The sequence below is a fragment of the Nesoenas mayeri genome (genome assembly GCF_963082525.1).
Source record: "Nesoenas mayeri genome assembly, chromosome: 4".
NCBI classification, from domain to species: Eukaryota; Metazoa; Chordata; class Aves; order Columbiformes; family Columbidae; genus Nesoenas; species Nesoenas mayeri.
In genome coordinates, this window is record NC_137540.1 from 44,104,708 (window position 1) to 44,248,886 (window position 144,179).

The 144,179-nt window shown below is 37.5% G+C and overlaps 2 protein-coding genes across 3 annotated transcripts in view; both read right to left on the reverse strand.

Annotated features, from left to right (window-relative positions):
• The window catches only part of PDLIM3 (PDZ and LIM domain 3), a gene marked incomplete at both ends in the record, with an annotated part of 20,050 nt that extends 15,425 nt beyond the window's left edge, over nt 1–4,625 (reverse strand). For both annotated transcript variants that reach the window (XM_080343750.1, XM_080343751.1), the window contains 2 exons: nt 555–706; nt 4,533–4,625. In XM_080343750.1, coding sequence (XP_080199876.1) covers nt 555–706; nt 4,533–4,625 — 245 coding nt within the window. The remainder of the gene's footprint in view (nt 1–554; nt 707–4,532) is intronic.
• Nucleotides 4,626–21,212: 16,587 nt separating this feature from the next.
• SORBS2 (sorbin and SH3 domain containing 2) lies at nt 21,213–91,191 on the reverse strand (the record flags this gene model as incomplete). Its single annotated transcript, XM_080343848.1, has 22 exons — nt 21,213–21,274; nt 22,064–22,170; nt 25,174–25,223; nt 35,757–35,960; nt 37,713–37,841; nt 37,936–38,050; nt 39,353–39,399; nt 41,685–41,773; nt 44,850–46,412; nt 48,648–48,835; nt 49,505–49,557; nt 53,416–53,472; nt 55,589–55,672; nt 61,668–61,782; nt 64,816–65,002; nt 66,207–66,251; nt 67,202–67,268; nt 72,470–72,645; nt 74,924–75,068; nt 88,883–89,007; nt 90,004–90,030; nt 91,131–91,191. The coding sequence occupies 22 exons, from the start codon at nt 91,189–91,191 to the stop codon at nt 21,213–21,215; spliced, it is 3,696 nt and encodes a 1,231-aa protein (XP_080199974.1).
• Nucleotides 91,192–144,179: the final 52,988 nt, after the last annotated feature.

Sequence of the window (144,179 nt, forward strand, 5' to 3'; positions counted from 1 at the left end):
CATTAATATTGCTTTGAGAATCCTGTATGTGGTTTAATACATTGTGACCAAAGCATTTGGCTTTAAACTGCCTCCTTTGTCACCCCTTATGAAAGTCTGATGTGATGTTGCTTTCCTTAACTGGGAGGATACACTGTCAGCTCTGTCTGTGACTGGGAGGACGTGGCAATGATTAGCACCTGTGGCTGAGGGCATAGGAGAGCAGAGAGGTAACTGAACTAGTGACATCTAGCTGAGGGTTTTATTATTTTCCCAAAATATGAAGAACTGTTTGATTACTGACAGTAAATATAGGACTTGTGGAGTCAGCAGGGGCAGTCAGAGGTATGGTTTGCAGCTCAGTAAATGTGGTGAGTAGCCCGAGGGAAACTAGTCGTCTTCTGCCCATGACATGTCTTGCGTGTTGGTGGGGTAGGTCTGGATGCTTGTAATTTTAAAGGGTTTGTGAAAATCTTAAAACTATTGAAAATAGTTATGACATATAATAGTTGTGCTCTAGAATTAGTTGGTTGGGTAGTATCTTCTTTCAGAAGTAAGCAGGCATGTACACATACCTCTCTATTCTCAAACAAAGCTGATGTACAGCTGCTTTAATTCTCTCCTGGGCATCGTTATGTGTCATGTTCTCTGTGCCTAGGCCATCAATAGCTACAATAACATCACCAGGGCACAGGTTGGCAGCTGAAGCCTTGCTTCCAGGTGTAATCTGAAAAAAACAAACAAACAAAATGTAACTGCTTAAGCACCATGCATACCTGAAAATTGATAGAGAAAATAAACTTCACTGTGCTTCCTTATTTCCTGTTGGGCTGGCAAGAGAGGGAGGGAGTGGGCCTGTAAACAACTATATGGTTACTTAGAAAAAAAAGAGAGTTTTTAATTCTGACATACCTTCTGTAGTTCAATTGTCAGATCACCATAGAAATGCTTTATTCACCATAACTTCAAATTAGATGGAAACTATCTTCACACTTCTGCATTAAAGAGTTTCCACTTTGATTTCTGTAGTTATTGCAACTTGTCTTTGTGTCTTCTGTCTCAAATGCCATTGTGTAATTTACTTGGAAAAAAAGCTAAGGTTTTCCCTTACAACTCCAAGCAACAGCAGAATAGAACTGTTAAGAAATTGTGCTACTTCATGATGTGCCATTGACTGGATAATATAGAAAGGCACTTGTGGTCTTACCACATTTGAGGACAAATACAGCAGTTAGTCTATTTTCTGCTACCTTGGTCTCTCAAGTTGTGTTGCTAATTAATCAGAACTATGCTCATAATGCCAAAATGACATTTTTCTCTTTATTCATGTCTAAGCCAGATGCTGAACTCCTTAAAGTGCTTAGCTTTAAGTTCCATCACATTTGAATAACAGTGACCCTGATCCTTCAAGTTGAGCTGTGTGGTGCAGTTCATGCCTCATGGAAATGTACCAGCATCAGTGACATCCACAGAAAGAGCCCTAAGCTTAACTTTTTATGCTTGCCTCTTTTTGGGCTCGTTGATAATCTTCTGCATCATGGTTAAAATAACTGAAATGCAACATAATTCTGTTTTAAAATAACTATTGTAGGGAGGCCATGACCTTAGATGTCACTAAAGCTTGTTCTACAATTGCAGGCCTTTATTTGCAAACAGGTAACTTCTCATAACACCACACCATGTAAAGAGGTCTTTGGTCACTGAGTAGTATTTAGGTGCCTTAGGTATGTATTGCCATTTTAGGTCACCTTTGATAAGCAAAACAGCAACATGAAATTGGTGAATGTAGCACATAAGCTCCTGGAATTTAGCTCTTCTGGAGCAGCAGAACAAAGGGGACAGGCTGATTCATCCAAAATAACACTAGCTGCTTATTTTGAAGTAAACAAATACCACCATGAAGGACAAAAAAGTCCATATAGTCTCACTTATAAGAGCAGTTCTCTAATTTGTGCCATGTATGAAGTGAAAAAAAGCTATTTGAGATAATTTTTCTCACCATGGGTTCTGTTTTACAGCCAAAGCAAGTGCTATGTTAATTATTAGAAGTAATTTAGTATTTGCATGTGATCTGTAAAGTTTTGTATTAAAACAGAATTTAAATCTGGAGTTGATAATATTTCCCCATTCCCTCTACAAGTTTTAGTTGTTTCTGTAGCACTTTATTCAATGTGACCTAAATTCTAGATTGCAAAAAGTTACCTTCTGGTCAGAATAAACTGAACTTATTCAGTTTCATTAAGACTAGGGTTTTGATCAGTTTCACTGATGTAATTTCTTTGCATTTGTATGAAGTTCCAAGGATTTCAGGAAGTGTTTTCATTATTTCCAGTTAATTCATTGTTTCTTACCCTAATAGAATCAGAATATGTCTATTTTTAGTCCCCTCTGTTCTTCCTACTCTCTCATTGATCATGATCTGTGGTTTTTGCATTTGTTTGGAACAGTCAAGAGAATTGCCTTGCTTGGGAATCCACAGATGGGTTTTAGAAATGACATCTGTTCTTTAGACAGGTGGATGATGATCTCTTATATTGTGTGTCTCTTGACAGTAAAACCTTTCTGCCATTGAACAAGGACTATAGCCAAGCAAACAACACCTGTCCAGTTATTTTATTTAAGTGTATATTAAAATAATTTTTATTTATTGTTTCTTTATTATTGTTTAAGCCAAATGTCAGCAGGCTGCTGGTGGTACCTTTTATGAAAGGAACACCTGGGCTCCAAAAACATGGCATGTGGAACTTGCAAAATATTCACTGCTTCTTAAGGGCTACTGCATGAATACTTATTTAGGGACTTTTCTAAATGTACGCTGCAACAACAAAAGTATTAATTTTAAACAAAGCTACAAATAATATTATTGAACTTAAGCTAACCAAACTTAAACATGTCATTTTTCCATATATATATATATATATTTTTTTTATTTCATAGTTCTACTTGAAATGTGATTTTGGGAATTGTTGTGTTGCTAGAAACTGATCTCTTATGTCTTGTGAGGCATTTAGTAGGTATGAGTCAATTGCAGAATCATTTATTCTTTAGAAAATTACATTTATAGTAACATCCTTTGTTATTGCCGTTTTAAACTTCATTGCACTTAATCTAAACACAAAGGAAATACAAACCAGACACTGCTAAAATATTTTTCATTAGAGATAATGGAAACTATTTTTCTTTTGGAGGCCCATAAAAGGCAGTGAAGGCCCCAAAACGTCCAGAGGTGTTTCTCTTTTATTTTCTTTTGTTATTGGGTGTTTTTTTGTCTCCTGTTTCTCCAAAGGCTTTCCTATGTCCTGACTATTTGTTATAAAGCTACATACAGTCAAATAATCCCATTCTGTCTTCTGTTTAAGTAAAATCTTTTATACTTATGTAAAAATGGAATATGTGATTAAATGAAACTAATTTTTACTAGTATAATATTTGAAAGGTTGATCCTTAAACTTTCTACAGACTCTTGTTTAGAACCATATTTACTGCAAGGCATCACCACTGGTATCCATCCTTCAAAGCTCTTGACATTTATTTAATACCAGGCATAGTGTATATATTGAGTCATAGTGCAGGGCTTTTTAAAAGGAAAAATAAAGCATTGGTGATTTTGAGGCTCATGGAACACGTGCTTGGTGTGTCTGAGGTTCTGAAAAGCAGCAAAAATATAAGAAGAACTAATTCTAGTCTGATGTGTATTGAACACAATTTCCAAAATATACAAATTATCAAAATGCATATCCTGTCTTTTGAGTAGTTCTGTGTCTCTAGATGCAGGGCAGCTGACAGTGTTTTATACACTCCATTCATTGAGTAGCTATTTCTTAAATAAATTGCAATTAATAGCTCAAAATGGATGAAAAAATGAAGGCTTGGAATGTTGCCCTTTAATAGGGGGGTAAAGTAAATTGTCTGTTTCCAAATATGGCAGAAAACACCAAAGAACTATCTCTTTCCTATTCAGAACTGGATAACTTTCTAATAATTCACTGATTTATCATTCATGAAAGTGAAAACCTTCACATGTGTAAAAACAAATGCCGTTGCCTTTCCTGGCAATAATCAGAACTTGATTTAATTAAATGAGAGTCAGATTAATCTTGTAAACTTGGCAGGGAGTTTGCAAAGCACAAACTTCCAGACGTGAGGAGCTGCTGCCAAGCAGTCTTCTCCCCCAGTGATCACAGAGGTTAGCCATGAAAATGATAAAAGCGGGGTCTGGCTTTTAGTAGGCTTAAAACTAATTTTCTCATCTGAATGCCTGGGGAAGTCATGCCAGAGTTTTTCTGCCTCCAAGGCACTTAAATTCAGTTTTTGAAGCATAAGTAGAAGTGCAGCTAAAGTCTCTTACACCAATAAAGCAATCTCAGAAATATATCACAGCACAGAACTTGTAAAAACCGTTAGCATTCAGCTGGCTCTCCTCAGAACTAGCAGCTACTTGCTAATCTACTCACAGTTTCGTCTGCATCTCTGAACTCTAGAGAAGTAAAAGGCAAAAATCTGCAATAACTAATATACATAATAAATAGAAAGGAAATGGAAAGAGTACATACCCTGGTTATGATTAAGGGTTGGTTAAAATCTATTCCTCCTGAGAGCCGGAATCCCCAGGGTGCTGGTCCTTGGAGAATAACGTTTTGTGGCATTGTGGACAGTTGTTTTTCTTGGTTCCTGTTGTTTCTCCCTGAGGTCTGTGTGAGGAGCCGAGCTGCAGGAGGAAGGGTGCTGTCAGTGGAGCACCTGCTGGACAGGGCAGCCCACCTCGGACACCTCTTGGGAAGTTTTACTCACCCCACAGCTGTGGGCACTGCACTTTATCCCTGCGCTTTGGGTGACGTCAGCCAGTCCCTCGGCTTCTCCACCCACAGAGGGGAGTATCAACCTCAGACAAATAAAGTCTGAATGCTGGAAAGTTTACAACGAATACATGGGCTTTATCTGCTGCTTCAGCGTCCCCCTCAGCGCGACAGTCAGCTTCAGGGTGCAGTGTCCTGGGTTTTTAAAGCAACCCCGTTGCTCACTTGATATCAGACTGATTACATTGCTGGTGCTTGTTCCAGCTATGCAATGCACTCCTCTGGCTTTGTACATGATCCTGTTTCATGTAAACAGAAATATTGATAAGGAGATTTCCCTCTCAAACTCTTGCTTTACGTCTTGTCTTATTTGTAATGTAGTAGTTCATTGCACTAAAAAGTCCTTCCAGCCCTTCAGCTGAGTTTTTTGGCTACAGTCACTTGAGACCATGGCATGCACCAGCTCTAATGGCTTGAAAAATCTGGACTGATGTCATGCATATTTCTCATACTGAGGAAGAGAAGTGCAGTATTAGCTGATGATACCTGTCCTATTCGTAGAAATCCTGGCTTTTTTTAAGTTGTAGATACCTTCTGTTCCTTGTTGGTGTTACTAAATAAATATTTTGCATTCCTTTTGTTTTTCTTGCATTGACTTGATCAGCTTTATTCTGACATTTGAATGCCTTACATTAAAAAAGAACTGGAGAATTTTGTAGTGATTGTGTACATGTTGACTCATTTTCTTATCATGGTGTTACAGATTTGTCTTTATATATGATATTAGCAAAGCTAATATGTGCATGGGTAATGTTCTTTAAGCATCTCTGCCCAACATTTGAGCTGCTCTAGGACAGTATCTACAGCTCTTACCAGGCACTGTGGTGGGTCTTTTTGTTATTGTTTTGTTTTTATCCCCTAAATGAGTCAACAATAAGTCAGTGAGAGCTTGGAAAGAACAGAAACTGATGAGGATATATATTTGGGTGAAATAAGAGTACACATAATTTTTCTGCCTTTGCGAAAAGTTTCTGGTTAGTGTGTTTGTTTCATGGTTTTACTGGTAGTGTTTTGTGTGTGCTTTTTTTTTGGTTGTTTTGGGTGCATTGCGTGGTCGTTTTTTTTGTTGTTGTTGTTCCTTATGACAGAGGATTTTGTTCACTCTCTGTGTTTTCCTTTCTTACTAGCTGTAGCCTGCTTAGAAGAATTTCTGATGGACAAGAAACAGCAATAAGTGAGATGGAAGAATAAAATGCAGGTTCATAACATTCATATAATTTTTGCTGTGTGTAATTTGTTTATCTGTAGATTTCAATTTAAAATTGGCTTCCACCTCTTACTCTCACTTATTAAATGTCCTTATCTGTGCCTGCTGCTAATGCCTATGTACATAAAGTCTTTCTCAGTGAGATATTTTGAGTTTTGGTGGTATTTGGCTGGGGATATTTGGTTGGTTTTGTTGCGGTTTTGTGTGTGGTGGTTTGGTGGTTTTTGTTTCTTTGGTTGGTTTGTGTGGGGTGTTTTTGTTGTCGTGTTTTTGTAATTTGAGACTGCTTAAGTGTCTGTAAAGTTTGTTCACGTCTCTTTACTGTACTGGTATCTGCACATATGTCCCTTCTAACCTTGTTAGATACATGCAGGGGGAGGGCAGTCTTAACCTTTTTCTAGACAGGTGATGGCTCTTAATTTCAGTGGAAGTCACATGCTTATGAGACTGAGCTCTGGACGAAGGATTTTTTTTTCTGCCTGTTTACTGGAAGGGTCACTTGCTCTCCAAGGTGCTATTGTTCTGGACAGCAATAACTAGATCCTGTTTTATTGATGTATCACGGGTTAAGTTTCAATTCTATTCACTGTTTCTCCCCCTCACCTCTATAATTCTAAAAACAAAAAAAAGTTTGAAAGGCAATACTGACGTAAGGCTGTTTCCTAGTTTCTTTTCAGTGACTTCTTTTAAGAAAATACTTCACCCATTTACAGAGTATGGGTACATATTTTCTTTTATCTCCCCAAAGCCCTTCTGTTTTTTCATACTAGATCAAAATTACCAGCTAAGCTGGATTAAAAGTAGAGCCTTTTATCCACTTAATAAAGGTATATTCCCGTCACTGAAGTCAAGGCTGTTTTATTTTCTTCTGTCTGGTTTTTAGCCATCTTATATGAAAGAATACTGTCCTGGGACAGGGTTTGCTAGACATACTGAGCAACTTTTAAATAAGCAGATCTCAAAATTAAAGATTTGTTCTAATGAAAAATACGAAACTAAGATGAGTCTTCTAAGGTAATGATAGTAGAGATTTCAAACTACATACCTAGCTATAGCTTCCTCTGCTCATCATTTTTGCTTTCATAATAGCTCAACTATGAAAATAGATTTTTGCAAATACATAGCAGTGTGACATTTAAAGTTTGTTGTTGTTCTTGTGCCATTTAAGAAAACAAATACTTTTAATAGATCTTCTTGTGTTGTTGTACTATAAGATCATTGGTATTATAACTTTTCTTACTCGCAAATATATATCCTCTGCATTTAATGGCTGTATAAAGTAGCCTCCTCAGAATCATAATACAGTCTTTTGGTTTGTAGTATGACCAACCATAATATTTGAAGGCCTTGCTCTCTAGATTGGTATTTCATTCGATTTTTGTGCCAAATGTTATTATCTACTCAGTGCAATATGAAAGAGTACAACTACTCTTAATGTGTTTAGTTTGTGGGTAGTGTTTTTTTTCCTCTTTTTTTTCATTTTTTACTGAACCAGGGGTGGGAAGGAAGCTGTGTCAGCTTCATGTCACTCAAGTTTTTGAGATTTTGGGGGTGGTGGCACAAATTAGACACCAGAGTAGTAGCATGATGCCAGCCTCATACAATCAAACTCCTCTGCCTGCATTACAGCAACATTTTCCCCTGACCTTACTGAAAGGCATGCTTCTTTCACATCAGAATATTTTTGGATGTCAGTTTCCTATTGTCTCTCCCAATATGTCCCTGCCTTGATGGAAGGAATTGTTTTCCTGACGATTTGGCAGACTGAGAGTTGAAAAGTATGTTATAAGTAGCAAATATTTAAAACCAATTCATCCTTCTGTAAACTCATGGAGTGCTCTGTTGCAGGCCGCAGAACTAGAATAAGCCCTGGTAGAGATGGAAACAAACTAAAAAGACCACTTCAGAGTGTAAGTTTTAAGCCATAAGCTTTCTGTCCTACTTTGGAGCTTACTCTCTATCATAATAAACTGTAGTGGACTAGGCCATGGTTTGTGAAGTTTAGACAGCAACAGCCTAGGATACTAAATGGAGTTTGACAATCACTTGCACGTGCGGAACAACGAGTACTTCAACTAGCTCTTCAGAGTTGAAAGGCCAGAGTACTCCCTACTGCGTAGCCTGTTTTCTATTTCAAAACACATGGGTATATGGGAAATGTTCTTGTAATAAATGCTACTTATTAAAAAAAAAAAATCCCCAAACAACAAGGTGTAACTGTTTATGTACAGTTTGAAGTCTTTCCTAATTGCACAGTCAAGAAGCCAGAACGTTGCTAAGTCGGACCCTGGTGAACTTTTCATATCAGCTTTTGGTTAGTGGATGACTGATAAATTAGCAGTACCCTTGGCTTTCCCTGGCAAAGGAGAAATCCTCTTTCCTTTTCCTAGCTTTTATGACCTGGCAAAGAGAGAGGAGGAGTGGGGCTCTGGTACTGCACCCCTTTCCCAGGCGTTAGAAATTTCCAGGCTGGAAATCCATGTGAGCTAGAGAAGGACATTCCTACAACTCCTCAGCTTTGAAACACTCATTTGGCTCAACTATCTTCTCTTTTTAAACTTTCATTTATAATTTTCACATAGCTCCGGTACTTTTCCCTGTTTTTTAGCTTCTGAATAGCAAACTGCAACTGATAAGCATAATCTTAAATTTTCTGTCTGCAGGCCAGGGATGTCCTCTCTTGGTGTGTGTTGTCTTGGAGTTTGTTTGTTTTCTTTTTTTTTCCTAATTAATCCTTCAAGAATGATAAATTTGTTCTGAGAATACTGCAGAAATTGAAGACTTCAACTGTCTTACCTTCTCCATGAAGCTTCCTACTTAGCAAGTAGAGATTAGGTGTCTTAGAGCCTTTTAAAGCCCACGTTAAGCATGTGATCTAAGTTAAAAAGCAAATAAGTGGAAAGTAAATTTTTTACTGAAATGATGTATTTCAGAAATGTTTCATAAATTTCTAAGCAAGTTGGAAGTAGAAATTGAAATCTATTTTAAAATACTTACTTAATTACAGATGTGCTTGTTTTAATTTGAGTTTTCATCATGTGAAATTTGTGGACTGATTTTCTTGTTTTCCTTAATTTACAAAAAATGTAAAGGAGCAGTTGGGGCAGACATAAAATAATGACTAGCGTTTCAAAAAACCCTAAAGATCATCTTGAATGGGATGAGATGCTTCTCACATTAAGACACTGAAGTACTGTTCACCTTCATTTTTGGAAACTCAAGTCTGTAACTTGTTTGCAGATTTACTTATGCATGTATTGACTTCCCATTTGTGCTACTTAAGATTCTGATGAGTGCACTGGTTACCAGAGGTGCTGCTTCTGTCACGGAATTTCTACTGTGCCATTGCCAGTTTTACAGGGGTTAAATATTGTTGTGACTAGGGAGGAAAGTTCTTATTCTTTATTGGTTTCTTTGTGAGCCTGAAGTAATGTCAGCTCATGTTTTATTTATGGTTCCTAGCCAAAAAGTAAGTTGCAAAGCACTTCTCAAATTTTGTGTTTAATTGCTGCACTTCTCAAATTTCACACTTAATTACTTTTATGAGACTTGAATGTTTTTTCTGGGAGGATGAGTTTTCCTGTTGTGTATGGAAGAGAGTTTGCCCTTTGGTTCTGACAGCCTGTAGAAGTTCTGATGCAGAATCTTAAAGCTGACTGTGAGTAAGGAGTTGTTTTTCTTTTCGCCTCATTCACTTATCAGTGGTTCTGCTCCTTTTAATAGCTACAGTCAAACGTCACCTCCAAATTTGGCAAGCTGATGCCTTGTTTGCTTTAAAGCTAAAACCCATTTTGGCACTGGAAACTGAATAAGCTCATTCCGAAAGAGCAAAGTTGGAATTAAGTTAACAAGGCTGTGTGCCCAGCAGATAAGCCCAGTATGCTTCATAAATTAACATGCTGGCGCTTACATAGTTTTTTAACAATGTAAGGTAGCTGTTAAACTCTTTGGTGTGCTTGCCATTCAACATTACCTGAACAAATAATGCATAGAAATTATCAGATTTATGAAATCTCTTTTATGATACATACTATGGAGCAGCATTCATTAAAGTTAAAATACTTCATTATGTGTGTAATGACATGTGTCTGCAAGAACCATAACTCTTCAGACACTCAGCATTGCCTCTAATAAAAAGGAAAGTTTCATTTTGTATTTCTACAACAATTAGTCCTATTTCTTGATTTCAGCTTGGATTGTATGCATTTAGCTATCATTGAATATGTTTTTGCTACATGGAAACTTTAACCTCCTTGTCTTTTCCAGAGAAAAGCTTATCATAGTTATTAAAGGGACGGTGAAGAGATCAAGTGGGATCAAGAGACATCTCCTGTTCTTTCCAAACCATAGTGGTAAAATGTGAACCTTACCACTAGATTATTGTCAGTGGCTCATGGTGATTCTTACAAATGAGCTTTTCACTGGTTGTGTCTATGAACAGGCGCAAATGTGTGTTCTGGCAGATTATTCCCCCATATACAACTAACAAGCAGATGTTTTTGCCTTGCCTGCAGGCCCTAGTAGAAGTGGATGGGAGTGTTTTTTGGTGGCTTTATTGTTGTTTGTCTGAGACACTTTGCAGAAGTTGGGGTAGTTTCTCTACCCTAGACATCTTGGGAGGGTAGAGACTGTAGAGTTACGGTTTTCCCAGCTGCATGGGCTGAAAATGGAAGGGGTGCCTGTGTCTGTGTAGGCCAAAATAAATGTACAAGTGCTTTTAGTATGCCAGTGGTAGCTAACCATACATGTTTTCTTGTGCTGGGTTACATGATACAAGTCAAGTATTTGCAATGAACAGAAAAAGCTCACTGACAGCCCTTCTGGAGGAAGTAAGGTGATGGGGATCAGGGAAAACAGGTAGTGGAAGTGATGGAGGTAACATCAGCTCTTCTGAGGGGGTATGTTAACTTATAATTAATAAAACAGTGGCAATTTTAGATCCTTGGAAGCTGTTCGCTGTTTCAGATGTGACCCAGTCAGCTTCTGCTGCGTACATCTTGCTTAGACATTGCATCCGTGCTTTTTGGATCTGCATTTTGTCACTGCTATCCAAGCCTCAGTCACGGGATGCGCATTACTGTATCCACACTATTCAGAGACTTAAACTGGCACAGTTGCTGTGCTATGACCTTGCTATATTAGTTTATAGAAATATATGATGTAATTGTGGAAGTGTGATCATTAATGTGGAGTGACTAGAAACCCTGCAGAATTACCCTTCTTCTACTCCTTAACTAATCAAGATAAAAGGCAAATTACAGGAAAAGGAATATTTGTGTGGGGATTACCTATGCTGCTGCTGGAGAAGGAATTGATTTCCTTCAGTAGCACTTGATGTGACAAAAACTTCAGTGAATTTTGCAAAGTTCAAGACTTTAAGAATGGATCTGTAATACAATTTCTGTGACTAGAGAAAACTCTCCGGCAGGAGGCAGTAGAAGTGCTACTTGAGGAAAAACTGGTTTTTGAAGAGATGACCATTTCTTCTAGTCATTACTGGATGATAAGAAAAAGCTTGTGCTTCTTGAAGAAGTAAAACTATCAGCTCAAGATCCTGTGTATAGTGTAAGTATCTCTGTCCCCATGGAAACACTTCTCTGTGTGTGTATGTTTTCTCCCTTCTAGTTTATTTTTGTCAGTGAAAGTTTATATCTGGAAAAATATCAGAATTGAAGTGTCAAGAAAAGAACAGCAATTTCTTGGTAAAGAAGAAAATCCTCATGCTTGTATGGTTGTGATTTGTACTTTATTCCTGGCCTAAGATTTAGCCTTCCTCCAGATGATCTTTAAAGCAGGTTGTTTTTTTTTTAAAATTTTTTCAGATTATAATTCTCAAATTATTATCGCAATTTTGACTTATTGAGAATGCTTTCCATTGTAAACAAAAGATAATAAATGTCTGGGGATGCTACAGCTATCTACAAAGTACCTTTATGGAAGACAGAAGTGAGGTAGGAGGCAAAGCCGCCCATCCTGTCTGGGGATTCTTCTGAAGTTTCTCTCAGTTTTCATTCTAAGCAGTTTTTTTTTTAGTCTATGTCTTTATCCTCAGCTGTAAAATAGTGCTGGTTGATAGGGCCATTCAGATTCAGCAGAGCAGAGAGAAGTGCTTACAGAGAGCTGTACTCCAACAGCATGAATGCCAGTGAGAGTGTCCCTCTGGTGTTTCCCTTGGGCTTGCTGCAGGTTTTTGGAGGCATGTAGGCAATAGGAGAGACCATAAGGGATTCGAGTATGGTCCATGGTGGCTTATTCTTTGTCACTGAAGTTGACAGGTTTTTCCATTGACTGCTCGCTATGTGCTTGTGTGCATTTGAATGTATGAGAGAAAGATACCTTTAGTAACAGGTATTTACAGATATACAGTTGTTTTGTATTAGTCTACTGACCAAAAATCACTATCTGGGAAGCTTAGAAGGAAGAAAATAAAAAGTTTTCTTGGCTTGGTTCTGAGTACAGAGCAGTCCAGGGTTTCTCCAGAGCATGTGTCAAACTTTCAGATCAATACCTTGATCTATTTTCTTGTTTCCCAAGAGATGAGATTTCATACACAAACAAATGATAAGATAATGTGTAAGGCTACAGACATTTGTAGTCCAAGTGCCAAACCTTCTGAGTAGTCTTCTCTAAAAAGCAGGCATCAGAATTTCTCTTAACATACAATCATTGTTTTAGGTTCCATAAAGTGCTGTATTTGATATCTGTTTTTCTTTCACCTTGTGGTTTGGGTTTAATATTTTAACAGCAGTTGCTATGGAAGAGTTAGCCATGTTTATTGGGTCATGACAGACAGCAACAGCTGAAAGACAAATATGGTGTTCTGGTTTAAGTGTAAGGTGGGCCCTGAGCCAAAGATCCGCAGCGTCGGAATGTAGCTAGCCACAGAGCTGGATCCTCGGGCCTGACACACACTGCACTTACGCAGGCATAATGCTTAAATTTAGCTTATACTTCAAGTATTTTCCTTGTTACAAATTTTTATTCTGATTGTTAGAACACAGTCAGCTTGTCTGTGCCTATGAACTAGTTTAACAGCAAAAGAAAATACTGAATGGAAGTAAATAATTATGCGTTTCATACCTTGCCATGATTGGACTTTTTGCTCGCTTTTGCTCAGTGAAAGTAGGAGTAAGTGAAAACAGGTTTGAGAAATATTTGCAAAAGCTGGCTCTATTGTGAGAAAACATACAACCACAGCAGTGACAAAACCAGCAGAAACTTAACTATGACAAACTTTTCAGCTTTATTGACGTGTAATTAGTGCACACAATTCATTTTTATCTAGTTATTTTTTCCCTATGTTAAAGCAATGGTTAAGACATTAAGGGACCAGAATCCTCTTAGGATGAGTGCTGTACAAATGAGCTGCAGGAGGCTGATTCCTGTCTTGAAGCCTGAACTGTTTATGACCACTGAAAGAAACAGATAAAGGAAGAACATGTTGCAAATAATGAAGAAGGTTTGGATAGTAAGCAGTAGTTTCAGGATGCTACCATTTGTCAGTGATGTGTGCTATTGAAAAATCACTTTTTCTCTAACAGCTTAAAACCCAGCAGTTTTGTAATGGAAACTGTGATGATCAGAAATTATTATCTAATGGTGGCATAGTTTTGGGCCAATTCCTTTCTCTGACCACTTTTCTTTAGAGCTACTTTTGACTTAAATGATAGGTACAACAATTTTGCACCCCTCTATAGCAGTCTGCTTTCTTCAGAACATACATGTGGATAGGTCGCTAGCAGAGGGTTTTTTAAATGTTTCCCTGTGGGTTTGATGACATACAGCTTTCATACTTTCTGCTTCAGGTTGTGCTTAGTGCTGCTTTGTGCCTTGTGCCTCAGAGCTGGCTGTAGAAGCAGATGGAGTGTATCTATAAATAGTTCCTAGAGCTCTTCCATGGCACATGAGTATTGCCCTCTGCTACCTCAGACATACTGGACTCATTTGTTTGTTCTCTTTTATGGTTTAAGGAGGAAGGGGCTGATTCTCACCTGTTCAAATATTTTCAGTTACACGTGAAAAAAAACCCCATCTATAACAGATGAATCAGTGGTAGCGTAAGAAAAGCCTTCTAGTGGTTTTTAAGGCAGCCAGTGTTTGTACATGTTTCACATTACAGTTTGGAATGTTAACCCAGGGAAGCACGAGTTGGGTCTTTGCATGCTCAGGGTTTATCTAGCAAATCACAGTGACAGAAGCAGCGCGATGACCCGCTTAGAACGACATGTTCCGTCTCTTTAGTGTTCCCCATCTGCAGTGCTGCTTGCAGTTATATGCTTAACCCTGTGTCGAGAAAAAAATCTTGATGCAAACAATTGAAGGTTCGATTATTAATTTAATATGACAGTTCATTTCCTTGATTCTTAACTGGCACTTGTAGAGAGTCTTGAAATAAAATGCTTCCTTTTATTTTAATGTAAGACAGCCAAAAAAGTCTTAAAGGACCAAATTATTTAAGATATTTAAATAGCAAACTACTGTTCAGATCAGTTGGAGCTAGAGCTAGGCACCCAAAGTGGACCCATGTGAATATAGGACCATCTCTTGCAAAGGGAAACAATTGCTTGTGACAGAGAAGTGTATCTATCTCCTCCCTTTTGTGGGTTGTATCAAGAGTCACTATGTGTAACTATCTGGGTTTTTTTCACTGGTGGAAATAAATAATTACATTATTCTTGCAGTATTTTTAAAAGCGATTTACTGATTTCTCTGATGAATGGAAAATGTAGGAGGACTACTTTGCTATGCATGTATGTGGGTCACGAACTAATGGCTTTCAAGTTTGTTATTTGTGTTGGCAGCAAGAAACGTAAATTGTTGAGATGTGAGTATCTGTACTGAGGGTAAACCTAGCAACGCATTTCTGGTTGCCAGTCAACACTCTCCCTGGTCCCTCCCCCCCGGTGTCACGGTGTCACTTGTGATGTAATGCCGTTCTGCTGAAGTGGAACCCTCTGTGCACCTGGTCTGTAAATAGATGTGACATCACTATACAAAGGCTGCTCAAAAAATTGCTATTGGACAGTTACTGGAGGCATTAGAGCTATTTTAGTAAGAATGCTTCTAATTTCTCGTAGTATTAAATAGTCTGGTAACATAGAACTTTGCTGCTTCTCTATGGCTCTTGAAGAAACAGAAGTTAAACACCAGAAGGCATAATTCTGTAATGCTTTATATATGGGATTCGCATTGATGGAAATGAAACAGGAGCTGGGAGTTCTGGGTGCAGAGCTGCTAAAGAACTACAGTGCACAGTGTAACCAGCCCACAGGATAACACTAAAAATTGTACCTGCAGGATTGTTCAGGCTCTTCCCTGGTTTCACCACGGCATCTTAACCTAGAAACTTCCATTATTCTTTTTGTGTTTAAGAGGTGAGAGAAGATGTGTGAATGAGAACCTATATGTCACCAGTGCAGGAATTAATTCATTCTTTTGTTTCCTTTTCAGTGGATTTCTGTCATATTCTGCATAGATATATATAAACATATTTTTAAGTTTTCAAGAGAATGTGACTTCGTTATATTGTTGAGAATAATAGATTCTATTGGACATTTTTTAGCTGGGATTTAGGAACTTAACTATCTGGCATTTTCTTGCATCCAGGTAAATAAATAGCATGATGTTGATTGATTGCCTGAGTTGCAGAAGAAAGCCTTATTAAATTAATCTTCCCTACTTATTGCATATGGATGAGGTACCAATTTCTACATGTTGATCTTGCAAGTTCCCTGCTCCATAAAATTGGCGGATTCAGGTCTCAGTCTGATACTTGCTGGATGTAACAAGGGGTTTGGGGCTTTAAACATGTTTAACAATTGAATTATTGGCCCTTTCAATGTGCTTTTGCAACTTTGAAGCCACATATGATTTTACTTTAAGTTAACTTGCCAGTTAGCTACTTGAGAAGGGAATTATCTGCTGCGCTGAGTGGTGGGAGCAGTTAAAGAAGCAGTTTCTGGTCTCTGCCTGCACTCAGACTTTCAATACAATAAAAGCAGCCCAAACTGGACATTCAGTTGCTTCAGTGCTTCTCTTGAGCAATTTTATTTTCAAGCAACTGTATTAGCAATACTGTGGGTTCTCTTGGCTTCAATGGAGTTAGCTGTTAACAGGAGCAAAGGCAGGATTTCACCATCTAACTATAAATGCTGTAAGGTAATATACTTAGCAATGACCTAAGGTCCTTCTAGAGCTACTGACTTCATGTTTCAAGTCTCCCATCAGCTCGTGTGCTGCTTTCCAAATTCACAGGAAGCACCTCGTGTTCCTGTCCGGGTTCCGTACATCAGCATTTAAAAGGCAACTAGTAAATACCAGGCATCGCAGAATGGCAACATGCTTTGCTTTGGCACGGGTGACAGAATGTTAAACCTGCTGGGGCGACCCTTCGCTTAGTTTGGGATATAGATCATTGCCCTGAACTGCTCACGCATCTGTCTCCCTGGCTTGTTGGTGTCTTGTGGGCTTTCCTGTTTAAAGAGGCCTTTGCCTCAACAGCAAACGCATGGCTGGCTGAAGGGTAAGGCAGTGGAATCTACTCTTTTTTTGGGGGCTGTTCTGGTTACTTTACCTATTTGTCTGTAATGTAGCACAACTCTGCAACAAACCTGATTTCATGTGGACTGACATAGACTTTCCTCAGTCTGCTAACACAGCTGCCAATCCTAATAGAAATCAAGATGTATGTGACATATCCTGACAAGATAAAGGAAAATTGGATCGATACATATTTTTTTTTTTTTAGAAAAATCCATATTTGAGGCTTTTAATTGATTTGTTCTGGTCTCTTCCTAGATATTAAACAGGCTGGCCTCTAATTCTCCAGGTCTCCTTTCTTCTGACCTTAAGGACAAAGCACCACTTAGTACTGGGGGGTCTCCTTCATCAATTTACATTGGCGTTTAAGAGAAAGCTCAGAAAAATCCTTCAGTCTGTTCCTTGAATAGTGTAGGTGGGATTTCAGTGGACTTAGCTGATTTGAATATATTTGGTTTATCTGGATATAACTTTAGTATTTCTGTGTTTTTTGACTAAAATATTAACACTGCAGTATTTCCTGAAGTGTCAATGACTTGCTATTCTTATTATAGTGATGTGTCTTTTCCCTTTCTTCATCTCCTTTGCAATTACCAAAGAGGGTGCTATTTCATCCCTTACCCACTCAGACCCTTAACCTTTCAGAATTTTCTTTATATTAGTGAGACTACATCAACCAGCTGATGTTGTTATGCTATTTTTTTAATAGAAAAAGACTATTAAAGCACAGTACTTCCTACATCTTACAGGTCCATGGCACAAAGCAGAGCTTTAGTGATGTCCCAGATCCCACTCTGGGTCACCAGCAAACAGAAAGGACAAACCACATGAAGTTTGAGTGTATATTCCAGTATTTGGTTATAGGCCTGTAAGAAGACATGCATGTGGAAAGGTACACTTACCTCAGTGATAATAGCACTGACTAAATTTGGTCTTGTCCAAATTGAAAGCACTCCCAGCACTGATGACGTTTACGCTGACAAAAGGAATGTATCTGCTTGAGTTTTAACAGCAGTCCCTGGTCTGAAAATGTCAACTTTGCTTACAGGAAGGTTAAGCTCTATACTTGTGTATTTATTTAGGGGTGTTAAGTGGTTTTGCATTTTCCAGCCCAACTATTGTAAGGACAAAGCTGAACATGAATCAGACTTGAAGTGTAAGTTGGAGAATGACCTATTAGAGAGCAGTGTAGGGGAAAGGGACCTGGGTGTCCTGGTGGACACCAGGATGACCATGAGCCAGCACTGTGCCCTTGTGGCCAAGAAGGCCAATGGCATCCTGGGGTGTATTAGAAGGGGGTGGTTAGTAGATTGAGACAGGTTCTCCTTCCTCTCTACTCTGCCATGGAATATTGTGTCCAGTTCTGGGCCCCTCAGTTCAAGAAGGACAGGGAACTGCTGGAGAGAGTCAAGCGCAGGGCAAAAAGGATGATTAAGGGAGTGTAACATCTCCCTTATGAGGAAAGACTGAGGGAGCTGGGTCTCTTTAGTTTGAAGGAGACTGAGGGGTGACCTTATTAATGTTTACAAATATATAAAGGGTGAGTGTCACAAGGATGGAGCCAGGCTCTTCTCAGTGACAACCAATAGTAAGACAAGGGGCAATGGATTCAAACTGGAACACAGAGGTTCACTTAAATTTGAGATGAAACTTCTTCATAGTGAGGGTGACAGAACACTGGAACAGGCTGCCCAGGGAGGTTGTGGAGTCTCCTTCTCTGGAGACATTCAAAACCTGTCTGGACACTTTCCTGTGTTACCTCATCTAGGTGTTCCTGCTCTGGTGGGGGGATTGGACTAGATCTTTTGAGGTCCCTTCCAATCCCAAACATACTGTAATATAAGTTATTCTTGTCCAAATGCAGGTTGCTGTTGTCCTGCATTCTTCAGTGCTTGGGAGGAGGCAGCCCAGCAAAGGTGGCCAGTGTGGCTTGAAGGAGCGGGACCAAAGAGCTACTCTGAGGCACTCACAGTGATGTGTTACCAGCTGGTGGGGATAAAAACCCAAACAAACAACAAAATAATCAAAATAACCAAACTAAACCAAACCAACTAAGGCAGCTGCTTGCTTCCTTTGCCTTTTGTTGCAGGTTTTGGTATTATTAAACAGTTGTTCCTTGCCAGGCAGAGACATAAGTGTGGAATAATGCAGTGTTGCAGACAGAGTCCCAAGTATAAGATGCTCCTCAAATATCTGTATTTTCCTTAAATCTTGCTTCTATGGTGTCACTTTGCACAGGAGGTCTTTTTTGTTTTTGTTAAAGGAGAAGATTATGGTGTGGGAACTTTTGCCAGCTACAAAGGGTTTACCATTGTGTATTTTACTTTTGTACTTCTGGAGTGAAGGGCGGCTCTGGCAAAACAAATACTATCTCAGATGAGGACAGCCAATGCAGAAAGTCCAGGAGGTGCTTTTGCACTGAAGTGTTTTAGGGGTGCACTGAAGTGGAGCAGCTGAGACCTGTGTAGGTAATGCTGGTAATCTATAGATAGAAGTAGTATATGTTTGGTGGTGGGGCAAAAAAAAAAATCTCTGTACAAGCCAAAACTATTTGCATATAAGCTTGAAGAGTTAATTGCTTTGCAACACTTAAGTAACACTTTACATGTATTTTGAGAAATGATGGGGGAAACAGTTGTGTACTCCAAGCAAAATTTATTAGAAGTCTATTCAAGAAAAAAAAACCACAGAGACCTTTTGCTTGTAGGAATTCAAAGTCAGTGACCTGAAAGCCAGGTATGAAAAACCTGTATTTTTCTAAAATCAGATACAGAGTAGAAACAGTACTTTTTAAATATCACAGGCAACAGATATTTAAGTCTTCAATCATAAATGGCATCAAAGATAGGTATTAATCTCACAGCAAAGCTGCATGCAGATCTAGTTTAAAATTGAAAGCCTTTGAGTATAAAGCTTTTGCCATGAAATCTGCAATAATAAAGGTATGCTGCACAAAGATGTTTCTTTACCTTTGTCTTAATGACATTTCTCAGTAATAAAGACATATGTACATTTAGATTTGGCTGGTAAACCATATTTTAATTAATAAAATCTTGCATAAAACGCTATCTTACAGAATTGCACTATCCAGATGTGCTTATGGTAAATAGAGCAAGAAAAGAAAAATGTGTTGAAATGTTCTGTATGTGAAGAGGGCAAAGATCAAATAAGGAACTTAAATTTTTTAAAATCAACAACCAAATGGCTCTGTACAAAAAAGCAAACATATGTACAAAATGCTACAGACACTACATACATTTTTGATAATTTCAATCCTTTACCCATGAGAAATGCACTAGAAGCTTTTGCCATCTATAAGGTGCTGAAGAAACCAAATCTGATTTTTTTTTTTTTCATTTTTATAAAGCCATAGTCAAGTCATTATTATCCTGTGCCTTAATTTCATTTGCTAATTACATTTACCTTTGCTTATGGAAAACACATGTTTTCAAATACTTGTTTCATTCAGGAAAAAAAACAACCCAAACAAACATCTAAAATGCATCAGTTTTAACACTTGTGATGTTTTTTTTCCCCGTACTAAATTCCTAAAAAGAATGTGTAACTCAGGTTTCATTACCATACATACATATATATATATATAGTGAAGAAAATCAGTACATGATACTTGTGAATATTTTCAGGTGGCTATGTTAGGAAAAATAAAAACCCAAACAAACCAAACAAATCAAACCCAACAACCCTTTGCACTAACACTGTTTACTTCCTGCTTCTTAAAACTCCCAATAAGTAAAAACACTAACCTCTCAAATTTCGTGTTGCTTACTATTACAACGTTTTGATTACAACCATTTAATATGAGACAGTGGTAGCAGGTTATTGTTGTCTACGCTTATATCATTGTCTGTCTCTTTATTAAATCCTCTCTCTTGAGGTTTTATGACTCTTGCACTTCTTACCTTTTCACAGAGGACACTACAGCTTTATTAGGGGAAAAAAGAAAAAAGGTTTAGCCAATACCATTGCACTCATTCAGAACACTTGCAGTTCTTCCATTTTTTTCACTACGCTTGCTTGAGATTTTACAATCACTGTGCATATGTTACAACATACAAGTGCAGGCAAAAAAATCTATATTATAATTTGTCATACATTGTAAACCAGTACAGTAGGCAAACCTGTGACACGGCAAAATGAAAGCAACAAATGCTGCTAAGCTAATAAGAATGTGGAAATTTAAACAATGTTGTTTTTTTAAGAGCAAACAGCAACTTTCCCCTGTATTACATGTATGTTGAAAAAATCCCATCAGACTCCACGACAGTACCACAAATGTCCAAGCCATGAACAGTTCTTCCCTCCTGCCCACCCCATGGCAATTCATCTGTGTACCTGTCATCAGGCTTTTCCTACTGTTTCAAATTAAAAGACTTCAAAGCAGGGAGTATTTAAATGTTGAAACGGTTCCTCTTGTTTCTGAAAAGCTTAGTTATTCACACTGTGGTCGTTGCTGTAATACTGCTGGAACGGTTTGGCGGGTGGGATGGGATGAGGATGAACTAGATGGCCTCTACTTGAGACTGCAAGCAAGAAAACAGAAGGCCAGCGTAGCATGTTTTCTAGCAGCTTTATGCAGATGTGTTGCAGCATAAATAAGTAGAAAAAAAAATTCACAGCCTCTTGACATAGTTTCCAGGGAAAGTACCAAAGAATTTGGTTCTTCTCGAGGTTCCTGAAATTAGAAGCAATAGATGAAAGATGGGAATAACAACAGGAAATCACTATGTAAGCATGGCCTTTAAATTTTTATGTTTAACATTGCACAAACAGAAATATCTACAATTCTTTATAACTTCAAAAAGTTACTCTAAATTTCATTTGTGAGTTGTGAGTTTTAACAAATTATAACTGCAGGAAGGAAAAAGCAAACAGAGGCTTATTTGATTAAATTGTTAGACCAGATTAAAAGCTGTGCTAAAATTTTGACTTTGTATATAGAAATTATTTATTTTCAACAATATCAAGTCTATTTAAATAATTTGAATTTTTGAAATGCTGAGGACTAGTTAGATGATTGTTAGCCACTGTGTGCATGAGTCTATGAAATGATTAAGCCACTTTATCTAGGCCTAGATATGAAATCTCTGTTTGTTCAGTAATACTTGGGCCTCGCAAGTAGTTAATTCTGCAGATGTACTCATGCAAGTAAGACTTATGTTACCTGGTCTTTATAAAGAGAGCAGTAATACATAGTCCATTTTATGTCACATCAGAATGACAACAGTGCTGTATGACAAACTGGAGGTGCACATGTCAATTTGTGTTCTTCAATCCCAAAAGAAACAAGTGAAAAAGTCACCTACAGATTTTAGTGGATTTTGGTTGGGGTTTCTCCTGATAAAGCCAGGTCCAGGTTTCTTATGCTGAATAGCAAAAATTAACTTATTTAAAAGACATCGAGCAAAGAGGGCAGCAAAGCTCAGGGAAAACAAAGAAAAGCAGCAACCAAATTAAAACATACCCACAAACCATCCATCATCACATTTTTCCATCACATCAATGACATCTCCCTCTCTCAGCTCCAATTCATCTTCATTCCTAGGAGTATAGTTATATAGAGCCTGAAACCTTGAATAGGACAAATGATGCATTTTAAAAAGAAGTAAGAGTTCTTCGCACCTTTGCTGACGTAAAGGTGCTGGTTTAAACATTAACTAATAAGTAAACTTGTAAATACATGGGGAAATGGTTTATTTTGCCTGGTAAGCTTCAGAGCTAGGTACTTATAGTAAATAAAACTTTATTGGAAAGGTAGCTCATCATTCACTAAAGACTGGGGACTCGGGGCAAACCTTATGGCTCCTCAACCAGTTGCTTTAAACACCGTAGGTTTTTTTTTAAGTATTATTTTGTAGTTGAGTTAAAAACCAGAGGACTTCTAGAGGGGAGTCTGTATATGCACAAGCCTTTTAATTCCCTGTGATCAGCACCTAAAACTTTGGCTCTGCCTTTAAGCGCCAGAAAGCTGAACCCAGGGTGCATGTTCTCTGCCCCAGCTGAGCAAAGTGCCACAGCAGAGGTCAGTGCCCGGTGTCCTTCTGCAGTGGGTGGAGGAGGGTGACCAGAAGCCCGGCTCCCACATGTGCCACTGTGACTGGGGGACTTGTCTGGATGCTGCAGTGGCAGCTGCTGGGGGAGACCTGGCACTACAGGGCTCTGCGTGCAAAAGAGGTGCCTGCCTCTGTGGGGAAGGTGGAGAGTAATTGCTACTTGGGAACATACTGCCGTAACCCCTTCCTGGTTAAAAACACCCCTCTATATACATACATACATACATATATGTATGTATGTAAAAAAAATCTCTGAGAGTGAGGGAGAGGCTTGAATCAGATCAGAGGATACAAGGATGGAAACTGAAATGGTATTCAGACACTGACTTGTACCTCCACCCTGGCTAGGGGCTGCAGATTGAAGGATCTGAGGTGGATAAATGAAAGACATGAGATTCCTAAATTTATCATCTTATACTCCTTGTCAGCTTTTAACTGAGTTTCCCGGAATTGAAAGAATGGCAATAAACTTGTAATAGGGGGAACTAAAGGTGCTTGGGCTGAGAGCCCAAGGGAATATTGCTGCAAAACCCCATGAGTCCTGCAGAGTCAGAATCTGCCTTTTTCTCACCATCTGTGCCCCAGCCTGTGACTGTGTAAAGGAGCAGGGTGCAACTGCAGAAATTGTACAAAGCAAACACTCTTGTTTTCAAAATAATGAAACAAAACATAATCATGTCCACTGTTCCCTCTTAACAACAGTCAACTGACTTTAAAACTTTAATGCCATTATACTTGCCCCAATAAAAACAAAATAACTCTCCCTTTGAAGTGCTGATACTGAATATTTCCATTAGCTCTGTATTATTCAGGCTTAAATGAAATGCTTATTTCAGTAAAAAACTCCTGCTACTGAAAGTCCCATTCTAAAAACCTATATACAGATGGGTGCTAGGCTTAGTGTAATGATGGTCATAATGAATAAACTAGACCTATTTTTCACATAGCTGGTTTGGAGAAAAACAATGGAGAAAAAATGATTTTAATTTAGTTTCTCATGACTGGCAGTTATCTCCTCAAATCTGAAAAGTCTAATTTTATATTTTAATCACAGTAACAAAATGGAATTGGACTGGTTATTTAAGCAATTAACTCTGGTAATTTGTGTAGCAGGAGTAAGAACAATCTGTTCTTAGCTAAATGGCAATAACATTTTCTGTCATGCTTGTCATTATTCCAGGAAAGCAGAGCTATGATGATATTCCAAAACTGATTAAATGCAGCTTCCAAAGGTACAGGAGTTGCAGATGCCATGTATCACGAATAGGATTGAAGCCAATTGCCTACTCAAATACAGTAACAGGAAATTCCCAGTTAGCTTTCTTTGTACTTTAGAAATTTAGTCATTTCTAGATAATCAATTTTAATAACTCCTTTGTTGTATTTTCATTCTCTCTTTGCTAATCTAAGACTTTCTTAAATACAAAATGTCTACTACCTTTTACAACACTAACAGAATACACATTTAAGATGAAGAATGGTTGGTTGGCAATTTAAATATATTTCTATTTTTAATTTTAAGAATAAGTAACTTTAGTCCTGAACTACCTAAACTATATTGAACCAAATTAATTAGATAATTATTGCATACAAAACAGAGCTAGTTGCTTCAGTACGCTCAACAATACTAACAGGACCTTGTGGTTTTAGTGAGATTAAAACCAAAATGTCCAATTGTCATTATATATTATTGGTGGTATATTTCTTTGGTAATATTTTGTCCCTCTCTTCTCTCTTGACATTTCTTCAAGTGACTAACAGGTAAACTTTTAAATATTTTTACATGCTAAGCCTTCATAACATTTAGAACTCCTCTAATAAGAGCATTCTCCAATGTGCTCTGACACTAGCGGGACCCAAGCGGACTGGGGGGAAAAAATAAAGAAAATCAAAACAATCTTGCACCAAACTTCCATTTTAACAGTCAGTAATGAAACAGCCCTTACATGTTTTATCCCAAGTGCTTAGTTGGTTTTTTTTTTTGTGAAAATAAGACTTGAAATCAAGGTTCTCTAGTTTTCAGAAAGGCTTTCTTGTATCTTATTTTTAAGTTGCACACCTAGATTACACAAAAAAAGGGTGAGCCTGTGTTCCTGTGATCAACATTATCAAGTTACTATTTTCTCTCAGTTCACATCCAGAACTGTTTCTGAATAATTTGTGTCAAGTGAGTAAAGCAGATGAGTTGAACCAATGTTAAATCTTTAATTGACATTCTGCTGAGATGTAAAAATTGAAAGAATAAAAAAAGTTAAACTTTTATTTTACAAAACTATCATCCCTTTAAAGTATAATGATGGGGAACTGTAAGTTGGCACGTCTGTCTGAGTTTGATGTAAATTAAACTACTAAAGCTTTGCCCTCTGGTACCTTCTTGGGTCTCTTCCTACATCATGCAATTATCTGTAAATTTCTGAAATCTCTTCATAATTGTACTTGGCAGGTTAACAAATTATTTGACAATGCCCTGGCTACTGCTGAAATATTAGGATTTGGTTGAGTAGACAAGAAATATACTTACGGTTCCCCCCCACTCTGTATGTTTTCATGAGCAAGCACAGGGCGCTGTGGCTGAAATGAAATGATGTGAAATGTAATAAAGATTTATAGTCTAAGGTCCAAATAGTTGGACAGGGGCATGATACGTAGTTGTTTGAGAGCTCCACCTTGCGTAAAACAACATCCCTCCCGCCCCCCGCTCCAACTCACAACAAATCTTCAAGAGACATAGCAAGCAACAGAATCTTGGCAGGTTTAAAGATCTGATATTTGGAAGACATAATAAAAACTAAAACAAAACTCTGAACTATATCAACAGTCCCTTCTATTTCTAGTGGAGAAGAGAGTTGGAATAGAACCCTGCTGCCTCTTCACTGTGAAACAAACAGCATTAGAAAAATCAAATACAACAGATGAACATTACACATTCATTGGGTGAGGCACACTTTTAGGTAAGCAGAAATAAAATCTCCTGTACGTAATGGCAGAATTTGAAATATTCATAGACAAAAACCATACCAATTTACATTACACACACACACATACACAACATGCTATGCTTAATTAATTCTGTTTCATCTTAAGGGGGAGCATAAAGCCATGCAGGCTGTTGGGAGGCAAAGAACAGAAACAATTTTTGAAAGAATGCATGTAATTGTGTGAAAATGACAATGCCTTTACTTCCGAGGAAAAAGTAGTTTGTATTTCCAGTGCAAAGCTTTATGAAAGGAACTACTTTCCTTTCTAATAGAGCATTACCTGCCACTAATATCCAATGAATCTGGACACAATGGAAATGAAAAATATTAACCAACTACAGAAGATATATCCTGCTTAGAAAGACATTGACTTCTACCCATTACAGTCTGGCTGGGGCCAGAAACAGCTCAGGAACAGCTGCTTGGAGAGCTCTTGATGTGAGCAGTGACCATAATCTCTGTTGACTGAGGATACCCTGTCGTCGTGCTGTGGAGCCTGCCAGTCTGATACAAGTCTGGGAACTGTATCTGTTTTGGGAGTGTGGATGTCAAACACAGCTCATAGCACTTGCTTTGGTGCAGTGAGTAAACTGCAACCTGATCTTGAAGCCATGGGATTTGTCTATTGCTCCATAGTTCTCTCTTTCCCAGGTTTGACTATTTCAGTTCATCTTGCTTCGGTTTACTCCTGAAGATGACACAATCTTCCACGAGAGAATGTTGAGATAACCCCAGCCTGACGATATAAATTAAATATTCAAATGTGCTTCCCTCCTACCCCCCTCCCCCCACAAACCCCCCAGTGTCTCCAGATGAAATTGAAGTAGGTAAATTTATTTTCATCATGTTTTTATAAGTACATGCAGAAAATATTGTGAATATTCTCCACCTCATTCTACAGTCTGTAGAGTATAATTTTTAAAAGGTGCCTAAAGATGCAGGCAGATAGATTACAGAACTTTTATTCATATTAATGACAGCTAGATGGGAAAGAGGTTTTCAAAGTTAAAAACCAAATTGTTTACACTCTTTGATTCTCTTGTCCCTCTCATCTAACTCTCCTCAGCCAGTGTAAAAGACGGATATCTTTTTAGTGAAGAATCCAACAATAAAGATTGCAAATTAGACATTTTAGTTCTTAGTAAATCCCCTTCAACAGCTGTCTTCTTAAGCAAGAGAATATTCTACTGGGCAGATTCGTTGGTATTTGGACTGGGATATGACATTATTCTCTGCTAATCTTTCATCAGGTCTGTAACTGAGCTGAATACCAAAGGTAGTCAGAGATGCAAGAGAACGAAGGTTACGGATTTTTCTTGCAAACAATAAAAATGTCCTAAACAATACTGCAAATGACTTATGCTTTGAACATATACCAAGGAAGAAATTAGGTAGGTTGGTATTATCATCCTTTTCTGCATGTGCTTCAATGCTTTAAAACATTTTATTGCTAGTTAGCTACTGTAGAAACAGATGATAGAAAATCAAGGTGAATGAAGATTTTCAGCTGTTACTGCTACAAAGAAAACTGATGGAATCAGAATCTGGGAAAACTATGGTAATCTGCTGTGTCTGAAGAGGGGGACCTTGGAGCTTACTCTCTATCCAAACACATTCTTCACTAGTACCCCAGCTGACATCAGGACGCTTTCTCCCAGTTTCCTTTCCCTAAGCTCTCATTCCCTCATACAGCGCACTGGCTGGAATGGGGGCTGTTGCCAGGTCTGGCTACCTGTGCTCAAGACACATCATGAAATGCTTCACCCTATGGGTAGCTCTTGGTGCTTAAGATTTCTAGTTGCCCACTACGTCTCAGTTCACTAAACTATCCTGTTTCCTGGGAAAAATTGTAGGGCCCAGTCCACAAAACATTAAAAAATGTGCACTCAAGTCAGTAGTCCCAGTCATCCACCTGATTCTCATGCATGATTGATATACACTTACATATAATAGTTCTGTATAGTCCTAACATGCAGATCAGGTGTACAATTCGTGATCTTGTCAGTTTGGAAATAAAGACATAAATGCACTAAATGTTGACCGATATAGTCCTCTCAATATATTGGTTACACACTATGCATTTGGAGTAACATGCAAAATTAAAGTAGGACCTTCCTCCCTTTTTTATGGATCTTATTCCCAGTTGGACTTCCATACAGATTTTGGGTTTTGGCATTTGTTGTTTTTGTTTTCATAATTTAGACCACCTTTCTGAGTGCAATTCATACAATCTCTAAACAATTTGACTCTCTGGCTAGGTAGAGTTGTTACAATTATGTTGCTGTATACTACAGATATGGAGGGAGAGGATAAAAGAGTATGACAGACTGCACTAACAGTGTTTGGATGAAGAGGACAGTATTGTGTGAACATAATATAGCAGCAACAGAACTTTTGGAAAAAAAAAGGAGATGGACTCAAAGACAAGAATTTAGCTTATATACAAGAGCCTGTATAAATGCAATGAAGTATAAATTTGTGACTCTTAGAAGCTGTTATTTTAATAAACTAGAAGTGCTTTGAAACAGAGGAGTAATTTAGGAAAAAACAGGCTAAATATAAAGAACTTTGGTCTCTTACATCTTGTAGCACTGGAAATACGATGTAGTGCTGCAGAGATACAATACACTAATGGACTTATACAGTAAGTTTTGGCACATAGACACCTGTTGGCTTTACTCAGACATAGCACAGAAGCACAACAGGAAGAAAACACGGCATACTGATAGTGTGGAGACACCTGGGCAAAGCAAAATACTGTAAGACTGGACACTGAGCACTTTTTCTATGCAAATGCTGTTATTACACACTGGGCATCCAGTATCATACCCTGTGTGAATAGCTGTGACCTCTGACAGGTGAGCTGCAGGATCTCTTAGTCATCACGGGGCTACGAGGAGGTTTACCCATAATAAATATCTCTCTCCTTAAATTAGCCTAGAAAAACCACAAAACCTGTGTCAAGTGAGAGTTTAAGAATGAAGCATCAGGGGATTTTTGTTGCTTCATTCATACATGCAAACTGGACATGCCTTTCTTGATAACAAAAAGCAAGTGTGTTACAGGTGCAAACAATGGTACTATTAGTATATGGTATTTTCATCGCAGTCACTGTATCTTTTTTTCCAAGGGTTTGCTGCTCTGGCACATGCTCTTACACATTACAGATCAAAAATTAATCATGCACAGGGTTTGCAGTTGGAGTAAGAACAGTTATTGCAAGTGTACCCACTGAAGAAGCTTAGTTAATCATAGAGAGAAGCTCAACAGCATAGAGCAGAAATATAATACTATCTTAGAAATACCAATGACAAATGTTGTAATTCCTTGCTAGTAAACAGAACATGGACCTTAAAGCTGCATTTAGAAAGCAAGTAAATACTTGATGGAAAGTACTTCAAGAAAAAAACCCTCATTTTGTTATTATCAGTATCAATCAGGTAAGTATTTGACTGAATTCAGCTCCTAAGGGGGGTGTGCAGCAAATGTGAATTCTCAGGGTCGGGGTGAGTCGGGGGAATGCAAGAGGAGTAGAAGGCTGACACTAGAAACATTTTCTTTGGTATTTGTGACTGTTTGCCAGTAAAATGTGGCAAGACAGAAGAACAGTCTCCTCTTAGGAGCTGAGAGGGTGAATAACAAAAAAAAAGTATATCAAGGGAGGCCCAGGAGGCAGGAAAACATCAACATTTCTCCTTGGGGAGTGTCTTCAGAGTTCTTTGGAGAACACATTCCTCTCACCAATGTGGAGCAAAATGACACTTCCAGCCCATAGCTCCTGTAGTCTAATGCCCAAATCCCTGGTCATGCTTTAGATTTGAGCCACGTTCCAAAAATATATATATACACATACATATGTATGTATGTATCTTTACATCAACAAAAATTACCAAGGTATCAGTATACAGTTTCAAGAACTCTCTGAAGAACATCCCTTCACTTGTGATATTTGAGTCTTGGAAATGTCTCATGTTCTTTCTGCTGTAGCAGTTGAGAGAAGACTTTAATAATGGACAGCAGGCACAAACAGAAGCAGGTGGGAACTGTCCTTCCTTCTCAAGCCCAGTCTCTAGACTAAGTAGCAAGAAATGATGACAGCCAAAACCTGGCTACACTTATTTCATTTTGGAAATATTGTGGAAAAAAAATCTGTTGTCCATAGGAGTGTGTCCAATAATTTCAACTATTTTCAAATAAGTAAGTCTATACCAATTAAGTTTATAAAGGAATCCATTCCCTAGACAGATTTGAAATGGTTTGAAAATAAAAATTAAGAGCTAGAATTCTGTACCAACCCTCAGACCTCTAGTTCTTGTCAGTACTCAGGCTTTTGTGCCTGCAAGATGGATCATCTCCCGGGCTTACTCAGTGTCTTGTTTCCTGCCATGCCCAATGGAGAGCAGTGCCCTCTCTGGGAGGGTCCCAGGAGAAGATTTGTTCGCTCTCAAAACAGATATTCCCTATAGTTATTTTCGGCTGGGATTAACATGCCTTGCTCAAAAAAAAAAACCAGGAGTAACAGGGTCACCTAAAATGAATTTCAGTGTAGATGAGGAAATTTCCTGAATTTTGTTAAGCTAAGCAAAAAGTACCCATCAAAAGCATCACACAACTGACAAATTATTAAAAGTTGCACAAACAAATGCAATACTATGTTTCAACTCTTCTTTGAGGTGAAACATACCTAAGCCCATGGCAGATTCATGCCCTCGAAAGAACCTGATGTCTCTTCCCTACTTCAGTAAAAAACCCAATAGAGCTGGTGGACCTTAAGATTTCTGCAAGCCCTTTATGTCTGGGTTTTCTATGAACAAACACTGTAAGATGTAGCAGACTTTTTTTTTTTTTTAAATTTTTTTTTTTTTTTTTTTTCTACAGATGTAATTATCTCTTTTTCTAGTACAGCTTCTCTAACTTTTTACATGACTTTTTCTCCTTTTCATAAGCAAAGGGGCTCTCTGGATGACAGCACTAGAAACTGACTCTGGGTCTAAGCTGCACTGGAAATTGACTTTGTTTGTCTAGAGCGATCGGCTTCCCAGGTTTCATTTTTCTGCCACAGAGCTGCAGTGCTGACACAAAGTGTAGTCTTGAAGAGGGAATAATCTTTGTCTAGTCCTTGGCTAACAGAACTGGTATTTAGAAAATGAATTCTGCAGTGGCGCTTTTTTGACTCTTCACCCAGGCTTTCGATTGAAATTGCAAACACTTTAAAACTACAAATGTTGCTTAGTTTCTGTGTACTTGAATATGGCTCTGTTTTTTTCAATTAAGTAAGAGTTACTGATGTCCTGGTATGGACTTGAAATTGAATGCTTTCTGCTTTCCCGTCGCTGGTATCTCCTTAAGCTATTTAATTGTATCATAACAGTTATAGTTTTACCTTGTATTTCAGTTGAAGAAGGCCTATCTTAATACTCCATGTGCTATGTTATTTAATATTAGTAAAGGAAACAATACCTCTGAAAAGATCAAACTCAGTGTTAGCCTTGCAGTTATTTAATAGACATGAAGAGTTGCAACAATCCATACTCAAAGGGTGCAGTTACCTTTACCTTTGGTGAGCATTTCTCCTGCTGATTTGAGGGTTTAGAAAGGAGAGGAGGTGAGAGGGCAGCAGTAGCCGGGCTTGTTATAGGAACAGAGTGAAAAGCTGATGCCTTGGCAGAGTGAAATGGATGGTTACAAGAAAGGTGGAAGGTAGGATCAGTGTCTCCTGATGTCCCCACAGAAAGTAGAGCTGGCTTAATTGTTTAAGAAAAATGAGAATTGTGCTATTAAACCAGCTGCGAAGGACATAAAATGTGCAATACAGAGTCATGTAACTAACCTGAACAGTCAGAAATGCGATGCTAATTTTATAATTAGTCAGTCTACTATTCTGGAAGAAAATCCTTCCCTCAGAAATCAAAACAAGTCACTATTTGTGGCAGTCGATTTAATATCTATTATGGTTTTCTCCTGTATTTTTCAGCTGAAATAGGGGCAGAGGCAGCCTGCAAAATCTTTTCAAGTAACCGTTTTACATTTGGCATAAAACATGTTGTCCTAAGTATCTGATTTACATTTTTGCATATGCCAGCCAAAACAACTTTTTGAACAGTGCTGGACAGAAAAGATCTGTTCTAAAACTTTGCCTAGAAACCACACAATCTGTGTAGTGATATTGTGGAATTTAATGGCTAGCACACATTTACGATAGTTCAGTGTTGCACTGTCCCAAAGAGGAACTGGGGAGGGATTCAGGGGGAAATAACTGCCAAACAAAATCTGATCTGTTATTCTCAGTCACATTCTTGTAACAGAGTGGACTATAAATATATGAGCTGGTGAAGTGACACATGTGAGGTACAAACGGCGGAGTCTCTGCAGGAGGCATGTCCCTCCTGTGGAAGGCTGCTGATATTTTTGCTTGCTGGGCCCTCAGGCTCTAAAGGGGTGATATGAATGGGCCAGTGAGGAAAATGGTTCACTGGCTTTCTGCATCAGCAGCTCAATGGTAGCTAACATGGACAGAATGGAAAGGACTGCCAGAACTTATACACCAGAGCACTTACAGTGGTGTATACACCTGCTGACGAGAAAGGACTGTCCCCTAACACTGACAATTTTTAGCCAATGCAATAGTATGAAAATGTGCCTGTGCACAATACAAATATATAAATGCAAGAAAAGGCAGGGAGTAATTATAGCGAGTAAGCTATCTGAATGCAAAAGCCAGGTTTCTTAGAAATTTAAATACCTTATCAATATTCAGTGAAGTGTATCCTTCATAACATACCATGGAGTCTCCTCCACTTGCTATTGGGAATTCTAAATTGTCATTTCCCAGATCCTCCTCTATATAGAGTCTTGGCAGTTCTTCTGTTGTCTCTTGTGTTTCTCTGTAGAAATCTGATTCTTGAGGCTTTGACTCATCCCCTATCTGAACTGCCAGATCTGCAGTACAGATTTCCTCTTCGTTTTCAGCAGTTGCAGCTAGCACTCTGGAGACAGAGCCACCTTCATGTGGCAAAGGGATGTTACAGATAGCACCAACATGTTCACCCTTTCTCGTAGTATCTGACAAGCCTCTAGGTACTTCAATAACTGAAGAGTCAAGTATACCTCTCAAGTCTTCATCTTTTCCTGGTTTGGTATTTTTGCAGGTATGCTTATATGCTATGTCATGAGATGAGCTGTCTGAAGGTGAGGCAGAGGTGGATTCAAGAAAGGGCAGAGGAAGAGCTGCAGGAGAGCTGAGAGAGACCTCTGTATTTGGAATAAAGTGATCATCTTTAAGTCGGTGAATGCTATTACCTGGGGACACTGCTACAGATTGCGATGTTGTTAATGCCAAAGAAGTGAGTTCTTCTAAGTCACAAAGAAAACTGTCAGGAAGTGGTGGAGGAGGTAAGGTGCACAGACTTGAAGGTGAAAACCCAACAGTCCTTGAATACCAGTCACTTGTGGCAGCCTGGAGAATCTTTTGATCAATGTATGAGCAAGAAGAGGAAAAGTGTCTGGCAAGTGGGGACAGTGCTTGGGAAGGCAACTTCAAAAATAAGAAAAACATGGGAATTTAAATAAATAAGCATGACAGAGAACTAAGATATGAGTAGACTGGAAAAGAAAAATGTCTGTGCCACCATCTGGATTATAGGGTATCATTTCAGTGAGCACGTGTGTCTGAAATCCTTATGAGATGAATCAGAACAGCAGGAAAGACATTTGAAAAATGAAACTGTATCAGCTTCTGGCTTGGGGCTTAAATGTCAAACATTAAGACAGATCTGAATCATTACATTCATGAAGGCGACCTGCATTTGATCTGCTAAGGTTATTAATATGTTACTTATGTCGCTCTGTGAGCGAGCCTGTCACAGGTTATTAAATCATACAATTAATATTAATGTAATTTTCCCTGGACCATTACTGTCATTTTGAGAATGGTATTTTCAGAAGTACACTTCAGGTGTCATTAAGTATTTCTTTTAAACTGTAACAACTGAGGTGATTTCTAATTATCCAAATGCTACTACTTCTACATTCTCTTAGTACTTCTGCATACATGCTTAAGAAACATCTTTAACACACTGCATACTTTTATTAAGGCATGAGCAGCCACAGAATGCATTTTTCTTCAAAAGTAATCCTATTAGTTCAGAATGACAAACATTTTTGAAAGGTAAATTCAGTTCTACATGAACGTAGGCAGTCAACAATGCTTTTAAAACAGTGACAGCAAAGTACACAGCAGTATATTTTGAGTACCATTACATAATATTGATTGAAGTATCCTTCTGGTAAAAGAAATGTCCTTTTGTAAGAATGAGAGACTGGCGAGTCATACGTACACAGCATCAGTAGATATCCATTGCTTCAGTAAATACTGAAAATGCATTTTTGTTACTATTCTTCAAAATTAAAATTGAATGAAAAATGTTTTGATCTCACAATTAGAATTATCCAGAACATCTCTCTAAGTTATATGGACTACTTTAGACTTTAAGTATTACCCTAGAATAGGAAATTGATTTCCAAAGGCTACATTAATGTCACAGAATAGGAAGGTTAATTTACTTACCTTCTGCTTGAGTTTTCTTGAGGCAAATAGCTTTATTTTATAGTTAGACAAACCTTTGTTATAGAGTCTTCTGTACCAAAGCAAATAGCCTATAGATTGATACACTGCAGTCTGCTAAAAAAGAGCTAGGCTGTCACAAGCAATACTCAATCTCTTTCCCTCCTATTATCTCTTGAACAAGGGCCTCTAACTGGTGGTTTTAAGGTCAATAATTCTGCTGAGGAGATGCTCCAATTTTTAGTATCCTGTGGCCACAGGGTGTGCTAGAGCTACAGATACAGATGGTCTAGGCCAAGTTAAGGAAAGCAAAGTTTGCTCCCGACTTGTATTGTTTATTTGTATTGCCAACAGGTCAGATAAGTTTAGCACAATTGCTCTAGCAAAAGGGAGTGATAGGGGCTAAAACCCCCAAAGGAACAGGAAAAGTGATATCAGTAATTGTGGTGAACTCCAGGATACATTCAGCCCTGCTGAAGTCCTTCTAGGTAGTCAGGAACAAGATGTCTTCTTACATGGTATTGCCATCTCTGAAAACTGTTGAATTAAGAACTGTGATGGCTGTTTAAAACTGACTTACACTAGGACAAGGTGATTGCAAAAGTTTCCTATGTTACAAAGAAGGCTTCTTCCCCTTTCTTCCCCTACAGTTAAAAATAGTGGCAGGACAGTTTTGTTACCTGAATGTAAATGCTCTGAAGTGTCACCTATGCTCAAGAATCACCAGCTTAAGCTGCAGGATGCCTTAGGGAGAAGTCTGCTCCATAGAAAAAGAGGAGAGAGGCATCTCCACACAGAGGTAGCTCTGTAATATGGAGCACCTAAGTTGCCTCATACTCTTGGCTTCAGGAACCTCTGGATTCCTGTGACAATAAGGGGACCCAGCTTATAAATACCTCAGTCTGCAGCTACAGAATTTGATGCCACTTCAATTCAACAATTTTGTTGGAACAGAAGAGAGAGGAGCTAGTTCTCTGTTGTGACACATTCTGGAAAACCAGACAAGACCTGTTCTAGCAATTGTTCCAAAACAGCTGATATTATTTAGTCTTATGCAATATATTCAGATGCCACTGTTGTCTATAAATGACATCTTTTGGTAGCTGTCCCCAAAGCTGCAAATAAATGTGGAACTTATCTCGAAGTTGAAGCATCTAAAGGAGTATCAATGTGCAAGTATATTAAAGTAGAAAAGGCAGAAAGACAACTGAAAAAAATAGAGATTAATAGCAGGATAAGTAGTTTATAATCACACACAAAACCCACTGCTGAAGAGATAAACAAAGGTAAAGAGGAAGATTTAGAAAAGTGTCCATCTTGAGCGTTCAAAATCATCAATAATACACTAATGCTAATGAAGAAAAGAGCAAAAATCCTGGCACAATGTAGGATACACACTTGGCTATTAAAATATTTCAATAACAAGTTAGTAATGCAATTCTACCTATGCAGGAAAGAAAATGTAGTGTACTTAATGCATAAATTATGTATCATGTTACAAAAAAATTACAAGCCTTTCTAAACCCACTCTAGGGGTGATAGAAAAGATAAAAATATCCTTACCTTAGTTGAACTTAAATGGTGTATTCTGTCACTAGAATAGCTTTGGGGTATCGGAGGATCAGGGTAGTCATCAACACTTTTTGATGCATTCTTTTTGATGACTTCTACATAGGAAACAGGGAAGATGCCTTGTCTGTTGGTTCCTGGTATTTTACCTTCATACCAGTTTTGATCAACTCTCTTAAGAAGAATTACTCTGTCTCCCTGAAATGCATTATGAAAATGAGTTATCAGCAGATACATTGTAAGTTATTTTTAATAGCAGATATTATTTTAATACATAGTATTATTTTCCCTGGAGGACTGTTTCCCATCAATCTTGACAACCGTCTTCATTTTCACTCCTTTATAGTAACCACATATAGCCATGCATACAACTACCATTCCAGCAAAACCAGGGCTAGTAATGGACCGCAAATGCTATTCTTTTATCAGAGGGAAATCTAATGTAGTCTCCTTCTCTTTGCTGGGGGACTAACATTTAGATTTTTCTTTGGAACATAAACTATTTCAATCATTGGCCAAACTACCAGCTAATGCCCAAACTTGTAATATGCAATGATGACTGCTAGGCCCATTTTTCCTTAAAAATAATAAAAGTTAACCATTGAAATCCATGTGAGTGCTTTGTTATCAGTAAAACTGGAACACATAGGGGTAGAAAGTTGAAAAATGAGTTCGTGGGAAAGATGAGAGAAAGAAATGCATTTCCTGTGTAAAAAAGATGAGGCAGTTGCTGTTTTTACAGAATTTAGCAACTGAAATGGAAAATATCAGCTTTCTATTAAACTCTTCTCTGTAGTGAAACTTCATTATCTACCACTTCCTTTGTTTTACATGATGTGTTTTTTACAACAAATCCTTCCTTATTAGTTTTGTGTTCTCTTGGGTTTCTATAATTTTGTTTCTGCAGTTGATTTGTGGAGCACCCTAAAATTATCTTTAGTGGGATAGAACAATAGAAAACCAGTGCAAGTTAACTTCTAAAATCCAACCAAAATTTGGCTGTCAAGATTACGACCACCACAATAAGAACAAAAGAGAATTTTAAGAAGCAATAAATCATCAAACTACCTCCAGTCTCTAGTTCTCTAAGTTCCTATTCTTGATATTTTTTAGACTTTTTTGACATTTACCAATGTCAAATGAGTGGAAAAACACCCATTATCTTCAGCAATGCTGGATTAGGCTCTAGGTCAGCATCAAGAAATGGTATCCTCACTCTTACTTCAGAGGAAAAACAAATGACTGGGTAACTTCTCTGAACTCTAATTCTTAAAAAAAAAAAAAAAAAGTCAGAACTTTCCAGTGGATAAAAGTTCTATCCGACTCACAACTAAGTATATAATATGTGCAATAATAAAGTTTCTCTGCATAGGTAATATTCCAGTGTGTTTCGAACCTCAGAAATTAAACACTCGTTTTGCTCATGTGTAATAAAGTACAACCACAAGGATGTACATACAAAAAGAAAAGACAATGTTCTAAAAAGCAGACTGTTATTAAAGGAAATATTTGTAAGGACTGGTACAGTCACAAAAATATCTCTGAGCCTTTTTTCTATATTTTCTATTTTCTGTATTTTTCTATTTCTTCTATATTAAAGACTTAAACACGATAACTGTGACAACAAGAAATATTAATAATTATTAAAAAAAGGAATGGATAATTGCAGTGAAAACTAAAAATTTAGGTGGGCGGTTAGTAGATGTTTGCATATGCCAGTCTCTCACAACCCACTTTACATGTACAACATTTTTAAACTATTTGCAGTTAGCTGTGAAAGACTGTGCAAGCCAATAAGATATTATATGTTAGTAGCTTTCTACCACTACATTCTTTTGTGCATAGCAAATATTGAAGTACAAAGTACAGTACAGTGTTTACCTATATATTAATTCTATGTAGCAGTAGACACTATAATGGTATTTTGACAAAGGTAGTTTTAAACTGTACCTTTCTAAGCGATAACTCCACATTTGTGTCTGCACTGAAATTATATTTGGCAATAGCTTCTCCAATCTCTCCAATCTGTGCAGGGGGAGGTGGCCTGGCAGGCTGTGCTTTTTCTGGGGGAGAAAGTTTCTAAGAAAAAACAAACCAACCAGATTTTCATCATTCTCTTGCAATTTGTAGACCTATTACCCAAACTAATTCAAGGAATTAAAACAGAACAAACCTCGACATAGGAAATGGGGAATATTCCAACTCTTCCATGGTGCTCACCCTCATACCAGTTTTGATCAATTTTCCTGAGGATATAGACAGTATCTCCTTTCTTAAAGGACAGCTCTCTGTAACAAATTTATTTACATCAGATGTTTACAGCTTTACATTTAACTCCTCTGCTGGCATAGTTTCTGAGATCTTTACAGTTTGGAACTGAAACAGAATGTAGCAAGTAAACATTTGAAGAAAAAGTGTGACAGCTATGGTGCATTTACCAGTCGATTACACCATATAAAATGAAAGTATTCACATTTATAAACCTCAGGTACTATTTGTAAGTTATACAGGCCTGTTTTACACTGTGATTCCAAGGAGTATTGCTAGTTATTACCAGAGCACATAGTTTAGCATTTGCATGCAAGTATGACATCTTTGGGATCACCTGTTTAGGTGTGGTTTTTATGACAAGCATCTGAGGAGTATTTGGTGTTCTTCAGGAAATCAGTAGGGAAGATTACAGAATATATCCGACATATCTATGGCCTATTACTACCTTTTTGCAGCAGCACAGCTTGGCATGCTTCTGCTCTACACATTTTTCTCTAAAGACAGCTGTTCAGAAACATGAAAAACACAGGATTATGTTCTCAGAATTTCTGATACTCAGGGCCTGTGATACACATAATATTGGATACCAAAAAAGAGAATGATCCAATTTCTTATGAACATTTTCAGATCTTGCCCTGGGAGATCTCTTCTGTATCGTCCATTTGGTTTTTCAAGAGCTAATCTGCTGTTCTGATAATTCAAGTTGTGAGTTTTCTATCAGACACAGCTAATGTAATTCTAGTGTCAATGTTTGGCCATATCTAAATATAATTTAAATGCACAGGATCATCTGAACATCAGCAGGAATGAAATACAGGCACTCTACTTCGACGCTCTCAGTGATTCATAATTTTGTTTTTCTTATGAACCACTGTGGTTTGTCTTGGTATGGGACATGACACATCCTGCAGGGAGCCTGTGTATGTTAAGACAGACAGGAAGATGGTGAAGCATTATACAGAATTTTGATAAGCACACTCTATATGACAGTATTTTAAGCGCCGTATCTTGTGTAACCTAAACACAATTTACAATAAATGAAGAGCATCCAGTGGGTGACCCTCAGGACCCATGCTCAAAAAGGCTCAAGATGCCCAGCCATTCATGTGTTCGAATACAATGGAGAATACTTTAAGACATTTTTAATACAAAATAACTTCTCACACAGTTAGCTAATGCAGAGACTACAGTGATGACAAGCAGGGTCCTCTGCTTCCATGGCATTTGCTACTGAAACTGGCAGCAGTTAGCTGCCACAAGTGCTAGAAAGAGTTTTCTTGAATTATGAATTCTTAAATGAACAAAAGTCCAGTACTTACTTAGAAGTCTGAGCTTTAAAGTCATATACAGCTCTAGCTGGTAGTTTCTGAAAAGCAGGCAAAATGATTAATACATTCAGGTAGTATTACTATATGGTAAACATGTTTCAGCTTTTAAAAAGGTGACCAAGATCCAAAAAACAAAAGGACACGTGCCTTACACTGGTTCCTGCAGGAACAGGCAATTAAATACACAGCTTCCTTTTTTTTAAGGCAGTTAGGTGTTTGGGACTTAAGCTTTTAAAAATAGAAATAGCAGCTAAATTTTAATATAGTTTGCTTTGCAACTTTATGTTTAAGAGAGGTACAAAAGTAAAAAAAGGTTAACTAAATGCCAACGTGACTTGTAGGCAACTAGATCTCTAGGTACAATAGAAATTTGCATGGTTCATGTTCTCCAATGCTTTAGATGCCTCTGCTGTTAAACTTGTTATCTTTAGGCTAATTTCAACTGTAAATACTCCATCATGTTTTTATATATATATGTATAAAAAGGAAAAGTTACTCTGACAGCTGGAAAAGATAGGGAATATTTTCAATTGCTCTAACCACATCCATACTTCTAAGAAAGCATGAGAAACACAGGACTGGAAGTGATCTCCTGAGTCATCTGTGCAGCTCTCGTTATCACAGGCAATCACATCACATGATTCCTCTGATTTATTTATCTATCCAGTTCTATCACCACGTATCTGTAAGCTCAATATTGTTTCAAAAATAAAACTGTAAACCATCTCTATGTCTCCTTACCTGTGTGGTTGACACCTATACTTTCACTGTTTTCAAAGCTGTGCTGAAAACATGAACTGTGATCTGACCCAAGAGCCTCACTCGCGTAGTGGCTGCCTCTGATGGACAACCAGCACTAGAGACTTCAGAGGAAGGTGCAAGAAGCGATTAGCAGTATTATGTGAGGATATTTGGAAAAGTGATTTAGTCTTTCTCTGCAAGTACTTGCAGAGATGAGATTGCTAAATTTTTAAAAATTTCTCTCTGGGAAATATTGGTGACTAGAACAAGCTGATTGCCCTGTTTCTGAGAGATACTATTTGTAATGATGTAAGTGTGCACATCTTTTTATAGAAGAATAAAAAGTGACACTTGTAAGTTTTGCGTTTTCCCCATCTAACTGGCCAGATGTTCTCGACTGGGTTCTCTCCCTTCTTATCATCTAAAAGCTGGCACATCTAGCATCCCTAGAACTTTGTCTTTGCTTGAATGGCTTGTAGTGTTTTACATGTTTTCAATTTGAATGATGACTTTCAATGTCACAGAATTCTTTAAAAGCAACATACGCTCTGGCTCCTGGAACTTTTTTAACCTTAACTTTGTAATGTTTTTTTTTTGAAAATCAGACTCTTAATTGAATTGCAGCAATATAACCATGTCAGTGGGGTATAAGTGGATCTGAATTCAGATCCTGTAACCAGTTCTAACCTGTACCATCATTTAACAAGGTTAAATGATGCCAATGGCAAAAACTTAAATATTAGCAGTTAAAATACAGTACTCTCTTATGCTGCCTTTATTTTGTGCAATATTTTAACAAAAATCAATGGAAAATGTTAACAATCTGTGTTTTGTGGATGTTGGCTAATATGAATGTATTGACTTTATGATTGAATAAAATCAATGAAGCCTGTTTGGAAAGCATTTATAGTTCTAGATATAGAAATATTCTTAAGACACTGAATTATATAGTCATTTTTTTGGTGTATTCTTTTTATTGATATTTTGTGTTACTTTAAATGCTGTATGCCTGCTTCCATTTCCTCTTCCAAAACATTAATATAAGCAAATCATTATACAATTACAATCACCAGCTATTACAAAAATTAGGCATTGCTCGTGGGATAAGTGGTTTTGTCTAATACAATAACAGCAGCATTTTTGCTTTTTCTAAACAAAAATAATAGTAAAATACAGTTATTCTTTGCATCTGTTTTGAAACTACTGAGGAGGCTTCTCTGTGTAACCCTCTGGTTCTCAGCAGAGCCTTTCCCCAGTCACATCTGCTATTCTTCCCTGTCCCAAATACCCACTCTGGTCAACTTTGACAGAGCCTATTAATGGCTGGTAAATTTATGCTCATATCTATTTAATCGTAGCTACGAGCAGCAACTTATCTTACAAAGCTTGATATTATTTTACTTCATTGAAGTACCAATCTCTTTAATGAAAAAAGAGGGATGCTATGCCATCTGATGATTTGGTAAGTAACTGTTCTTTTGGGCTATCATGACAGTGTCTTAAACTCAACACATATCTTGTCTCAGATATATTAACAATTTCCACATGGATATTGCTGCATTATTTATTGTTGTTTCACTACCTCTTTATCTGTAGTTCCTCTTCTCTCCCTTGGAGTACTTCGTCCCACATCAGTGAAAGCAGAAGAATAGCTTCCAGGAGACTCCTGGTCTACTGAAAACAGAAATCATGTGAAACTATGGTAAATTAAACAAAACCATTCAAACCTGAGATGCTGCTTGGTTTCATTTAGGGGGGTGAAGAACTTTTGAAATCTATTATTTTACTTTTAATAGAAAGAAAAGCACATGGTATGATGTGTAAAGTGCACCTCGGGAAAAAAAAAAAAGGTACTGACTCTCAAGCAAAGGCAAAGGCTGCCCTCTGATCCACAGCAGAGAATGTATGACAGAGGACTGAGAGAGGAAAATGCTGCCTCGCTGTACACAGGGATGCAGCCCTGCTGGACCAAATGGAACACATGAGAGCCACAGCAGGACTTCATCAGGTTGCAAGAAACTGTTTTGGAATGCCAACAATATAAACACATAATTTCATGCACAAAACATGATGAAAGCATGCTTCAATGAGAAAATAGAGAAGAAAAATTGGTTTCTTCTAAGTAATCTGTGTTTCTACTTTGCCAAGGGCAAGTGTTAGGTAGCACACGGGTATTTAAAAGGATGTTATTTCATTATAACAACTATCTTCTAAGAGATGGAGTACAAATCATTACTCACCAATCTATGTGGCAGATTTTTTCCAAAGCACAGTTTATTTAATGTTTATTTTGGGATTGTACAGTATAGGATGGTGAATACATCTTTTCATGTTTTAATAGAAATAAAATCAAAATCTTACACTCTTGATAGCTCTGCAGGTTGCCAATGCGAAGTGAAAATATAACAGAATTATTTCAAATCAGAGAGTGAAATGAACTGCCTCTTGACTTCTGAGATTTACTATTTTAGTCTCCTGCTGCTGTAGTGACAACTGCTAGTGGAGACATGTGACTGAAGTTTGTCTTCCTTTGACATCAGTCACACAATCTGTTCCTACAAACCCCATACATTTCGAAAGAAGTACAAGTGGAAAAAAAAAAAACCGAAAGCATCTCATCCCTTATGTTGGGGTCTTGCAGAAGAAAAATGTAGATGGTCTCCAGTAGGCTGTTGGCTAAGTCACAAAAACTTGAGGTTATTGATAAATATAGGGGAGGCAAAAAATGAGATAATCATATTATTTATGTCTTTAGTTGCAAGCATGTCATCACCAACAAATATATCACAGTCCCAGTTCTGGACAGCTTTCTTGATATGGCATATGTCTGTGAATGAGGATCTATACTCACTGCATAGACATAAATATATAATGCCTCCAAACACGTCTATTATTCTTTTTCTTTAAACTCAGTCAGAAATAGGAGGATGTGGGAGGGAAAGAGGGAAAATGCAGAAGCTTTAGGAAGAACAATTTCCTTTATTTCCATACAGCTCCTTATGCAGGCAATATTAATAGTTTTCAGTGTTCTTTTGCTATGATTTTGGGGGGGTCTCTCTGCGGATGGTGGCTGTAAGAGACACACACAGATCCAACAAAACATGAAACTTCATTAGAAGTAGAGCTCAGACATGACTGGTGCTGCTGGAAATCAGTGGAATATTCTGCTGTACTCATTCTCCACGCTACTTTAGGGACATCAGTGTTGACAGAGTGTACCACTTTCCTCCTGCCAGGCCCATTCGGAGCTGCAGAAGCTATTAGGGATCCACATTGACTCTTCACTTTGGATTTCCTTATTTTCAGGGACTGGAAAATTCTCATTTAGCAACTGTGATTCGTGAACAGCACAATCCCCAACAACTTCAGTCTCATCATGTAGTACTGCCTGCCAGGGTTAGTCATGATCAGGCCTCAAGTATGACTAATTCAATCCTGGAATGCTGTTTATAGCTGTGTTTTACCAAATTACCTTTTCTCAGTATGTCTATTTTAACTAATTAAGAAGAGACGGTAACAGCTTCAATTCTGATTTCTCTTGAAATACATATTTACTAGCGTGGTACTTGGAAAAGTTACAGAAAAAAAAGTGAGATTAAAGATAAGATAGGTTTGATCAAATATTGCATAACTGATATATTAAGGACATTGTCTCTTACATCCATTTGTGATTTCAAGAATAGCTTTGTAATGCCATTAACTTCTCAAAGATGCTCTGTCACAGATGACTGTATGTCTTAGAAGCACAATTCTCTAACACAGAAATGTTACCATTTAAAAAGAGAAATAAATTACAGACTTGCCAAAGACATTGATCTAAATCATCTGAGAATACACCTTTGTGCACTCCTGCTATGAATTTAGTTTGCTTCGTTTAATATTGCAAGGTTAAACTTTAAAAACATTTGAAGCTCAAGGAATTGTTTTGAGAAAAAGAGAAGCAGAGCAATGAACAACTCAAAGTAGTAACTTGAAAACCAGATCACTGACAAGACAGACTTTTTAAAAAGTTATACTCACCCTGACAATTTCATTCAAGTTTTGATTATTGAGAATTTCCCTTCAAAGAGGATATGAAATTTCTCAAAACTTCATAGATATATGAAAATTCTATGAGAAGAACTAGTTTTGCTGCCACAGAAATTGGAAATTGTATTGTTTGAACAGTGGAGATGGAAACTTCCTAAAATGATTTAGGGTCTATTCACAAAAAACTAAAGCAGCGAATTAGTGCATTTTCGTAAGAAAACAGAATCAACTTCCTATGATACTGGCAGAATTACCAGCATTTTTATCACTCACATGTAACAAAACTATACAGTACAGCATGTTTTAGATGCGGATTTTTTATTAATAAAGTTTTCTGTTTGAGAGATGCTTTCTGTCATAGTGCATGAATTATGATGCATGTTATGATGCATGCAGTCACTTTCTGTAAGGTCTTTTTCTCAAGGAAAAAAACCCCATTGCTTCATTTAATAACACCATTGTAATTTATATTACTAACAATCTATTATATGAAATACACTCTTATTCCAGTTGTCAACATTACTGTATTTTGTGAATAGACAGCAAATTCATCTATCCTCATCACCTATGTAAAAAATGACATCCTTCATTAGGAATTTTGTGGGATGAAAGCTTCTTACAGACGACACAAATGAAAATGGAATGAGAAAGGGTGGGAAATACAGGGAGTAAGGTTGGAGAAGTAAACCACAAGGATAGAGGAAGAAAGTTAATCCACCTTGGAAACACAGTGCACTATCGTTGTTGTTAGTTGCGTCCAGGTCTGGAAAAGAGGCACTAAGAGGTAATCTTCCACAATCATTCTGGTACAGTGGGCAATGGATAGCACCATCTTGAGGCAGTGGGTTAAAAGGCTGGTGCATGGGACTCTTTTTCAGAGCTTTAAGAGATGAATTCCTTTCTGGAATGTCTGGAAGCAGCTCAGTAATAAGTCTGTGTAATATACTGTTATCGGGCAAGCTTCCCCTTCTTTTCTCAGCTTTAATTTGGTCACAGATGTCTTTAAGTGCAGAATCTAGTGCTTCAAATACAGACGACTTGCATTTTTTCTTTTCAGTTTGTTTTTTAGGAGCTGCACTTTTTTTCCTCCGGAAAGGCACTGGACTGACTAGGAACGCTATCTTAGAGAGGCCAGACTCTGCTTCCTGTCTCCTTGGATCTTCAGTGCTTTCTTGTTTAGCCCTTTCATGCTTTAGCATGGTGGTGAAGCGGGTATAGGATGCTGGGCATCGCCCTTTGCAGGAGCTGATGAGATGCCTGTGGTGGTGGTGGTGGTGGTGATGGTGATGGCCTGATCCATAAAAGCTTTCAGAGGATGTGAAGGAAAAGTGGTCAAAGTCACTTTCACTACAAAAGGATGAACCTTCTATCTGGATGAAGTCACTGACATCAGAAACCACTCCATCTTGATCACTGTCTGAGAAATCCATATGCGATCGTTGTGGCTCATCGCTGGTCACTTCAATATGAATTGGCACCAGGGTTTTAGACTTGTAGCTTCGTTGTACCTGAGAGGGATGTCTGACTTGATTTTCTTCTTCCAGCAAGGATTCTATAGAAAATCGCCTCTTTGGACATAAGCCATTTTTAGGAGGCTCTAGCGTAACAGCTGACAACATTTCATCACCTAGGTTCGGCATGGATTTTGACTTCTGAATTAATTTTTCAAATTCAGATATTCTGGTTGGCACCATGTCTCTGGGCACCTCTTCAGTAGAAGACTCTCTCCAGCCTTGAAGAATACCTTTGTGTTGTTCTTTTTCATACTGCAGTATTCTGGACTTCACAGAACAAATCACCTCAGAATTCATCAAGTCCTTGCGATTGATGCGGTGCATCTTTTTGTACATTTTTAGGAAACCTGGGGCATCATGTGCAGACCTGTGACGGACTCTTGACCTACCACTACCACGGCCCTCGGGAACGTAGGGAGAGGCCCAGTTCATTGAACAAACTTCTTTGGAGTCCTCCTCACACAAGAGAGAGCCCATGCTTTCAGACTTGGCCTGTGCATCGGGAAAGCTATCCCGATCATCTGTTAAAAGATCATCACAGCTACGGGATTTTATCTTTGGAGAAGCAGTTTCTTCCGTGCTGCTCCAGACTTCTGCATTTTGACGACTCATTTGCCAGCCATTCTTGTAGCTGATTGCTCTTCTTGAATCATTTGGAACAGCTAAATGCTGTCTGTAAGTGCTACAGTATTCTAATTCATTTGAGGTGTTGTGGTTGTGCACTGAATAACTTAAAAGGGATGGATATACTTTGCTAATATCCCCACCTTTATAATCCATAGAGCAGCATGGTAAAAAAGAGACATTGCCAGAAATTAAAAGATTCAGAAAGTTGGAATTAATATCAGTATCAGAAAGAGTAGAAAAGAGACAGCAATTAATGCACCAATTATTATAGTTTAGGTCAGTACACAGGTTGCTACAGCCTGGGGCAGCAGAGCTAATAATTATGTTATTTTCCAGCTCTAAAAAAGTACTCATAGTAATTTGAACATCAGCAATAATTCCATATGAATTATGGAGCTGTTACTCCCTCTGCATGCCCTCTCCCTACCCAGGCCAAAGCAACATAAGAAAACAAGCATTAATACTGATTTTGAAGCAGGTCAACAGACAAGAAAAATCTGCAAAGGTTTTAAAGATGAAGCCAATCAACAAATCTAGACCTCAGTCAAATATTGACTTTTTCACCTGTGGATTCTGAAAGAAGTTGTTCAGAATTTTTGAGCTGGATAATGCTCAAAGTTCACAGCAACTGCATATTCTAAGATACTTAAGATAAAGATAATTCTTTTTAGAAGATCAAATGGGAAATTTATCGCAGTTTTTCATAGGTAGCCTGCTTGTTTCCTGTGTGATAGCACTGAAGGGAGCGGTGTTTTCTACAGCTTATGGAGAGAAAAAGAAGGTGGCTGAGGAGCTGCTATACGGGTGTAAAGGAAGATGTATCAGTTACTGAGCCTAGACAGCACATAGAAGAAACAATAGCCCTCAGATAAGCTTAACAAAGCCTGAGGTTTTAAGCAAGTTTTAAGACATTTTTAAGCATGTGCTTGATTTAGAAGTCCCTAGGAAACAAATTTGGAACTGGGGTCGCATACTCATGCTGAACTTTCAAAAAAAGGGCAACAGGTTCAAGACACATATTTCTAACAGCTCGATCTGCTCTCTAGAAGAACAAGTTGAATCTCAATCAGAAACTGAAACACTTGAGTTCAACATTGATGCTGATCGAACAGCTTATAATGTGCTGCTTCTTTAACAAAATTGTTGATTTGAAGAAAAAGTAATGTCATAGTAGGCTTCAAAATGCTGGGAGAGAAAGGAGTGACACAGTTAGGTCACCTTCCAAAAGTTAATTAGCTGTGGTAGATGTTCTTAAGGGAAGGATTTTCAAATATAGGAAGTGTTTAAGTCATAGTAAGTGCTCATTATCAGTGGTGTACTCAAAGGTAAACGCAGGTAAACGGAGTTTACCAACTTTTCACTGCCTGGCCTGGTACACCAAATGGCTGAGTTTATCCACATTTAAAATTAGTGCTGTAACACTGGGTATAAAATACATTTACTGTTCCATCACTTCGCTCTTCAATAATCCTCACTGCTTTTCTTTGTCTGGCACATTTTGTTGCAGCCTGGAAATTATGTTGTTTTCAGTGGGATTTGACTTTTATGAAGGTTTATACAGTTCCTAATGCAGCTATAGGCTGATTAGAAAGTGTGGCTACAAAATACAGCAATTAAATGAATAAAAATAACAGGAGACATACTGTATATGATACTGCTCTGTATGTCACTTCCAACATATGTTTTACTGGAAACCTTTTGTCTTGCTAAAAAAAAACCTACCCAAAACTCCAAACTCAAACCAACAACTGATTCAATTATCTATTTTCTGGAGAGACATGGAGAACAGTAACGGAACAGCGAGCTACTTGGAAAAAGAAGCTAGTTAGATTGTATATGCTATACTAAATACTTCAAGGATTTACAAAATCAAAAATCAGACTATGGATGTTTGCTTGATGAAATTAGGTCCTGATAACTGACAGTGTCTAAGACATCAGCTTTAGATTTGAAAGGTCTACTACTCTGGAAACACATCTTTAATCTTATATGCTATTCGTCTTGATTTAGTTTCTGTACATACTGAAACCAGTTTTAAAATCACAATAATTCAGTAAGAAAGTAGTGGAGTTAATAAAACTTCATGGGATTATATCTAGTGGTACAAATCATAGTCTTCATTTAGTCAACTTCCTTTTGTTAGAATAAGCAGTTGAAACTGGAAAATCCTTGTTACAAATCCAGCTTTTCAGCTTAAAATTACACACGTAACACTAAACAAGTTAGGCTTTCAGGAACGGCCCAAAGCTATTGCTTTGTATAGTAAATCTCCCAGCCAATTGCACTGAGCAGCAGTAAACAGTTGCATTTACTACCAATGTATTGTACAACATATCATCAGTAGTTCTGTGCTAACAAATATGCTCTCCTCTTACCTTTTGCTCGTGATGGAGATGAAGGAGACGAGCTAGTTAAAGGTTTTCTAAGGGTGGTACATGGGCCTTGCAGATCTGTACGGCCCAGACCAGGTCTGTTTGCGTTCTGGTCACTGTGCACCCTCTGATGACTTACAGCAGGTTCTGACTTCCTCCTCTTTCTGTAGTCACTTGCAGTACTTGCAGAACTACAGAAATAAGCAGTATTAGCAGCAGTCTAATTCTGAGAGCAGAATTCAGGAATTTAAAAAGTAAGCTCATAATTATATTATTGGTTTATAGATTAAACAATGCCAGAACAAATAGATCAAAAACATGTGAAGGGGAGAAGCTCTCATCTCAGACATCTTACAGCATATTTCACAGAGAAACACTGAATTTTTATACAAAATCGCTATGGCATTTTCATAGTGAAGGCTTTGAAATAAACGCATCAAGTTTTTTAAGACTATTTTTTGTTACTAGAAGTTCAGCACAAAGGTAAAAAAATGACAGAGACCAAGAACAGATGAGGTTGCGCACTTGAGGAAACGGCGCTGGAAGTGCTGCCTGCGGTAAGGTTAAATGATGGATCGCTGCAGCTGAGAGGGAACCTCAGGGATGTTAGTAGAAAGACCGACAATACAGTATGACTCATTTTGAATGTAAATCATTAAGTCCTCATAAAATGAAAGTAAGAATTGCACTGCAGGATCGAAAGACTAACATCCTCTCCATGCATCGCTCTATTTTATCAGTAGCTCACAAGAGGAATGTTAAAATCTGACTCTCAGCAACATCTGCTGGTGTCAGGTCACAAAGAGAACTTTCAAGCTGGATAATCTGTGTCTACTGAAATAATATATTGTATTTCTTACCTAGAGGGCCTGTCCAGGCCTTTTTCTGTTGAATAGCGATAATATAAGGAAGTCTGTGAAAACAAATATAAGAATCTGTTATACATTTGTATTGTATTTGTATTTGAAAAAAAGGTGGCTATTTCTCCTTAGCATGTTTGATTATGCCTGTTACTCTGTGACAAATCCTATAAAAACAGACTATGATGATTACCATCCTGGACAGTCTGGAATAGATACTACAATATTTCATGAGAACAGTTATGCAGTTTTTAAAAAGCATTACTAGATTTCATTTCATATTCCACGTCAACAATGTTTTTATTTCAATAATGATCCAAAGTCATGTTTCTCTATTCCCTTTTCAAAAATAGATATAGAACAGCTGAAACAAACCTTTACTATAAAACAAAAAAAAATTTGAGAAAAAAATCCTTCCCGTGCAAGTAAGGTCTGCAGAGCTGTTCTTCCCTCCCAATTACTCACCAAAACCCCACAGTCAATTACAGACAGAAACTGTTGTAAATCCCGCAATGTTTGTGGCCAGTAGTTGACCACCTTATATTACTGGTAAGAACAGTTCTTACCACAGAACATTAATCATTGCTTGTGGAGTTACAGAATTAGCTACTGCATGAATCCTGGAAGATGGAATGGAATGCTGATCCATAATATTATTATTGATACAAAGTCAACCTTAAATGACCACTATTTATAAATCAATAATTTCATACATTTCAAGTCTGCAGCCAGAATTAGGTAATACTACAATTTTGGTAACTAGGTATGAATCTAGAACGAACTGCATGGTCCCTGGGATGTTTCTTCATGGGAAGTGTGCTTCAAAGGTTAAACTTGTTTTAAGTTCCTGACAGGTCATTTCAGAGCTAACCTGATGGACTGGAAATAGAACTATTATACAGCTTTGTAAGCTGCAGGAACTATTTTTCTCTCTATAGAAGCCTTCTAGGCTTTTTCTCTGCATGGCAAAATCTTGACAGACTTTCCTGTGTACAGAAGGACTGTAGAAGTAATGGCACTCATGGCCTGTGTGAATGCTTTTTTGTTAGGTACTATTTTTTTTTTTTTTGAGTGATTTAAATTGCAAGTTCATGAATAGGACTTCACCCAGATTTGTAAAGGCATTTATGTATACTTCTAGAAGGCACCTATAGTCTACAAACATTTGGGAACAGATTTCTTGAGACTGTATACTTTAAATGACATTCTACAGTAACTGTTGAAACTATTTTTACAGGTGGTGCACTATAAAGAAAATATGATTGTTCAGTTAGAGCTATTTGTCAGTAGGCTTTAAGACCTGCACCCCATAGCAAGTGATCCCATCAAGACACTAACAGAAGTTTTGATTTCTGGATTATACTGAAATTTGTTCTACTATGAGGCAGGGAGAACCACACAAACATGATACAATATGGATTAAATGTTGTCTAAAACTTGATTTAAGATCATGCACATTTTCTCAGTAATTTTTAACTGTAGTTTAATTTAAATCACATTAAAAATCAAGTAAAACTTTCAGGCTTTTGGTAAGAATGGCAGTGGAGATGTAAACAGTTAAAGTGTTCACAATTCAAAGACTTTAAAGTTACTTTCCCAAGAAAATAAGTCCTTTACCAGCAGAATGAGACTTGGGCTCACAGGTGATCTCTGTTAGAACTGTTGCATGAGGTGATACAAACATTTCAGATTAATTGCCCCTGTGGTGGTTTTTGTGCTGTGGGTTGTGTTTTGTGGGTTTTTTGTTTGTTTGTTTTTGTTTGCTTGTTTGTTTTTTTCCCCACAGGAGTCAACCTCTTCCATTAGAGCCTGGGCCAAGAGCATCTATCACATGATAGTGGCCAAACAGCCACGAGGCAGTGATTATGTTCCACCACTTTTAATGGCCCCGGGTTTATACAGATCATGATGTAAATCCCAAGGGCGGTGTAGCTCCCCATAGCCTCCTATAGAAGGCAATGAGTAAATCACACAGCTGAAACCAAACCACTATCCACAGCATTCCCCAGGCCATCAACAGTGTGTTAGTGATCAGCCTAAGACAGCATCAAGTGTATGTCATGCCAAAACTGACTGCTGGGTTCCTACATGGCTTTTGCTTTCTGTCCTTTTAAGATACTCTTATCACCTTGAGTGTAACTTGCTCTTTTGCCTTTTCCCTGATGCCTTCTTTGAAGTTTTTTTCTGTATGGAAGATATTGTATGTTGCACATTCTACAATACAATTTTTTTACCGCAGGTACACATTATTACATATAGGCTGTATGGAGTTTATACCTTCTACCCACAGGCAGAGCCACACTGATATGGCAAACAAGGTGAAAGCTGACAGTGGATATGGTTGGTTTCTACTGCCAAGAGTGGGTACCACTGTTTGTAGCTGTCCTATCAGCTCTTGGCCACGTATTGACCCATGATGCCTCCAACCCACTTCCAGGTGGCCCAACAGAAACACATCTCCCCAACTGCTCCATCTCCAAAGCTAATAAGGCATCTTCCAAAATATTCAACGCTGCCCTATGTGGATAAAAGTTGCCAGACAAAAACAAATATTGGAGACAATCACCCCACACTACCAAATACAGACTTTTTTGAATATTTTGATTCAGTTCTACTCAAAAAAGCAGATACATATGTACAATTAAGTCAATGTTTTAGCTGTTTTCATGCATCAAGGCTTTAATCATGACTGAAAATGAAGTTAGGAAAAGCAGGCAAAAGTTATAAACAACAAAGAGGCCTGTTTGCATGATGGGTCTAATACTTTAACAAGTTGTTTTGAAATATTCCCCTCCCCCTGCAAAATATTTAATTTGCTGTAGTTTGTGAAAATTATTTATCATATTTGAAGATTTTTAAAGTTTCAAAGTGAAAGATAAATGTTTTTGTCAATTAAGCAGAGGGAAAACCAGTATTACTTAATAGCTGTTTTGCCCAGACCTACTGAACATGCTAATATTTCAAATATAATGCTAGTGCTTTTAGATTGTCTTCTTTGATATAGTGAGTACTCTCAAGTATTAGTGAAGGACTAGGAGCTTATTGTCTCAGAGAACTGGGCCCAAATTTCACAACCATGAGGTTTTTCCAGATTTATAGAGCTTAAAACCAAACCAGAGTAACTTGCAAATGATTCACAATTTAAGGCTATGATTTGCATTAATTTTTGTAGAGACTACGGAAGATGAGAGTGAAATCACAAACATGAATGAAGTAAAGCCACCATATGAAGTAAAGCTGCCATTACAGGATTCACTGACTTTGGCCCTAACCCTTTAAAAATGGGGAGGGAGGGAGGGGAGAAGAAATGACAGCCTGAATCTCTCCCACTCAGAGTAGGGCAGTGACAGCCCACTACCTGACCTTCATGCGTTTTATTTGGAGTAATGACAGTGACTGTCAATCCTGCAGTCATAAATTTATAACAGGATAACTAATTGCTGTATTTCCTCTTTAGCAACCTTACTCATAAATACTTAATTGGAGAAATGATAGCTTAGCCACAAAGGCTTTCACTTGACATACAGAATTTGCAGTCTGATATTTTAATTAAAAAACACTACTGTGCTGATGCATTGGTTGTGTCTGTCTGAAAGTAATGCACTTGCCCAACTCTGAAGAAGTGGGAATTTATCAAAGAGTTAGAGGCATATGGGCTGTTGTGTAATTCTGAGTGTTAATCTCTGAGACATTTTGGGGATAAGGACTCACAGTTCCTAGGATACTAAGATCAACATCCAAATGCACTAGTGATCTGAAAAGATATGAAGACAAAGATACAATGATTGCGAATTAGAAACGCCGCATAGCTATGAGAAGGAAACCGCCACAGTTTAACAAACTGAAGACATAAATGAGCAGTCCAACCCCTCTTCCCAAGACAATCATCTGAACAAGAATCATTCATTTACCTCATTGGAAACACCAGAAGAACTGTCTCGAACATAGTCCAAAAGCTTTTTAGGTGGCTGCATCATAAAATCAGAAGTGCAGAGGTGAAATGGAGCAGAATCAATGGCAGCAAGGAATGAAACATGTGGAGAAGGTGACACAGTTAGAAACTAAGTGTTGACAATGTCAGATACGAAGAGTGACACACATAGGTAGAATGGAAGGAAGAATGTGTTACAATATTTTTTAAATTATAAGCATCTTAATGAAACGTTAGTAACTTTAGCTGGTAAAATTTACAACTGGAATAGTTGAACCAATACTAGTGGGTTTTAATACTGATGAGACAGAAGAGTGTAAAGCATCAGAGTTATGTTCTGCTGGGGAAATCTCAATTTACTTTATCTTACAGGAAACACTACTCTCAAGTTATCATTATCAGTAAAATATTGTTGACATATAATTCATCAGAAGAATGTATCTGGACTGTTTCTGCCCACCTAGAGGAAGGAATGACAAAACAGCTTGAATGGCTAGATAAAAGGAGATAAAAGGTAATTAATAAAATGTAATATATTATAGATCACTGGACAATAAATTAAACCCAGATACATTTTTTCTTTTTTTAAATTTTCAGGTGGTGTTCAATGGGTAATATTTTAAAATTATTTAAAATTATGATTTAAAAATTAAAGTTTTAAAAAAATGTATGTGGTTTGCTTTCTCTTCTGCTCTCACTGAGGTAGCTGGAAGTTCTGATTTTGGCTATGGCTACAAAAAGGGATGAAGGTACCTGGTTCCCAGAGCACCCCCATGGCCTTCTGAAAAGTGCTCAGGCTCTCCTCACATAGCATGACATGCCAGTAATTATCATGCTGAGGGGGCTTCAATGAATTGCAGGCTAACAGGGAAAGATAAGAATGGGAATGTTTTAAATCCTGATGCTCTCTGGCTCAAATGCCATGCCTATTTGGGATTTCCTGCCTGTCAGCAGGTGCTTTTGGTATTTTTCCTCAAGCTGCCCAGGGTCCTGGGAAGCTATGCGAATACTTAACCAGATTGAGGGAATGCTTGTGTTTACTTCCCCCCTTTTCTGAGGAGATCTGAATGCATGTTTTCCACCTGTCTGGAAAATGCTGTAACCACTGGGTTAGACATTCTTCTGCAATGAAGACATTTGTCATCATTTTTCCTAAAGATGTTAGAGTGCATAGGAAAGAATTTGAGCCAGAGAGAGGGTGTGTGCAGAAGCAAGAGCAGGTGCATCTCCAACCTTGTCATTAAGGCACTGTACAGGCAGCAAGGGAGACCTCGAGCTCAGTCTTCGTTTGAGGACAGCTACACTATTTTATCCTTGTATGAAATACATGAACAACCTTTGGTGCTCACATCCAATTAAGCCTGTGGTGTTTGCAGAAAAATTGAGAGTGCCTAGGCAACCAAAGGTGGAAAACTGAGGTATCTCTGACATGTAGGTGTTTCAACCAAATGGAGCTTTTTAGGTTTATAATTTTAAACATAAATGTTTGCAGTAGGACTAAGGTAGCATCTGTTTGCCTGAGTCCTTTTTTTTTTGGATGTGGCTGTTTGTGAAAATTGGAGCAGAACTGGTCTCTTTGTTCAAGCATGTGTCCAGCTTGAAAACAAAGCAAACCTGTATCTCTGTGTTCAGGTGCAAAATATTCATTCTGAATGTATGCATATAATAGAGAGAAAAAGACCAGTATTTACTGCTATAAGCAATTTTTATATGGCTGCATGCATTTAAATTTAGCCACTTTCCTTCAGGTAAACTACATGATTTGTAGCTTAGCATCTCTAATGCAAACTGACACGTTTTTCTGTTCTGAAAGATTGTTCAAAAACAATCCAGCCAAATGCAAAAGACGTAGGGAGACTAGTAAACATCCCTGTTTAATATACAATTTGTCTTGCTCTCTGAATTTTTATACTCTACTATTTGTCTAATATGTAGTCTGTATTAAAGCTATTAAAGCCACTACTTTAGCAACTTAAGGGTCCACTTGAAAAATAATAGTTATATGCCTGAGGTAACTTTATTGACCTTTCTCAAAAAAGCCCCAACATATTAACTTTACTGGCATATTTTTGCTGAATTTGGTAATTTGCAAATTCCTCATTATAAAAGTAATTTTCCTAATGTTTAAATATTAATATTCTGTCCTCACTTACCGGACGTCCAAACTCCAGTTCTGAAAAGAATTTATACCAGGGTTCGTTTTCTAAATCTAAGTCATCTGGGTTTATGCGATCAGTCTGGAGCAGTTGTGAAGGAAAAGGGAAGGAAAAGGCACACACTGAGCAAAGTGCTAGAAATGCCATGTCACCTTAACAACAAACACACACATACACAAAACATATATGGGGAAAAGAATGGAATAATATCAAAGAATGAAGATGGTATTTAAGAATGAGAATATTCTTGTTCAAGAGCTGTCATTGACTGGTAGCTTTAATATCTTTCTTTTTGTTGCTGTTCTTCCAATGACTGGAAGACATTAAACATTTTAAAATTACTCTTTTGAAGCTAAGAGGGCTCTTTGACCACTTCTGTAAATATCACTGCAATACTTAAGTATATTTAATGCTACTAAAGGTTCCTTGTTAAGAAGATGGTTTAAATGATTGTCATCTTCAGCATAGGCAAGAAACTGCCCATCTGATCAGCAATGAAGACATAATTTTATAAGTATTGCTTTTGGTCATTCCTTGTCTTCTCACAAAGCATGTTAGTTCTGGATCTTGCTGTACTGAAGCGAGTGGTGAGCAGAGATAAAGAATATGCATCATGCAGGCATGACTGTAGTAAAAAGCCACTTCAGCATATGAAATAAAACTGGTATATTTTAAATCCTATGGTCAAAAGTAGGGAACAAAAAACTATGCATTCCATAATATTTGTTTTAGCAGTATTTTGTAATGCTTTATCTCCCGCAGCCTTGTTGACACAATGAAGCATTTTTTTGCACAGTGAAATACATTGTTTTCATCTGAAAATTCTCACACCAAAGAGATAAGGAGCAATTGAAGATTGCATTAACAAAATTTTTCAATGAACAGAAGAGTAATTGACGGATTTATTCAAGTAGCATGAAAACATGACAGTGCAAAACAGTAGAGCTCCCAATGGGGTATCTAATCAACCGTAAACTTGGCTACATTAATTATTTTCTAAATAACTCCAGCGCCTTTGTAGGATTTGACGTAAGCTGTCACGCAGCACAGAATTACAGTGAACTGCTGGCTTAAAGATCTCTGAAACAAATGAAAGCCTCTTGTTAAAGATATTTCTGAGTTTAAAATTTGTCCTCCACAACTGTAATTATCAGAATTTAGACACTAATTATGGTGTGACCTGCAAAGCAATCCTCAAAGAAGAAGACAGGGTCCTGCATGAAGAATGATACCGGTTATTAAATACATAACACTTTTTCATCCTGAGCCAAGCTGTCACCAATACACCAGAGCAATCACATACAGCTATTTCTGTTTTCTGCAAGAGATAACGCCATACTCCTGACCATTTCAGGTAATTAAACATCTTACAGCACTTTTTCTTGCTGCCTTTGATGTTACTGCAACAGACAGCCAACTTTGCTCTATAGAAAGGTCAACAACCCTTTTGAACTACCTTGGCCCTCACATATCTATAAGCTGTTCATGCAATATCTGGACACCAACTGTCATTGTATAGATTTATCTTCACAATGTCCCTTTCAAGTAAGGGAAGAATTATTCCTGGGAACAGCATGGGAAGTGAATGCCAGTGATGAACAACTTGCTGGTGCTCCATAGCAGGGTTTGGAGTGAAGCTGCTCTGAAGCTTTGCACTTGCATTTGCACCACCCACAGACATAATTCATTTATAGTTTGAACCGCAGAGGGCAGCAAACAAAAAGAAACTGAGCACTAAAGCCTGTGAGTTTGCTGCTGCCTGGCAGTGTAGGGAGAACTGCATTCCCTGTGCTACCAAGATCAATACACAGGCAATTGATTTTGCTTGGCATTCAGATCCAATTTTGCTGATGGACCTTTTTCTATTATCTCCTCTTCTAAGAGACTTAAATGAATACATCATTTTGACTTAAAAGAACTGATCTTGGCTTGTTCTCACAAAGTGTCTCTCGAACTGCTTGACTAAAGGGTAAAAGCAATAAGAAGGTAAATTCCCTTTTTATGACTTGTCAGTCAGTAAAGTCATGTTCCTATACTCTTATCCTTAACCTAGTTCTCTAGCAACATTTTTATTACTTGCTGAAAATATACTATTAAAGACCAGTAAGTATCTTGACTTGTTTTGCCATTTTCATCAGATGATCAACACAGCATCTGTATCAACATACTCAAGTATAAAAGAACACTGATGCTGTTTTTTTTTTTTAAATACACCTATAGTGTTGCATGCAGGTTTGCCTGTGCTTTATTTGATATACACAGGTAGACATTCACAGGTAATAATCAAAACTGTGCATTTAAACTGGTGAGTTAAATGGTTCTTATATCTGCATGGTCAAATTAATATTTTGCATTTGCAAATTCAGAGACCATCCTGAAGCCTCTTCGGAACAATGGACTGAGATATTTGTTGTCTATTTGGCTTTGGCATTTTATCTTATATCAGCTCTGAAGAAGTTTGCCCTTCTTTTTTTTTCCCCTACCAAATTGACTTAGCCTCTCCATATCAGAAGACATACTTTTTAATGTCACGCCAAAACATACCTATATGTGGAATTCCTGATTTCACTTAAAAACACACTGAGAAAGTTTTTTTAATTGACAAAGTGTTCCTCAAGTAACTGAACTAACCCTGACTAGAATATTTTGATAACCAGCTTGAGATATCAAAGGTGATCAAACTTGCATATTCTAAAGGAAAAAAATCAAATTTTCCACTACAGAGATAAAAACCAAAAACCCAAACAAGCAACAACAACAAAATGCACAACCACCACCAAACAACAGATATGCATCATAGTGCAAGCTATTTGACAAAACAGTAATGTTTTTCATTTTATTCTGGTCATAAAATACTCTTGTATATAAACTCAGTAGAAAAACTGTATACTGAACATGTATAAAAAAATCTAGAATTAAATTTAACCTGAAAGGAAACACCCATTTTAGGAAACAAATATACGGTTCAGATGATATTAGAGAAAAATAAGAACATTGTATTGATTTGCAGACACTGGAGACACTGTTCCTCAGAACAACTTATGTACCAAATGTACAACTTATGTACCAACTTATGTACAAAATTCAAACATCTTATGGGACAAAAGCAGCTGCTGCCTCATTGCTTGGAAGACTATTCAACAACTTAATGTCACTGAGTTTTAGTTGTAATCTCAAAGCACCAGTCCCAAGCCCCTCCTTGTTGTTGATATTTTATACCCCTGTAAATTCAAATTAGAGAAGTAAAACATTGATTTCCTGTCTCATGACAGAAGGTGGCTACATGATACTGCACTTGAAATTACACTCATCTTTTCATATCCATAGCAAAGATAATAATCTATCCTTAACCAATCTATCCATTTAATGTCTATTACTAGGTCATTTTTTTTAGATTATTTCTTACATCTTTTGAATGAGGATTTGCTGAATAATATCTTCCACTAAATGTTAGTTTTACATTGAATGCCATTTTATTATTTTCTTTCCATGTTTCTAATTTCCACATTAATCATAACAGATTCCAGTGTAGTATCAATGTCAATAATGGGAACGCTGACTTTTCAAACCTCCTCTGTCCCGTTTAGTATCATATAAGGTAGCTGTAAATTTCAGCAAAAAAATTTAAGATTTGGAGTGTTGGAGAAATCCCTTTTGACTATTTTGTCTTTAGCAACACTGGTACAGAAAGAATTTTTACTTCAAATGTTACAAATGTCCATATTTTACAATATTAATAAACTATTTATTTTTATATTTGGTATTTTGATTAATATTTTCTTTCAGTGTTATCAGAACAATTCAAAATAAAATATTTTGAAATTATCAAGATGGAAGACAACTCACGTAATAGTGACACAATTAAGAATTTAAAGTTTTCATCTGACTCTGGAACTAATACAAAGTTTCCAGATATCAGCTTTTCTTAGACACACAGCAAAATCATTTTACTTTGCTGACCACCATTTAACAAGTTGTGAGTTGTACTTCCCACGTCCCATTCAATGAACACAAGGATATTAAATTCTTCAGTGAAACTAAGTCTTTCTCTTTTTGTAACACAGTCCAAACAAAGCTAAACACCATCTTTTCAACAGCCGCAATTCCACACTGATAAAACTGTCATAGCTTACTCCAACTGTTTTTATATTAGTTAATAACATTACACTAGTGTCAGCATGACTTTCACCTCTTGTATTCTACATTAATTACTGATATCCAATCTTTTATACCCCTGAACTATAAATCAACAAAAAAAATTCTCCATTCTGTCCATGAATATTATTTCCTCAGCTTTTAAAATTTATTCTATAAGGAACTCTGTCCTTTTATTAACACCAGCTAAATCTAAAATTCTAGTCTAAGCTTCCGATGAGAAAAGTGTGAACTTGCCCTTGACTGATGTTGCTCAGTAAGTACAACATGACTAAGGTTTTTCTGCATGAAAATATTTTAAGGACCAAACAAAGCTCAAAATCCAACTTCTCAATTGAGAACAACAAAAATAAAATGCATAAGGCAAGTTAAAAAAAAGTCTTCAGGAGAACAGTCAGCAAATCTCACTTTTTTGTAATTTCAGTAGTTTGCTAAAATTGAAAAAATGTATCTACAATCATAATCATCAGCACTGCAACTCATATTTTTTTTCCACATTACATTAGTAGAAAATGTAATTTATTAGAAAAGTGAGGCCATTCTTGAAAAATCACTGTAATTTTCCTTTTTTAACTTGAATCTGCTATTATTCTTTGGCATTGGGAAGGCTGGCAAATGACTGCAGTGTGTATAATGCAGCCATGGCAATCAAAAAAAGTGCTCACAACAAATGCCATCACCTTTTAAATAAAATTATTTGTTAAGTTCAGCTTCACAATTAATACTAAATCCCATTTAAATATTTATTAGGAGTTAATCTAGAAATGCTTCTCTCCTCTTCCAAAAATGCATCAGTTTCGCAATAACTTAATTTCACAGAAACACAGCTTAGTACTTTCTAGCTAACAGAAATTCTATTCCTGCAAAGACCACAAAACCACAAGGGAAATGTGCCTAGTGCAGGTATTTCACACTGCTGACATACTACATATTCTGGAATTCAATTATTTGCTTTATTTATTTAAATTAGTAAAATTAATTATGTGAACGAGCCTGTAATACAGAAGCAAATAATAATCCAGTATGGATGACACAAACCCCTTCTTTGAATCCCTCAACAATTTCAACCTCAAAGTAAAAGCCCAAGAAAATAAAACATTGGCATTGATACATAACAGTTTTCCTAAAATAAGTATTGAGACAGATAGCACAGAGGTAAGTTAAGAAAGGCTGGGTGAATGTGTCTTTCAGCAAGGGAAGACTTCCTTTAATGGCCATTTTGCATGCATTAAGTCTATCTTTATCAGACAAGCTTGTGAAAAAATCCACAATTGCAGTCTTTATTCAGAACGCAGGAATAAAGACTTCTAATCACTTGTTAGGATACATGCAGTAATCACAGAGTAACTGAGGCTGGGCAGGACCTCCAGAGGTCATCTAGTCCAACCTCCTGCTAGAAGCAGGTCTAACTAAATCAGGTTGCTCATGGCTGTGTCTGGGTGAGTCTTGACCACCTCCAGAAATGGAGATTCCACAGACTCTCTGGGCAACCTTGATGAGTATTTGACCACAAGCTCCTTAAGTGTACAATTAGGCACATCCTCAAATGCAAATATTTTTATGCATTAATTTATCAGATAGCATTTGTGCTGTTAATACGACTGAAAATGAGGGCTGGACATGCATGCCAATTAGAAAAAAGAGTTTCCATTAATTCATAGTTCTGCTCATCATCAATTAGGTTTGCCAAGTGGTGGTTTGATTTCTTGGAAATAACAGGAGATCTAAGTCTAACAAAAAAGCCAAACTCAAATTTTCAACATGACCATTGGTAAAGAACAAAGACAAATTACTGCAAAATTATATTTGTGAAAGAACCTTCAATATTCATCGAAGTGGTTATAATCAGTAGTACATAATAGAAAGATGACCTCTCACCAGACCTCTTTACTGTATTATCCATGCCACTTATGTGTCTTACCGGTCTTTCATGTTCAAGGATTGATGACTTTCCTGGCTCATATTCAAAAATACTTCTTGGCTCAGAACGGAACTTGCGGGTATCTACCTTTCTGTCAGGGGGATCCCAGTCGTTTCTAAAAAACAAATACGAGCATTTGAGTTAACTGACTGTCATCATCATCTGCTTTACAGCTCCATGCAAGAGAAAAATGCAGAACCAAATGCATTTCAGTACCATTTCTCTTTCCAAATTTCAGCTGTGAAATGTTTGGCCAAGAATCCCAATGTTTCAACCACTGTGACATCGTAACCTGTTTACAGCAGGTATATTCAGTACAGCAGGAGGAGTACTAGGGATGTCCAGAAGATGTGATCACTCACACTTTTGTTATAACTTGTAGATGAGTTTAAAATCTTCCCTGATTGACTGTGTCAAAATACCATGACACACTCTCTCAAACTGCACATTTCCTATACTTGTTTTATGCACTATAGTAATATAGGCAGGTGGTAGATATTTTTGTCATCATGCTGTATGATACCAAGTCCATACTGAAAAAGAAACAAAATTTTCTGAGACAAAAAAATGAGGAATTATTTTACAAGTGCGAAAATCTAATAGATGCTCTTTATCCTGATCTGTAGTAGAACTGCTCCCGAATACCTTTGTAAGCAGTATCCAGTTTCCTTGGAAATTCAAATAGATAAACAAGACAAAAATTTGGCAGCTGATTTTGGGACAGAAATGTGTCAATTTTCTCTATAATTACAAATTTACTTTCAAGTTAATAATGCTATGCAAAGAATAAAAAGTAACCTCCACTACTCTTTTTTTTTTTTGGTAATTTGCTGTGTTATTTTAATAGCTCCCTACACATTTTTGGGGGGTAGTTAGCGAGCTACTATCACAATGAGAATTATCTTTTCATGGCAGCTTTTGTAGTCACTGCTCATGCTGCATTTGGAAAACAGTAGCTCACACATCTTTTGATTTAGCTCTGTGTAAAATGACCCACTAACAACTCAGAGACCAAGGGAAAGGAAAGAAAAAATCCTGTCAGCTATTGTCTGTATTTACAATAAAAAAGAGCATACACTGATTAAATTCTATTGGTTCTATTCAGCCTTTCTGATGTGGTTTGGATTGATGTGACCTAACATAATAAGGCATGTCACGTGCCTTAAAAAAAAAAATCTATGGGGTAGCTGTTGTTTGCAGTATGTTTGTGAGTGCAATTTCTGGGACACAGACACCTCTGTTTATAAAACATCCTGCTTTTCAAGGGAAGTAGTTGTACATGGCTCTATTGTTTATTTTCACTGAGGAAAAAATTAGCTTCAGATCAGAAAAGGTTGTATTTTCTGAGAAGGAACAGGAAAATGGAAGTATTCAGATCAAGTTGCATTATCCTGCAGGTCACTGAAGAAAATAAGGATGCTACTGAAATTCTGATTCACACTCAGTTCACTTAATTTACAATGTTTAGCCTGTAATCCCTTATGGACTATGTTAATGCAAACCGTATCTTGCCTCCCAGCTATAAAACTGGGATACATGTGGACCTAAGCCTCTTATGTGAGATTTTAAATACTCAGGCTTTATAGGCAATTAAAAAAAGAATCTCCCAAGGGCAGGAAAAGATTGACAAGCTATAGCTGCCAGCAGCAGGGAAAGCGTAACTAACGCGTTTGGCATCCCCTGGCCAGGAGAACATAGATTTCCACTGCCTGTCTTATCATGCAGGAGATTAAAAGGAGAGGCCAAACATCCAAATTCAGTACTGAAGCAGTATTTTCAAGCTTGACAAAAGGAACTATAACAGGCCTCAGCTTCTGCGACCGAGGCATTTGGCCTAGCGCAGGATGATGACTAACACAACTCCATAGACCAGCACAAAACTGATCCATATTTTGGTGCCTTGCTAACAAAATCTACACTTCTATATGACTTGCTAAGAAAATTCAAACATCATGGCCCTTGGAAGGTAGCCCAACTCTAACCCCTAGAATTTCCTCTTGACAACATGTCCTCAGCAACAGGAGCAGCCAAAGTCAGTAACCATCAAGTAACCTCATTTTCCTCTGCAATATGTCTGTCTGTTGGATTAACTTCTGGATTGCCACTACTAACAATTTTTTCAAAAAGTCTTCATTTTAAACACTTAGTATGCTCTTTGCTCATAATATTTTATGGAAACTGCGAATTATTCAAAACTGCTTAATATAATTAAATTTCTACATATAAAAATGTTTACAATGTCCAAGCTGACAAAATTAGCAAATTCTGTCATGTTGCTTGAGTGTAACTGAGAGTGGTGGGCTTGTAGACAGAAATGAAAAAAAAAATTACCCTTTCCAGATATAAAATGTATACATACATAGATACACATACACATGTAAGTGTATAATAACTTAATATTACATTAACATAGTATTCACAAATGTAAACACTAAAGAAAAAGCTTTTTGCTTGAGCTAGTAGCTACAGATATGCTGCAGAGTCTATAGAGTTTGCATGCTTCTATCAGAAGGATAAGCATTTATTTCCCAAGCTAAGTATTAACATTACCCAGACTAGACTCTAACCACTGGAACCTGGTTTTGTGCAGCAAGTTTGAAGCTGGAAAACCACGAGAAAACTGAAATGGCCCTTTAATTTGTAAACACCTTCTCGGTCTACCGAAATGGAGACTTAAAAAATGGGGATATAAAGCATTTATAAGCTCTGGGGAAATGTAGGTTGACTGCTACAGTCCTACAGTTTTGCTCTTCCTTGGACTTCAGTTTCCTCAACATCATTTAGATCCTTTCTCTTTTCTACTGGATACCATAAATGGCCTTTCCTACTCAGAGACTTACTATTCAAGACAGCTGCTGCTAGAGCATGGACTGTTCTGGAACACAACAAGCAGGACAATCCTGCTGATGAGAATGAAAACCTTAAATGCTCATGGTGATATTGCTTGTAAGAATAAGCACTTATTTAGAATACTGAAGAAATGGCAGCACCATGCATGATGCCCACACTGCTGATGAAGATGACCCCTCATCACCTGACTGTCCCTTGAAGTAATATTATTCTTTAGCTGCTATTTTATCCTTTGTGATATCCTGTAATTGGACTACTATACATACAAAGAACACTTTTTGAAAAAATTCTGACTTACTTTTCTGGTGTAGACCTTCCCCTCATACGATGTGGTGGTACTGGAGGTGGCACATGTGGAGGTGGTAAAGGGGATGAGACCTTAAAGGCATCGGCGCTACTGTCAGAAGCGCTTTTGGACAATGGTCTGTACGTCTGTGTCTTTGCAGCTGGGTGTGCCTGAGCAGAGAAGGATGGACTGTAGCTACCTAATATAAAACAAAACCAGCAATAGTCACAGCATGAGACTGGGTTTTAATAAAACACAACACGGAATGCTACAAGAACTCACAGTTACTCAATAAAGCTGCAAGCTTACAAAAATGTGGAAATGCATTTTAAAAAATGTACATTGCTGTATACTATGTAGCTCATTAGAATACTTTTTACGTATTTCTATGTGAAACTACAAACACAGAGATAAAGTGCAGTACAGTTAAAATAAATTAATGATTAATTTGAGGGAAGAAGTTAATGGCTGTATGCATCCATCAGACCTGTTAGTGACAGCCTGTTATTGATCCCCAGGCTTATCTGCCCCATAGCTGTTCCATGTTCAGAAAGAAGAGAAAAGGCAGGAAATGCACATTTTTTTCATTTTTATAATAATTACTGTTAGTCTAGGACAACTAGGCAACAGCGTATCTTGAAGAAAATCACAAGAGTCCAAACAGATCTCGAACAACTGACCCACAACAAATGCTCTCTCCAGTACACAAAAAGGCAGCGTGAGAGCACATCAAATGCAACAGACACTGAAATGGAAGAATTTTGAATGGCACTTTTGCACAAGGCACTATGGACTGTATTTGCACATACAGTCTTTCACATTTTCACTTCTGTTCTTGTAAATAATTTTACTGTATGGCTATAATCTTCTGAAAGACACAACAAGTACATATCTATTAATGTGTCCTTGCAGCTAAATAATGTTAACACCAGTGCTTATAGCAAAAATGAACAAGATCATGAAACAGACTCATCTTTATTAGGCATTCTTACTGCATATTTCAAAAAGGTGTTTTCAGTACAATCTTTTTGTCTTCCCATTAATGTAATTAGCTTTTTTACTTCCACACAGTAGTTTCCTTTCAATTTTGATAAGGAAAGGCTGCATTACTCACAATCACTAGTTAAATAAATGCAATATAATCAGAAATGACAGTATTACAACGTATCCCATCTGCAGTAAGAGGCCCACAGCTGCAATTCATTTCTGTGGTAAGAATGAAACCAAAATTAAACTTTGTTTCATTTGGGAAAAAAGGCATGAAAAAACACCAACTGAGATCAAACAAGACAATAAAAAGTGTTTATATATGCATTACAAAAGCAAGCATCAATAGTTAACTGCCCCTGTTACTTGCTGACATTAACAAGAGACTCATTGTGAAGTGAGGGAATAATTCCTACCAGTACTGTATGCATATGCAGTATTATACATGTCTGTGGCGTCATCTACAAAAAGAAATATAGATGTTACAGCAGTGCAATATGTGCCAGTTTATCACAGCAATGCAGCTTTGTTTTTGCAAATACAAACTGAAGATTGGTAGGCAATCAAATGCTGAATTTATTTTCCTTATCTCATAGGTGTTTTCTGAAGACTCTCTTTTCCCATCATACTTACCCATAGGCTATTTTTACCACCTTATTAGCAAAATGGTATCTTGTCACGTCACCCATATTGTGTACTTAGTGGTTAGCACTGAATTGCAAATCACAGATTTCTGTCTGTTCTCCCTTCCACAAGTTCAATGTCTTCCTTTTGTCAGCTGTCCTCTACTAGAGACTATGAAGTTGTTCCTTTCACAAAAAGCAACTTGAAATACCTACTATGTGACTAGTGTTCAAAATAGCAAAATATTCACTGCTTCCATTTTTTATTCTCCCACTAATGCTGTATGACCATACTAAACGCAAGCTCTACCTCAGGTGAATAAAGTCTCCTTCCTTTCAGAGGTGTAATGGATATAACTGCTGTTTATACAGTTTCTTGTCACCCTTGGTGACCATCATGCTGTTCTAACACATCAGGTCTCCAAAAGCAAACTGGTATGGCAGGAGACTCACAGTGGCCAGTTTCTTGTCCCTCAAAGCGGAGATGAGGATCACTTCACTGAGCACCCCAGTGACGTGATAGAATACTGGTTGCTTATCTATTCTAATAACTTCAATTTTTGTTTAGTTTTAGTAATTCAATAAATCCATTAGAATTTTTCAGCCTTTAGCAGAGGAAATGGTGCTATCTGCAGTAAAATCTATCATCCAATTTACTCATTTGATTTGATTCATTATTTGACACTTGGTGAACACTTGTATTTTCACATAGCAGCCAGGCAAAATGCAGAAAAGTGCATTTTTTAATACCACTGAGAACCAGCCAGCCAAAACAAAAGCATACTTACCAGGCTTATGAACCATATGGATTTGCTTGAACATTGTCTTGTACCAATCCTTCGGCCTGTCAACTGTCTAAATAAAATACAGTTTTTAACAATTAACAAAAAATAAAAATAGCTGTGTGTACAGATCTGATCAGATACTTAGATGTTATTCTGGACACAAAGTCTGTTATGTTTTGATCCCTTCTTAACATAATCATTTTTGTGCCATCTATTTCAAATGGTGTATTCATGGTTTCCACCTAGGAATTCCTGTAAAAAGTCCTGGAAGACACTGAAGACGGAGCCAGTTTTGGGCTCTGATCTTGGATGGCACAATGGTTGGAAACATAGGAATTAGTGCCAGATCAAGTGTTTATCTTCTTAGTACCCTATATTTGACAACAATTAATAGCTACATACTTTACAGCAAAACACAAACATTTCAGCAATTACAAGCATATAAGAAGAGCTTCTTTGAACTCCTGGCAATTTCCAACTTAAATTACCTTCAAAACATAATTGTTAAATAATGCAGAAAAACCTAGGAATACTACCAAGAAAATAATTAAGACAACACTATATTTAAGACTTAATGTTTTGATTGTAAACAAACAGTATTTCTTTTTATCCATTTTAAACTCCCTTTCCAGGAAACTTAATTTATGTCTTTATTTTCATAAAAGTGAATGCAATATACCTTTCAATAACCACTCATTACATTATACTTATCCTTACTTTTGTAAAATAGACAATCCCAAAGTTCCCAAATTCTCCTCACACCAACATTTGCTTATGCTTCTAATTAATTTTATCTCTCATCCTTCTTCATTTTCTCTTTTGCTGTAATTTTCTTTGAGATAGGATGATAATATTTCAGAAAAGGAGATAACACCAAGGCAAACATGTTTTCAGTATTATTATTCTTAAGTCTTAAAATTTTACTTGTTTCATAGTAGTCATAAAAGCAGAAGTTTTGATGCAGATGTACAAAATTATCTTCAAACCTCAGTGTGGACAGGGATAATTCAAAAGACCCCTCTTAATGTGCATTAATGGCATTAGCTAACACTGTATCTGCAATCACTCTGTCTATTCTTCTTCACCATGAAAAGTGAAAATCCACAAATTCTTCTCTACAAAATAACTGACAGATCTGAGTGTGCTCACCTGGCTCCATGCCATCATTACTGAACCACACTTTTGCCCTAAATACTTGTTACAGTTACTGTACATAATTAACCTGTTTTGTTAACAATGGTAAGCTCTTACTATAAGGGACTAGGCAGAAAATGCTTCGGTATTTTGAGGAATCAATATATGTTCTCACAAAATTGCTACTAAATGACATTTAAATAAATTGTTTTAAAGAAGAGCTGACAGTCGACACTCAGGGGTCTGCTGGGGAGGAAAGATATTTAAGTAGCAGGTTATGCTTTTTACCCAGACCTGTTTGCAAGGGATGAAGGAGATACAGTTTCATATCAAGACCAGGTCCCTTCACCCACCTACCAACATTCTTGACTTCTGCCAAAGAGAAGATGCTCAGAAGCAGATTTGGACCATATTAACACTGTTTCCCTAAAGGTATAAAACATCTATATTAGTGGAACTCTGGTAAGAACAGTTTAGCTGGATTTTAAACAAGTAGGCTGTTTGGTGCTCCAAGACCATATATGTTGACAAGTTTACTAGGAAGTCCAGAAGGTCTTAAGGAATTCAAGCTGATGGGCATAACCTCCAGAGTACTCCTCATTTGCCACAGCACTACAAACCTGCAATGGTCCCATGATACTGGAACTGCCTTTCTGCTTGTATTGGTCCAAGAAGAGTCTTCCAATAGAGCTCGAATCAGTGACACGTGACTGGATTGGAAACACTGCGTAAATATTACTGCTATGACCCTACTGTTTGTCCAGGGACAAAGTCCACAGATATCACTTTTCCAGATCCACCTTATCAATCAGGTCCTCCACAAATCAACAGGAGGCTTCCACATAGAGATCAGGTATGAAGAAGCTCCCACCTGACCAGAGAAAAAGGTCTCCCAACATCTTTATGGACATAGGAATGTTTTTGTCCCATGGACATAGGAATGCTTCTATCTCCCCCTCAACCCTCAACCTGGAGTTTAAAGTCTCAGCCAATAATTTGGCTTTACATTATAAGACAGATAGGATTAGTTAAGGAATAGACTAAATTCATTTAAAATACATTTTCTCAATTTATATTCACTAATCCCACATACCTACATTTGTTTGAGGAATTAGCAGTATTCACAATGCACCAAGCCATTCAGAAGCCATCCTGCTTTGCATACATTATAGTTGTTGCAATTAAATGTTGGAACATCTTATGTGAATGAACCATCAGCCAAATAGCATGAAGAGGACATAAGAAGTATCTGCAGTTGGTACTTAGGGGAGTCCGCAATCATTGCAGTATTCTAATAATCCATCAGAAAGTATACAATTGAAGGAGGCACTTACTACTTTCAGTGGACCCAGTGGACCTTCTGTAGTGCTTTCCTCCCCCCCCCTTTTTTTTTCTTTCCATGGCTGGAATATTACATTACTAAGTACAGAAAGGAAATCCGGTGGGACTTGCTTAATTTTTTTTTTCATTCTTATTAAATAGAAGTCTTTTTAGTCTGCAGAATAATAGTTAGATAGTTAGACATGAAACAATCATTTTGGATGGTCTAAAAGAGTGCAGTCATACTGCTTTCCACAAATCTGTTTTTTCCTCTCCTAGGACTCTGGCGGTGGTTAACTCTGGTGGTGTCATTTGATGGAATGCTTTTCTGAATGAGCAGCATTTTATCCTCTCTTTTCCAGAGACTTGATTTTTAATCCCTTGGAACTTCTTCATCTTTGGGGCAGGGCTTGGCATAGTGGCAGAACTTAATGATCTGAATTTTCGGGCTTCAGACTTGCCCTCCCCAGAGCTGGCAGGAGCTCAGGTGCTATGGACGAAACATGCTACCGTGGGATGGAAGGTCCAAGAGAAGGGAAAACTTCATAGGAATCCTCCCCCTCTCAGCAGCTTTGGACAGAGGGTTTGCAGGAATAGAAAGAGAACATCACTCTGATTTCCTCGGCTAAACTGCCATCACAAACCATGTTCTGAGTAAAGACACACGTAGAGGAGGTAACCACAGCTAGAAAAATGTCTCTGCTCCTGAAAAGCACTCCAAATCCAGAATGCAGATATTCTTCCCAAGTTCTTATTTACAAGCTTACCATTGAGTAGCACAGTGTTTCGCTACATGGTGTGTATGTCACCTAATCACCCGTCAACTTGCACTTACGGCTTGTTTGATAGACTGTTGTCATTTTCATAAAGACGGAAGAATAAGAAACTTTTATGTTTTGCATGCAACAATAACCTCAACTATTGGCAAACTTCTTTTTCTCTCCAGACGGAATAATGCTGAACTTTCTGGGAGAAGATGCCTATTTGATTGCTCATTGACCTTAAAAAAAGAGTGAGTGATATATCCTACCTCCTACTGTTCATGGGAAATGCAGTTATAGCACTTTTGCATATCTCTGCATAGTACTGCACTTCTGAGAGGTGTCAAGGCATAGCATATTTGAGTCTTTTACTGGCAGCTGTATCACCTTTGTTCTTACACAACTGGGGTACACGTGGCTTAAATATACTCAAGCACATTTAAAATGTAATCTCAAATCAATATCTTGAAAACAATCTCACTTCCAGCTAAATCCTAAGGAAGCAGAATAAAGACACAAAGTGGCACACAAGGCACACATTCCCACACACATGCTAGCATAATCTTTTAACTCATATCTCATTGTGAGAATCATTTCTATACCACTAAGTTTATAATCTATAAGATATTTCAAAATTGAAACAACAAAAACCAGAGCAAATGCAGCTGAAAAATGTCCCAATTCAAATTACATTATGTTTTTAGGAGAAAATCAGAGACACTCAGACCATACAATCCGAAACTTAAATATAGGTTGGCAGCTTGCCAACTCTGTTAAGCACACTTGAGGGGGATTTCTGTTATAATCTTATACAACTGATATGCACCCTATTAGATCAATACACTATTACAAAAAAGAACAAAACCAATTACTTTATCCTATATAGACCACAGGGACATATCTAACTAAAAAGGGAGTAGGAAGCTGGAGCATTGTTGCAAATAAATTTCTTCATTTTTAAAAGATTCTGATCATTTTACTTTTTATGTCAAAAATAAAGCAAGAAATGCTGGAGTCTCCCCTCACTCTTATCAAAATTATCCCCATCTTACCACTTATTCTGATTTTTTCTTATTGCTTTTCTCCATCAATTCTTGATTTTCCCCCTAATTTTTCAATCCCTTGCAGCAGTTCTTGGCAATACAACACAGCCCCACATGTCAGCCTTGGCAGAGCGGACCCATCCAACAGCTGCCACCATCCTAACAGCTGCCACAAAGACTTCACCTGCAAGGGCTCTGCCGCCTTCATCCTGGCTCCCACTCTTCTTACTCTCTGTCCGGCTAGCACAGTGCTGCTCCTCCGGCAGGGAAGGCCAGTCAACGCTTCCTTTACAGCCCTAGTGCCGCTGCCACTGTGCTCTCTGGACCAGCCAGAAGAGGCTGCCCTGACAGCAGAGTGGAAAGAATGCTTCAGCATAGCAAAAACAAAACTCTTCAGTTCGGCATCCTGGGACTGCTCAGGCAGCGAGTCGTGGCAGATGATCAAAACTGGGCTAGGCACAATGAAAGGGTTTCCACGCTATTCGTTTACATGTCACTCAAGGGCGCAGTGATCATATATTACACTTCCATGAAAATGCTAGTCACTTAGATTATTATCAGAACAAAATGATTCATTTCTACATGACCCTGATGACATAAGAATCAGTCCCCCAGAAAATGTAGAAGCATGAGATTTTTATATAAATACACACATGTGTATATAAGTATACTTGTCTGCATGCATGCATATATATAGACTGTATAAACTTTATTTTAGGAACAACAGAACAAATGCAATTACTGCATATATCCAAAAGGCAAGAACTGCAAGAGAATCAGGAAAGAGACACAAAGTTTTGGCTACTTCCAATTAAAACTAGAAACATGAGGTTGCCCAATTATGCTCCCATCAGCATTCTCCTTTTCCGTCAACACACAATATTATATTCATGAGCTCGCTGATTACGCACACTGTATTCTGCATTATATAAGACTAGAAGAATGTGAAAAACCCATTACCAACAATCAATTCATTGTACGAGTTCATACACAGATTCCCCAGAATTTCCTACCGTTCTAATTGCTGTAGGGATTCCAGATTCATCTACCGGGCCAATCCCTGCATAATGTGGGGCTTTAATGACTGTAATTCTTTTTTCTTCTTCTGAGGATCTACAGATTGGTATTGTACTGGTGGTGGTGGTGCTGCCAACAGTCTGAACATGCTCTGAGTATGTCTCTGTGGACTCTGTAAAGATAACATGACAGAATATTCGATAATGATACAATAATCATACTTGGCAGTTATAATGCACTTTCCCATTTCAGTATGCTGTTCAAAGACTGACAACAATCTTAACCATATACAACATCTAAAAGAAAAAATCAAAAATCAATCATCTTAGCTGGGGCCTTGCCCTACTTAGTGTTCCACTAACAGAATTAAAAACTTACCAAAGGACCAGACAGGCTATTCCACTCAGATCTTCCTAGATTAGATATATTTTGTCACAGCATCTTGCTCACAAAAAAACCCAAAAACTCCACAAACTCAGCATTTCTATTGAGAAATAGTGGCAGCAGCCTTTTTCCTATAAATCAAACTCTTGCACCTTTCCTATCCATTTCTTGAAACTAGTGATGTAATTTCAAAACTTCCCCCGCTACTGCTACTGCCACATCTAGCAAACTATAGAAAATTGCTGTTCTGTAAGCACAGCAATAGATTCCAAACAGCCCTCCACAAAGACTTATGTGATATGTCTTTGGAAACATTAAGTTTTGATGCATGTATATTATTATTAAAAAAATTCCAAGTTATGTTGGTATGTTTGATATAATATGATATAATCCGTAAAAATGGACGTGAGAAACTTACCATCTGTAGAGCAAACTAATGATCCACCTACAATACTTTAGGTGAACTGTGCAGGCTGCTACTGGTTTTGTGGTGACTTGCAACATTTCTATGCCTCTCCATAAATATTCTTTTATAATAAATGAAATTAATGTGCTACTCTTACCTTATCCTTCTAAAATTCAGAGTAATTTATTTAACAAAAACCACCTTACTGCTGGGATGTGTCATATGCAAATTTGTACTACTGCAAATGATGTACTTCTTTCATGTATGCAGGAAAAAGAGTCCTACTCCTTCAGGCAGCATGTTTCAGTAAATTAGTAGACTGCTATGACAAAGCATCTTTTTTTGCAAGAGCAGGTACAGTGCTTGTGAGACATGTCCATTGCAGGATAAGTGAAATTAGGGAGTAAAACCCAAATATTCTAATACTACTGTTGAAGATTACAGTTGCATCTTGAGTAACGTTAACATCTATTGATTCTTCTGAAGCAAAATATCTGAATTGTAATATAAATCACCAAAAGGAGCTCTGGTGAGTGGAAGTTCTAATTTTAATTTGAATATTTTTGCTCACTCTTACAGCAGAGAGCTGGATTTGGTATGGCTGTTTCAGCTGTTTACTCAAGTCTGAAATCCTGTAAATAACCCTGTGCTACACATATATGGCGAGGGGCAACTCGTGTAGCAAATGTCTGAATATTTGGGCCTTTTTCCCAAAATTCATGACGTTAAATTTAGAAAACATTCTGGATTGGATCCTTTATTCTTTGTAGGCCTCAAACTGAGGCCATCGATGGGATTTTTACATGAGCAAGGAGAATTAAATCAGGCTGTTATTGTGGAAGAGTAAAAGTCATGGGAAAACACTTTGCATATTTCAGATATATCCAAACCAGAGTCGATAGGCCTTTAGATCAGCAAATTGGAAGCAATCGAAGAATCTAGAATTCTGGGATGTGGAGAAACCCATGTATACAGTTTTTATACTTATCAGTATGATAGGAATAGCAGCTTTTGTGTAAGCTGTAAGTCTCAGAATGAAACTGTCACCTAATTTCCCCACATGCACAACAAAAAAGTAAACTCCAGGATCACGTTCAAATTATTTTGCATGTATAGTCTTATCTGATTATGCAAAACACTAGTAATCTGGCAACAGTCCTTTTAAGGTTGATAATATATTAAAAAAATTAACAATGCTGTACAAAAAAATACATAAATTATAGATCAATGTGGCTTTAGGTATTTAAAAGCTCAGAGCCTCACCCTTTCTTGGCAGTATTTCTACTTAAGATGATGGAACTCGTGGGGAGAAACAATGTAAAAAGTTGGCCCTTGCTTTCTTAAAGAAGGCAAAACCTGAAGGGGCTGTACAAGTTGAGCTGTTTTGATATATACTATTTCCTCAGTAAAGCTAGTAGAAAGGTGGCAAGACTTCACTCTCATACATATAATTAAAAAAACTTACTAGTAACTCCAGTTCATTATGACTACTGTATCTAACAGTAAATGCTATTTTTTTCACATTTATTTCCCAGTGTAGATGAATAGACAATACCTTTCATTATGGATGTGAAGCACTCTGCAATTGTTTGCAGTCTTTACCACATGAATTGGAATATGTTGTGTAACGTATAAAGCAAATATTCTGTGTGAGGCTTACCCATCATTCTGCCATGCTGCATGATAACAATGTTGGAATTGAGCGAAGCTGGTGGAGGGTAAACTGAAGAAGGGGAAAAAGGCCTTTGAAAGTGACTCACTGGGCTGGCAGCAGTGCCAGAGTTCCCATTCACTGTGATCTGAGCCTGAGAGAAACAAAACAATATCCCATTAAACCACACACAAAGCCCTCCGACTGCCATCCCAAACAGAGAGCGAGGCAAGACTGTCACCCACACAACAATCACCAGTTGTCAGGTACCCAGCCATAGCGGCATCCGCATTCACTGGAATACAAAACTCGTCACAAGGGGAGCAGAATCTGTTTCTTCTATACCTTGTACCTCCCCCCTTCCCTCCTTGTATGTGCCGTCTGCGAAGCGTGCTGAAGTCATGGGAAGGTGACAGAAAGACCATGGTCAAAGCAACGAAGACAGCACAAACAAGGTCTGCAGAGGTCTGACAGCAATATAAAATGACGATGGCAGTAAAGTTCCTCTCGTTGTGTGACAAAGGCTGCCTGCCACAGATCACTCACTCCAAGAAACATATCCCCTTAATGCACATGCTCAAGCCTTATTGATATTAATGGGAACTAGTCATTAAGACTAGCTAAAGAGAGTGAGTCAAAGCTTCTGTAGAAAATGGAAGCCAGCTGGAGTGACTGTGGGATGCTGATATGTAACCTATCACAATAAAAAAAAATAGCACCAATAAAAAAACCCCATAAACACAAAACAACAGAAGAAAATCAAATAAACAAAATGGGAAAGCTAAGTAAACAGGCATTGTAGCAGCACCACAAGCCGTTTAGGCTTTTGTCACAAGAGGTACTTAAGCAACAATTTGTTTCCCTGCCCCAGGTTTAGAATTCCCAGATCTGGGCTGCAGCACTTCTATGGGGAGTATTGCAAGGATCAAAGCAGAGATTCTAAGAGAGCATTGAGTTTTTCTCATGTCATCCTCCCCTCCAAAAGAACTTGGAGCTGTAGGAATACAAAAGCTGCCTGAGCTCAAAGTTAGCATTTCAAGGAGTATGAAGCCATGTTTTCAGACAGGGTTCCTAGATGAGGCCAGGTATCTCTACCCTACTGTTCCTGGGGTTCACCCATTCTCTTTTACTCCATGTTGTTTTTCTGGGAAAGCTTGTTTCTAGGGAAGGCATGGCAACTTTATCCAGAACTTTATACCTTCTTACTCATTTACTATGGTTTTTGTTTCTCTGAAGAGGGGAACAGAATTCGCGTGAGTTCTTTGTAGACTCAAAAGTTATTCCTATAAATTTCAGAAACAAAAATTTAAGATATTCGTCTGATAGGCTTTACCAAATAGCTGGGTTAGACAGAAAGGGTCTCATACTATGTAGCACACAATATTATGAAAACAGGATCCACAGGAGTAGCTGATAGACATAATTCATAAATTTATATGTGACATTTTTGCGTTTACTTTTAGAGACTATATCAGCTCAGCTATAATTTCTTAGATCCACATGACTTTTTGAGGCAAGTTTCCGTGAAGATGGCTATTGCATTAGTTTATCTGATGCATCTTGCACTGGTGAGTGGGTTAGCTGTAAAGACAGTTTCATGAAGTTTCAAGTTCCAAGGGCCTTTTCCTGCCCACGAATCATTCATGAGCTATTGATATTTCTACCTGAGCATGTGATGCTTTAGTTCCAGGTGACAGAGTTTGTTCCCAGATTTTACAAAGAAGTGAAGTCACTAAGATGCCTGTTTGTGAATTAGACCTGTTACTTTACTAGGTAATCTCCTTTGTGGGAAAATAAGATGATATGTAAAAAAAACCTGTTTCACCAAAATGCACATATTTCCCATCTTAATGGGAAGATAATCCTCATCACTTTCATGCTGTTTGTTTCTCTAGGCGCCTCCATTTATTCTTTCTCCAGTATACTTTACCAGTGCTCCACCTACTTCTGCTGCTGGGTAATCAAATTCTCGTAGAAATTCCTCCTAGGTACCGGGTTTAAACTCCCTTTGTTTTGCCTGAGCACCAGAAAGAGCAGCTCTCTCTCTGGACTTCTGAATCAGAGCTGAGAAAAGCATCTATTTGGGACTGGAGATGCTAACTTTCTCTCTGCTGAGGTAGGCAGCAATGGAAAAGAGGTCCAAGGATGGATGTCTGAGCAATTTTGTGCAACAATGCCACACAGCACACACCTGGCCTCTGGACACTGACTTAGGCTGAAATGCTCAGCATCAATTCCTGAAGCTCGAGACAGTCTTGGAACCTGGGAAAAGGCAAAATCTTCTGTATGCTTCCATTTCCAAGTTCCCAGTAGTTTTCACAATTTTAAACTACATACACAAAAAATCTGCATGAAAATTGGAATAGAATAAGAAAAAATAATTTCCAAAACCAGCTGTTGTCTGATTTTAACTCTGATTCTAAGCAAAAGCCCAAATAAGAATTACAATTCTCATACTTCAAGTTTCCAATGAAGCTGTAATCTGTGACTAAAAGCATGGTCACTTAACCACAGAGTTTTATGTCTAGCTCTGCCTTTTGCCTGGAATATTTTACAATTTTGTTGATTCAGCTCTTTCTGATGCTGCTGCTTCTTCTCAGAAGATCCACTGTAAAACCTTTTTACCTAAGCTCTCATTAAGGACCTCAAGAATAAACAAACATCCCCAATGTGGACATAATGTCTTTGAAGGCATGGTTCTGTCTTACACAGGCACAGTGCTGGATGGCACAATCCTGTATTACTTTTATTGTTCTCTCAATGGTTTTCATCTGAAAAACCAACAGGAGTCTCACAGAATCACAGAATGTTAGGGATTGGAAGGGACCTCAAAAGATCATCTAGTCCAATCCCCCTGTTGGAGCAGGAACACCTATATGAGGCTACACAGGAAGGCGTCCAGGACAAATGTTATTACGAACACGTGTATGTGTCACCAGCTTTCCCATCATTTCCTCATTTCATAAATATATTTATAGTCTGGCCCTCCTCCTCTACAGAGGATATGAGACAGACTTTTCTGCACTGCAGAGGTGGGTCTTGCCAGCAGTTTGATTTCTGTGGGGCTCTTAAGACTGGGGATTTTTGTCCTTTGATGGGAGACTCAAGCTTTCTCTTTGTCCATTAATGCTGAACAGCTGTAATGCTCATCCCTGCCATATGGTCAGACCTGACCAAAAGATATCCCACTACAGGGAGACTACCTAAAAACGGAAAGAAGGAAATCATTCACTTTAGCTTACAAAAATGGTGCTTGAAGAAAGTGAATACAGTTAGCTGATTAATTTAGAAGTAGGTTAGAAGAAAATTTAAATGTTGCATGCTTCCCTTAGCTAGGTAAATAGTCATGTAGTGACTGTGCCTTATTTACACATGCCAAAATATATTGATTATGGTATCTTTGGTTACAACTGCTGGGCTGTATGCTGATTCACAGTACTGATTCTTAAAAAAAAAAAAAAAAAGAAAAATGTTTTGGAGTTGTGTTACAAGAGTTAGAAATGACAGCGTTTACATGCTTGTTAATATTACTATTTTTTTAACAGCATCCAGAGTACTGACAGCAAATCACTGACTTTCCAGGTGACTATGTGCAAGTTTGGGCTCAAAATACTTTTTATAAAATACACATGAAACTTTAAAAATATATACACTGTTCTTTTCAAACTTGATAGCATGCTGAAGTATTTGTATGAAGTTTGAACAAGTTTGAACACTGTTGTGACCCAGTAAAACTCTGGTCTCAGAACATCTTTCTGTTTTGCAATTTAGTAACAAATTGTTCAATCTAAATGAAGGCTTTGTTCTAACTCATTTTAATCATGCAGATAATCTCTAAAGAAATCATAAGTGATCTGGATTTGACCCAAATTCCATACCTTCTTTCTAACCATGTATGAGTGTACTAAGGTACAGAAAAGTGAATGTATGTATAAAATGTCCAATTGCATGCTGTTTTTTTCCTTGACTTAGCCAAGAGTAAAGCAACAGGACACTGGGGTACTACAGGGTTACTATGAAGTTCACTCCTGTAAGAAACTGTGCTTAGGAGAGGAAAAGGTTAGTTAGAGGAGAGAAAACCAGTTTCGTGCAGTCAGTGGTCACGGCTGGGGACAAAACTGCATTAAATAGCGCCAACATTTACCATGAATTTACAGTTATATTATTGAAATTTGTACCTCAGTATAAACCAAAAATAGTGGTAGCCCAGAGGCTACAAACTCCACAAACCAGTATTTTGCCTTTAAACAAATCTCTTTAAAGTCTACAGACCACTTGCTTTTAATGAATTTTGAACAGATTTTTATTGAATTTATTTTCATTTCTTTTAAGCAAAGTGTTTGATACACCTTAGTTGACCATACAACTGTGCAACAACTTAGTATCATTTTCCTATTACCCAATCTGCTATGTCGATGATTTTTTTTTTTTTTAAACAACTGTTGCAAAATATACTGTCAGACTGAACACAGAAAACTGCTAACGAAGTGTAACAGGATAACAAACAAGTTTGAATTCTTTTCCCCTTTGACAACCTGTTTGAACAAAACGGAGGAGGAAAAAAGGAAGCATAATTACATGAGAAGTGGCAGCAGTGTTGGTTAAGGTGGTGCCATCTGACACAGCAGACATCTGGCTCAAGGTTGGGGAAGGTGTTTCAGAGCAGTCAGTGGTATCATAGCTACAGGTCTGCAGCTCATCTAGAATGGCTGTGGAGGACTCACTCACTGTGCGGGAGGAGCACTCACTCATGGCAGAGTCTGTGCTCACAGAGGCGGTTTCGTTCCTGTGGATAATACTTTCAGAAGCTAGGTATGGGCATTTATATGAAAATTGTGAAAGGGCTGGGGTTTTATAAAAGCGTGAAGGCAGAAAATCATCAAGCGCTGGCAGAGAATATGGTACTAGATGGGTGCCACTGTCTGGTGAGAAAGAGGCTCTGTTAACTGGTACCACAGGAGAAGGAAGAGGCAGTGGAGAAGCTTCTGTTGCTGTTTGTCTGTGTGTCTGTGAAGCATTTACCTCCATCACAGGGGCAGTTACTTTCTGGTTTCCAAGCTGAGATTTGAGGAAAAAAAAAAAAATAAGAAAAGAAACAGATTACCAAATAAATAAAAAACTTTTCCCTTTGCCTCTTGCTGTGGGTAGGAGAATTACAAAAGCATATGTTTTTCAGCAGCCCGAGGAAGCTCACATTCACATGGATTAGGAAGTAAATCAACCACGTTCTATATTAGAGCAGGAAAACATGAAAGAAGTTAATGCATCAAATACTAGCGGAAGCAATGCCAGAAACCATAGTGTGCTGGGGATGAATATTCATAATGTACTGCATATATTAATGATCTCAGTTGTGCATTGAGAAGGTTCATGCTATTTTATACTTTACATAAACATGAGGCTAGAGAACATTATGTTCATTTTGTTTGTAAAAGGAAAAAAGGATCTGCAAGTCTGATCTCTGTAAATGTTGCTCTCCTTTTTTTATTTTGTCAAAAGACAGGTATCATTTTGAAATGAACTGTAATATACAGATGGTCAGGACTGCAAGCTAAATGGAAACACTAATATTGAATGTTCATACAATCTGCAAGCAGTTTGTAGGCTTTTTTTGCCTCTTGTGACTAAATACATCTTCTCCACTACCCCTCTAATAAAAAAGTTTGGATGATAGAATTTGCAAGCACCCTGGAAGCACCCTGTCATCCTACTGGATAAGGCGTAGGCATAGGAGCATTTTCAACATTAGAGAACACAGGGATTGTTAGGGTAATGGGTATAAACCTGAGGAACAACAAAGACTGGGAGCAGAAGAACAGGACAGGGATGACTTCGTGCTGAAAGAAAACATGCTAGTTGTTTGGCTTCAGCACAATTCCTTAAAAGTAAAAGGGAACATCCTCCCTCACAAGAGTGTTTCTGAAGATTGTCACACAATATATGAGCTTGATGTTCTGTTATTTCAAATTAGTCACAGGGCGCTGGGTTTAAGTGAGTCCTGAAACTGTTTTTTTGCATCTGCAACTATCTTATTTTTCAATTAAAGATACATGAAAAGCATGTTGGCATCCAGTCTTTGGTAAACAGCTGCAAAAATCCTTCCATACTGCCTATTAGCCACAAGCTTTCAAACAGCTCTTGAAGTATGTCAAAATACTGCAGGCTTCAGCACTAATGGTTTCACTTGTGATAGGGCTGAGGAACTCTCTGGAATAGTTGCAGGGAAAAAGTGTTCAGGATTTTAAATTTACATAAAATAGAATACATTAAGATACCACATGCAGCAATTACTACTTAAAAAAGCAACATTTACTGTCAGATATTACATTGTTACCAATAATAGTATGGTTATTTCCTATGCTCAGAATATGCAGATGTTTTTAATCATTCAAAATGTTTCAAACCATCAGATTAAAATGCCATTGTGGCATTTTAATCCAAAATCTGAAAATATCTTCTAAAGTCCTTATGGAAAACTTGGAACATAACCCAGATTGTGCTACTTATGAGAGGTCACTGGGGCTGCAGTTCCATAATTCTTGCTGAGATAACTAGAATTTACACTTTACTGAGGTCAATGAGACCATCTCTATGAATAAGCATTTCAGGAAAGAATCTTAAGCATATGAACAGATATCTGTCACTTGTTACAAATGGTTCAAGAGAACTCTTTGGCATTACTGGACCTCTAGGGTACACAAAAATAGCCAGAAGCTGTTGTTAAAATCTGCATTTAAAACAGTGAAGAAACTTAGTCAAATAGCTTAACATCCAAATCTTACTTACAGCAATGTCAAATCTACAATTGAAAAAAAAAAATCCATGGAGTAAATATGAATAGATTACTACTTCATCAGAAAAATCAATAACTAAGTGTATGATTGTAAAAGGAGATATGATTATTTAGAGATAACTAAGTTGCCAATTGAGACTTCAAAAGAACTCTGGAATACTACTAAAATAATTTCATGAGAAGGAAGCATATGCAGATGTGAAACAGCTGGTTATAGAGCACAGCATATCAGGGGTTTAAGATGTGTGCATTTACTTGCACATATAAGAAATGGTATTTTTCACCTCACAGATACATAAAGGGAAGACAGAATCATCATTCATGATGAATTTCATCATGTGTGTCATAACTCGAGATCTCCAGCAGAAGACGTAAACCAGAAGATCATAATGCAATTATGAGGCAGAGTCAATATGAAGCCCTGAAGTTCTTGAGACAAGGTATCCTCTCAGCATCCCCAGAAGAAAAACTGCATATGACTGAGCCAAAATATGCAAATTGATTATGAAATTGTTAAAACAATGAGAAATTCTGGAGATTTGAAAAACCTAGTAAACCTTCAGCTACCAACGGAGAAGATTGCATGCTTGGGAAAAGAAGGTATGGACAACACAAGGACAGATATTCAGGGTGCATCCAGAGAGCTAGTGACATTGAGTTCTCAAACAATTAAATTAATTGTGTTTGGCAAATAATAGCTGATTTCATCAAGCCATACTCTTAAAAAGAATATAAACTTATCATTCTTACAACGTAGGTAAAAGGAATGCAAAATTCTAGGTACTTATTCCCTGTATCAAGTTCCTCAGCTTTGTAGAGTAAAACTTTAGCATTCTTCCTGGTTCTAGAATTCTGTCATAGGTGCAACCATCACTCTGGGAAAGAGTGGCTGAAATGGTGATTTAAAACATTATTTTTGAAGACTGATTAAACCATTTAAAAAACTGATCTCTCTCAACATGGGCTGTTGGTGAATTCTAAACAGATATGTTTGGCTACTACTAATCCATATTTTTCATCGCTGAAAAATATGAGAAGGACAAAGCTGAATGTATTCCAGAAAACTTTTAACACCAGTTCCATTCAGTGTGCTCCAGATGAGGTTGGTTATTGTTATAGCGCAAGAAGCGCTAGCAGAAGTCGGGCACATTAAGTGCCAAACAAGTACCTAATCAATTAGGATGATGAAGAACTAGTTAGATTACAAAATTATCTTAGGTTGTGAAGCAATGCTTGAGAGAGAGAAAAAAATGTCAATACAAGTCTTGTGAATTGAAGGTCTCAAGCGCATCTTTCTGCTGGTCCTTGGAAATGTTCACCTTCCACCGAATAGTAAAATGTCAGGCCTGACAGATCTAGTTTCTGTCCAATTCACATGAAGTACACAGATGACCCTAGTATGGGTTTCAAAACCCAGTCCTCTATCATTTTGATGCAAGATCTGTGGGGAGTGGTGTGAGATTACTAATGACACCGAAGTGCTGGCCTTGCTTCGACAGTCAAGACACAGATAAGGAGACTCAGAGATAAGTGAATAAACTCATTTTGTTAAGACATGGGAGAGTTTAGTAGTCAACAATCAAATTACATCCATACACTTGCACAAATGGGTAAAAATACCTCTATTTTTAATTGTTAAAAGCTGATGTAAAAGTCTCCAAACTGATGCTGCAGGTTATATTCCTATGCCCATTTTTACTACGTAGTCCTCTTATTCTAAACTCAATATAAGCAGGTGGAGTTCAGCCCTTGTACAAAACCACACTAGTGATATAGAACTTAAAATGAAAATTATGTGCTCCGTTTTCTTAGCTTGCCATCTGTCCCCAAAACATTGAAACCTGTCTCTTCTCCCTTCTACATCACTCAATATATTGTCAATGTCTAGCAAACATTAATACCTGTATTAGATAAACTGATTCAGAAACAGTATTTTGAATTCCAGACTTTTTGCCTTGATTCACTTTTCTACAGCTTTAAGGCTGGCAAAAGAAACACCTTTGTAAACACCCCGTGTAATAATTTTTATTCCTCCGGGACATCAGGACTAAGCCAAGTGTTTACTCATCTGGGGAATATAATCAAACAAGAAAATGTTTTCCATTCTCAGTTTCAGAGAGCAGTATCTAGAACAGGAACATGCTTACGAAACCAGGAACAAAACAAACTTAAAACTATCAGGTGTTTATTTCAGAAGATGCATCTCAGAGTTCTTCACCAGTTTACAACTTTTGCTTTTAAGAAATTTGGGCAACAGAATTTACCTCCATCGGTCTCATACTAACAAATACTAATTTCTCTGTTGAAACAGATCAGGTTATTTCTCCCATATCTGCAGTATGGCACAGAGCAGCATAATCTCTTGAGACTGTAATAATGTAAAAGAATTAATATTGAGTAACTTGAATGCTTTTCTTTTCACATATAATTTTAAGGGGTTTAACCTTTCTCTGAGTAGGAGTGTTCACAAAATGTCACTTTGTGAGTCATACCACACTTCTGCTTGTTCCTAAAATTCCAGCAGATAAGCTCTTAAATGAAGCACAAATAGGAGAACAAACATAGCAAGATACATTAAAGAACACTGCAAAATTGTTGTCCATGAACTTGGACCATACAAACTTTCTCTTGGCTGTATTTTTCCATACTTTGTGACATAATATAGCTGTACATGTACTCTACACACATAGATACCCACACATGCACAGTATTTCTCATTCACCACCTCTGAAGAAGTGATGATTAGTCAGTCTTACCTCACTCTCCTCCACATACATAAACCCAGCAGCAGAGGGAGAGCTGTTTGTTTTTATAGCGCCTTTCTAAATGTATTTGGCTTTTACGGGTTTCTGTGGCAGCTTTGAACATTGCTGGTGGGCCTAATCTAAAGTCTGAGAGCATCCCCAGAGGATATAGCTTAACATAACAGCCTATGATCTGCATATACAAAAGCATTTTAACCAGTGTATGAAGTTCTGTAGAGCTTGCAAGTCTAAAACAATTTAAAAAATGAAAGTACAATCATGCATAGTATACCAAAAGTTAATTTGTCTATGTAAGAGAAATTGTGAATTTTGCAAATACCATGAGATATAGCACTAAAGGGGATCATAATTTTCGGCATTAGTTAGAACAGCTCCAGGATTTCAACCACAGATCTGAGACAGAAAATAAATCTTTTTAGACACACAGCTGTAGCCTTTATTTCTAACTGCAGCCCAGGGCATCTTGGCATTGGGATCTGAACTGATGCAGAATTTTATACTGCCTCGTGCTGATTTGTACTCTAGTTTTAGGTACGCATTTTAACACAGAGCTAGCAAAACCCATTGGCTCCATGACTTGACTGTGATGCCAGATACACCACTTCATATTAATGTTTAGAATTTATTTCAAAGTTGAACTTCAAGTAGGATGCCAGCTGAATTCTGCAGGCAAGAGATCAATAATTAGATGCAGTTTGAAAAGCTGGCTACATTCCTGAATGATCCTTGTGATCAGCTGAAATTTGTACAATTTTATTAAAAAAAAAATCAGTTGCCAAATTTATGATCATTCTTCCCACACGCTGAAATCAAGGAGAAGGCAGAAAAATAACTGTGGCATTGCCAAACAAGTCACAGCTACTTTTCTGCCTTTTGTAAGCTCATTGTGAAACTAAAACAGATCTAAAATAAAAAGAAATTGCAAAATGTGCTTTGACTTTTAAAATTCTAAAAAAAAAAAAAAAAAGTAGCTAGAGGACAGATTATTTTCAGTCATTCTGATTAGAGTTTGAGTGTTATTCTGGATGATATAAAAGCTATTTCCCCTAATTCTTGTTAGCTGTCACAAAAACACTTTGTTAGAGAGACACTTTGATTTATCTGAGCATATGAAGTGCATCATATTGCAACAGGCTGAACAAATATTTTTAAGTGAAAATATAGACGCATAAGATGTACTGGTCACTCCTACACCTGTTCTAATGTCTGACAGCATCCCTTGATGCCCATATTTAAAAGGCTTGCAAGCCTGCCTCCAATAGTCTTCATAACCACCCTGTCTACCAGGTAAAATTCTTGCTCAGCCGTCATTACTATTTCCGACATGATTTCTTTACTGTAGGTCTTGTTAAAATTGACTTGTTCTACTTGACAAAAATCTCTAGTTCTAGCAAACTAGTTCTTCTCAAGGATAAAGTAACTTATTTCAAAACGTTCTAAATTTTATGTAGCCTAGTAAAGGGTTTAAGATGATAGTTTTGTCTGCAATCTCGAGAAGGACAAATGTGATTAATTCTTCTGTGCTCCCATTTGTTAGTGGCGTGAATTCAAAAGAAGCATTGCAAATTGTTGCCATATGCTTTCACAAAGCTTAGTTCTGATCAAAATTTTTACTTGGGAGTTGAAGGGGGGAAAAATGACATATTAAAATCTGTAAAATTATCCTGTAGCTAATGCAGATACTGTTTGAATGTGATGCTGTGAAAGAACCACAGTCTGACAGAGCGTATGTGTTACTACCATTGGCAAGTGTGGGGCTGTCAAAGGACTTCAAGTTTGCAAGACTGTGCAGCATTCACTTCAAAGTAGCCCCACTGATGTCAGCAGAACTAGATGAACACAAATATACCATGGTGGGATTCTCACTCAAAGCTCTGAGGCAGATATGCCTAGAACTATAGCAGTCCCTCCCTTCCACTGAAGGAATTTCAAACTCACATAAACTAGTATATACATAAATATACTAGAATAATTAACTTTTAAAATAGCAAAATCTTAACATGACTAGGTAAAGCCGAGTAGAAATAACAAAGTTTATTCCGAGCTCTCCTCCTGCCTAGTATATATTTGCTGCTTCTTTATTGCTCCCAGACTTATTATATTTGACTCAGTAACTTTCTGAATGGCGATAAACCCTACTCAGACTCCTTTGGTCCAATGCTGTGTACCTGATACTCCCATTTCTCCCAGATGACATCAGTATAGTTAACAAAGAAGTTTAATCTCAGTAGGCATAGGGTATAGGGGAAACAGAGGGACTTAAAGGTTGAGTGCCTTGTGATGCTTCATGTAGAAGTGGGTTGACAAAAGATTTTAACAAACCATTTTCTTTAAAAATTACTATTGCACAGGACACATAGGAGACAGCAGTGACTAGCCTTGAAGAAATCACCAACAAACAAAATATAGTTTTGGTGGCCATAGCAAACTGACAGAGCTGCATTTATACAAACTCCCTCAACCCAGCTTTTCTATCCATACTTGTTCCTTCCAATACCTATGGCAGCATAACACTTTAATGAAACACTTAAACAGATGCAACACCTACAATTCACTGATTTCCTATTGTGCATTTGCACTCCATAAAGTGCTCACAGAGGAACAAAGAAGTCTACCTTCCAGCTCAGCTGGGCTAGTTTTTTTCTTTGCAATATCCTTCCAAAAATTTCAAGTTTTGTTCAGTTCTGTTTTGATCCATGTGACAGGTAGTTTTACCCAGAAAACATGAAGGTCTAACTTTGATATTGTAAGTATAACTAAACAGACGGTTATTAAGTGATTCATGAATGATCTACCATAAAAGATGGAAAAATTAAATATACCACATGGCATTCTGCAGCCTGTGAAGAAGGAAGAACTGTAGACTTTTGTCGCAAATCCTGTGAAGACATCTTTGAAGTGTCTGGAGAAATACTAGGTGGATGTTCTTGGATTTCAGGCTCTGCTTTATTGTCAGGGATGGGAGCTATCTGAATGGAAAGAGATGCTGTGTGTATCTCAGGCACAGGGTTACAGGCAGGTGAAACAGGCCTTTGTGGAGATACTGGCACTTCAACAGGCTTGAGCTGTTGCTGTGTATTACAAGGAATGCTACTCGCTGCATCACGTGTTCGGGTTAATTTTAGGGTAGATACCCGACGTTTTGGAGACTGTTGCCTTTGGCCTTGATGAAGAGTAGTACTAATACCAGCTACTGTGCTTGTGCCTGCACTGGAGATTGAGGTCAATGGTTTAGTGATTTTTTGTGCATAGGACACACTTGTGTTAGTTAATTGAGAAGACATTGTCTCCTGGACAGAAATCTCGTTAGTGTAATAGGCAGAATCTGTGGGAAGGTGTTTAGCTGGACTGCTTGTTACTGTCTGGAGATTAATTCCGTTCTTGTTATTAGTTACTCTTGCTTTCCGAAAACTTTCTTTTCTAGGGGGTGGCAGAGGTGCCTTATTTGCCAAAAGCATCCACATACAGCAAAATAACATTGAAGAAGAGACAGAAAGAAAAGAAATGTTAGCAGGAGATATAATTCAGTTTGACTTTTATCTTTAAATAAAGGAACTAGCAACTTAAAGGGCTTTATCCTAACATCGCTCAATTCAATGGACACCTTTTGCTGTTCAGGGCTGTACAGCTTGTGTTTAAAAAGCCAGATGTTCCATTTGCTCAGAGTAAACTGGGATCAGAAGGGTGCCCACAATAGTCCATTTTCTTAAAAAAAAAAAAGATTATTACACTGAATAAGAATTATTACTGTATAATTGTTTAGATATGTAAGTAATTTCCAGCATATACTCCATGATCTTAGATAACAAGCTATTATTCACAGGTAATGCATATATACAAAACCCACAGAGCCTCTTAAGCCTTTCAATTCAAATAGCAACAGAGACAGCATTGACATTGCTGTGTTGATATTTTCTGGACAGATAAATATGTTTCCAAGTTAAGTAGCTGTGGTGGTTTTTTTTTTGTTTTTTGGTTTTTTTTTACTGTGCTGTAATTATATTGTTCTGTAAAACAGGCAGAAACATCGTCTACCTTATAATTAATAAACCTTTATCCTCAGATATTTCTTTGATGACTGATGCATTTCTCCAAGTGTAAAATATTAATAAACACTCTTTGAAGTCCGAGAACACTCCTAGAAAGCTTTCATTTGTGTATGACCTACTTTTATTTAGCTTGCTGTCTGGTTCATTGAAAATAATTTCTGGTAATTAAGCTGCATCGTGTGTGGAGTATACTTTATCTGTACAGTAAAACAGTTTGTAACAACCCATATGAACAACATTTCACACTATCTGGAAGACATCAGGACAACGTTCCATAGGGGTATCTACCTAGATATGCCATCCCCCAAGAGTAACGCACACACAAATGCCAAAGCATGAAACTTGGTGTGTTCAGTTTTACCTGACTTGGTGATTTTTTATCCTGTAGATTTGGCCGCACACTCCTAAAACCTTTTGCTGTAAGAGAGGAACTGCTAGCATCTCCATTCAGTGTCTCTCTACTTCCATCATTGTAAGATCTCCAAGCTTTTGTGAGGAAAAAAGAATCAAACCAATTTTTTTTTGTCATTAGTAGATCTCTATATTGCTATCGTCATTGCAACACAGATATTAAACAAATGTGGAAAAGTTTAGCTACTACACAACTCACTTTGCTGCTGTTATCATCATGGAAGTTATAAGAACAGGAGTAAAGCTGCCACTTTACAAAATACTTATCTTTAAAATTTAGGAAACTCATGCACTGACAATACTGCTGCTAGCAGTTTGGTATCTCCCCACAACATTCGTACAGACTATGGATTTTTTAGCCTTGGGAGTCCTTTTGGGGTGTTGGTGCTTCAGCCCTTGTGAAAAAGAGGGCTGAAGTACTTTCACTGATTAGGTGCTGGAACATCACAGCTGCGTCAGATTTTGAAAAACATCCCAGTTTACATAAAGTTAGTTGGTTTCACCAAGTTTCACACCAGAATACCCAGTTAGTTGTTCCAATAACACATCTTATTTCCAAATCTGAATGACACCTCAATTTTCCAACCAATGTTTTCTCTCTGTCCTCAGAGCTGAAAAGCTCTCAAGGCATTGTCCAAACACAGAGGGAGACACTATGCTGCCTCAACAAGTTACAGATTTGAAGACAAAATACTGTGAAGAGGCTGATAAAAGTAACACATTGTGTGAGCAGGCTGCTAAGTGGGGTGGGCAGAACTTGCAATCCTGAGTAAGTGACTAAAACTGAAATAGCAAGTGCCACTGAGGCTAAAGGTGGCAAATTAGCAGCCTGTATTCTCCCACACAATTTATATTTTCTGACAACATACACTTTGTTACTGGAAATATGGCTTCTCAAATGAGACCTGAATTTGAGGTCTTATCCACTTGGAATTATTATTACAATTTCAGTGGTGCTTTCCTTAAAGAATGTGGATGTATACAATACTGAAATCAAATAAATAGAAGACTGTTATTCATCCGCTTACATGGTATTACATTGAGGCATAAATAACACAGTATTTTCTTTACCTGAATCTGGAGACTGAGAATCAGACCCTGAAAAAGAAATATTAATTTGTGTTAGAAATAAAACATAATGATACAACTTGAAAAATACGTAGGAATCTTTTTGTTCAGTTACCTAATTCCCTCCTGTTACCTGAGCACACCTCGGAATATTGGACCATAGGTAACTATGCAATGTTTATTGCACAGGTTCTACAGAAAGTTATAGGGTGCTGAGAGTTATTGTTACTTATTCATTGCTATTTCAGACAGCTAACAATAAACAAACATTGGCTGCATTTTTTTTCCCAATAAATACTGTGATATACTACCATCTAAAATCCAGATAACAAAAGAAATATAATTCATTTATGATGAACTGCAATGGTTTAATTCAAAACTAAGAAGGACGCCTACAGATTCTGTCAGGATTTGCTCTCCCCCTTCACAGGAGAATGTGTGATGGTTTCTTCATCACTTCACAGCAAAACACAGAAACTGATACATACATACTGCCAGGACTGAACAGATTGGAAATTCTGGTGCTTTTTTGGCTTACTTGTAGATGTATTAGTGGTTTTCCTCCTAAAGAAACTAAAATTATGATATGTCTAAACAAATGATAAATTTTTCTAAGAAGCAGTTCTGCCTGTCTACTGAATATTCTGCATGGTTTTATTGTTTTAAACATTTTTAGCAAAACCTGCTTGATAAATGATTTTTTTAAAGTTAATCTGGCTTCTGATGATCATTTTACAAAAACATTTGGATTCTTTGCCTTTGAGAAGAGTATTTAAAGCAAGTTGCAATAAACAAAGTTTGTAATAAACAAAACCTACTTTTCATGCTATGTTACCTTGAAAAAACAGGGGACATGAGACACAAAATATGTATCAAAGGCAAAATTAATTTATAAATAACTGATTTTCCTTAGGACTTCCTAATTTATTTTTTTTTTTCACTAATGGCAACTAAGCAGAGGCAGAGAGAAATTAAGACTAGTTTTTGAAGAGCATTGTAGATGTAATAGACCTGCGGGTGAAACAGAAAACACGGTTACCCTTCTCCTCCTTGCAGAGTAATATTGCCAGAATGAGTAACACTGTAGAAAAGCCATTCAGAAGGGGTATCTCACTGGTTAGTGGTTATACCTGAGGCCAATAGGTTTGGAGAACTCTGAACTCTCTTCACAGCTGTTAATGTGACAGACATTGCAGCACGTTTGCGAGCACACCCACCGCTATCTGGAAGCACAAAACAATACAGACAGCAGCCCCAAACAAAGGGAGCAAGCACATGCAACATATCACAGTGTGAGATACGCCAAACATACGCAAATATAAGCGTGCAGTTAAGCAACTCCTGCAGGAATGTGTAAATTTGCACGTTTTGCAGATTAGCAGAATACATAAAATTTCACAAGCTTTAAACAACAATAAACCTCACAGAAATAAGTAAAAAAAGCAATATTTAATACTTAATCCACTAGGGAAATATATACATTCGGTTACTTGAAATACTGCTTAATTATAGCCAATTAGTAAACCAAACAAGTAATCAAGATGATAGATTAAGCATTCCAGACTAATATTATCAATAATCTGCAATGTAAAATCATTTCATTGTATGCATTAGAAAGACACCATTCATAAACTAAGCTTATGTTTGATCAGCTGACAAAATGCTTTTGTTCAGTCTTTTGGATCCTTAGCTCAAGAAATAAAATTACTAAGGATGGCACTTTTTCTTTCTCCTTTTTGTTTGTTTGTTTGTTGTGGGTTTTTTTGCCTATTATCCTTTTTTCCCCCCTCCCCTCTCTGTTTGTTTTTATCTAATTTAAGATAAAAAGTGGACGTCTGGAACCCAATAACATCCTGAGGGACTGACTAGAAATCTAAAATCACTTTGAACAATCAAGAATGAAAAAAACTTTTATTTTGGATCTTTCACGACTGTTTTCTTTACTCACTGTTTGTTCCTCTCTCACTTGGAGCTGTCATTCTGTTTTATAAATACTTCATTATTATTAGAAGGTAGCTTTCCCACATCTTAGCTTTTTAGCAACTCAATCATAGTTGTAAAAGCAAGTTAAATACAATCAATAAGAATACTTATTAACTAGAGTATTTTTCTGCTTTTCCATATAGTAATTTTAATTATTTGATATTCCTGAAATTTCATGCAGTACCCCACTGAAGTCAAGAACCACAACTATGGTAGAGGCCCTAATGATTTCACATTTGTGTCCTGTGACAGGGAGCTTTATAAAATTACATTTAAAGACCTGCAACCTATGAATATAAAGTATTTCCTATGACAACAGTAATGTGAGCCACAGAGACATCTTTAACCCATGTCTGCAAGAGAAATGCGCTCCTGGGATTTCCTTCCTCATTCCAATATTCCTCTGAAACAGCTGAGCCCTCTGGCCACAAGTCTTGCAGGATTCACATTAAGTAGTTGTTAAGGCTGGCAAACATGAGAGCCACTGCTCCAGTTGTGAGCAGATCAGAAGACTCACTGCCAAGTCCAACTCTCAAGGCAAAAAGCCAAATGATTTCAGTCAGCAATAGGCAAAAGCAATACATTACCTGTAATTAATTATTGGTGGTGTACACATGAAACAAACACAATGGCTATCAAATCTGCACATTTGTTTTAGTTTGCTTACATGAATATAGACCAGCAACAGTAATTAAAATAATTTTCCATTCTTGTATTTTGCCCCCACTCCGACATACACCAGAAGTAATTCCAAGGAGATTTGATGATGTGTTGATATTGAGGTTGTGTTCTTATCCGAATATTTGCAGACTTTTGACATCCTACTCTATTTGATTAATACAAGCAAACAATTTTATCATCCTATCACATCTTCTATTCAAACAAAGCAATGCTTTATTTGTATTTTTTCAAGAGTTACCTTATTGAATTTCAGGATAAAAAAACCCTATCTGTAGTGGGAGGAAAGGAAGATAACAAGAAAACTGACTAGAAATATTTAATTATTGTAACTTCAAGAAATTATGCTTCAAATCAATTTTAATGTAACTGAGTCAGTTTTATACTTAGCAGACCCATTATCTAGCAAAGTATTTGACATGGCTTCATGCAAGGTAGCTAAAACAGATGTTGTAACTGACTACATACATATATGCATACAACATTTACCCCTATATATAGAAGCCCATATGCAAGTCTGTACCTGCAATAACATTCTCTGTACAAAATGAGTCAATTATTCCTCGAGACATAACCACACAAATATACTGTATTGAGTTGGGAAAAATTCTAATAAAATATGAATATGTGAAGGAAAGCATGATGGACTCTTTCTTCCCATTTTTGTTCAGGCCAGACTCCCATTAAGTCAAGGGCATTATATCTGAATGAGGATCAGAAGGATCTGCATGCTGCCTAAAAAGAGGCAGTTTTCAAACTGCTTCCCTTATCTGCATGGCCTTACACAGTTGAACTTCAAGAGGCTCATTCCAGCCTGTACCCCGTTTTCATAGCTCCATCGAATTGCCAGCAAATACTAACTATATTCACCCAAATTCTTGAAGTACGAATAACACCAAAAAGCGCTAAATCTAGAGAATGGAGAAGTAAAAAAAAAGAGAGGCTGAATTAATGATTATCTGCTAATTTCACCTGCAAATTATAAGTAAGGAATATTGCACAGCTGTTACTCGATGAACAAATGAGGGTATGTGAAACAATCTATACAAAATATATGCAAATACATATACATATACACACAATTTTCTATGCTTTTGAGATGACAAGTTCTCCAGCAGCAAGAGTCCTGTCTTCCTACAAATTGTTTTAACATTGAAGTAAAGGAGATCTGAATCAGCTACAGTCTGCAGGCAACAGCAGACTATGAAGTTGGGCAATAACTCACAATCAAAGTAGCTGCTTAAAACGCAAGCCCAGCTCAAATCAGGACTTAGCACGGTGGTGCCTAGATAATCTTTTGCAAGCCCTACATAGCTCTATCAAATCAGAAGAAAAATAAGCATCCTTAGCAGGTACTGCAGAAAACAAAGGAGAAAGGGGAGGTAAGGATTATCTGTCACAACATGTTTCTGACCATATCTCACAGAGCAAGGGCATATAGGGATGAACTCCTAAATGGTAGGATCAATGGTGCAGATTTACCTTTAAAGAGAGAAAAAGAAAGAGCCACTCAGTGACTGGAAAAGACAAGTGAGAGGGTGGTTTTCCCTCCAGCTAGGAGAATGTGCATATATTTGCATATGTATCCTAATGCTCTCTGCATGGCAGGACTTTCGTTGCTCTCTTCCTCATGTCAGCTCACCATTCAGCTCTTCACTCTTTGCCAACTCCTCTCCTACAATTTTTCTATTTAGGCTTTCTCCATTCCTCACCTTTCCTCACTTCTTTCTCTCTCCCTGCCTTAATTCTGCTTCTCTACACAAATAAGTACTTTAACCCTTTCCCCCTAAATCCAAAATCCCAACAACTGCTCGCACTACTGACAGCATCACCCTAGGGTAGCAGTATTTCTATTTGACAAGTAGGCTATTTGTCAGGTCCTGCTCCAAAGCAGAATGGAGCTAATTCAAAACATCACCACTTTCACTTAGGAATATAGGGTGTTTTTTTTTTTTTGAACAGAGTATTTCAGAAAGTCCGTAAAAGCAGTGGCATAAAGCAAGCTGGTAAAGATGAAAGGATGGTGACCTCTTGCGAAGAGGTGAGAGAGAGCAGCCAGGGGAAAGGAAATTTTTAATAAGCTCTTAGAGATCAAAGAAAAGAAAAATAGCACCCAAACATAATGTTTGCTGATCATTATTTCATCCACTGTACTGGTGAATGGTATCATTTTCCCATTTGTCTGCACAGTGAATTCCAGTTTAGAAGTCTCTAGACCAGGGATTCTTACTGCCTGCTTGAATTCTGACCTTCTGAGGCAAACAGACCTAACAGTCCAAGACAGATGAAGCTGCTGCCTCTCCATGCCCTCAAGTCAAACCAGTAGTGAGTCTGGAGATGTGTTCGCAGCAGACGTGTGCACCAGAGCACACATATCACAGAATCACAGAATGTCAGGGATTGGAAGGAACCTCAAAAGATCATCTAGTCCAATCTCCCTGCTGGAGCAGGAACACTTAGATGAGGTTACACAGGAAGGCATCCAGGCGGGTTTTGAATGTCTCCAGAGAAGGAGACTCCACAACCTCCCTGGGCAGCCTGTTCCAGTGCTCTGTCACCCTCACTGTGAAGAAGTTTCTTCTCATATTTAAGTCCTTGTCCTATCATTGGTTGTCACCGAGAAGAGCCTGGCTATTTCCTCACGACACTCACCCTTTACATATTTATAAACATTAATGACGTCACCCATCAGTCTCCTCCAAGCTAAAGAGACCCAGCTGCCTCAGCCTTTCCTCATAAGGGAGATGTTCCACTCCCTTAATCATCTTCGTGGCTCTGTGCTGGACTCTCTCCAGCAGTTTCCTGTCTTTCTTGAACTGAGTGGTCCAGAACCGGACACAATATTTCAGATGCAGTCCCATATACACCACATACACACATGGCTGGGCACACAGATCACAGACACGCAGATCACTCACAATAACACAGATGGTATGACGGCTTCATCCCCCTCCCCTCTCTGGCTGAGTAGGATGAAGGTCCACAAGTGAAAATATGTATGCACATGTATACATGGTGGATCCTTCCAGCAACTGTGCTCAGACACTGAATCTGCCATTCACTTCATGCCTGGACCCCAGGGCTTAGCCTGTCCTGGGACAGTCTCAAGAGGGTCCTGGACAAGGTGTTTGTTCCTTGGTAGTTCTTAATTTGGATTCCTGCCTGCCCTTGTGCCCCTAGGCTCCTTGAGGTTCATGGAGATGAGCCTTTGATATCTCCTGGGATAGCCTGGGAGAAGGCTGGCAGGGCAGGATATTATTTGGTCTTCCCCTCCTATCACTTTTTCTCTGAGCAGCTTTTTGGGTGTGCAGAAGAGCTTTTATCACACAGCCTAACACTGACTACACAGGCAAACCTGCTATTATTAGGTTCTTTGATGCTGCTACATTACAAAAAATATTGATTAAAAAAGTAAATATTTTGCAGGATGCCTCAAACACTCAAGCACATCTAATTTGTTTTAGTGATCTAAAAGTGGCTTCACAATCTATTCAGGAACTCTGCAGAGACCCACAAATTTCAATTTTTGTCTCTCAGATAAAATGTAAGAGATTAGCCCATGTGATGATGCTCATTAATAATGTTAAGAAACAAAATATTCGCAGTCTTCCAGAACTGCATACTTTTTCACTCTTGGCTGCTCTTTATGTACTTCATCTACTGCAAACAGCTAACTTGTGTAATAATTTTAAAATTAGATGTATTTACCAAGAATTACCTTCATGATAATCAGCCAAAATATTTAAGGGTGGACACTAAGAATCTGTTTTAGCATATTTACTTGTATCTATTAATTATTCCTCAATGCAATTACCTCTCCCCCAACCTCAGCTATACAGGCACATACGTAATACAAACAATAAACATATTTATCTGGTGCTTTAATCTGATGTGAGCTTCATGGCTAGCTCAGGTTTTCTGTGGCTTAATTTCTCAAAATGTCTCATCAAGTTAATATTATCAAATCTGTAAAGTAGTTGAAGACTTGATGAATAACTCTACGTATGGATTAAAGCATTATTCTGTTGATGATTGCTCAGTCTAGGTTTAAAAAGTCATACGTTCTGTTAGACTACTATTTTAAAATTATGACAGTATTTGAATAGCAAGAGGAACTATGGGTCAAAGTACTTTTGGTACTTCTGAAAACCTCCTCTATATCTTACACCTATTTATTTCCTTTTGAAAACATGTTTCATTGCCTTATGCTGTTGAATACTGCTTTCTAACATGTGGTACAGAATTAACATCAAATCTAAAAAATCCGTCCCATATATGGTAGAGTATTGAAAACCAAAGCTCTTCAAAACATTTTCTCTGTAGACAAAAATATCTTCCACAGGGTTTGCTGAGACAGACTGCCAAGTCGGCAGCCACAGGGAACACTGGATTAGAGGAACTCACTCTAAGCTGCAGATTTATTTTTTCTCTTTAAAGCTGCATACAGACAAGCTTTGTTACTTCAGCAGTTACTGGCATCAAACTAGAGTGCTCATTTATCTGCATGAGTAATTAACAAACTGCATATTTTAAAAAACAAGTAATGGCAAATCAATAGTATTTGATAACCTCCAGTTGTGTCATGCAGAAATTCCTATTCTAAAACACTGAAATACAAAAAACCCAAAAGAACTGCAGCACACATTTTATATTCACAGAAAACATAGTGAAAATAAATCAGAACAAACAAACAAGCAAACCTCACAAAAAACTCCAACCAACTAGACCAGAACACCGTGCAAATCAGTTTCCACTTCAGTCACTGTTACTCAGTAAAGCGATGCTTTACCAAAAGATAGGTGCAAGATGTTTACTTTTCACCCTACTCACTGGATTTATTTATTTATTTATTTTCAGTCAGAAAACAACCTACAGCAATAGAACTAATAGGAAATACCACATTTTTTGTTAGTACCTCTTTTTAGTGCGGCTGGTAACATGCACATCGGTATCAAGCATATACAGCACAGCATAGAACAAAGTGATACTTCAGAGCTGCAGTAGCACAAACTGGCAATTTACTGCTCTATCCAGTAGAAGTAGAAAGTATAGAAGTATAAAAAAAGTATAAAATTATATTGATCATATGATCTTAACTCATATGATTGCAATGCACAATGTAATCATAGTCAAATGTTTGATGTTTAGCTGAGTTACTTCTGAAATTACAGTCCTATGAAGCAAGCAGTATTTCAGTACAACCTTAATTATACAGACTGACATGTTTAGGAAAAACGTCTTGATTAAAAATGCAAAAGGACAGGACAAATTTCAGAGTATTCCCATAAATGAAAAATGTACAATCCTGGTTAATATCTGTAAAACAATGAAGAAAAATGAAAACTTTGGGGGAAAAAAACCCACCACCAACAACACAGACTCAGCTGAAGAATTTAATTTCTCCTGCTTATTATACTTACAGATGTAGCAGTTTCAAGTGAGCCAATATATTTAAACTTTGTATTAAAAAATCTGTCCTACCAAATTCCAGTCATTGTCTGAGACAATGGGAAGCCTGGAAGCCTGATTAATACAGTGGTCTAGATAACAGCAACCTGTACTATGGAAAAGCTAATCCCTTTGATTTAGAGCACGCTGCCAAAACACCTAAACTGTCTTCAATGGTAGTTCAGGTCCTCAGGTCCCACATAACACATTCATTTTTTTTCAGGTTGTCAAGTCAGTTGTTGCAGTGCAGCACTATATCAATGAGAAAACCAACTGGTTTGGAAAGAATGGATCTATCTGTCCTCCTGCCACAGTTAACCTGCAAACCAGACGGCTCATCTATGGAGTATAAAGAGTTGACTGCAAATAAAAACTTACACCTGACATGAGTGAGGCCAAGATTTCACCAGTCTGCTTTCGAGAGGCCTGTTCCCAATTCCAGCAAAACCAGCAGAACTCTATTGACTTCAGTGATTCAGAAGCAAACATTACTATGTTGTCAGAGATCACGGAGATAACTTCCTATAGTGTAGAGTACTTCATTTGGTCAATACATCTACCACAGCAACTTGAGAAAATACAGATCCTTATAAGTACAAAGTACTTCTCTGATTATGCAAGTGTAGCTAATAATACAGAGTAGTATTTATATGCCTGTTAATTTAATGGTAGTAAAGAATGAAAACAGAGTATTTTTAAAGCATGTGCATTTTCTTAGGAAAATGTGATGCTTTAATATCCCTCAGCTATACCTGTTATGTCTTCATATTACATATTTTTACACAAAATATACACACACAAAACTGATACTTAAGCACAGAAAACTAAACATGCATCTATATTTTACATATCCATATATATTCATACATATAAAAATATGTATGTAAATTTTATATATGGAATATAAATGTACACAAGCAGACATACTATTAAAATATCTTGTGTAATTTGAGTTCGGCACCAAGTAAAGTACAATTTGCTCATGAAAATTTAAATAAATCTGGGACCCTCTCTGCTTACTATACAACACATAAGAGTAAAGAAAAATCTCACAGAAGCAGCATACCTGTGTTCATTTTGACACTGGAGGATTTGCTATAAAAGTCTTCAGATTTCCTGTGGAAAATAAAACGATCTATTAATTTGCACAAGACAAGAATGTGTGGTACAAAATGGCAGCAGGACGCCTCAGAGGGGTGGAGAATTACTGTGATACAAATGACATTCCTATTTTAACACAGCTTTAATTAAACTGGTACTGCTTGTCCTTCCAAAGTTGAAGATGAGCTGTCGCTTCCATTATAAGCTACTCTATTTTCAAGTGTTTCGTATCTCAATTTGTAAACATTTGCCCTGAGATAAAAAAACTAGTGATTGACTTTTTGTCTTGAAACTATAAACTAAAAATTGCTCCTGCACAGGAATGGGGAAATATTTTTAAGGGCTGATAATAAGCTTTTTTTCACTCCTTTGTGCAAACTGAAAGATATAAAGAGTAGGTCTCTGAATATTTTTTAAGTAGCCCAGTTTACCAGGTCTTTTTCAATGATTTACAAGCAGGAGATGTGGCTGTTTTCAGCCAGTGATTTAATGTGCCTCTACAGACAACACTGACACTCTTAACATTTTTCACTGTATCGCTATGCACAATATCAGGGTGTTTCTCTTGGTATCAACAAGAATACATTTCAAAACTCCCAATGGAGTCAAGAGATAGGGAATCTAATCAGAGTCTTCAATGTGCTTTTTAAAGGTAATAATTTGCACCAAAATAATGTAAAATGCACACATATGTTGAATCTCTTTATTTAGATAGCCTGACTCTATACAGCACTTATAAACAAATAATAAAACCCCACAAAGCAAATCTGCAACTGTAGAAAAAGCAGGACATTCTACATTAACAGGTGACTTTAACCTACTGATGCTATGTCACAGGACAAACTAGACAGTATTTTCCATCTACTGCCAGTTTATGTCACAGCTTTAGTTTAGGATCAGGAGCTTTAATACCTCTTCTATTCAGGTTCTTTTAGAAATAAAAAGATAAGCACAGAAAAGGTTTCCAATGGCATTCTGCATACTGGCCAATATCAGCTGTACCATTACATCAAAAGAAGTGTGAGCAGCAGGTTGAGGGAGGTGATTCTCCCTACCTACTTCATTCTCATGAGATATGGAACTGTTGGAGCAAGTCTAGAGGAGGGCCACAAAGATGATCAGAAGGCTGGAGCACCTCTCCTATGAGGACAGGCTGAGAAAGTTGGGGGTGTTCAGCCTGGAGAAGAGAAGGCTCTGGGGAGCCTTATTGCAGCCTTCCAGTACCTCAAGGAGACCTACCGGGAAGCTGGAGAGAGACTTTTTACAAGGGCGTGTAGTGACAGGACAGGGGGCAGATTTAGATTAATTATAAGGAAGATTTTTGTTTTTTACGTCGAGGGTGGTGAGGCACTGGAACAGGCTGTGGATGCCCAGAGAAGCTGTGGCTGCCCCATCCCTGGCAGTGTTCAAGGCCAGGCTGGATGGGGCTTTGAGCAACCTGGTCTAGTGGAAGGTGTCCCTGCCCATGGCAGGGGGTTGGAACTACATGATATTTAAGGTTCCTTCCAACCCAAACCATTCTACGATTCTATGAGATATACTTCTCACTATAACTTACTGAGTGGGCAGACACACTGGAGGCTAAAATACTGAGGGGTAAAAAAAAAGTCATTCTCCGTCTGCACCGTTCCCACATTAAGTTCAGGATAAAACAAAGGGGAAATAAGAATTTTTAATGCAATACAGCTCCAAAAAATAAATTGAAAATATAAACTGCCCAACTATGTTGGAGTAAATTGGAAAGTATGCATGGAGGACCCTTTTTATAATGGGAGACTCAAGGTACTAATTAATAGAAGTAAACAAAATGTCAGAACACAATTCCAGTTCAACAGGAACCCTGAATTAACTGTACCTCTGAGGTAATGTGTATTGCTGCATTCTCTTGTATTAATGATGCCAGATTCTCCATTGCTTGAAAAAATTTACTGTTTTTCAGAAACTCTCTGAACTCTGCTGCTATTATTCAGTCAGTTTTCTGACAAAAAAGATGCACATTAAACTTTTTGAGAATTATAGAAATAGATACATGGCAGTGAATAAAGTTTTATCATATTCTTTTTATGCTGCAGCTATCAGCAAACTACCTCTAAGAATTTCTAAAAGATCTTTAAAAAATAAAGGCAAATTTTATTTTGTTCATTTTTGATGAATTGCTTTTGACTAAAATTTTGGATTTCTGTAACAGCTACAGAATATTCTTAAAGCCTCACATTCCTACAGTGTTTTCAGGCTGCTACAGGAGACACCATTTTCAAGCCTTCTTTTAGCTAGGAACTGGATCACTGATGGTACAACATGCAAGCTACGAAATGCAATACGGTATTTATTTTCAGACCCAACAAGTACAGAACTCTTGGAACACTGCAGAGCCAAAATGATTTCTAGCAGGTGGCTCTGATATATTTACATAAAGTATGCTTAACTCTTACTCAAGTTTTAACAGACAACACTCAATTTTAGCACTACAGCTTTGTCCTCCTGAGAGTTTTTCTACCTGAACAGCTTAGGGTTGCACTGCTGACATTCAGTGAGGGATTGCATACACATGACTAATGCTTTCCCATTAATCTCATTTTGCTCAAGAACAAATTAGTCTTGCATACCTGAAAAATAGGCATGTAAATAAGGCAACATAAATTGCACTCATGCAAACAGTAGGCCTTGCATTTAATACCTGAATTATTTGGAATTCTCTGCTTCTGACAAGCTAAAGTAGCATTCAAATACTTAATGATACTGGCAGTAAGATACAAGCAAATGCACTGCTTCCAGGCATATGGCTACTAAGTTCATTTTAGTCATCATTGTTTCAAGCAGTCTTTAAGATCCTTACTTCAAGAAAGTGGGGGGAAGAGAGGTGAACAAAGCGTTTTGTTTTGTACTTCTGTTCCTACTTCACTGTCTCCTGAAAACTGTTCTTTGTGAGTGGGTTTTTAAGTAGCTCTAATACAGACTCTGACAGAGGCAAGATGAATATTCTACTGAAGGCATCAGATATTCTTCATTTCCAAAACGGTGCCCAATGATCAGCTAAAGTACTCAGCTCTTAGAAAGCTGTGATGGAAAGAATGCCTGTAATTACTGTACACATAAGAAGTGCTATTGGAAGACAAATTTGCAAAATCAGAGGCTGCTGTTCAGTCACCTAGATCAGGTAGGTTTTCTACTAAGCTCACACCTGATCTTAGATGCTGAGGTAAGGGAACACTAAGTTTCACCACAGTAGCGTGTCTAACTTTTTGCAGAGGAAGATCCAGGATTAATCTTCATGGCATTCTTCTACAGTTGGCTTCATCTGGCAGAGGTAGTATGATAGGAAATGAATTACTGTGTTAGTGCACCAAAACATGTCTGTCAGGTTGAATACAGCTGCAGTTATCATTGCTACAGTTCCACTAAATACATAATATATATTGCTGTGTTATTTCTTAATAACTCCCTATATTTCTTGATAACACTACAAAGATTACCTCAGCTCAGCAACACTTTGCATTGAGGGGGGTTGCTGAAGAGACTTGTGGGAATCTCATTTACACCTGCTCTATTTTATCCAAGAGACCCTGATAGCTAGTTGTGATCACTGCTTCTGTTTCTGGTAAGTTCTGAAGTGTGGGGTGCTGCAGGGAGCCATTCTGTCACCCCTTCTGTTCCACATCTATATGGAGCTATAAAAAGGGTTAGTGAGAAGTCAAGAAAGGTTTCCCCGCCCTCAGTTTATCCATGAATACAAGACACGTGTCTTTACTGTTAGAGGTTTAATTACGTTATTGATCAGATGTTAGAGCACTTACAGCCATGAGGTAGGAGCTCTAACATACAATCAAACATCAGCTAAATAAATGTGAGCAAGCGCTTTGTGAATCAAAGCCTAAATGAGTAGTAACACGCGATTACCTGCTTGCACCTCATTCTAATAATTAAGTTCATAATTATTAATAACTATAATCCATAATTACCTAAGAATTTAGAATACACTTTCCAAGTAAAATTCTGGAAAGAACTGGGAGGTAAAAAAGGAAAGGAGATTTCTTTCCTTTCTTATTGTTACAGCTATACTAATAACTTAATGTATTGCAAATTCCTAAATGCCTCATAGGAGTACCAGATCAAATGCATCCAAGCTCATGGATAATTTTTGGGGTCTTTCTGCCTCCTGCTTTGTAGCCACAGAGTCTAGATCCTTTTGAAATCCCAGGCTTGCTAGTTGCACAACTAACTGGAGGCAAACTCCAGAATCTAATCGCCTGCTTGCTTAGACAAGTTTTGAAAGGCTCTTGAAAAACACAGTGGTAAGTTACCTGCTTTGGTATGTTTTGAATCTGATCATACAGATTCTATTGCTGTTTCAAAACAAGCTGGCATTTTCCACATTGATTGTGTCTGAAAAGATTTTCACCTATACTACTTAATACAGTCAGAATATGAAAGAAGCTCAAAGAGACAACAGTTATTATTACAACCCCTATTCCCCACCAACAGCATCCCCTACAATTATGTTACAGGCACTCTTGGTGCTGAGTACTATAAGGTAAATGGTGAGTTTGATTGACTTGAACCAACTAAATGATTTCCCCAAAGGTATTCAGGATAACTTTATAAAATGACACAGATCAACCAGACAGTGTTAATGGACTAATGGCTTTTAAAAATCTTCTAAGTTACCTGTTATTTACTCCTTACCACTTCACAAAGGATATTATAAAAAGCAGGTTTAAAATGTGCTTTTCTGATACAGTATTTATATTGATTTTAAAGCTAATTCTAGTATGTGCTCTTTATAGTTGCCATTCTTTGTAATGAATTCTACCCCAAGGATCTTCACTGGGAGGCTTACAATACAGAGTGCAGATGGATCAACAGCAGGATAGGTGTTTGTATGATCTGTCTAGAAAATGATAGATTTCCATGGTCTTGCAATGCCCAGATATCTGGAGAGGACAGGAGCTTTCCAGATTTGCATGAGAAAGAGTGTCAGATTTGCTTTAATGTTATTTGCCAGTTTCACAGTTCGAGCTAGAGACAATATTCTACTTGGGAAAATATCTGCAAAATTAAGGAGTCAAAATCGGTTGGTGATTTTACTCCAAGGATTGCTTAGTCAGTTTAAACATGGCAGGTGACCTACAAACACATATTTATTACCAGGCAGGATTCTATATCCTACTTTGCATGTGGCAGTAAATTCTTTTAACTTAAATCATGAAGACACCGCAGAGCATTCCTGCTCTCATCTCTGCAACAGGCCAAATCATACATTCAGTGAAGAAGGGGAAAAAAGTATGAAACATTAGTTCTGGAAAATAGGGAAGCTGACTGTGTTTTTTATCTCAGTTTTTAAAAGAAATTGTTTCAGATGTTTAGCTGTAGCAGGATGACTATGGCAATGAGAATGCAATGAGAGCTTGACAGAACACAAAATGTTTGGATTGTGGCAACAGCGACTCGTATGAAGAAGAAACTATCCCAAAGCTTCCTTGGGAGCAGAGGTCTCTCCTGTCAAGCCCATAAGTGAAAAGAAGGCATATATGCAAATGTATTGTTCATATATATATATATTAAAAAAATAATGATAGAGCAGAGGGAGACAGTGCTTATAATAAAAAATTGAGAAAGTACTGAAGAAGGTTCCACCATGTTTCGATTTCATTAATATGCAACAAGAAGACAACAAAATGGCAGGGAGCTTGTACTAAGACCCAACCCAGTAAGGCATATGCTGAGCACACGCTTAAGCATATGCATTATATAGGCCCCACAGACCTATTTCTATGTTTCATTTTAAAACACAGGCATAAATATTGTCTGCCTCAGATCACATTCACTCACCTTATAAGGAGCTGAATACTCCAGTCCTAATTAGAAGTGTTTCAGATAGACAATCAAAGAACAAAAGACAGGCAGACAACTGCCATCATAGTTTCTGTAATTTTAACTTTTAAATTTTGCTTACAGGATAGTGAAGACATCCTTATGTTAAGTGCATTGTCATCCTAAATGTGTTACTTATGCACATCATCTGCAAATGTACTGATTGGGTCCTTAAACAATTAGGATGTCTGAATAATTTGTATATAGCCATAAACTTCTAGTGGGATGCAATAGTGGGTTGCATCGCAGTCAGCAGCAGTTAGTGCATGATCAGAGAAAACTGTACACACAAAAGCTCTGTTTACTGGATCATCTGGGGAGATGCAAAATACCACGAGACATGTCCAGGCTGCAAAGAGCTTGCATTGGTTAAACTGACTAGGAAAAGCTGAGGAGATGTGTGCTTGTAGAGATTCTTTCAGAGACAGGAGGGGGATGGGTAGTTACTCTGCTACAACTGTCAAGAAATTTTGGTTGTGAGTGATATTCTAGTAGGAAACAGATAATTTCTAAGCAGCTGGGAAAGGCAGCAAAACAGACATAGAAGTTGGATTTATGATTTTTGCTGTGTTTGCCAAGTTGTAATTAGGAATACAGTAATACTGTAGGCAGCTGGAATAGCTTGAACTAACAAACTAACTTAGTGGGGTATCTACCTTGCAACATATCAGACATCTAAGTCTACTTCCCCTAGCAAATTCAAGGCCCTGGAAAGATCCTGTCTTGAAAATCACAAGCAGTTCTAGTTCCCATGAGTGAGAGTTCAAAGAGCATCAGGTACAGGAGAACCCATCACAGAAATCTATGGCTGATCATTCTCGATAAACACACCAAGGAACTGGACAGAACTGAAAGAAGGAACAAAGTTGGCACAAGAACTACTAATCATTTATTTTTTCTTAAATTTAAGTTGAAAATCATAAGGTAGTTTCTATTCATGACAGTCATTAAGGTGTGGAGCACTTTTATCAGTACTGTGGTCAAACTTAAGAGCCCGAACTTGACAAGTGTATGTGAAAAATGTGGCTGTTTGAAAGTAAGGGAATAGATTTGATGACACAGGAACTTCTTTCCGGACCTTGGATGCTTTTCCTAATATTTTTTTCTGAGAATGCTGTGAATACAAAATTAAGAGAAGCTAGAATTATACTTTCCTGTCCCTCTGTTTCTTCATGAAACTGAGAAAATTAACTAAATATCTGATGAGAAAAGCAAAGACTACATGTTTCTAAACTGAAGGTTCCTTAAAGCAATCTTTATCGAATACAACATCTGAAGAAAAAGTTCAAACACTTATATTTAAATTGATATCAACTTAAAAGCAAGTCTTTCGCTTTAGAGAAAAAAACTTAAAGCTTAAAATTTCTCCTGTTGTAGCATGACTTCTACTAGATATGTATACTTTCAACTAGCTGTGTACTGAAAACCCAACTTAAGTAAAACGTCTGCACTTAGTTCTAAGTAGGTACTTGCTGTCGTCTCAAAATACATCTCAGACGCTCCAATATCAGAACATTTTCCTAAAATGTAACTGCAAGTTTAACAGGATACCAAGAAAGATGTTCAGACTGACAACATTCTGTACATTTTACTGGTTATTTTTACAGCTGCAAAAGGAAGGAGGAGGAGAAACAGCTGCTTTGATACTTGGCATCTCCTTAAAGCTTGGCCACTAGAGGAAATATTATTAATAATTCCAGTCATGCTTGTGGTGTTTGTGACTTTTTTAATTATTATTTTCATTGCTTAAATATAAAGAAAAAGAGAAAAGTCCCATTAACTTTTGACTGCAATTCACATTTCTCATCCTTTACCCCTGCTTTTAATAAGATAAAATTGTAAATTTCTAGCCTTTAATGGTCGTTTTGTTCCCTGCTTTTGGCTTCCCCTGCTGTTGTTTTACAGGAATTGTGTTTGTTTAAATTAACTCATTCTGTAGGCTGGAAATGATTTAAAATTACTGTATGAGACCATGTCACTGAAATAGACACGCAGTAGGTTAACGCCTACAAACACAATCACAAAAACCTTCAAGACAGAGTGCCTAAACTGCATGACACATCTCAGTCCTTCTGAAAGTTCCCTTATCAGGTAAACACAGGTGCACAAATGAAGGTTAAATTTAGGTTCGTTAGCCTTCAGTAACTACCAAAGACAATGGGAAAATAAGGGAGTTTTAGTTTCATCACTCATTCCCAGGACTTTGCAAACTACTGGTCACTTGAATACTTAAAGTATTATCAAATTTTTCCATGTTCATACAGTATGACAAACAACGTGTTCCTGCTTCTTTCTACTGGGTGTGTAATATGTACCAATTTGAGACTAACATACGTAAATCTCCACCTAAATAGAACTACTTTCAATCTTTTTTTTTGGTGGTGGTTTTGTTTTGGTTTTTAATGAGTCAATACTACTCCCAATCAAATCAGCGGGAACAGTGTTCATTCATGAAAGAAAAATCCTTTTCTGTTTCCTTCCATTGGTTTTGTCTCAAATATAAAAGTACGCTTCCGTTAACCACAGCTAAGGAATGCTACATCTAGCTAACAGAGTCACACCAATGTGTGGGATGACATAAGGCTCCTTAATATACTGTTAGTAAGTATGCTGAAGCAGCAGGATTTGGTTTTGAACTTTTTGTAACATGCTCATAAAGACAAAAAGAATACCAATAACTTAGAAGATAATCTAAGAAGATATTCACTGAGATATTTTAATCACTGTTTTCTAAGATAAAAGTTGGATAGGATCACATAGGGAAACTTTTAGTACCCCTATTATGTAATTAAAACTTTCAGCCAATTTTGCTCAGTTTGACAGAAATGCAGAGGTCTCAGTAACACTGAAGGCTTACAAGCTCCATGAGGAATTACCTTTGAGAGCACAGACCATACCATGGCCAAATGGGCAATATAACCTAGCATTATAAGACATAAGGAAATTCATACAGGAAGAGTTTAGGAGCTATATATGGATAAATACACATACTTTATGATTCCAGTTGCAATACTTCCCCCTCCCTCAAAATTTAATTTGCCGTATTAAACATCATCTAATCAACAGAAATAACAAAAAAATTTCTGCTGTCTAAAAAGTGCAATTTTAATTCCAAAAGTAGACCACTCTAGCATTCTGTGTTCTGATTGTGAAGTATGAGTCACTGAGATAACCTGGAAAACTTGAGGATCTGGAAAAAAATCAGGCTTTGAAAGGGAAATAGAATCTGTCTATACAGCAGGAGAGTCTGTCAGGCCCTTGACTGATGGGTATTGAATCCTGTTGCTGAAAACCACTCATGGGAAAAGGTCCCATCTTCTCAGAATTGTCCAATGATCCACAAACTAAAAAGATCAGGAAAACAAAGGATATTTATGATCCCATTTGCTCTAAGTTAAGCTCTGTTTGGGGAGGTGGTTTCATGAAATGGGTCCACTATTAAGCCTATTAAACTTACAGCCATTCTCATGAGTTCACAGGCCAAAAAAAATCTACTTATATACCTAAAAGAAACAGAATTGGACTTGTTTATTTTTATGAATTCTAACAATTTCCCTGTAATTTTAACTTTTCAGTGACATTTAAAGGACAGAACTGAGCAGTTTTACGTGCTCCGAGGCTTCTTTAGGCCAGGTACCATATGGTATACCAGATTATCCCTTGTAATAGGGCATTAACATGTGGTTTCTACACCTGGCTCTGCCACTGATTTTCAACAGATCTTTTCACCTTTGTGAGTTTAGCCTTCTCTTACCCTCCTTTGTCACTTTTGGAGGGGGGCTATCTCCACTCAATTGTTTCTGCAGGACGGGATCCCAGTCTCTGCAAGGATATAGCCCTTCCCCAGTAGCTGAAGGATGCTTGGTACTAATACCAATAAACATTGATTCCCTGTATTTCAGATGCTGCCTTCATCTGCTACTTTTTCATTTTGGATCGTAAATTATTGGGAAATCTGACTAATTTAGATCTGTCTCTGTATGTCTTACAGAGTAATGGGATGCTGGTCCTTATGTACTGCGACAGCATATATAATAAAGTACAGAAAAAATTACTATAGCAAAAATGTTAAGTTAGGAGACTTTAAAAGGTCAGCTAACCCAAGAGAGATTGTTTAACCAGAGAACATGAGTTACAGATATTTGCAATTGCGGTCAAGAAAATAGCAAAGAAAAACGGTAAATTATAGATAGATTTTTTTAAAAAGTGTTGATCAAATACAAAGGAAATGCCTAAAGTTTCATTAACTATACCTGTTCCCCCTTTTGATCACAGGATAAATAGCAGCTTTCAAGAGCTACCAGCTGCTAAGAGAAGACATTAACAAGTTGATAATAAAATCACTGCAAAATTCTACAACCATAAAACTATGCCAATGTTATTGAAATAAAAATGTTATATACAATTTTAAAAATGTTTCCCAAGATCATTACTACTACAATTCTTCAGATAAGAGTTCATCTAGCCATTACCTATATCGTACACTGTTTCTACTACAGAAATTGTTATCCATATAACCGTTACATATCAGAATTTATAAAGATTGTATTTTCTGCCTGCAAGTAGCATTCATTTCTGTAAGAGACAAATTTACCATTACCAGACTTAACTTTAGTAATCAGAGGATTGATTTTCCCATTCTCAGTTTTCTCCAGGAATTACAGATAATACATTCTTATTGATGGGGTAAAATACTAAACCATTTGGCTAAATATGCTAATCACTAATCATGCTATTTCATTACCTCTTGCTCAGTTTAAGCTTTTATATGCACCAATCTGAACAATATCTGATTTTCCAGTGTTGGGATAAAGCATTACCATGTGACTCCCACTCTTGTTATTCTTACTGCTCTTAAATGAGAAAGAAATCACTCAATTCATTGATTCAGCATCCCAGACAGTGAAGGTCAGAGACAAGACCATGCTTTATCAACACAAGATAAACTCTTCTCTGTTCTGACTGAGAGCAATAGGTTGAATAATAAATAATTCTATGAGCCATGTCATATATTCATAATAACCTCAAGAACATATACATGGAATTCTCATTCAGCTCAAAGAGGACATAATCACACTGACCACACAGGTTCTTCAAAATTGAAAGACCTGTCTCTCAGGAATACTTCTAGGTCTTTTTTTGAACCTAGCATAACCCTCAGTATTTCCTAGTGAAAAAAGAGCTCAGGGAAAACACATGTAGAAAACACCAGTACATGTACATAATCACATGCCTGTATCTTTCACCTGTAATCTACATGTATATGTAATTTTTAATAAACTACTATTAAAGAATTTAAATGATGTGACATAAAACTTTTGATTGCTAAAAACAAATTACAAAAACCACAAACCCAGAAAAAATTTGCCTGTATACAGAAAGAAGGATGTTCTTCCTGTACGGACCTACACCATGTTTGACCATTATCCAGCATGCAGCCTTGAATCTCATTTATAACTGTGAGTTCTCCTCAAGGTTTGCTTTAAACATTGATCACTGTAACAGCTATGCATGTCAAGCAAATTAACTTGTGTCAGAAAACCACTGTATCCTCACTGAAGTGACAAACAGACTGAAGATTTCAGTAACTTTGCATAACTGAACTGAAGATACTTTGGGTCCAACTGGCCAGAATACTTTGAACATTAATAGTGCTCATCGAACTCTCATTGCAAGTATGTGCCAGGCACTTTCACAGATCAGAGGCTTGTGCCAGGCGTTCAGCCAACACAGAACAAAGTTAGACATCCCCTGAGAGGTGGCTGGGCATCTGTGCAGCACTGTCATGCCTGGCTTTCCAGTGCAATACAAGCTGCCTGCCAGCCAGGCACCGGCAGGAGCTTTCCCTGCTCATCCACAATAACACACAACTCCCACCATCACAGGAACAAAGTGGCAGGGACACAAACCAGGACCAGTATTCAGTCCCCTACTTCATTCTCTACTATCCTGAAGAGCCTAAAACTGAGTCCATTCCTTATTCCAAATCCACTCCCCTAGCTCTTGAGGAGATGGAGTGTATGCTCTGGATGAGGCCAGAGATTAGCAGAAACAGGCAGATACAAACCTATTCAAATAACTGCATCCACACAGAGGGAACAAACTGAAGCAGCAAAGGTGGCCTTAACTCTGGTATGTCCTATCTGCAGCCTTTGCAACACTAATATAATTTTTTTTCCTCCTGTCACCTTCTATATTTTCTTTCCTTCTGCAAGGAAGGGAAACTGCTGGAGTCTCTTTATCTGGCAGCACAGGGACACCTGAATCCCTTTTCTAGAGTCACTAGGCAAACCTCCACCTTTTCAGCTGAGGAAGTCAGGCAGCCACAGTAAGCTTTCAGCCCTCAGCCCCAGGTTCCTTCCAGGCCATTTCACCTCTGCCCCTTTAACTCAAATCCCAGCTTTCCTGTCACTGCCCTCCAAACCAAACTCCCCCTTCCTCTGTCAGAGGCAATTTGTCACAGTCTACTGCTCTTATTCCCTCAGTCTTCAAGCCAGGCAGCCTTTTCCTCTTCAAAGACTGGTCTATAGTGGGCCTGAAAGAACAGCAAACACCGTCATCTTATTTTCAGCTTGCTCTAGCATTCATTGCAGTAGCAATGAATAGTCCCACTCATTCCCTATACTACCCCTGGCACTGAGAAGCATTGAAGCACTCAATTCTAATTTTCTGTTCATGTGCAACGGGAATGGATCTTCAGATCATGTGCTTTTGCCAAATCTCTACTGAGCATCTGCTAACAGATTTTTCAGAGGCACACAATTTTTGTAACGGGAGGTAAAAGTCACATTCCTAACAAGGCTGTGTTTATTCCATCCACCAAGTCCTAACTTTTCTAAACTGCAGATGACCAGAATCTTTAATGGGAACAAAACTATTACATTGTAGAATCATGGCCTCTAGCTTTTGACAAGTAACTTGAAACAGGATCGTAAAACAGGAAAAGATGAATGACTCCATTAATTATAGGTACTATCAGTCTATGTTGGCTAGTTTAGAGAGTTTAATAACGCCGTTCTAAACAACATGCTTGAATATTTTGAAGTTTTAAGACAAGGTTTGATTCATTAGTATCACGATATATTTTATTTTACTTTCTAAACCATATAGTGAAATTTAGCCCAGGATACATCCCAGGAGTGCTGATGCCAAAAGAAATCCTTCATTGACTGAATGGGTTTAGTACTGGCCCCAAATGAAATGTTACTTCAAGGTTATCAGACTAGTTTAAATGTACCTGCAGCAGCCACATTTCTAACACTGCCACAAGTGCTAGTCAGGGCTCATTGTTCTGCATTGTGGGAGTCACTCAACTAATTCATGGAGCACTAGCACATGAGATGGTATCTGTTTCATGAAAATGTGTAGATCAGTTACATGCTTTGCTGTAATACCAGCTATTCAACCTCATCAAGTGCAGTGTGAATAACAGAAAGGACAGATAACATAACAGAGCATCACAGAATATTTTCCTTTATGAACTACCCCACAGTCTACTTAATTATTAAAATGATGTCCTCAGCTTAATCTGGTATATGTAATATTTTAATGTTATTTTTACGGCAGTAGGATTTTTTTTTTTATTGGCAACAGTAAGTGCCATTCCCTTAGCAGATATTCTCAGTTCCCACAGACATAGTTTTATAACTACAGTCACATACCATACAGTGCACTGCAGTGTCTCATTTTAAAGGACACTGCTAATTGCTCATTATAGTCCTCTACTACATAGAGCACAACTGATTTCAGCTGAGAGGGTCCAGCGTAGGGCAACCAAGATGATTAAGGGAGTGGAGCACCTCCCTTATGAGGAAAGGCTGAGGGAGCTTGGTCTCTTTAGTTTGGAGAAGAGGAGACTGAGGGGTGACCTTATTAATGTTTATAAATATATAAAGGGTGAGTGCCACGAGGATGGAGCCAGGCTCTTCTTGTTGGCAAACAATGATAGGACAAGGGGCAATGGGATCAAGCTGGAACACAAGAGGTTCCACTTAAATTTGAGAAAAAACTTCTTCTCAGTAAGGGTGACAGAGCACTGGAACAGGCTGCCCAGGGAGGTTGTGGAATCTCCTTCTCTGGAGACATTCAAGACCCACCTGGACAAGTTCCTGTGCAACCTCACTTAGGCGTTCCTGCTCCAGCAGGGGGATTGGACTAGATGATCTTTTGAGGTCCCTTCCAATCCAGAACATACTGTGATACTGTGATACTGTATGCCATCCCAAACTCAAGGAGGACTATAGGCATGAAAACATGGTAACCGTTGACCTTATCAATAAGTTCACTTATGCTTTTTTATGATTTTTATATTTAATAGTCTGGCTTACAGCAACATTACTTAGAACTTCGTTATTTCACAATCATTCCATTCCAAAACCACATTTTCGAACTTTATTTGCATTAAAAATGCATAAATATTCACATGAAAGAGTAAAACAGATCTGTATAGTAGATGGATAGAGAAGCAAGCTTCTCCCTTCTTTAAAGTCCAATCACTGAACATTTAAGGGACCAACATTAAATCAGATCTAGCAAATTAAGAGTGACTTGAGTTATCGACATTTCACCCAAACTTTCTGAAGGAAAGGGTAGAGGGTTTAAAACCACACTGTAATTGTTTTCAAAAAAGACATCTTTCTTCCTCCAGTAAAGAAACTACTCTAAGTAGTCTTGAAGTTTCCTGAAGTAATGAAATGGCTATCTGTGAAAAGCTGTCAAATTAATAAAATTAATGAACTGAAAACACAATTGCTTTTTCATTTCTTACAGTAGTTGCTGGTGCTGCTTACTAAACACAGCATACAAGAATTTATAAGCCTAAAAAAAAGGATTTTTTTTTAATGTAGAAAGTTATTTTAACATCACCACAAAGCTGTCACCTTATAATTGGTCTAGGTGATGTAAATACTTCATCTGAAGGTCAGTAACATTCAAGGTAGTACTATGTTCTTTCCTATGTTTAAATAAAATTAAATCAGAGCACTTCCAATCAAAAAATGAGCTAATTCTGAAAGTCCATGCATAAGCAAAGCATAGTATATAAGAATCAATTTGCTCTTGAAAGGAAATTTCCTTTCAAATAATTAAAAATTAACCAATCTACTTCTTGAGAAACTAACTGTTTTAGAGAGTAAGTGCTCTATATTACCACTGATGCATGTCTAGTTTTTTCTTTCTATTCTATACTCTTCTGAAATTCTCACTTCTATTCCTTCAGTGCTGTAATCCTTTTTGTAATCAGTTTTCACCAATGCCCCTAACCCCACTCTGTCTGGCTTTCCTGACACCTCATCCTAATTTCCAAAGACTGATCTCAAATTATTTTTCTCTTCTCCACTTGCTCTACGTACTATCAATGGCATGAGTTTGCAGTTCCTATATAAAGTCCCTTCATCTCAAACCCATGGCTGTGAACATCCATCTACTTTCTGGTATTTTGGCCATAATTTCATCCCGTTGTGCCCTATCTCTTTGAAGCCTGCCTCTTACTCAAAATCCTTTTCTTGTGCATCACCTCTCTTTCTAAAGAATGGGCACTTGTTGTTTGTAAGACTATTGCTAATGAACACTAGGTATATCTCTTGATCAGGTCAGAATTAACATCCAAACCCAATGTTCTGTAGAAAAACTATTGTAAAAAAAAGAGCAACAGTTCTGGAAAATGCTTTTGCACATAAGCTGCAAAATTGTTGAAGGGTCCTGTTTTGTTTGATTTTTAGGCTAATCTAAGCTTTATTTAGAAATACATTTAAAGTAAACTGTCTCAGAAGAGCAACACAAACTATGTGTTTGAAAAAAATTATCTGGTCTCTCTATTCACAGAAATTCAACACTGACATTCGGGTTTTGACTTGCTTAGGAAGTCAGGACAACTTCCTGAAATTTCAAAACAGCTTCTGTAAAGCAAGGTAGCAATTTCCCATGCAACTTCACTCAACTCTGTAGCTTTGCCCTATGATTCACCTCAATTTAAATACTGATACAGCAACAGTATCTTGCCTTCAAGCCTGTTTTAATGTGTAGCATTAGTCACCTTGAAGAAGCCATGAGACAAACACCAGATTTAAGTGAGATAATCTTTTAATGTTTCCCCTACTCACTTTTGTTTTATACCTTTTACTTAAAATAATTCTTAGTTTGCTTTGATGGCTCCCATCAAATTTGATCCATTAGTTATATCGTAAAAGCAAACAATGCTAGTTCATAGAATTCTTAGTGTGGTATGAAGCCTTGGTATTTTAAAACATTTATTCTATCTTATTAAATACATTAGAATACAGATCAGATAAAGAAAATAATATTTCTATCTTTTGCAATTGTCTGCATTTCCATTTCACTCTTCAGCATTCTGGGATGGAAGTAAGCTGTTGCACTGCAGTGATAGCAAATAATAAATTTGGTTTTATGCTTTTGTTGAGGGTGGGGGAAGGGGCAACTGTGGAATTTACACTAAGTTTCCAAGTCTTTCTCAATGGTCTCCCCTCTTTGTCTTTTAATTTTAAACTTCTCTTGACCCAAGGTGAAAGACAGCTGCAGGACAGATCCCCGTAACAGACTAAAGAGTTCATTTACATAGCTTCAGCAAAAGGATCATGCATATTGAACACACATATTGCCCTTGAAAAGATGCAGCAGAGAATCTTAGAAACTTAAGGTTCTCTCTTTTGTAATAAGTAAATGAAGGCAACAACAGTCAAGACTATCCAGAACCTATGGCAATAGGAAGCAGACATTCTCAAGAATGACCTCTTCATAAAATGCTCTCTAGTGATCAGGTCAGTGAACTTACTGTACATCTGAGCTTTTGGAAAGTGAACTAGTCAGTCAATTGACTAAAAAAAAAGAAAAAAAAAGGACAGGCACAAAATAAAGTTTTACATAAATTGCTTCAGTTAAAAAAAGTCTTTATTTTTAAAAAAACTCTTCCCTTTCATAGTGTTACCATATATGTAGCACGAGTTGGATTTATTATTCCTTCTCTCAGTAAGAAAGGCTGCAATTCTCAAACAAATCACATTCAAGAACAATCTATTCCTAGACACATAGTATATGTGGTTACACCCTTTGTGGATGTCTAAGGCAATCTATAAGCTGGATCTGTCCTCTAGTGCAGGACTGCTCTGCTCTGTCTTCAGCTGAGTGACATCAGTATAACAAATAGTAGAGTGGCAGATAAGGCCTTACAAACATATCAGTAGTGAATTATTAACTAGAGCCATGCCATCCAAAAACCACTTTTTATGAAGTGCACAAACTGAATGAGCAAAAGCTTCTGAATATTAAGCAAACCAGAACTGTAGGTTTCAAGAATAAGTATCTGCTCCTTTGTGCCCTTGGCAACTGTAATTTATATTGAACATCCTATTGTCTCTCATGGCCTTTGTGCTGGCTGGCAAATACAGTTAATCCTTCTACTCTATCCAGCATCTTCAGAGACTGGATTATTCACCTCACTTCAGTAGATTTTAGAAGTACTAATACTGGATGAAGTTATGATCTAGCTAATGAGCAAGAAAGACACAAACATGCACCTCAGTCATATGCTCCATCACAATTAAGTGGCTGCAGAAGACAGCTATTCTATACCTCATTTCTAGTGAATGTTGGGCAAACTACTTCTAAATACTTGCACTGGGACAGAAGCTGCCCAGGCATGCATAAAACCTTTTCATTTCTATACGCATATAGAACTAAATGCTGTATGTTAGATTCTTCCAATAAGAAAACTTGCACTTAGTGTAAGCATGCAGCACCAAATACTCTAAGTAAGAAAACTGTGTTTAAACTTGATGGCCTCGAAAGTTTTGCACAAGAGCAGTGTATCAGCCTCATTTAAATGGTAGCGAATCAATACTTAACTGAATTGAGAGAAAAAAGGTGAGTCATCAGAGCTAATAAACATCTATTTGGATAGTATTAGCAATAAGAAAGAGTCTTACTCCAAATCAAAATAGACCATTTTCTTTAAGACTCCTATAAATTTCTCTGTCCTCTAGTCAGAGCTCTTTTCTCTATCTTCTAGTCTTAGAAACAGTGAAGAATGCAAATACTTCCTGCTATTTCCTCAGCTGTTATAAAGCAGTGCAGTTCAATTGAGGTCAATAACGCCCCCTCACTCTAGTTTAGGATCCTATCCCTTAGTCATCACACATTTATTAAAAATGTTTCAAACAAAAAAGCCCCATGTAAATAGACATTACATGCTACAGAATTTCTTTCACCACTTAGGACACTGAACATAATTCAGGCTTTCAAGTTTTTTAATTTAAGCCTCAAGAGACTACAGAAATACAAACTACTCCTACACATCAGTAAGTCAGTTACAAGTACCCACTGAATGACATGGCTACACTTAATGTTCTGGGATAAATCACAATTTGCAGTGGTCTGTCAACATTAATGGGGAACAATTTATATCGTTGTATTAGCACATAGCAAATGGAAGGTGACAGAACTGTTATGATACAGAAGTTCTACCTTTCTGCCTTTAGAATGCAGATACAGCATGTACATGTGGTATTTTTTAACGTTGCCATGTAAGGACTCACTTGTAGAAGCATCACAAAGCAGATGTATGCTGTTTACTGGCTATAAAATAGTTTTTTGGGTTTTGTCATTTCAGACACTTCATAATTTTGGTTTGTGATAAATACACTTATAACAAGGAACCAGAATTTGTCTTAACATACACAGAGCACATTCAGTGATTTAATACAAATTCTATATAATTTTCAGGCAAAAGTCCCCAAATTATCATCTTATTATGAAACTCAGGTGAGCTGTATCAAAAATGCTGCAACTATCAACCACTATCATAAAGCGATTTTGTAACCTTTTTCTTTCCCCCCATGCATCAATAAAGTTTTAGTATAGTTTACAAGAGCAAAATACATTGTACATATCAATGATTACCAAAATCCATGCAAATTTCCTGTGCTGGTTTAAGCTTTTCCCATTACAGAAGCAGTATTTCCATACCGCCACGTACATCTAATGGCTTCCGGAATTCACAACATGAACACAGCCTGATTCAGAGGCAAAGCATTTTTCTTTGTGTTATCTCAAAGCAACAAAACCTATCACTCGTCTTTCTCCATTACATACATAATTCCACAAGTAAGGATTTATATTCTAAAGGAGTAAACAATGCAGTTTTTAACTTAATGCAGTGAGCACAATTGTAGGAATAGGTACTTGAAACATGAACAAGGCTCCTGCATTGCTGCACTCCATCAAATTCTGTTCTCTGAAAACCTAGCCACAGCAGCTTATTTTAAGAACTTCACCTGTACTTTTAATATATAAATTCACTCTTCTTAAGAGCTAACCATTATCAGCGTATCTACAAAACAGAACCAAGTCTTGAGGACTTCACTGATAAATTATTGATGTTGTCACCTGTAATATAAACATCACCACATATCAGCACTTCCCCTCCCTGCCCCCCTTCAAGCCTTGTTCCAAGATATGGGAGGATGATAAGCCTCTCCCCTCCACAGATCTCAGTCTCTTATTAGTGAGAATTTTTGTATTATATATGAGCTGATAAGCTGTTTAAGAAAGCTGCTATGTCAAAAAGCCTCACAATATCTACTAAGGTAGAGGACTCCAAGAAACTTGAGAAGTAGAGAAGTAGAAAGTCACAGAAAAGCAGTCCTACCTTTGCCAAAATGATACTTTTGAAATTTTTCTTATAAAAAGTTACACACCACAGGACCGAGTTTGTAATTCATCCTCACAGTGGCAAGAAGGTTATCAAACCACTTGCGTCTTCCCCCAAGAATGCTTCGCTAGGTGAACGTAAACCTGAATGATAGCGAACAGCCACACTCCAACACTTCTCAGCTAACTATGTTTAGCAACTATTTAATTTCAGACTGTTTTGCACGTATGACTCATACACGAAGAGGATGGGCATTAACACCAATAAATCGCTCTGTCTTCAGCCACTAGTGTTTGGCTGCTGTAGAATGTTTTGCAAGCCACGGTTCCACACCAGGCAGATTTCCTTCAAGTCCGCCAGCAGGAAGCCGAGCTGGGTGTAGCTGGACAGGGACTCATTGTTTGGAGCTTCCAATGGATGCAGAGCAAGCGAGTCGTTCAGAGGTCAAAGCCGTCACAGAGCCCTGCGAGCTGAGCAGTGTTGCTCTGTCATGTGTTTGATGCATCTTTGCAGCTCTTGTAGCTGTTTCCAGGCAGACAGACATGGGAAGCGTTTGACACCAAAGAAAGCAGGCAGTGGTTTTATAAGACTCATTTGCTCTGCACTGCTTTTGAAAAGGTGTTCAACAGGAGCCTACAAAATTCTTCCCAGGGGAAAAAAGTGGTAATTTTGAAATGTGAACTAACTTACAGTAGCCACAAGGGACAATATGGAGCACATGCTAACAAACCTTTCACTGTATTTAGACTGCTAAGGCTTCCTTTAAACAAGTAATCTATAAAGGATTTCAGAATAAATTAGCCATATAATTGTAGGTACTGGACTGCACCTCAGGGTACCTGGACCCATTTCTTAATGTCAGAACAAAGAATCAATATGAACTCTGGCAAAGTGTCATTCTGTTAAATATATGAAACAAAATATTCTGCTAGGGAGCAAGAAAAAATGTTTGCCAGGAATTTTGTATTGAACTTTCTTGATTTTTATGTACTTTTGGCTAAAAAAGACAGGTTACCAGTTTTTTAAGTTAGGTTCTTTATTCAAAAATAACATTCCTTGAAGCTAAGTGCAGCTGGTTTTTTATGGCTCATTAGGCACCTTGGCAATAGTACCAAACCAATTCAACTTCATGGAGGTCACTAGATTTGGGAAGTAGCTGATACAGTGGAGGGACCTCCAAATGCTGGAGGAATAGGCTGATAGGTTCCTCACAAAATTCAACAAACACAAAGTCCTGCACCAGAAGCAGAATAACTCCATGCAGCACTTATAGCCTGTGGGGGCAGCTCTGCAGAATAGGATCTGGAGCCATGGAGGACATCAAGCTGAATTCAAGTCAGCTGTGTGCCTTTCAAGCAGTGAGGGTTACCTGCATATAGGCTACACTAGCAAAAGCATCACCAGCAGGTCAAGGGAAGTGGTCATTTTCCTCATATTGTGTCCTGGTGAGGCCACATCTGCAGTACTCCATTTAATTTTGACCAGCCCCCTACTAGATGGATACTGAAAAACTGGAGCAGAGCCTGGATTACCAGGCTCAGGACATGGAGCACAGAACACATGCAAAAAGGCTGAGGGAGCTGTGGATTTTCAGCTTGAAAAAGAGAAAGCCCAGGGGATCTAACTGCTGTCTTTAAGCACTTAAAGAAGAGCTAGTGAGAACACAAGAGTCAGATTTCTTCCTGAAAAGGCCAGTGAAAGGACAAGGTGCAACAGACATGTTGCAACACAGGGGATTAAGAATGTTGTGCTTGAAAAAGTGAACTTTGAAGGAGTAGTCAAGCACTGAAATGGGCCCAGCTGTGAAGTCTCCCTCCTTATGGATAGTCAAATCTGAGCCACACAAAGTCTTCTGCAACCTGATCTAGCTTCAAGATTTGCCATGCTTTATGCAGGAGATTAGAATACTTGATCTCCAGAGGTACCAGATGACCTAATTTATTTTATGAATGATGTTATTCTTTTCATGATTCTAGTAAAATATGCTACTACTGTTGAGTGTTGCACCTTTTATTTATTTTAAGACATGAAGTCCAAACAGAATTTAATATTATTAAATACACAGGAGGAAACCCATTAAAGTACCATAGTGAAATATTTTTACTGTTGTCCTTACCTCAATTGTAGATGCATGATTGTAAGTATATCAGCAAGTACGCCTGCTTTAGGTGCATAGGGCAGTTTCAGTTACACTTCAGCTCTCTTCACAGAGAAAAACCTTTTGAAAAAAATTTCAATTTCACCAACCATTAAGTGAACTTAACGGATATCTTCTAAAATCATGGAATTTGGGGAGATCAGCAATGAGACATACTAGTAAAAGCTGCAGATTGGGCCTGCAGCCACATTTTAAGTCTTCCATGCATTCTAGCTTTGTGCTTTGGAAATACAGGTGATCAGCCTGTCTGAGCTTGGGATCTTCCAGAGCTTCAGCTTTGCATAGCATTACTCCACACATTGAGAGACACACTGCAGTATTTAAGACAAGGGTAGCTCTTTTGCTTTGCATTAAAAAAAAAAAAGCAGGAAGTAGCATAAAATGACCTTGAGGATCTCCCCAGGAAAATGGCAGTCAAAAATAAATAAGCTTGAGAAGAAGAATGAGTTTAGCTATTCCCTAGAGTGCATCCCAAACAACGGCTTTGTGTGTCACCAGTACAGTAAGAGTGAACGTTGCAGAGATAAGGGGGAATTGCATTTTCTCAGCCTCAGCTTTAGAACACAACTTCCAAGTTTCACCTACAAGAATCTGTATGAGGATCTGTTTATATTGTGTTTACAAAATTTTAATATGAGCAAGTTCATTTTTGGCACAAGCTTAAGTATCCTGTAGATAAGATGGTGATTTTTTTTTTTGAGCAGTTTTTGCATTAGCCAACAAAAACTCCTACAGAGATGTTCATGAAGAAACATGAAGCAAAAGAATCAAACTCCATGATTACGGATCATCTTTTTGATAAATGATTACTGGCCTCTGCCACCATATACAACCCTACCTGGACCAGTCTGAGCATTACAAGAGTTTTCGTATTCCAGCTGTTCTGACAGAAAGGCCATAGAGATGTATCCAGAGAAAATTTAGAAAGATTCCCGTTCTACCCTCTAAAGAGTACACAAACACATTTGCCACACTTACACATTGGCCAAGAGCTTTTGAGACTCATGTTCAACAGCTGCAGCTAATTTATTACCTGCCAAAGCTACCACACCTTGTAAAGAGCTCACAGTGTAAGTATTAACACAGAAGGGCAAATGGCCAGGAATATAATAACTGTCTCAGCCAGCTTCTTACTATATACTTTCAATGGGCATTTGTGATGAAAGGAGCTTGGCTGATTCTTGACAGTGACTGTTTTCTCAATTTATTAATATAAGTAGCAAAAACCTCTCCAAAATACAAACCACCCAGAAATCAGTAGCTAAAACAGATGCAAGACTTGAATTCAGGCAAAACATGACTAAAACTCGGGCCTAAAGTTATTTTCTTCATTTTAGTAAACACATCTAAGCCACTTATTAATTATTAAGCTAATTTTGTCCAGCTTTAAAAAAAAGAACATTATGCCTGTTTTTAATAGGAGAAAAAAAAAACCCACAACATTTTTTCCATCTACTAAAACAATGCTTCAGTTAAGATGAAGGGAAGACTAAACATGTCACAGATTATCACATGCATTTGAAAGCAACAGAGACAGAAATAGGTAGTTTAACTATTTTTCATTTTTCTTAGCAGAAGTGTCAAATGTTTTAACTCACAGCTCTTACCCCCACCAGCTGGAATCCATTTGCTCATCAACATCTGACCTTATTTGTGGTTTGGTGTTGGTTTTTTTGTTTGTTTGTTTTTTATTTTGTTTTTGTAATGGTACTTATTTACTGCCATATATTCAGACTTAACATTTGTTCACCTGTAACTAAGGTTCTCTCTTTCCTAAGGGAAAGAAAAATTAACATCCAAGGGCCATCCCTGTCTTCTCGACATCTCTATTTTTACATATATACCCAGCTATCTGAAAATTGTTTTAAGAGCCAACTGTTGCAAGACACTACACTCCTAGATGTATTACTACGCTCCACCTGTATTACTTTGCTTCTTATGACTTAAGGGTTACTTAAGTACCTTCCTAGGATTTTCAAAAGCTTGTGAACATTGATAGGAATGGCAGCTAGAAGGATAGGCACCTTTCGAATATCCCTTGTGTGGCTATTTGCATCTTTAGCTAATTACCAATCTTGAAATAGTAGTCCCTGTGTATTTATAGCCTACAGAATAAACCTTTGTGAAACCTCAAATATATCACAGGGGACTATCAGTAATTCTCCAAAGTTTTGTTCTATTCTTGGGCTGTCTTCTGAATTGGTCTCTCTTACAAGCACAAAATCATACTTGACACATGTACATGGATACATGTGCAAGGCTGTGCATGTGCAGGAAGTATCACCTGTCAATCATTCCCCACACAAAGACCTGGACCTCCAAAGTCCAGAGACTGTCTTTCTGATTCCTCAATTCTAGCCCAAGGGGAACAGCACTGTGACTGCCCCTTGCTATAATTGTATCAGCCAGAGATAGGAGAACCACATACCTTTGCTAGGTCTCACTTGCAACCACATCACATGCTTTTTGTTTTTCTCCTCCAGTCCTTACTAAGGCCTTGAGAAGTAAGTTTATCCAACATCCTACAATTCTGCCGAATGTACTTTGAGATTCATTGTTGTTACTCAATCTGGAGCTGCTTTCCCCATCAAAAAATAAAAGCTACTATTTCAGTAAGCATTTTACATGCTCAAAAGAAAGGCAATATACAGAGCCAGAGCATATTTTACACCATTCTTTCCAGCTTCTTCCTAGTATTACTATGTGTTGCCACTACCATCTCACAATTGTTTAAGTCTTATAACAGAACATTTCCACCTGTGCACACTATCATTCCCTTCATAACTAGGCTACAGCTCAGTCTTCACACCTCTTCCCTCATTATGCTGACAGAGAACAATAGATTGTTTCAATGTAGTCAAAACTTTCATAGGGAGCCTGTACCCCTCTCTGACTTTCCTGAAATTCACTATACCTCTTTTAGGTCCTATCTGAATTTACTGGTAGAAGTACCCTAGCAATCAGCCCTTTGGTTGCTCTCCAATCCTGACTGAAAATGTGCAAACTCCTTTTTAACTACTTATTCCGTTTTAGTTATTCATACTGATGTTACCAGTCACAGCGACAACACCATCTGAACTCATATAACAGCCTCTTTCACAGTAACAAATCTTTTGTCTGTGCTGTATGTTTTTGTGTTTGTTGTTGTTGTAAACAGAGCACACTTTTCCCACCTAACACACAACCCAGCCATGTTTTCTGATCCGCTTTCATTAAGGGATATAACAGAGTGGACAGTGTTATCACCCTTCATCATGTTTTCACATAGTTGAGTCAAATAGTGTGCTGATAGAGAATTAAGATTAGCAAAAATCTCATCCTAATAAAAAATAATGTTTGGAACCTCCTTGTACCAGTACAAGGTACACATAGGTACTGTATTTATTAACTAACCAGATGTAGGTCTGTCATTCTGCAATGCAAAATATGAAATAATTTGTCAGTATATATCAAACATTTAATTTTACCAGGATTATCAGATCATAATACAAGACTATAAGCAAAGCACCTCCTATTTTGCATTTTTCACAATTCCTCAGTCACTGCCAGCATGATTAGTTCTACTACCCAGGAAAGAAAACTTTTTTCCTATTTTCAGTCTTTTTAGATCTAGATCTCAGCACCTAATTAAAAACAAGAAAAAATTCAGGCAGACTTTTTAGAAAGGCCTTGTGCTATGCAATTATCTTTTTAATGGAAAATTTTCAGCAGGGATCCCTTGTCCTTGGACTAGTCCTGCGAGTACTACAAATGCCTACTAATACCATGCGTGTCTAATTAGATGACTGTGGGTCCTATTCAGAAACATCCCCAGCCCTCATATGTGCAAATCGCTTTTTGTATGTAAACAATTGTTTCATGAGATTCATTAAACCCTTTCATTAAAATCTTTTCACTCTGCATGTAATAAGCTGAAATGTTCAGATCATACTTGAGAAAGGTATATCAGAAAGTCCCAGTTGCACACAATTTTAAAAGTACACAAAAGAAAAAGCAGGGGAGCATGTTTTGAATTTTTACTTTCTCAGGAAAGAAGTCAATGCAGACAAAGGCCACATGACACCAGAAGCAAGATTAGTGGCCATGCTAAGATATGTATGCTTATTATTTTATAATTTGCTTTCTTTCTCAGAATACTTAGTCACAGAAAAGTTATTAAATTCCGAGTAATACAAAAACTCTACAGTGTCACCTCACTGTCTCAAATAATGGAATAATATACAACTATTGCAGCCTTTTCCAGACATTTTTGCTTCACAGCATACAATCATTTGACTAGATATTTTCCATAAGCAGTGCAATGCTTTCTGCCACACCAGTTGTGAGCTGAAGGGACGGCAGCAAGACTCTGCTCCTCCTTAGTCTGCAGCACGCGTGGCTTGGGCAGCACCGCACCAGGCAGATTATCTCCTCTCAAAGGCATGGCAGCCTCAGCTGCTCTTAGTGCTCTGACTATAGTCATCTTCGCTGAACATCCACCCTTCCCTAATAGGATCAGAAGGCCAAGAGGGTACTTGAGAGCTGGATAATAGAAAAGCCTGAAGCAAGTTTCCTTTGCTGTCTTAAGGCAGATGAGGCTGTTACACATCTTATGAGCCATATCTGAAGGATGCAAAGGTCCCAAAATAAATTTTGATTTCCATGGGTCCTCCAATAAGGACACTCAAGGTATTACTGTACTAATACTATGTTGCGTTGCTATGTTAGGTTATGATACCACAGTATTACAGTAACACCACAGTACTGAGGCTGCATCTGCTCTGAAGCAACAGCAACAGAGTACTATCCTGGGCTTTGCACATCCTCCTTTAGGCATCTTGTGGTCCCACTGCAGCTGCCAATTGTTTGGGTACAATATGTGGAATTTGCACACAGAATAACAAGGCCAAAGGTGAGCTTTGCTCCTGAAGTGGTAAAGAGAATTAGCAGCCTAAGAACTGCCTACTTGTCAATTTTAGCCTGATTAAAAAAGCTTAGAGTCACATAATTATTCCATATGACAACAGCTTGCTCATATGAGACAACCTGCATGAAGCTGAGAAATTTAGAAAGTCAAAGTGAAAAAGAACTACTGCCTTCAGATTATTTTTTTTCTATTAACCAATATGTTGATATATTCCCTGTTACAGACACTGCTATGGTGTATTTAGTAGACAAGGACACTGTGCATACTGTGGAGGAATTCAGTTTTCTGATTCAAATAGCTGAAGTTGCAATACTGGCTAATATCAGACCTGTAGCAGGTTTCCACTCCTAGCTTTCTCACTTAAAAATATTAGGGCTCTGACTCGAAGTCCTTAATATATGCTTAGAAAATCTGTGGTCTTCTGTGAGATATAAGCATGTTTTTCTGTATAAGGATGAGATTATACCCAAGCTAAAAGTAAGCATGCACTGTAGAAATCTATTAGATTTAGGGCTAAGGAAAAACCCTCTTGTTAAAGAGATTTCTAGCACTTATTTTGCATATTAAAACGCAGAAATTTTCTTCTTGCACACAGTTAACTGAGTGAAGTTAGCTTATCTTAAAAGCAGCCTAAACAATTTTTTGGCTACTGTAGGAACTGGAAAATCAGCTTTAATTCTGCACTTTTGCAATGGAGCAAGTTCAGGGATATTTTTATACTTTCTGCTTCGTCAAGCATTTTATGTACACTATTTCTTTTACTTAACTCATTCCAAAAATGTCCACTCCAAATATTTTTTCCATATCTAGCCACAAGATGTTGTTTCTCTTCTAAGAATAAACAATATTTCGGTTTACAAAAATGTCAGTCAAACTTCTTGACGTGAACATATCTTTATATAGTAAAAGCATCCAAAGCCTTCTTGTCTGGTATGTGGTTACAAAGGGGCAGCCCTATTAGGTGGGAACCTATAAAGTCAGATTTCCCTACATACCTAATTGGTCATACTTACAGAAATTCCCAGTAGAAACCAGAAGACTATTTTTTCTTTACCTTATTTTTCCCCCTCCCTGTTTGCATTAAATTAACACTCATTTATATCTTTGACCTCGAATATACTGAATATGGTTGCTTATGTAAAAGAATCCTGTTGATATCATATTAAATCTGCATTTCCAGCTGGAGTCAGAGGATTCAGCCATCAGAATATTAAAAGTTGTGGCATCACATGAGGTGGGGGGAGGGAGCTTGCAAATTAGCTGTCAAGTTGAATAAAAAGAATAATAATTTAAGAAGCTGGCAGTTACTGTTTGATACCGCATTACTGATCATGCTTTATGGTAAAGATTAAATTATGTTAATATTGAAAAACTGTTTGTATTTATTGCAAAATAGAAGCAACTATAAAACCTAAAACAAGCCTGATGCACCTCTGAATTCAGAAGTGCATGACAATCTTCCTCTGACAGTAATAAAAGTGTTATGCATTAAAAAGTTAGCAATTTATTTTAATACTATTAAACGTTTAGCACAGCCTAATACATGGTTTCTGCAGCCAGATACCATGCATATTGTAAGCTATTTATGTGCTCATAGTTATTCTCTGCTGACAACAAAATACTACTACTAGTTTTAGAAATGAAGCATTTAACATACACAAGAAAATAAAGGAAAACTATACCAAATACTATGTAGACTCTTTTATTAATATTTTTTTCCCAAAGGCTCTCAAACACAAACCCCTTTGCTAATGGTTTGCATGGTTCTGCTTCACTTCTGTCTTTATAAAGTACATCAAAGGTTGTATTTATGGTAATAGGAAAAGAAGACAGCAGATGTAGGTGAGGGTGCCTGGCTCATTTGAAGAGCTGACAAAAAAAAAAATTAAAAAAAAAAAAATAATCATTTTTTCAGACCCTCCCCCACCTTATTTCATACACAAAGTATCTGCAATACCAAGAAATTCGCAACATCAATGACAAGATGACAAAACTGCAGAGCTGAACAGGGTTGGCTTGCTAAGGATTAATATTCTCTGCCTTTGAATTCCAAATGTTAGATTTTTTTTTTTTATATATTCACTTTTATCCAGCCTTTTAATTTGTCCTTCCTTTCTTAGATATAAGAATTGTTCATTATACATTTAAATGGCATGCTCTATAGACACTTAACTATATGTTGACTGCTATTTCAAATTGAAAAAAATGTTAGTAGTATACATTTCATGAGATGAGCAGACCCCTCCCTCCCCCGTTTACCCTAGGTTAAGTGACAACACTTATAAAATATAGATGATGGAAAACTCAAGCCCTTGAGAGAACAAGATGATGGCATCATGTGCTGCGTATAGTATTTGTCGGAACAATGCACATAAACACAGCTCATTCTGCATAATTAGTATTTTTGTATTGCATACAAATATTCCACTAGCTGCTCAAATAAGATAAATCAAAGCAAAAAGGATTGTTTGTTTTAAAAAAGGAAAACAAATACTTATCTATAAAGTTAAGAATGGGATAATTTCTTGTGTATCAGCCTTTAAATTATGAGGGAGGTGGCTTGAGCTATTATATGTCTTCTTTTGGTACTGCTTTCTATAACTGATCGATGTCAAGAATGAGATATGCTTCTGAGAGAAACCACGGCAAACAAATACACAGACCACTGAAAAACTCGTGCTGAATAAAATCAAATTCAGAACACAACAGCCAACAAGAGTAAACAGACAAATATTTGACTAAACTTTTAGTAACAGTAACAGAGATACAGTGCTGTCTGTTAATGAGACAGCATGCATAAGTAAATTCTCTTTAACAAGACATGCAAGCGTGAGTGTGAACAGCTGCTACCCAACTTCTTGCAGAATTCCCAGGGAAGCCAAACACTTAAGTACAGAAACAACAGAACTGGGATACAATCTTCGGACTGAGATTCCACGTCACTTGTACTCCTGAGTTTAGTGTATCCAGCTAAGTGTATGTTTGTAACATACAATTGCCATGGCACAGAAACCTCAAAAGCTGGTGTCACTCCAAACTACCAGGCTCCTAAAGCATACTACAGCACTAAAGATAATACTACAAGTAGGATAGCTCCAACATTGTACCAAAACATACCTTACCAGCTGAGGTATGGTGCCATGTTTACACATTGTCTGTTTGTGTTCAGGTAGATGAATTCACATTGCACGGATACTTTTCTTCTATAGGCCGTTAAGGAATTTCTGAAATTTTAAGCTCACTGTCCCATGTAGGTTCCATATAGAATGCAGCAGATGCTGGATTTCTATAACGAAATAAATTATGGCAGCACTGACTTGGACCCTGGCTCTGTAACATTTTGGAAGCAGTTTGGACTGTCATATGGGGAAGAATACCTCTGTACTCCAAACAGTCAGAGGAGCCTAAGAGGAAAAAAGCATGCAAATGCATGACAGCTAAATTGTAAAGCTCCTTCTTCTCTTTATTTACATTTTTTGTTGAGGCTAAAAATGCAGATGTTCAATGTCTAGATGAGTTATTTACTAAGACCATAGAATCAAAGGCCAAGTTATGAGCTTGGACAAGTGTTTTTAAAACAAAATCCCCAGCTCACTCATGTTCTTGCACTGCACAACTTTTTGAAGACAGGGAAAATGATGCATCTCCCTCCATACAGAGCAAACACCTAAATGTGTAGGAATGTAAACAAACTCTATTGGATGATTCCATGGATTGATAACGAGATTTCACCTTAGGGTTTTGAATTTGGTCTCCTTAAAAAGCTCAAATGAAACTAGTTAGTATTTAACAACTATATGCAATATTCCTTGTAGTTAACTATTTGACTACAGCATCGACATGCACCCTTCAACTCTCAACATTCATAAACATTTCCCAAGGGAAATGTGCATCTAAGTAGTATAATAAATCTATACAGAGCATGCCAATACCAGAGTCGCCTGAAAGATCAAGAGTACGGTCATGATTTACACATTACAGTGTACATGGTATTTTTATTCAGAAGATAAAGCCACATGTAGCATAGTATTGGAGAAAAGAAACAAAACTCTCCTGTGGCCTTAAGGAAATCTCTGGATACAATTATGAACTTTAATTGAGCTTTTAACACTTTTACAGCACAGAATGAGTTAACATGTCACATATCTTCCAGACCACAGACAACACACAACTGCTAACACTTGATAGTTCCAACTCAGATGAGAACAATTGAATCTCAGGGGACAATTAAACTCAGGATTAACATTTCTTCTGCCTCTAAACTCCTGAGAGACAAAAGTGGTGAAAAACGACCAAGTAATAGGTCATCTAGTGAAGAGGTGAAAAGGGTAACTGAGAATTGCTTTCAGTTGCTTTTTTGTAGGAAAAAAATCTCAGGGAGAGGAGGAGGACCAAAAAGTTTGCTAAAGAGTGAAAGAAATCACAACCTGGAAAAGCCAGATTGTTACAAAAGGGGGGTACCACACATCAAGATTTAGATAAGACAGAAAGAAGACTGGGGAAAGAAATGATGATACTATCCATATGATTCGCAGAAGTAACTCAGAACTGAACTTGTAAAAAGACTGTGTCAAGCAGTTTTAAAATTTTACAATGTCAGCCATTTCACATGAAAAACAGAAATAAAAAGATAATGTACCTCTCCAGAGTTGTTCCCATTGTTGAAGTTATGAACAAAACTATGACAGATACAGGCCTCAATTTTTAACATCAAAGTTGCTCTTTTACTCAAATTTGAAGCAACCTCCTTTTGAGATGACCAGGAAGATATACGACAAAAGACATTTCAGCTAAACTGTCTTGCTAGAATCAAGTCTTACTAGAATATCTAGCATATGATAGCCTCTATTCCACTAATCACTTGAAAGGACTGTCTGATCATCTCAATTTATATGTGACTTGCCAATAAAGGGTATTTTGTACAGTAGCAAATGGCAATGCACAGTTTACTTGGACATTCAAAGTGTAGTAAGTCACTTTACTCTTCAGCTTGAATTTCTTTTTGTGTTTGGGAACATAATGTCTCTGCGACTATGCAGGATTACAAACTGCAGTCATTTCTTATCGACTAGTTCACTGTGCAGCTCAAAGCATGTCAAGGTCATATTTTTATGCCAAGCCATAGCTATAGCCCTGAAGGTAGCATGCAGTGCTTCATTAGCCACATTGAGTTGTACAGAATATTGCCAATACCTAGTTGAAGAATCTGCTTTAAAACAATGCAGTATCTGAGAGAATCTTTCTAGAATACACAGGAACTGAGGAAAAAAATAATTTAAAATGTTATGGTTTGACTACACCAAATATTTTGTCCAATAATTTCTTTCATAACCAAAACATATAACCTTCCCAGGTTGTAATAGTTGGGTATTATTTTGGGACAGCCTTGACCCAGCCCATAGATGAGTACACCCTGCTACATACAAGAATGTGCCTTCACTGGTTTTAGGTATTGTATGTGAAAGTAACCAATAAAATTTGCATAGACACAAAGAAAAGTCATATGTAAATTCTGTACTTGGGTAAACTTGAGGACCAGCATGCCACAAGTTATGTATGCAATGAGTATCACATACATGAAATGGTGCATATAATTATAGGCCATGTTTGCAAATGCATCCTCAACAAACATTCTGTACGCTTCTGTGCTCCCTATCTACTCACCAGGACCTCAAGTGCTGGTCTTTGCAGAACACTAAGCACCAGTGTCTTTATATTCATTGGCCCAGCTGTCATGAGTTTTGCCTTCCAGCTATCATTCTCTGATGCTCATCAGTCACGCTTATTCCAATTCAGTCTACAGAATGTGAGTGGTTCAGCTGCTGTCCTCAGTGTCGAGTTTTTAAGTAGCAGCTGTCAGGTAGTGATGATATTAAGTCTATATTTCTAATGAAAAAGACATTCTTGCAGAAAAAATTGACAAGTCTCCTTTCGGTTTTACAGAGGCCTTAGTTCTCATATTTTTCTGGTTCTAAGGCTGCAATGTCAGAAACTTTAGCACAGACTTTAACACATAGAAGAGAGAAACGTATGTTCACAAATGTGGAAAAGGTAATTTCCTCTTAATTTTACTCAGCCATTTCTTTGACAGACTGCAGTTCCAGTTGTGGTTGTGTGGTGGCTTTGTTTGTTTGGTTTTTTTGTTTTGTTTTGTTTTTAATGAGGAAACAACACTTATTGTCTACTAAAGGATACTTTCATCATAACAACAGTCTCAGTGTTATTTATCTCTACATGATTCTACTTAAAAGTATTTTTTGGACAGTATTTTGTATGTTTTTTTCTCCTTGGTAAAAACTGTAGATTTTTCACATAAATTCTCTTTAAAGATCAATGTAAATTAAAGCTGACTTACAGGATGCCATAAAGTATGTGTATATGGTCTGTAACTCAGATTTCCTCAGAATTACTGTCCTGAACAGCAATCTCAAGTTTGCTATTAAAATAATGTTTCAATTGAAAGGTTAATTAGAAATGAACTGTTTCTAAAACTACTGAGAGAACTGGAGGCCTCATAACCAAATGTTCACAAGAAGGAATTAGGAAATCAGTAACATACATAATTGACACAGAAAATTTCTCATCAGATTCCCTTTGGCAAACATGAAAGGGCAGGGAATCTGGTTATATATAGCACTAGGCAGACAACAACTTCAAAGGAGTAGCTTCCAGATGCACACAAGAAATTTGAGGCATCTCCTAATAGGTCCTTCATCCCAAAACTGAAGATAGTAGATAACCATAGAAAACTTCAAATTTCTATGCCTGTCTTGCTAGGTCCAGAATAGCCCAGTAAATAAAATTCTTGCCATTACTAGTAAAAAGCAACAGGTTTTGCACAGATCTGTTTTAACTGCACTTAAACCACTGACAGAGTAACAATACATTTCTGTTTCTGCACACATATTCAAGTTTTGGCTACAAAAGTACAGTACATGACACCAGGAGCCATGAAATATTTGCCTTGGCTTGGAGGAGGTGTGAAGCTTCTGAGTACCTGCTGTTTTGTATTACCCAAATACTATCCCCAAATATAAAGAAAATTTCCACACACGAATCTCTACCACGACTACCGGCACTCATGCAGCTTCTGTACTTTCTTAGTTTGTCTCCCAGACAAACTCCCAACTCCTGTTTTGAGTGGCATCACCACTAAGTTACAAAGTATGCATTTGCTGTATCTCAGGTAGAGTTTGCCAAGTAGAATAATATTTGTATAAAACTTAAGAAAAACATTCCCATCCTGTGAGGGAACATTTTTTGGAAATACCTTTCTTTCAATAGCCACAAAAAATTTCCCACACCCATTTTATTTTGCAATTACTTTATTTGTCTGGGTTTAGTTCTGAGGAGGTTTTAATGTCCAAAGCCTGGTGTACTAGAAGAAAGTTAATACAATTAAGCACTCAGGAATCAGACACAACAGGATGAAAAGCACTACAGCAAAAACTTGGGATGGGGTTTCTTGAGCATCTGCGAACACCTAGTGAACATAAACATCCTCAGTGATGTAACAGTGCTAAGCACTTTTATTCTGACTTGCTTACAATCACCTTGTGTGCTAATATTATGCCTGTCCTTGTGCTAAATCAAGTTACCAGACTGCATGTGTTTGGGGGATATGGATGCAAACAGCCAGGCTGCTATCATAAACAGACCACACAAAGCATTTACTCAGTGAGAAAACATGTATGGGTTTGTACACATTGGTCCATCCAAAGATAGCACTTACAGTGCCCTTATTAAATATGAAAAACTGAAGTTTCCTCTCACTTGTTACTTAAAGGCTGAACAGGGCTGCTGTTGGAATCACCAGCACTAATCAGTGTGGGTTGTTGACAAACATAGATGTTATCCAGACAAGATCTTAACAGCTAGCACTTCAGTGTCTTTCATATGTGGATCTTCTAGTTTTCAAACTCATCACTTCACTAGCAGGGACGAAATTACCCCATTCCCTTTCGAGGGATGACTGAGAGATTGAAACTGAAATGCCATCAGCATGCTGCACTCACAGCCATCAGTCCACTCTCAAATAGCTTTCTCCTTCTACTGCTCCTCAACAATTTTACAGGGACAGAAACAACTGCCTGCTATAGCTTCAGTAGTACAGTAAGCACTAACGGAAAAATATAGTCAGAAAATAGTTGCTCGAATTCCCATCAAATTCCATTTACATTTAAAGATTTGAAGGGGATACCACAGGCTAGAAATGCTTAATTGTATCTTCATTAGTTTGCAAAGATAATTTAGTTGGTGTTTGGACACTAAGCACAGAAGCAGTGCTTCTTGGGTTTTGGAAAAGGTCAGCCCTATTTTTGAAATTTCTTTCTAAAATGAAGTCAGATTGGCCTATGGTCATTGCTCGCTGTTATGAATCTAGAGATACTGTTCTAGAACTGATACTAAACACAAAAAATTGATTGTAATTTTTCCTTCTGAAATTTTGTAACATAGGTAAAGCTTTGGCATCCATCTAGAGAATGACATACAGCTCAGGCCACTGCTGGCTGAAGCATTTCCTCCATTCAGCTTATCCATACCACCTTGTGTGTTTACACTGGATTCTATCTGTCTCTGATGAACATGCAATAAAGCATTGTAGATAGAAAATGAGACAATTCTGAGCTACAGTGATAGTTCCAGCCCTCAGTAAGACAACAACAGTGTTTGTTGTAAACATTCATGGTTGTATGTTCAAGTTAGAGAACAAAGTTTCATTCTCCATAGTGACTGATTTCTAGTAAATCAACAATGTCTCAATGGCAAGGGATAGAATTTAGCCAATAGGCTATAATACAAAAAGCCCAGGCTATAATTAATATTTAGTTTTTTTACCTGGTTTCTTAGATGCTTTTTTGTTCGTTTCATTATCACAGACAACTATACTCGGACTCTAAAGAAGCAGTGCACTAGCTCTTCACGGGCAAACAACCCCTTCTCATCTCACCAATTTCCCCATACTTGCACATACTATAGGTGAAAAATGATACTTAAGAATATATGAGGAGATACAACAGCCTTGCAGGCACCTTAATCTATCAGTTTAACAAGACAGTCTTCAGAATAACTTTTCATTCAGATATCTAAGAATGATGTAAAAATTATACACTATGTAAATAAAACCTCTACTCTAGATGAAAAACAAGCCACAAGGAAAAATCACCATGTAGATTTATTCAGTCATGCATGTCTTGTGTGTTATTACTACAGCACATTACCCACAAACAATTTCTCCATTACTGAAGACACTCAATTAATCTACCAGTGCTTAATAAATATTTTATTCTAATTAAACCTAATGACTTCTCTGCTTTTGAGATGCTGCTGCAGATCAAGAGACATTTCTAGCCTAACACTTGATTAAAAAGCAAAATTCTGAGAACGTTGTGTGAATTCTGTTTCAAGATAAGTGAACATGGAAAACATGTTTCTTCTCTATCGAGAAATTCCAAAAGGGGAAAGTTACTTATGCAAACCATGTTGCTTTCCAGCAGACTGCATTAGATACCTCCCTGTCACCACAAAACTAATGACCAAAAGCCACTCAGTACCCCTGCACAGGTTGAAATGAAATCTAAGTATTAATACATAAAATAATTTCTCAATATATGCTATACTTGATTACACATCTACAACCGGAGAGACTGCTTGTTACTTGACTGCTTGTTACAATTAGCAGAGGCTGGGATTTACCCAGCTGGGGACCAGCTCTGTGGAAAGGGACCTGGGGGTCTTGGTGGACAATGAGATCAATGTGAGTGACCAGTTGTGTGTTGATAAGGATCATGGCTGAAATATTGTGGCTCTGATGCGATGGGACACCAGTGTGCTGCAGCAAATCAAACCAAGAGGATCCTGGGCTACATCAACAAGGGCATCACCAGCAGAGACAAAGAAGTCATTGTCCTGCTCTACTCAGTGCTTGTCAGGCCATACCTGGAATCCTGTGTTCAGTTTTGGTTCCCAGTATGCAAAAAAGATGTGGACAGGCTGGAAAGGGTCCCAGAGAATGGCCAGAGGTGATCCAATGACTGGGAAACTGCTACAGGAGGAAAGACTTGAGAAAAGAGGCTTAGGGGAGACTTCATCATCATGTACCAGTATTTAAAGGGTGGCTACAAAGAAGATGGAGACTCCCTTTTTACAAGGAGTCACATGGAAAAAATGAGGGGTAATGGGTGCAAGTAACACATGGAGAGATTCTGATTGGACACAAGAGGGAACTTTTTCACAATGAGAAAAATCAGTCATTTTCCCCAGGGACGAGGTGAATTCCACAACATTGGGTGCTTTTAAGATTTAGCTGGACAGCGTGCTGGGTCATCTTGTCTAAACTGTGCTTTTGCCAAGAAAGTTTGGATCAAATGATCCTTGTGGTCCCTTCTAACCTGGTATTCTATGGTTTAAGCTTTTTTGCCAGGTCTTTTTTTTTTTTTTTTAAGGAAGAACTGTTGAAGCTTGCATGATTATTTTAGCATTAACTTGCAAGTTTCAGTGCTATGTTTAATCAGGAAATTAGGGAGTCTTTTCTTTTTAAAGACTTCTACCATTGCATAAAGATTTTTGCTTTTTCTTTAAAAACAGCACATGCCATAAAATAACATTTGTTTTTAAGTTAAAAGCTTTATTTCAGCTTTGCGTAAATTCACATTTCCTTTAGGAGTACAAAGGTTCCTGTTAAGACTAGAAGGTTCACTCAGCCAAGCCAGGCACACAGGATTGAGGGTGGCCACTGCTGCTTGTTGGAAGTGGCAGTGAGGAAAGAAATTCCAAGGCTTGGAGCTCTCTCTTCTATCAAAAGATATGTTAACATACTGCTTTGAACACTTTCCAGCCTGAAGTCAAATGTATTGCAACAAGTATTTGTCATGTATTAAGCTTATTTCACAGCTGTTCCTTCTTTGCTGTTATTTTACATCTTACACTCAGGTTCAGAACCTTTCATTTTGAATAATTACTGATATCTTTTCTACTTTAAAAATATTCACTTTTTTTTTTTTTTCAAATTGTGAACTCAATTTTTCTGCAGACAGATTATTTCCAAGCTACCAAAAAAAAATATCCATTTTAATTGGCACTAATTGGTGGCCTCAGCACAGAAGGGATTTGCATGCTTGCCTAGATAGTTTCCCCTGAGACATGCTCCATAGTGGTATCATGCGAAGGGACAGGCATCATATGCTTCTGTGACTTCTGGTGCTGCCCGAGAGAACTTTTATTCTGGGGACTTGATCCTGTACCCTTCCAAGAGGGTATATTTTGCACATTTTCCACCAGCCAACCAAGGAAGAAAGAGGCAAACAGCACTCCCTCAAGCTGAGCTCACAGACAAAAATTAGAACCTAAATCACGTAAAGTAATACTGGCAAGAACGGGTGCTTAAAACTAGTTTAAACTAAACATTCTAACTTGTTTCATCAGACACCCGCAGGAGTTCTAATTTATTTTAATGCATGCATCTAGCAATTCTAGGAACAGCACATTTCAACAGTATTGCCAATATCAGCTATTTCGGCAAAGACAGTTGAAAACTTCAACATAAAAATTTAAAAAGAAATTAAAATGAAATACTGTATCTTCTGTCCCTGGAGCGAACATAACTTCTGATTAGGGAGCAACTGGAATATCTTTTCAAGCTTTGGCTGGATATTGCAAATTTAAACAAAGCTAAAATTCTCAGGTAATACCAGGAGATGAAGAAAGACTCCATGGGACACAAATAGACATTTGTGCATGAAATGACAAGAGATGGCACCACAGACTAAAAGCTGGATTCATTGCACCTATTTAAAATTTGATTTATTTCCTTAGGAAAAAAAACCCCCTCCAAAACGAATGACCTGATTCCACATTGAACTCTTGGCCTATTCCCTCTTGATAGATGTGCCCGAGATCTGCTAAAGTTGATGGGATACAAATCAGTGCAGATACTGCCCTGTGCAGAACTGAAACAAGCAGGAACACTGGATGACTTCCCTTCACTACCTTCAGTACCATATTGTGGTTTAACAAAATCAGTGTTGCTAAACTGCTTATACTTTGTTGGCTTTCAGATGTTTTACATTATCAATATATTTTCAGTATATGTTTTATTCTGTCATTGCTCACAGTAAGTCTTTCGCCTACTGCAGAACATGTCAGATTTCCTAATTATTGCATCCAAAGTTTCTAAACTCACCAGGATGGAAATCTGTGCAGAACACTACTATGAGTGATACCAATAATCAAATTCAGCATGCATAGTACAAGTCTAAAAAGTTTTGATTTTCAGTATCTGATGATTTGTGAAGTCAATACATGAAGGCACTTTAATGTTTAATGAACATGCTGGAGTACAGTAATTCGAGATGTACCCAATTTGTGTAAGGGATTCCAAAAAGTCCATGTAAGCTATGGATATTTTATATTCTAGTAACACTCTTGATTTTTAAAGCTCCAGTACAAAATTATCAAAGTAGTAATTTGGATCTCTTTGTTTTCCAGTTTTTGCTGCATATTTAATTTGAGGGTTGAAATGTACTGCTATCTGTATTTTTTTATATAACATATTTAACCCATTCTGCTTTTTAGGGTGGTGGATGGCATGGTGGTGACTTTTTAAAGAAAACAATGGCTAACCTACTATTGTATTACTGAGTTATATATCAAGAAGCTATACAGCTAAGGACTGGTTTTGTGTAACTATTTTATGATTTGCTACAAAAGTCAGCTAAAACTGTGTTCTTAAGGAAGCAATAAAAGAACAACCACATTTGTGACTAAATAGCAGCCTTGTAAGTAATCTAGTACATGGGGTAGTACAGTTGCCTTCAAAGAAGAATAAATGGATACTTATTTCTGCTCAGGGGACTGGGAAAGCTGACAATCATCTGTTACCTAGTGTGACAGATATCCTATTGCTTACCATATGTCTACTAATTTTTAATGTGCAGTCATGTAAAACGACTGTCTAGACCACATTTTCTTCCATATTATTATTTCACTCCAAGTTCACCTGAGCATCTTAAAGAAGGCACTTCTTACTAAAGAAAATAACTTGGATCATACTTAATTTACAATTACAGCACAAAAAACAGGGCACTTTAACAATATGGGAAGATGTGGTTTATTTGAGGGACTACTCACTCCAATGTGCTTTTTTTTGACTTCCTGTAATCCTGTACCTCATGACTGCTTTTATCTGTGAACTGCTCTTGTTCAGCCTGTGCTGGAATAGAGAAAGGAGTTGTGCTGGCAATTTTATTTATGTGTAGGTCAAGCAGTAGAGGTCATTAGCACTGAAGTAGATCCCACCTGAAGAGAACAAAGGAATGAATGCACCCTATATAAAACCAGTTTGCTCCATATCTCCTTAAATATAGTCCTTTAGGAAAAACATTCTTCCAGCAGAAGGAAAAAAGATATAGTTAAATAGTGGACTCGATTTGGCAGAAGAACTAATGAAAAGGTGCCTGCCTTCCCAGTCATTCCAATTCCAGTGCTAGAATTCATCACCATGTTAACTGGTGTAACATAACTTTTTAATGAAACTTATCACTGAAATGAGCTGTATTTAAAGTACTGCACAAGAAGTAACACTATGCAAACATTGCTTTTACTGATAAAACTTAAACAACGGTAAGAATTATTACTTTTGAAATTTAATAGCATAAAATTTGCAGAAAACAGGCAGGGGAAGATTCAGGCACAGCTTTGTCAGGAGAGAAAAATAAAATATAAGGGTGTAATAGGATTAAAAAAACCAACCAAACAAACAAAACTCAAACCAAAACAAACAAAAAACCCCAAACAAAACCAACAAAACATAGACAAAACCAAACAAGCACAAACCCCCAAATCCCACCACACTCTGAGACTAATTGAAAATTATTGATTTCAGGTGAGAAGGATCCCATAGCTCAAGAAGAGATAAAAGCCTGGCCTCCAAGTTACTGTGTCTTTAACTTCAGCACAGGGCATATTCTCCATGAAATGTCCTGGTCCCCAAGTCATCGAGGCATATGCAAATATAGGCACGAGGCATGTCCCACCACTACGGCTGCAGTTCCATGTCCCAGCCATGAAGCACCTCATGCAGCACCCAGCCCCACAGTGTAGAAAAAGCCTCTGAGACTGAAGATGTCAAAGTAGTAAAGATATCCAGATAGTAAAACATAAAAGACAACTATTTTGCATAGGTGCAAGAAGATTTCATGTTGCATATTTTAACTTCACATGGTTGCTTGGGTGCAACCCATGACAGTCATATTGCCATTTCCTACAAAGGTTACAGAAGACAAGTTGTCCAGTTCTAAAGTTGGTTCAACTCAATCTAGGATTGTGCCATCACCACAACAGAGGTGCATCTCCTTTCCCTGTCACTCCTCCTTGCCCTGTGTCAGGTCTACTCATTGCTTGATGTGAAGTGAGTTGGACTCATCTACTGGTCCTAAGGAGAACTAATCCTTCAACTAAGACCAAAAGCTAACACCTCTTTTGCATAAACATTTTCAGTTTGAAAAGTGTTACACTGACTTAAAAATTATTACAAAAATGCAGGGGTAGTTGGCCTGCAGTTCATATGGACTTCACATCGTAGTTGGTCATTTTCAAAGACTAAGAGCTCACTATATCTGTAGCCTAATGGGTTTAATTACACCACTGAAAACAAGCAACTACTCAGACAAGCTTGACTGAGACATTGGTATCAACTGTCAACCTAGCATTTCTGTCTGGGTCAGAAGGACTTCATCATTCCAAAGAACTGTCAAGCTAAAGAAGCCTAGAAAGGGCAACAAATTAGCCACCTAAGTTGCTTCATACAGTGATTCAGCACTGAATAATTTTGAAAGACGATTTTGCTTAATATTCCAAATGATACCATCTCCTGATAGGATATTCTAATATTTTTTTTCTCTAATATAATGTTCTGTAGCTTGCAACTTTATAGAAACAGTAATAAAGCTGACAAATTCTGCTCTTAGCTATACAACCTTTCTGCTGCTCTAGACACTGACTTGAGTAATATTCCTACTGCTCTGTAGAAGCAAAAGGAAGAGATTAGGAAATAGGCACAAAGGTAGAATGAAGGTATTTAAATGAATTCTGACATTAGGAACAGGGACAAACTACATTACTCAGCCACACTCAGAAGAAAAATCCACCAGGCACTTCCACAGAGAAATGGTCTGCTCATTTACTACAATCACTACGCCCTGTATGAAAAGGGCAAGTACAAAGCCCAAAACAGTAACAATTCTGAAAGTCATTTTCATCATTGGGATTGGCTGAAGATCCATCATTGCTGCATTAAAGCCACCCCCAATCTCTAAAATACAGTAACAGAAACCTAACAGGTTAGCAAATAAGGCCAAATTAAATTGTAACTTGGAATTAAGTCACAGAGTTAGCAGTAAGGAATGAGTTCAAGTATGCTACCTGGTCAAAAGAGAAAAAATTCCCCACAAAGACTATTTTAATTCCTGGTATTAAGTATTTATCAATGTGAAAGGAAATACTGTTGAAAAATAAATATTGACTAATATAGGACCAGTTTTTCTAGACTGAGGATCAAGGTACCGACAGCACAATACACAAACATGGCAGGAAATTGGAATACCGCACCTGCAAGAATCAGGCAATTGAAAACTTTAACTACAAAAATTTACTTTGCAACTGTATCTCTATTCATCCAAGTATCCCTGATGTATCTGATGAATTCAGAGATGAGATACCATGTCCACTATAGGTTAACACCTCATTTTCAGAAAAGTAAATTCAATCAAGATTAAAGCCAGCTCGCTGTGCTGAAGCTGGGGGTGTGGGGTTGGGGGACTGGGGGGGTTGGGAGGGGAGAAGATTTTAAAAAAATAAATAAATCACACTGCATCAATACTGTGAGAATCTCTTTGGCATATGCAAAGGCTTGTGTTCACATATACAGGTAAATGTCTATTTGACAATCATTGAAATATTTGCATGATTAAATAGTGATAGTGCAAGACAACTTGCTGCTTTCTTCCATTCAATTAGGCTTTCCCCACACATAACCCCTACTGATGGCTTTGTAGGACTTGCTATTGGTGTTACTACAAGGTTACCTTTGAGGATAGGCTTGTATCCTGAGGCACCCCAGGTGCTGCCATGTCAAAGCCGCTGTGGGACTTGCCCTTTCCTCACCACTGCAGAGCAGCTTGTTGTGCCCCAGTGTTCTCCAAGGCACAGCTCTGCAAAGCCACTCTGAAGCTTTCAAGCTGACAGGCAAAACCCCAGCAGAGAAAAACAGCTGACTGTACCAAAGGTCTTAAGGAAGCTAATGAAGTTCTCCACCCTTTCAGGCAATGAAACTGCATCCTGGAAATTAACAAGCAGAATATTTGACAGTACCATGACAGTGTAGTTCAGTATTTTCTGAGGCAGGCTTCCATTACAGAAACAACAGATTATGCCAAAATTAAAGATGACTTAGTCCTCCCAAAAAATCAAACTGTCTAGGATACAGAAACGTCTTCTACCACAAGAGCAGTCGAAGTTTCTTACAGTCTTGATCAACATTCGCAATACTTCCTAACCTCATCGGTATCAATCAAGTCTGTAAGATTTTACTGGAGTACAGGACATAGTCTTTCTCAAGACTGACTCAATTTTTTAATAAAGATTTAACAGTTCTTACAGGACTCTCCTGTTACAAATGAGTCTGAACCCATGTTTATTTTGATAACACATACATTAATTTTGTTCCATTTGTGAAGGAAAGTGAACAAGTACAAAACCTGCTTTATGCGTAAACACACTAAAAATTACATGTATCACATGAACAAAAAGAACAAAGACACAGCTCCTAAAAATTATTTGCTAATGAACAGTATCATTGTGAGCTCTCTTCATTAGCCAGTTCAAGCATTAGAGGTAATGTATATTTAGACAACTTGACCTACAACACATTTAGTTTATTGCCCCTCCTACCACCTCTCCAGTGATAATCCAGCACTGGCTAAACATACCATTGCTGACTGAAAGACTTAGGATCCAGCTCCCTACTCACCTGGTTCTGCAGCACCCTACCACATTTAAATAAAACAGCTAGCAGTAACACCTCTGGTAAAATTATTTGTTAGAACAGTATATTTTTCTTGCTTACAAGAAAACTGTTTTTCAATAGAATCTTAGTAGGCAGGCACAGCAAATGGGAGAGTGAGGGAAACCCTTTAAAAGATCAAAAGAATGTTAAACATTTTTTCACTTGCAGTTGAACTGCAAAAAGCTAATTATTAACCAGCAAAGACCTATGGTAGGTTTTCTCAGCAGGTAAAGTACTTGTGACCCAAGGACTGAAACAGTTGTTGAATATTGACCAATAATGGTAATATTAAGAGAGAGTGATGAAATCAACACAAAAGTTATGGCATTGACATGCCTCTAGACTGGATCTAGAGACCTAGTTTGACCTTCCACAGCCCTTAGCATGAACACAGAGAAAGAACAAAGTATCACCGTTGCAATACGAACCTGCAATTTAGATGAGAAAATGCAGCATGCATTTGAGCAACAGCATTTTAATAGTGGAAATACTCCTCAAGGTCATCAGTAATCAGAAAAAATAATGATTTAGGGAGGATTTTTTTTTTTAGTTTTGTATTTCACCCTCACGACTGTCTGGTTTTTTTTTTTTTTTTAAATTTCCTCTATTTGTCTAGCTATCATATCTGTGGAATGATAAACACAGTCCAAACAGCTGAGCCTTCACCACATGCCCTCAAATAGTTCTGTCTGGATATGGCTCCAGCTAGTTAAGTTATTTTCAGCAAAGGTCATCAAGTTCTGGAGTCCATTAGGAAGCAAGAAAAACAAAAAAATCCAAGTATTTGTCTGTTTTAAATCTATTGCAGCTGTCAAGGCATTATTATTCTAAAAAAGGTGTTTGATGAGCAGCCTGAATTGAAGTGTCAATATAAGCCCATGCTTACGGAGAAACAGATTTTGTTGTTGTTGTTATAGCTTGTTGTCCTTTTTCCTGTAAAATCCATATCTATAGCTAAATTTATTACCTAATTTAGAAATAAGATAATTCTTATGCAGGTCATTATGGTGAGAAATATCCTATTTACAAAATCTGAAAGACAACGGGTTCAAGTGGAGGTCTTGATATTGCAGATTTTAAGGTATGACACATCAGCTTAATCCTCCATACTATGACTGTACCTACGCATCTTCCAATTGTGTGCAAATATAATGTGAAGCTTTACACAGTCGCAGTTAATCTAACATGCATCTAGCAAATGTACACTCGGATTTTGAAATGTAATTATGCCTCACACATTGCCTAGAAAAAATTGTGTGCTGTATTTATACCACATAAACTCCTTGGAATTAATAGTAAGACCAAAACC